Consider the following 144,179-nt stretch of genomic DNA (forward strand, 5'->3'; position numbering starts at 1 on the left):
ATTTTGTTCTTATTTTTTCATGGAAAAAAAGGGTTATCACTATGTGTTGGCTCCGGCAATCCCCGGTATTGGGAGGGGTTGACGGTGGACTGAATGTAGAACCAATGTTTCGCCTTTGTTTTCACAAAGTGCGTGTTTTTTCTCCACCTTTTCAAGGCCATTATTGTACCAAGCAATGGATGAAGGCCATTACTCACTAATTAATGCATCGATCATTCGTTTTAGGTTGTTTGTTAACGTGAATGATTATCTATATCTATATGGAATGTGCCAAGCTGTTATTTCCTTTCTTGTTTTGAAATCTATTTATCATTTTTTCTATTTCTTGAAATGTTCTAGTTTTAAACGTGAATAAACAAACTCAAGCTGTCAATTAGCTTTAATATTTTTATGTTATCTCATTGACCCTCTATCTTCTTTCTCATTAAGAACTTAATTAACTATTCTTGCCATTAACTCTCTATTTCAATAACTCATTCTGCTAATTTTCGCTCCTTTCCATTATTTCATTAAATTGCTTAAAATTAAATTCCTTTTTTATTTTTTGAAAATGTGTCAAGCTGTCACTTTCTTCCTTGTTTTGAAATGTATTTATCATTTTGTCCATTTCTTGAAATGATCTAGTTTCAAAAGTGAACAAATAAACTCAAGCAGCCAATTAGCCTTAATACTTTTATATTATCTCATTAACACTCTATATTCTTTCTCATTAAGAACTTTAATTATCTATTCTTGCCATTAACTCTCTATTTCAATAACTCATTCTGCTAATTTTCGCTCCTCTCCATTATTCCACTAAATTGGCTAAAATTCATTTCCTTTTTTATCTTTTGAAGGGCTACAAAATGGGGGTATCCCATCTCCCAATCTATAACCCCCCATCCCAAGTGAAGGCAAGATTTGATCCCAAGTATCCGCTACAACCAGCGGGAGACCAAAGACCTTACCAACCAACTGGTTGGTACCTTGCAAACCATAATTTTATATACATCATATATATGTTTATATTAAATTATAATTATTAATAAAAACAAATACATTAAAATTGAGATATTCAATGATATATTATTAGGCTAAATAATCCACATCCATTTAAAAGATAATTCATTTTTAATTTAAATAATCGAGTAATTCATGTTTCATAATATAAATTATTTACTTCACTCAATAAATAAAACCAATGTTTAAAAAACAAACTTGGAGGAAGAATAGTTTTTGCCACTAGATCATGGGTTAATAGTTCACCTATCTAGGTTGGATGAGTCAAACCATGAACTATCATTCATGATAAAGGGTGGTTTGGCCCGATCTAGTAATAGGGGGACATGTGGACACGACCTAACTAGTAAGATGACAGCTCAGTCCAACATGCCAAATCCGCAACAGATCGAGTTCGGATAGTCAAACCACATCGGGACAAGTTCATCTCGGTGTAAGTGGACGAGTTCACCTTGGTGTAAGTGGATGAGTTCACCTCGGTGTAAGGTCGCATCAAGACCACCTCGGTCCCAAGGCACTTCGGCATTCACCCCAGGTCAGATCTAAAGAGCACTAGTTCGGGTAATACTAACAAACCACTACATGGCAACCCAAAATATCTCACCGTCAGATTCCGAGCCTCGCGAGATCACGCCTCGTAACGGTAAGCCTTATCTCCTCCCCGCTCGGTTCGGGCGGAATTGATAAACCCTATCATCAGTTATCCCCCGTTAACGCGAAAACATATCTCATCGTGATGAGGATCCTGGAACCGCTACGCAAAACCCGCGAGGACTCCACTATATAAAGGCTTTACACTCAAAGGCCCATGGGATGCGTGATTTCTCTGCTCTTTAGCTCTCTACATTCTAAAGCTTTTCAGCTCGCAACCAAATATACTGACTTAAGCATCAGAGCGACCTCGCCGAGCAAACAACCCCAGGTTCTCTGATTCTTCTTTTGCAGAATCGACCTAGTTTGCTGTTTACTGGAAGCCAGATCACCTCCAGCAAGGAACAGTCAGATCGCGCAACATCAATCCATTTGTATATGTATAATATGATATAATATAAATTACATTATGTGTGTATGTATTATTTTAGGTTTAATTTATATTTATATTTATATTTTTATTCATATATAAATAAAAGAGCCAACAATAAAAATTAAGGCCACAAAAATGAGTTTTTTTTGTATAGTGGGGATGCAAAGATCATAAAAAAGTTGTCCAAAAATAAATAAAGACAAAGTTAAGTTTTCTTGAAATTTTCAGTACATTGTATATTGTAACAGGTTTGACCAATGGCTACGTCAAAAGGGTCAATGGTTCAATTGCATAGGTTAAACAGGTTTGACCAAACCAACTATTTTTAACAAATTAATAGGTTTTAGGATACCTGAATTAGAATTAGGCCGAGTAATGTTTTGAATGGTTTAACCATCCGAGTTAACAATGAGTTAAAAATATTCAATAAAACGTTGTTGATAAAAATAATAAAAGTTATTATTACTATTATTATTATTATTATTATTATTATTATTATTATTATTGTCATTATATTGATAAACAATATTTTTAATAAAATAAGAAAGATAAATTAGTTAATAAGATGAACTAAAATCTAATATCCAATTAAAATTCATTTAATATTAATATAAAACTAATACAAAATTATTTAAAATTATTAGTTTTATAATTATTTTTTTACTAACCAACTTAAATTCCACTGGAAATAAAAGTTTAATATAATTAATTAAATTTAATAAGAATTAGTAAAAAACCATAGAAAACTATCAATCTTTAATATAGTTTAATTAATTTAACAATCCTATGAACCTCCTTGCTTTTTGACCTTAACAAAAACTTCCCATATTGTTTTGAGAAAAAGAGCAAATGACTTCATTCCATTAGCATTCGAAATAGAAAATGTTAATGTAATGCAATATTTTTTTTAATATACCAAATTTACTCTAAACCAACTTCATTCAAATGTAAATTTACTAGAATACCTTGGAAAAAAGATATATTTCCTTTTAATTCACTTCAGCCTTTTTAGCTTATTTTGTCCAAAAAGAGTAGAGAGATTTAATATCTGAAAATTATCACGCAAAATAAATTAGTGGAATGTAAAGTTGAAACATTGTATGGTAACACCTTAACAATGATGATAATAGTATATTTGTTACTTCAATGAAAATGAGGTATTTGCATTTTTTTTAAACTACATAAAGGTGAAAGGTCAAAACACAAACATGATTTATAGAATTATCATAACAGTAGTTTTTCTGGTAATCTTACCTTAAAATAATTCAAAAATTTTTATATACCGATAAAAATTTACTATTAAATTGGCCGTTCTCACTAAAGCGTAACTTTTGAATAGCATACCCTTAATCAAGGAAAAATTATGATATCATAAAGACAGGGTCCTGAACAGATTTGACCGACAAGTACCCTATCAATTCAATGAATACCATCTGATTATTCACCTCTTTTATGATATAGGTTAGTTGCGCCCATAATCTTTCCAAGTATAATCCAATTAAGAAACAAGTAATTTAGGCCCCATTTGGTTCATGGGAATAGGGGTCTGAAATCAGAATAAGAATGAGCTACCAATTCCAACTGTTTGGTTGGGTGGAATTAGAATCCCATTTCTATTCCTGTTAGAATGGCATTCCCCCATTTGAGATAATGACCATTCCCTGCCCCTCCCTTGAGAATGAAATCTCATTCCCCCTGATTTTAATTCCCATTTTCATTCATGTCTGAACCAACCAGACTATGGGAATGGCTGATTTTCAACTGTGAACCAAACGGTCCCTTCAGTTTGACTGCTTTGACTAAGAGTTTTTTTACCGAAGTCAACGGTGTTTTTTTCAACTTATTGGTAAAAGTGGACTGGAGAGATGAATAAAGTAACCAGAGAAGAAAACAAATTGACGAGAGATAAATGAATAAAGTAGCCAAAGTCTCACCTAATAGTGAAAAACTAATAAAACACACAGACACAGTGAAAGACTATCATGAAGCAAAGCGAAGACAAACAGAAAGCAACGGAACAAACGACTAAGTAACTAACGAATGGTCCAATCTCTAAACAAAAAAAAAAATAATAATAATAATAAATAAATGAAAGGTTTCGATAGGACGGTAGATTAACCGGAAAAACGTCATTTGATCCACCCAAAAACCATTACCCGACCATCAACCCCTGGTGAAATCAGAAAAATTGTCGTCTCCACTTCCACCAGCCAGACCCAGATAGATGTAAAATTTATTGTAAAACGAAGCAAACTGCATGTTATTTCTTATTTGTAATTTATTGAAATAATAAGTGGAAAAACCCAGATCGTTCCGTTACACTGGTCATTCACAATATAACTCATAAAAAGCGTGAAAAAGAAACAACTCTCAAATTCTCCAAAACTGTTTCCCTTCAAAGGTCTGGCCGAACTTCCAGTACGCCGGTGCAACATCATCGGATTGCACCATCCTCCCGTCACTGGTAGTCACCTGAAACGACAAGCTCTGTCCAACCAACTGAGTCTGAGTGTGCCAATTCTGGCCCCAGTTATGCGTCATCTGTATCCAACCAGTATTGGATCCCTTAACCTTCACATCACGAACGTCGCCTGCGCCTGCGACGTTGTAGATGAGCACCAGAATGAAATAAGGGTTTCCATTGATCTCAAACTTCATGCCTCCGGTTTTAACGCACGGAATGCGTCGGTATTGGACAGGGACGATGCCAGCTCTGTACTTCGCAATCTTCAGGAACATGGGCATTGATAGATCAAAGTGCTTCAGAGGCGGATTGCACCAGTTGTCATTGGGTTTGCTGTAGTTAGGCGGGCAGAAGTTGGTTGCTGTTACGTGAATTGTACCGGGAAAGCACCAATTTGGGTCGTCGTAGCACTGGATTTCAAAGCAAGCACCACAGCTGAGGCCATTGTCGAAGAGAGCTGTGCTCAACGCCGTGGTCTCAAGGCCATAGCCCTGACTGAAGAGGTTGCCGTAGCCGCAGGCTCCCTCTGTAAAACATCAAGCCATATATGTCAATAGAAGAACAGCTAGCATTGAATTAACGAAGAACAAACGTAGTTTCATATCCAGGAATAGTAATTAATAACTTACGCATGGTTCCCCCGCCGTGGATATCACCGTAAAATGTCGCATGGGCGTAGTCCCAGCTATAACCTCCGGTGACACCCACCATTACAGAGGACATCAGAACGGTCGCCACTAAAACATATCTTGACCTCGCCATTTTTCAGTCTGTGCCTTTGCTCGCAATGCAAATTTACGTTCAGACAACTAGTATATATAGATAGAACGTTTTGAAAACGTAGAGCTTCCAAAACTATGGAAAGTCTGTCAAAGGAATGTAAAATTAATTAAGGTTTCCCAATTTATAGTTTCCATTCATGAATCACAACTCACAAAACCATCTATGGACTTGAACTTGGTAAATTTCAAAAAAAAAAAAAAAAGTAAGAAAATCATTCGGGAACCTCCTCATACTGGATCTGGACGAAAAATGGGAGAAAATTAAATGGGTGTGAACTTTGAAATTTGAATTATAATTAGAAATTTGTCAGTTGTCACATTTAATGAGGACTAACATTTTGGTTGATGAATGCGAAAAATCAGATTAAGAACCATCCATTTGATGGATTTCCTAAATTTTTTCTACAGGCATATTATACGTGGGCATCAATCTGCACAATCCAATGCTCGATCGTCTCTTTGAATGACTAAAATTGACAAAACAAGCAAAAGTTCCTAGTTTCGGCTGAATCATTTCTATCCATTTGATCGATGACGGATGGAATGATGGAAAAAAATGAAAACAGTCTCCCAAAACAGAGACAAAACATGCATCTGGGCTGCCAATTCCAGAAGCGACTTCTAATGGACCATTGATAATGGCTAAAGTTTATTCTGAACTGGTGCGACTTGTTGTTACGAGTAAACTTTATCTTTACTCTGTTCTGTTGTGGCTTGTATACAGAACTTCATTTATCACTTGATGAAATGAACCATCATGGTTACTTGGTTTGTTGGCTCGCTTGGTTCAAATTCTGGTTAACAATTCCAAATTCGCCACTTTTAAGTGAACTTGGTTTGTCAGGAATAAGTTTTAGGTCGACCTAGGTTCATATTATTCAATTTCCATAGGTTGATTTAGGATCAAATCTTTCTGCTAGAGATGTCAATGGGTCGGGTTAAATGGTAAACTTGGCTTGACCCGATCGACCCTATAAGGTTGGGTTAGGGTTTTGATTCTTTGTCTCAATTTGGGTCGGTTTAGGTTTTGACTGCCTTATCCCCACCAGGTCATGATATCCTTCATATATATAAAGTATTTTTGTAACTTTTTATAGATTCTAGCGATACCTTAGAATCTATAAAAAAAAACTTAAATTAATAGATTTTAGATCTTCAAAATCTGTAAAAGAAATACAATTGAAATGCTATAGGTCAGGTCGGGTTGGTATCGGGTTAGACCCTATAGAGTCAGGTTGGGTTCAGAATTATATATTTTTAAGGCGGAGTGGATCGACCTTGGGTTGAGGTGCTGTAGGGGCAGGTTAGGGTTAAGGCAAACTCATGCGGAGCCTAGCTTGTTGACATCCTTGCTGCCACCAATGTTAGGGGGTTATGGTAGGGGTGTAAACTAATTGAATTCGAATTGAATAAGACAATATCCAAATTTGATTATAAAACTCAATGTTCAAATTCAATTAAATATTTGAATATTCAATTTAATTTGGATTTGATAAATTAATTATTTTAGGTAATTAATATACATATATATTATTTATATAACTATATAAATTATTTATATAATTTATATATATTATATAAATGACCTAAGATGTTTAAATATTTTATATATTACATATATGATTTATATAGCTGGTTGAAGTTGAACATTTCAAGTTGAATCAGGACATATCTGAATTTGATTTGATTAGTTAATCGATATAAATAAAATATTTGAATTTGGACGACTATGGTATTCAAATTATTCAAACTCACAACTTTCAAATTTTGAATCTGATTTCTGAATACCATTGACACTCCTAATCATGGGTTTGGGGGACTGGTACAGCGGTACTTTACCCCCCATCGTGTGGTCCCGTGAAGTAGAAAATTTTCTTAGGTTCGATTTGGTTTGTTTCTCTCTCATACACTTTCAGATGATATGATTGCCTTTAATTTCAATTGTAATTCTAATGTTAATTAAGTTTATATTTCTAAATATCCATACTTGCAACTTTCTTTAGTTTGATTGTTAAAATACTAAAAATTATATGTCAATATCTGATGAATCAATTTTTGGGTGATGGTCAATTTTTTGTGCTAAGTACCTCATCATTTCGTCTGCTTCCAAGTGGCCGATGACTTAGGCCAAAGTGGAGAACTTTGGATGCTGAGTTGAGTCGAGCTGGGCAGGTTAGGTGGTGAGATGACTATAGTGCCGAGTTGACCAAGTGGTGAGTTGCCTGTGAGGTGCCAGGTTGACCAAGTGTCGAGCTGCTTGTGAGGTGCCGAGCTAACCAGGTGCTGAGCTGCCTATGAGGTACCGGACTGACCAGGTGCCGAGCAGCCTGGCGGCGAGCTGGATTGATGAGCTTAGTTGATCATTAGAGACATGCAAGGAACCAAATGTCAGAGGACTCGGGGTGGCTAACCCTGCGAGGTCGCTCCGATGCTTAAATCAATACTCCCATAGTATACTGCGAGCTAAAAATCACAAAGTATGAGAGTTAGAATTTGCTTATTTGCTTACTTGCCATTGGGGTTGGTGCCTTTATATAGGCATTGTTTGGCGTGGCTTCACGCACCATATCCGAGATTTCTGCGAGGTTGTCTAAGTGGTTCGAGATTCCTGGAGGTAACTGCCATGCACGTTGACCACCCTCTGGATCGTTCGGTACGTGGGCCAACTTCCAAGGATTGTGGGAGTGTTTGGATATGCATGTCGAATTTATCGCTGAGCATGTCTCCCAGGCCGCCAGGTCAATGCCAGGGCTAGGTTGTCTGTTCGTGCATGGGCCAGGTCGCCAGGTCACGACAGGGCCAGGCCGCCAGGTCGCGCTTGTGCCAGACCGCCAGGTGGGATACCATCAACTTGGCTAAGACAAGTTGTTGCCAAAATGATTCCAGATGTCACCTAGTTGTTCTGACGTGCCATGTGTCAATTTCTAATGTTAATTAAGTTTATATTTCTAAATATCCATACTTGCAACTTTCTTTAGTTCGATTGTTAAAATACTAAACATTACATGTCAATATCCATAGCCATGATTTTAAATGTAAGATTGGTTTACTTTTAAATTCTTTTTGTTGAAGAAAAAATTATATACGTCTAAGGGGGTATTTCATTCATTATTGATTTTGTTTCTACAAACAAAAACAATTGTTCGTATTATTTTTTTGAGATGTCAACCTTTTGTTTTCAAAAACAAAAACTAAGATTTAGGATTTTCAATTTTTATTTCTGTTTCGTAAAGTTTAGGTCTCATTTATTATTTGTTAGCATTTCTTAATTTGGAAACAATATACTTCTACAAGTTTATGTCTTTATTTCCTAAAGTTTAGGTCCTATTTATTGGGATTAGTTTGGCACGTTAACCTTTTTAGAAGAAATGAATCAAACTAGGAAAATTTTCTCGAATTTGAACGAATCAACTTGCAAACTGATAGGAAACTGTTCGGATTAGCTGATGACTGTGTTGGCTGTGCAAATCAATAATAACACCCCACGTAGCCATGAAGTGTATATATCAGTATATGTCTCATAATCCTTCGATCTCCCATTTTGTCTGAATGGCTGACGTGGGGCGTTATTATTGGTTAATCATAAACAGCCGTACGTTGATAAATTATTTCACAGCCAGAAATAATAAAATTATTTTTCTCATCATCATTCCCATGTTTACCAATTGGGTCGAATAACCCAAAAATAATCCGTTAATACAAGCTTGTCTTTCTATTTCTAAGTCTAATTAACACAAAAATTAATGGAGAATTAATGAAGAATTTTTACCAATCTATCAAAAAAAATAAAAAGGAGAATTAATGAAGAAGAAGCTAGGAAGAAAAATAAGTTCTATTTTATTTGTTTATTTTTATTTTTGCTACCCTAGATTTCTGACCCTCCACGGATTAAAAATTTCTCCCCTCAAACGTTTGACCGAGTTGCCAGTTATCGGGTGCAACGTTACGGGACGTCACCGTTCTACCGTCGCTCGTAGTCACCTGGAATGAGAGGCGCTGCCCTTGCAACGGAGTCCATGTCTGCCAGTTTTGGCCCCAATTTCGCGACATCTGGATCCAATCAGTGTTGGAGCCCTTGATCAAAACGTTTGTAACATCTCCGGCGCCGGCGACATTGTACACCAAAACGAGCGTCCACCACTGGTTTCCTTTGATCTCGAACTTGATTCCTCCGGACCTGACACATTTTACACGGCGGTATTTGACCGGAATGATGCCGGCCTGGTAGTCGGCTATCTCTACGAACATGGGCATGGAGAGATCGAAATGTTTAAGCGGGGGATTGCACCAGTTTCCGCTAGGCTTGGTGTAGTTAGGCGGGCAGAAGTTGGTGGCCGTGACACGAATTCTGCCAGGTCGGCACCATTTTGGGTCATCGTGGCATTTGATCTCGTAACAGGCTCCACAGGTTTGGCCATTATTGAACAGGGCCGAGCTCAAAGCCGTCGTCTTCAGCCCGTAGCCTTGATGGAATAGGTTGCCATAACCACAAGCTCCGTCTATTCAACACAATAAAACATAAACAGTCAGTTCCTGGTTTCTCCATTTTGATGCAGATCGATCAGAACGGTTTAGAGTAAGAAATTAATGGGAGTCTTCTTCTTCATGCATTGATGTGAAAACTACCATGAAAATACGAAGTGAAAGCCTTCTTCTTCCAAGAAAAAAAAAGAAAGAAAGAAAGAAAGAAGAAAAAGATCGATGAACTCACCCATTGTTGCTTGGCCGGTTTCGTCTCCATAAAATGTCGCATGGGCAAAACCCCATCCACTCGCAGCCCCTATTACAGAGAGAAAAACCACAGTCATTACCTCACTCTGATACTCATAGCCAGCCATCTTTGCTCTCTCCCTCCCTCTCTATCTCTCTCTATAACCATGAGCTCAAGAAACTGGATTTTATAGACATTACATGAACAAAAAATCAACACAAATTAGCAAGAAGGCAAGAACATGAATCCAGATCTGGTGCAAATACAAGTGGTGTACGTGGGCATGTGTGGTATGGAACACGTACTGACGTGTTCACTTGTAATTGATCACATAGCCAGGTTCTAACATTTGTGTTCCCAGCAGATCCAGGTCAATGTTTTGAAGTTCAAACAAAACCAAAAATAGGTGGTTAATTAATAATTATTGACCTCTTTTACGGTGTATAATAATGAAATTTAATAACATTCTAAATAATTTGGTACGAATTGAAGCGAGGAGACGACTTCAAAATTATATATATATATTATAACCCTAGAATTATGTTTATTATAACCCTTTACAAATAACGACTATTTATAAATATAACGTTCACTAAGGCTATGCTTAATTTGAAGGAAAAGGTAGTTACTTCAAATCAAACACAGCCTAAGGGGGCTGTTTAGTTAAATTGACATCTATTAGAATAACGTACATTTTGTATGAATTTTTCCTTGAAATTGGGACAAAACGTTTTTTGTTACTTTATGACAGCTAAGGGTCAATAATTATGTGCCACATAAGTTGAACGGTAAGAAAATGATTGCTATAATGAGAGCTCTCACATAACTCGAGAAAAATGTTTTAATGATAAATGGCTGGACCAAACGAAATTTTAGAATCTAGTGGGGAAACACTTATTTGGTATGAAATAGGCATTTATTTTTTATAAACAGAACCAAACACCTTCTAAGAATTGTATTGTTGTCCACAGGCCATGTAAGCAAGAGTTTGTCTTTGATGTTAGTATTTGTTAAGGCAGGGTTTAGAAAGAGTACAAATACAAATAGTATAGTAAAAAACCTTTGACTGTGTTTGGCAGCAATGCAAATGAATTTGTACTGATACAAGACTATCACAGTGCAAGTGATTTGAGTGTAAATTTTGATCTATTTTTATTTTACATTTTAGATTATTTTGTTTGATTGCAGTATAGATGAAATGAATTAAGACATAAAACAGAGTAAAGTAAAACACAAAACAAAATTAAATGAGAATTTGCATTTTTTTTTCATTTGTACTAGTGCAAATAAAATGTATTGCAACCAATTATACAGCCTTTTTTTTGCATTATTTTGTATGTATTTGTACTGTACCTATTTGTTTTTGTATTATTTCCAAACTGAGCCTAAAATTTAACAAAGTATTATAATCAATACAAAATAAATAAAATAATTAGTCAAATATATTAACAAGATTTATTTTAACAACTGAAGTTGATGAACCAAACGATTAATTTCTTTGTCTTTTAATGGATAAAATAGTTGATTAATAAAATATTCAAAGATATAATAATTTATCCAACTTCAACTTCAGCCAGGCCATACCTCCTTGAAATCTTATTCACTAAAAAACAAAATAATATGTTTGCTAGTTCAACCACTTCATCTGTTATCAAACAACCCCTAAGTCATATATGCATATGTTAATTATTTTATATATTAATACCTTAGAGCTCAGACTGATATTTATATATTTCTTTGCAAAGTTTTTCTTTCACTTCACATTGTGCATCCAAAGCGTACTGCAATGCATATCTTAAAAGCGACTACCTTCCCAATATGGAAATATTCATTTTCAGTTCAGATAACGTGAACCTTGAATAGACATAATAATCAAACTTTAATGTTAATTTGATTGTTTATAGCAAAGCGAGTCTAGCTATTCAATGAAAAGGCAAATTGATCAAGTATAAAAATGGCAATTTTTCTCAAAAAAAAACAAATGATGGGATTTCATCTAGTGGGTGTTTGGCCTGGATGCGGTTTTTTGAAAAAACAACACTATATAGGCGTTAAATCAGAAAAAAAGAGGTGCTTCATAAAACATCTTATTTGGTACCGTTTTTTAGAAAAAAACATCGTTTTAGACTATGCATTGGAAATCGAGAAAGTGTGGTTTGGAACAACGTTAAATTTGATGTTTTCTCAAAAATTAGTTCGTTGCTATCAGCAATGCAATGATGTGGTATCATCTTGTACGTTGGATAATATGACCAATGCTGAAAATGATTCTATAGCAATGATACCAAACAACACCAGTGCTGTTTTCTCATAATACAGCCTATATGTTAGCATCACTTTCAAACAAAAAATAAGCACTGATTTCTCATAAAACAATCCGATATTCTCAGCACCGATGCCAAACACCTACCTAGTTTATCCTCAGCAATACCCAATATAGTTGGACCAATTGGGTAATGGCCTTTTAAGAGCCGTGGTTTCATATATACTGGTCGTTATTGTTTTTTCTGTACAGTGGAAGAACTCATTTGCCACTGAATTGTTAGGGCTGTCAATGTGTCGGGTGACTGGGGTCTACCTGTCAGAACTGAATTGATGAAACCAATTACGTTGGTTTTGCTTCTATGGTTTTGTCCTAATTAGTAGTTGAGCGGAGACCGGTTTTTGCTATTCTGAACTGATTCACACCAAAATCGATTTTATGGTTAATAATATAGAAAGGTCACATATTTTTTATTTATTTTTGTAATATTTCTTGCCCAAAAGGGTAAATTTCATAGATGGTATATAAGAAAATTTTGGATAAAAACACTTTTTTATCTATATAACAAGCAATTAATTTCTATTTTACAGGCATTTTTTATTAATTCTATGTTATCAAACATAAGATTTTGAGTTATTATAACTAGAGGTAATTATAGATCTTTAAGGGGGCATTCTTCTTTTGGATTTTGAGAGAGGGAAACCAAGAATCCCATGTTCTTTTGTTTTCAGATTTATGTGGGGATACAGGAAAGTTTATTTTCTGTGTATCACTTATACCCATCTCTTAGGTGGGTAAATAACTTTTTCACTTAGGGGGAAAGTTGCTAACACTTTAATGAGACAAAAATGCCTTTTTTAATGATGGATTTTTATGACTAAAATGGTCATTGCCTTATTTACATGAAAAATAAAAGAACATGGATAAATGCATTTACCTAGGTAAGTGTTTTCCAGGAAAAACTTACACAGGTAACTGCATTTACCCAGGTAAGTAACTTACCGAAAAGCGAGGGGCCTAAGTATAAAATGTCTAAATCAAGTCATACCTGATTGTCCTGAAATATAATTGGAGCAATTATGGGTCTATCAAATGGAATCAATTCCCTATCCTGAACCAAACCCAACCCATAATTGGAGCAATTATGGGGTTTTTATGATTTTCTAGCACAATGGTATTTAAGAGGGGCGCAAGTTCAATATCCAAATTGAAAAATTTTCACTACATTGGGCATGTGCCTCTGAATTTGATCCATTCAAATTTAGGGGTTTTTATGATCCTGCCTATGGATTGATGCCAAATTCATGGACATGATGTGGTTTATAGGGGGGACTACTAGTAAACTAGGAGGGGGCTGCAAAAAAGATTTCTGAGGGGGAGTAAAGTCCAAAAGTTCCTCAAATTTAAACAAAATCCCGGCCGTGCCTGAGCACACCAAGTTGCCCCTGTGGTCTTTGATTTCAAATTTTGGAAATTATTTATTTATGGCTGACTAATTTTGAAAACTATAAATTTAAATCTGGAACAAGATGCATTCTAATATAACCAATTCCTTTTTTTTAAATAAGATTACATATCACTAAGGTTGTCAGTTGGACTGGATTTGGTCCAATCCAATATTGGTCCATTTACAAATGGACTGGACCAAATTCAGTCCAAATCCATACAAATCAAAAGCAATGGACCGGACTGGGTCCAATCCGGTCCAAATTGAATCAAACACCAAAATAACATGCGAAATCCAAAAAATATATGAAAAAACTAAAACACTTGCTACATTCCGATTCCATCCAATTAAAATGCGAACGGAAGAAAGTGGGTCCAATCCAATCCAAAGTGAATGAATAAAAGTATTTTAATAATAGGTATTTCTTTAAAGTATATTTGCAAAAATGCTTTCATAAATGTATTTTGATAAAAGTATTTTTGTAAAAATGCTTTCGGAAAAGTACTTTTATAAAAGTATTTTCGCAAAGGTGCTTAATGGTCCAAATCAAAATCATTTTGGATGGATTTGATGAACCAATATGACATATTGAACTGGAGTAGTCCAAACATAATGGTCCAAAGTATTTATTGGATTAGATTGGACCTGGTCAGTTGGTAATGGATTTATAGTGGACTGAATTGGATTGAACCAATATATGGTCCTTTGATGGAAGAAAAGAATATAGGTGTCAATGGACCAAGTTAGGGTTGGAACTGATCTAAATTAAAATCAATTTTCACAGATTGGATAGTTCAAGCATTGAATTGAACCAAACCAAAATGGTCCAAAATGACTCATATTGGACGAGATTGGGTTGGACCAGATTTGATCTGATCCAATTAACACTACTAATAAGTAATAGTAAATAAAAAAAAATATGAGAGATATCTAAACAAAAGGAAAGTGGATAAAAACAAGAACATTCAAATTGGACCAGATTTGGTCCGATCTGATCCAATCTAACATAGGTCCATTCACAAATGAATTGGATCCAATCCAATCCAAATCCATACAGATCAAGTTCAAAGTGGTCCAATTGAAATGCAAATGGACCAAATTGGGCCCAATCCGGTCCAAATTGAATGAAATATAAAAAATTACATGAAACCCCAGAAATGGTAAAAATCTACAAAAATATATAACTAATTCACAAAATATAAAAATGCAGAAATATGGCTGCAAAAGATACAAATAGTTTATCCAAACAAAAATAAAAATATTAATAAAAACACCAAATTTGCAAAAAAAAAAAGAAAAGAAAACGTTGTTTTAAAAAGTAGAAATGGAAAGAAATACCTAAATTGAAAAAAATAAAATTATTACATTTCAATACAAAACTTGTGGAAGAATAAAAAATGGCAAAATTCAGGAAAAGTAATTTTCAAATAAGAAAATAAGAATGTATATAAACACAAAAAAATAGAAAAACATAAATTATAAAAATTGGAAAGCAGAAATTAAAAATTGCAAAAAAAATTATAGAAGTTGCAAAAAAGCAACAAAAAAGAAATTCTAAGAATTTTCATAAAGATAATGGAGATTATAAAAAACAACAAAAAATATAGAAAAACAAAAATTACAAATAAAAATACATGAAATTGTATAAATTGCAAAAAAAAAAAATGGTGCTCTACAATGGTGGAAGCACCAGAGAACTGATTGAGAAGTGGTGCCTAGTGAGAAGGTTTGGGAGAACATAGATCTGGGTTCGCATCAGATCAGATCTTGATCCTCCGTTGCCGGCTGTCACTGCAACTATGAAAAAACAAACAAAATATCATCTGTGTTCTGTAATGGCCGAAAGACCAAAGAGGCAACATGAACCCAATATCAGTCATTGGCTATCGTTGCAGTAGTGGTAAAAAAAAAACTCTGGCCTTGTTTTGCAATGTTGGAAAGACAGATCTACTCTATTTCCATTAGAGGTGAAGAAAAAAAGCAACGCAGGCAACATTGGAGCTATTGGAACCGTTGTTTGTCAATCATCGGCCGCCATTGCATCTCCCTTGTCTCTTTTCCATTGGCGATGAAGAAAAGATTTTCCCCAGCTGAAACAAATAGTGAGGAACATCTATTAGATGTGGGAAAAAGTGATTCCACAGCAGAGATTGTAGAGAGAGTGGTTGGACGCTCCAGGGAGATAGAGATACAAAGGGTCGCAGGTCGCTGGAGAAATACCCCTTAATACGCTATTCGCTAGAGAGAGAGACGAGAGAAAACAACTGGAGAGATACCACCGCCAGGGAAAAATACCATCGCTGGAGAGAAACCTTCTTCTTCCTTCAATTGTTGGAGTGAGCAGTGGAGGTGTAGAGCACTGCTAGTTGGGTCTTGGAAGAAAATTTTGGAGAATACTTCGAACGAATGAACGATCCATTCATTCAGCAGTTTTGTGCAAATTTGGTCCGCATTGTATATGGACCACTTAAATTTGCACTGGTCTGAGTCCGTGCAATTATTAGGACCGTCCAATTCGTCCATAATACCTTCGGAATGGACGGGGTCCAACCCGAAACCGATCCATTGACACCCTATATATCACTGATGTAATATCTATCTGAGTTCGGCTTCAGTCAATGCAAGTCTGTGCTCACACTCTTCAAACAGCATTTTGCATTGGGAATATCTCCCCAAAAAATAAAGTACATAAATACATCCCAATACAAGGCTGTTCTAATGGGCATTGCACTGACGGAGCCCTTAATATCTAGGGCCTACTCCAAGAAATATGAGAGTAAAAAATAAGAAGAATAAGCTTTAACTGTTTTAAGTCATGAAGAGAAAATGTGGAACCCACTTGAAATTTCCTTGAATTAGCCATGTGATCAGTGCAGGTAATAGTTCTGAGCTAAGGATTCTGCTCATTTTATAAAAAGTGGAAATAATCCTATTCACGATAGATGATAAGGGCAATGCTTGGTTCCTACCAGTCGGAGAATATATGTTCGACTAAATGCATTTTCATTGTGAATTGTAAGGTTTAGGGGTTTTTTATTTAAAACGTAGATGCCATTTGGCATCGTTCGGTGAGTGTTTTTCACATTCCCACATATTCACATTACATAAACATGATTATCAGTGAGAATTACAACTTAGAACGGAATTAGACACCACTCTCAAAACAGAAACATGTTTGGTCCGATATTTACATCGCGAACAACCTATTGGAATGATGTGTCGGGAACACATTTATTTTTGGAGTGATGAATATGACACTTTGCAAGAACAAAGTTTTTTTTGGAACACGCAGTTCCCACATGAAAACAGGGGCAACTTGATAATTTCACTAAAAGCAGCAAAAGAAAGAAAGTCCTGTTATTATTATTATTAGTATAAATTATAAAGACCCTCCCTATAGCATGATTGTGAGACAAAGATCCCTTTTCATTAGTTTTAGTTGAAATTCGCGTTATAATATTCTGTAATCCCCATACTTCCCTTATAACTGTTCATCTTCGCGGACTTCACAATAGGAAAAGCAGCAGGCTTTAATCCCTTTTACGTTATATTCCTTCACATTTCTCTCCCTCTCTTCCATTCTCTTCTTCCCCTTCTTTTTCTCCTTCCCTTTCTTCTTCTTGCTTTCCTCTTTTTCTGTTCCTATCGGCCATAACCGCCACAACTTGCTAATGGATAGAAAAAAAAAGAAACCAATTACATTCACCATATAACCATGTTTCTAACATCTACCATAGGTTCGATAAGGAAATTTTAGTTTTTCCTCCTGATACTTGTTTTCGTTTCTCTTTTCTCCTTTTTTTTTTAATTTATTTTTTTTGTAAATTCTTCATCCTATCGGAGGCCAGCAAAGAGGAGAGGAGGAGGAGAGAGAGAGAGAGGAAAATCTACTAATTATTCAAGAACCCAGATAGTTAAATCAGAGAATGAACAATTATAGGAAAACAGAAGATAATAAAGCAAGCCAAGTATCACTGGAACTCGTAACAGATGACGAGTTAACAAGAGCATGAAATTACACCTGCGCTGCCTAGTCAGAGGTGTTGCAGTCCCATGGTATATTATCTTCGATGAGACGATTGTGTTCTTAGATCTATCCGAGTAGACAACATAAGCAAAGACGTAAATGGTGTTTGCTGATGCAACAATTGAGTGGTATCTGTAGCTCCATCACCTCCATCAGGCAACTCCAGGTCTTCCATATTGCTCTGTTGGGCAGGTGTCCCAGGACCCAGTTCATCACCGCCTCCCCCTCCGTCACTGCGTACCGGATCCCGCTTAAGCAGCTCCACAAACTGCCTAAATATCACTTTGGTCTGTTTGCCGCAACTAGAACTCAGCCTCTTCGACAAACAACGGAATCTTGGCACTAGGAACACTCGGATACATGGAAGTACCGCTGTTACCATTCTCACTGGGCAGCATCAGATCCTAAAGAGTCATTGCAGCAGACTTGTACACCCAAGAATCATCCGAAACCCGAATTCAAGGGACCCCAATTCGGGAACATCATGAATTGTCAATACCCATCTACGGAACCTGCGATACTTCTTGTCGGCAAGATCGAACCCCCAAATAGAACCAAGTTCAAGTGCCGAAGGGCAGCCAGAGAACCCTTCAACCGGGCAACACTCGTGTGTGGCGGACAGCGAGCGGCTGCCATGGGCGTCCCAGTCGCAATCTTGGCAAAGAACGAGATGATCGGTGGAGCAGCGGACAGAGACGGGTTGGGAAGAGCAATTATCGCAGATCTGAGAACGGAGGTGCTTACGGGATAAGGCGTTAGCGGAGTGGACATGTTGGTCGCAGAACAAGCATAGCTTAGCAGAGTCAGCTCTGCAATATAGAACAGTGATCTCTTCATTGCAGAAATCACAAAGGATGATGCTGTGCGTGGCTCTTGACTTCTTAGTGTTTTGATCCATTATTAACAAATGGAAAGTAAATAAAAAGGGAAAAAATAAGGAAAAATAAGAAATCGTGTAGAGGTAAACTATAAATAAGGAAATGAAAAATCTTAACAGTCTCAGCGGAGCAAGGAGTCTAATCTTGGCTGTGGGAGGAAAGTGTTTGTTAATGGAGTGCGAAGAGAAGCGAGCCGAAATCCCTAAACAGAACAGAGCAAGGAGATATTTATTTGGAGACTTCAAATAAAGACCCCCTGTTACTGTTAGCCTCTGCTGCTGCTCGTGCGGTGAGGTTGGGAAAGATGAACAGTTACAAGGATAGTATGGGGGGTCTTTGTCGCAAAACAAAGAGCTCTTTGTCTCACGATCATAGTACGGGGGATCTTTATCGCAAATAAAATACAGGGGTCTTTGTCGCAGACCCTATAGTACGGGGGGTATTTATAATTTAGACTTATTATTATTATTTTGAGAGTAATTCACTCTCTCTCTCTCTGATTTTGTTCCTTTTTCCTGCCACCGCACATATATTAGAGAAAAACAACCACGGTTAACTCCCTCTGACGAATTTTTCTCTGGCTTTCGTTTCTCCACAGGTAACTCCTCTATGGCACTCGGAAATCGGAATCGAACTTCACTTGCCATCACTCTGTTTAGACACTTAGGTTTGTGGTTTTACACTTTTCTTGAGTCCGCATTCTGTGCACCGGACGCGTGAACTCACCAATCGTATTCAAGACTTCAACCATGTCAAACGTTAAGGGTGAAATGCACGTTAATATGAATTTAGTTGTTCAACCAGTGAAATGTCGTATTTGTGGTTCAGTCATTTATGTTTCTGATTTGATTACATAATGATAGCCCATCGTTTGAACAACCCAAAACAGTGCTTGTATACGAAAATGTTAAACAGATTTGGGATTTTTATTAATAAAGTATGTGATTTTCAAATAAGCTTGTGATTCAGTTATTTATTAGTGAAGTATAAAAAATGATAAACAAGTTTGGGATTTTTACTAAATGAAGTACACCTATCAATATATGTATTCTTGCAGCAAAAAAAAAAAAAAAAAAATCTATATATGTATTCAAGTGCCTGTAAACTACAATCCAATTTCTTTTTCTATTTTCTTTAGAAGCAACTAGGAAGGGTCCTTGTAACAACAATCTGTCTGTGTATATGAAATTGAAAAATTAATCTTAAGGCCCTGTTCGTTTTTTGGTAAATTATTTAATCGGATAAATGTATTTATCCATGTAAATGTTTTCTAGGAAATACTTATCCAAATAAATGTATTTATCCATGTTATTTTATCTTCCATGTAAATAAGACAATGACTATTTAAACCATAAAAATCTATTATTACAAGGGGCATTTTTGTTTTATTCAAGTGTTGACAACTTTTCCTCAAGGTGAGAAAGTTATTTACCCATCTAAGAGATGGGTATCACACTTTCTCTGATGCCCACATAAATATAAAAAAACAGAAAATTCTCAATCAATGGGAATCAAAATCCCATTCACCAAATACCCTCCTCTCAAAATCTAAAAAAAGAATGCCCCCTAAAAATTATCAATATTATCCAAACGCTTCACTTATTTTTTAGAGAAATTTTATTCTTGAAAAACAGAATATCAAATGCCACAATTATTCTTTAGGCACCCCTTGTTTTTTTTTTTTAATTTTGCACCATTCACCTTTGAACGAGTAACAATGCCAGTCGGACCAGACGCCCGGTCCCCTGGTTCCCTCGTTATTAAAAGGAGCCAAGGTCAACAATAAGAACTAGGGCCAAAGTTGTTGAGCCAAGGTAAAAAAAAAAAAACACACATTATCACTTTAAGTGGACGTTAAGAAACTTTTGAACCACTGAACAGAGTCTTTGGGGTATCGCTTGAGATTGTCATTGTAGTCCACAAAATAGACACCAAACCTAGATTTGTAGCCTGCTGTCCATTCCCAATTATCCAATAGCGACCACACAAAATATCCTTTCACATTACACCCATCTTCCCTGCATTATTCAAAAAAGAGGGGTGTTAGAGAGAGAGAAGCATGCATGAAAGGAGAAAGAACATTTTGGCTGTCCAAATTCCACAGCCTGGGCTATCCATAGGCGCTCTCCAGCTGACAACGTTAACTCACCCAGAGATGCATCCAATACTGTTAATGTGACAGTACAGACCCTTGGCAGCACAGATTGTTGAATGACTGCCCAAACCCTAAATTATCTCAAACCATGTCAAGAATAAGGGTCTGTTTGGTTTACAATTGGAATGGTCTATTATTCCCTTCACCTATTATCTATTTGGTTCACAATTCCAGTCCACAGGAACTGAAATTAAAATCTAAGTTACTTAGAATGGATTCTCATTTTCAAGATGAGAATGAGATTTGGATTTTGCCCAATTAAATTGGAATAAGAACGAGATTCTCATTTCCATTCTGATTTCTGATTTCTATTCAATGAAGCAAATGCAACTAATAGTTGCAATGATGTAAGCCAATAATCTGACCAACAAAGACAAATCTTTACCCGGAAAAACTTTGGCTGTTGGGATTTGGGAATAACAATAATAGTTTTGGTCCTTTTGGACATGAGACTTTATATTGGGTGTAGACAAAAAGAATAATTGTCCTTGATCCTATTTTGTTAAAAAAGACAAATAGGAGAGACTGTATGGGTTGATGTATTGGCCCCCAACAACCAAATCTAGATTTTCTCCAACCGATGCACGGCTAAAATATGTTATGAGGTTGGTGTGAATGCTCAATGAGGGAATCTGGACTACCAACAACTAGAATTTTCTATCTTTACTCATTTTGGTACGAATCTAATTTGCTTTAGGTTGAACTGGGTTTGAGCCATTAAGGCAATGTTTGGGAGTGTTTAAATTAAAAATAAGTGTTTATTTGAATAAGTATTTATTTGCATTTGGTGTCCAGTTTTTTGAAGTATTTATTTTTTAAAATAATCACTTATTTTATATTGGGTGTTTGGTAGTCTTTTTCTCTAATAAGTACTAAAATAAGCAATCATAATTATTTTGTCCTTCTCTTTTTTTCAAAATTTTAAAATATACCTTTTAAAAGCACTTTTATAAAAGTACTTTTACGAAAGCACTTTTAAAAAAGTACCCTTACGAAAACATTTTTATGAAGGCATGTAAAAGTACTTTTATAAAAATGTTTTTGTTGCTTTCATAAAAGTACTTTAAAAAAATGCTTTTGTAAAAATACTTTTATAAAGTGCTTTTATAAAACTGATTTCTTAAAAATGCTTTTATAAAACTGATTTCATAAAAGTATTTTCTTAAAAGTGCTTTCATAAAATCACTTTCTTAAAAGTGCTTTTGTAAAAATACTTTCTTAAAAGTGCTTTGGTAAGAATGCTTTCATAAAAAGACTTTTATAAAGCTCAACCAGGGATAATTTTGTAAGTGGAATTTAAAAATTCAACTAGGAATAATATTGGGAAAAAAATTGAATAAGTGCTTGTTGTATAAATACTTAGAAAAAAAAACTAAAAATTTGGATTTAAAAAATAAATCCTTATTTTAAAAATAAACATTTGTTTTGGACTTATTTCTTAAATACGAATAAATACCCAATGGACCAAATAAATACTTATTTTTAAGCACTCCCATCTCCAAAAACCAGATACTTGCTAGTACGTAGCAATTAATAATGCTACGAAGCTTTAAGACAGGATTAGTGGGAATAAAGGGGAGCAGTAATATAAACTCCATAGATCGTCGGGAGGGGCCCGCCACTCGGGTCAGGTTGGTTTTGGTGTGATTATCAGAATATGGTTTAACCCGGTCCCTATTTGGTTGAACCTAATTGCCTGCCATAATTAATTAAGTAGTTGATTACATACTTAATAGAAGCAAGCAAGTTTGTGAGGTAGTCGTTGTGATATTTGATCCTTTTCTCATCCTTAAGAGCATCTTTGATGGAGATTAAGGGATTATTTGCATCGTCCATCCCTGCAAAACCAAAAATAAATAAATAAACGTAAATAAAATAGAAAAGCCTTAAGTCCCATTGTCTCGATGTATTTAATTAAGACAAAATTATTACCATTTTCAGTGATAATGACAGTAGGATTTCCATACTTTATCTTGATGTAGTTCATCAATTTTCTGATTCCCTCTGGCACAATGTACAACCATACAGAAGATGCCTGCATTCACCAAGTATGTAATTAGAAATTTATGTCTAGTGTTTAAGCATCTAAGCTCTGATAATTAACAATTAATACTCGTTTAGTTTACCCGGTCTCCTATTGCTTTCCCAGACTTCCATGCTGGAAAGGAGGAAATAACAATGTTAGTCAAGTTCTAACTTCGAAGTTTGGTAAAAAAATACTATTAGGCCTAGTTTGTTTCCAGTGCAATCTTATTTACATTGGTCCAACACTACGGGAATACAAATATAAGTTTGATTTAAATTTTAAATGAAACCTGCAGCGAAGCAGAGCTCACCCAGAACCAAAAGTTAATCAGAATATGAAATACTCATTTACACTCTCTATTGTACTAGGGGCTCAGTTTGGAAGAGGAACAAATATAGATATAGAGTGCAAAATTTTGTATTTTGTATTATCTTATATGTATTTGTATTGTACCATTTATACTCTTTTCGAACTGAGTCAGTAATGGAATTACATTATAAATAAACCAAGGCATGCACTCAGGCCCTGTTTGGTTCGTGGGAATACGGGTTTAGAATCAGAATTGGAATGGGCTATTCCGATTCAAACTATTTGATTGAGCGGAATCGGAATCTCATTCCTATTCCTGCTGGAATGACATTCCCCTATTTGAGGGAATGACTATTCCCTGCCCCTCCCTTGGGAATAGACCTGTTCATAGGCCGAGCTGGGCTTTGCATATGTACCAATAGAATACACTTAGACCTGAGCCCGAACCTGGCCCAACCATTGGGCCTAGGTCTTGAGTCCGAGCCAAGCCATAAATTTGAAAAAAAATTATTTTTACTTTTTTATTCAATGAAAAAGTGTTTTATTTTTATTAAAAACCTTCAAAACTTAAAAAACAATAAACATTTCACTATTATTTGGAGAAAAAGAGAAGAAAAACAAAGAAAAAATATTATATATATATATATATTTTTTTATTAAATAAAATATATTTTTATTATTTAATATATATGGTATCAAGTCAGGCTTGGGCTTGGCCCAGGCTTTTTGAGAAAGCCTAAGCCCAACCCCAAAAAGTCGGGCCTAGTGCTTTAGGCCTGAGCCTGATCCTGCAGGCCTAAAAATATGACCAAGCCCAACTTATAACGGGTTCATCCCATCGGGCTACCAGCCCATGAACAGGTCTATTTGAAAATGAAATCTCATTCCATCTGATTCCAATTTTCATTCACATTCCTGTTTAAACTAAACAGACTACAGGAATAGATCATTCTAAATTCAAATTCTGATTCCAAAAGATTTCAATTCTGTTTCTGATTCCAATTCCAGCTGCAAACCAAACAGACCCTTAATATATATCTGCTGTTATGAAAAGGAATAAAAGGAAATAACAGAGTAAGAAAAAAGAGTGAAATAAGTAATTAAGGACATACGAAGTGTAATAGCACCAGAATCTGCCAAGGAGTCGTTCAGTACAAAACCGACTATATTAGTTGAGTTGTCTTTAGCGTAATACGTGGTGTAGTGATTTATGCCCACAAAGTCCAAAGACCCTTTAACTAATGCAGCCTCAGCTTTAGAAAATATTGGCAACCGGCTTCCAACTCTACTCCTCATTGAGCTTGGATATTCCCCATAAAACAGTGGTTCCATAAACCTGAGTAACAATTACTTAGATTATTTATTAGTGAACCAATTTTTTTTTTCCACATAACTCTTAGCCATATAAAATTACCAGCCAAACTGAAAATCTTGAGCTCTCTGTGCTGCTTCAATGTCCTTGGCAGAGTCTGTCATCGGTTCGAACCACATAACATCGAACGCTATCCCCACTGAACCATGTTGTTTTTGCTGTAAATATATAAGAGTCTAAAGTAAGCATCCAAAATAACTCAATCTGTCTGTGAATGTGACCAAGCTAATTGAGGGCTGTGTTGAGTGTTCGGCCTAAGCTTAATAAATGCAGCAGGGTTGGGCCAGTGGCCCATCGATTCTTATAAATCAGGGCCAGGAGCCCAATTCCATTTGGGGCTATGCTACCATTATGAAGCAGTTGGTTTAGAGTCCGAATCTATTTACAACACACAATCTCTGTGCACTAGTAACATTTTCCCATGTATAATACTATGTAGGTGAATGAGATATTCCCTATCTGTAGTTGCGATATTATGTGGGCAGAAGATCTGGAGTCATTGATTTGATTATTCTAGTATTTGGATTGTAATTTGGAATTGAACTTAGTGATTTACCTTGTATTTCTTGCGGTAGATGTCAGCCACGGTTGCATGGGAAAGGAGAACGTGGTGGCCAACAATGTAGGGCTCGGTTGCTGAGTTGCCGGCTCGACAGAAGAGCCGAAGAAGAATTGAGCACCGCCCCGGTGCCTGGAGACCCACATCATAGCCTTGGATGGCAAATGTGTGTGGCTCGTTGAAAGTAATCCAATGCTTCACTCGGTCCCCGAACTTCTGAAAACATGTCTCTGCGTATACCGTAAAATCCTTTCTGTATTTTTTGGTCATTTAGGTCGATATGAGGGAAGATACTTGGGCCATTTCATCACAAGTAATAATAACGGGAAGAACGAAAAAAACAAGGAAAGAAAAAAAAAGAAGGGAAGATCAAGTAGAGATACGTACATAATTTGGGGGTCGAGCCATCCCTTGTATTTGTCAGCCAAGGCTTGGGGAAGGTCCCAGTGATAAAGGGTTATATATGGGGCAATTCCTGCAATATGCAATCCCACGTCTTTGGTTTAGATACCAGAACAGAATTGGTTGCATTTCCTAATCAATTTGGGTGTGAGTGTACCTTTGGCTAGCAAGGCGTTGATGAGATTATTATAATGGTCGACTCCGGCCTGGTTTATTTCTCCACTCCCGTCTATTCATAAGACCAAATAACACAAAAAAGAAAACCTTAATCACCATTTAGATATATACACAAGGTTTTTTCTTTCTTTGTAAAATAAGGAGTTAGCTAGATTTATAGGATGAATTAACTCACTTGGGAAGATCCGAGACCAAGCGATGGAAAAGCGATAAACATCCATTCCCATATCTTTCATAAGCTGTATATCCTCCTATACTCCCATTTTACATCGCATTGCATACATGTAGTGATGTTACATTAGCAAACAAATATCATAATTATATATAATAGCATTGAAGAGGGAAAAGAGGATACTCACGTTAAAGCGATGGTACTGATCAACTGCAACATCTGCATTGCTGAAATCAGCTATTTTACCTGTACCAACATGGTGTATGATGAATCAGAGTGAAACAATAAAGTAAAAAGTAAAAACTATACTACACTTACCTCGGAATTTTAAATTTCAGTCCAGATTTATAATAATTCAAAAATTCTTCGGGGTTTTAATGAGGGGGCTGCAAAAAATATTTTTGAGAGGGAGTGCAGTTCAAAAATTTCAATTTCATCTTCTCAAATATGCCCCTGACCTCACCTATAACATCAATACCCGTCTATGTATTGACATCAATTCTAAGCTGACACCCATCAAATTCTACGTGGAACTAAGATAAGATTTGTTGAATGGACCAAAGGTCCGAAACAATAAAAACCCCGACAATAAATTGGTTGATCTACACAATCCGGTAGAATGCAGATAAGGTTAAATGATTCAACCATGGTTCACATAGTGAAACAGTCTAACCCGTCTTGCTGGTTCACTGGTTAGACTGCCCAGATTCTGTGAGGCGTGCATTGACTCATTCGGATGAGATTACCAAACCCGACTCACCCCGCCTCATGAACACTATTACACTGACACTATTTTTAGTGGATCTCATATATACAAGTTATTAGTCACATCAACAGGTCGAATTTGGCACGCACGATTCAGCCCAGGCTCATCTCTGTAAAATGTTTTAAAAATTGACCTAGGCTGAATCGTTTTTGCATCCGGATTGCAGGTCACTGATTCCATCAGTTAAATCAAATGGTTTAATCTATTCTATGTCATCATATAAATATATATTTTAAATATGTTATATGTATTTTATATTTTTAAAACAGTTTTTAATTTTTTATTTATAAAAATATTAAAAATTATAATTTGAGGCAAATTTTTTTTTTTTTGCAAAAATAATCGGACAAAACACCTATAACCCCTTTAGACATGTAGATCTTGATAAATTACCCAAAATAAAAAAAAATACCCCAATTAGATATCAAAATGCAAAGTTATGACTTCTAAAAATTTGTAAACATTGAATGTATTGTTGGGGAAGATGGGGTCACTGTAACTTAGGAGGAGAAGCTCTGAAGCACGTCTGAAGACACTGTCTTTATAACGTTATTTGCCCCCACTCAATTTTACTGAGTTTGTTGTTGGATTACAGGCAAATTCATTCCCAGGATACAATAGAGCCTTGGGCGAGAATCTGCAACCAGCAAAGTTGAAGAGTCTCCAAAGAAACCTTCTATGAGACTGTAGCAGACCGGACTGTGAGAGAGAGAAATAGTGAATTTCGAAATTGTTTTTTTGGAGTCTGATTCATGCTCCTTAAATAACTTGTGAAGAGGTATGAAGAAAATGTAGGTGCTGGTTTAGAGAAGGCACCTTGAACAGTCACAATTTAAAAAGTTGTTAACAGTTGGTGACTGTTAACTTTGAATTGTGCCTCTTGATCACACCCGATCGAATCGTGACCGTTGATCTCATCAATGGTGATCAACGGTCATCAACGTACCAAAACCAGAGTCGCCGATCGCAAGCCACGCGGGTGCGAGCAAAGTGCGCATCTAAAGCGCCTCATTGCGCCACACACACGCGTGCACACGCGCGCGTTGCGCGTTATCGAATCCTCATACTCTCCTCTACTAATTCTAAGGAGTGTAAATCAGCTCCTATTGAAATATTGAAAACAAAACTTATAATTTTCCAATGTGGGACAAGTTCAAAACAAGGTATTTGTAGGAGAAAAACTGATTTTTTCAAACAAGTGTACAGATGCAATTTCTCATGTAATTGACCAATCAAACCCATTGGATTTAATCTCTTATGAGATTAAAATTCAACAATCCCCCACATTGATTGATCAATTACATAGTTCTCTCTCAATCCAAACTACTATGACACAGTTATGCATACAAAAGGTGTTTATCAACTTAAACATCTTGTTAGTATAGTTATCTCAGAGCCTTGTCAAAGTTATTGGTGGTAAGACATTAAACCAGCTACTCTCAAGACAGACCGGAGACACCTATACACATAAAAATGTTCAGTCTCTGCAAGAGTTTCAAATTTTGCTCAGCACTGTTATGACCATGTGCTTCTTTCCTGGTTTCATGAACAATCCCGAGAGCAAACCCAAACCCTCATGAGAAGCGGCACCACTTCTATGTTCACATAGGTGAAGTTCCACTATGTGCTCCGTTATTTGACACATTTCAGAACTTCATTAAGAGTTTATCTCAACCTCTCAACATAACGGACATCACTGTTTATGTTGTGATGAGAAATTTCTCAATGTCAGTGCTAACAGTCACATTGCTGTAACTTGTTGTTACCCATTAAACCCAGCACTGATGGCTTTTCAGTTCAGGTTGGGTTACCATTACAGGTGACTAAGTAAATGGTTTTAATCTCATCTTTTTTATTGTCATTCTTACCAATTCTCTGGCTAAACCCTTGGTAAGAGGATCAGCCAAGTTTTTACTTGACCTCACATAGGTTATAGTGATGACTCCATCTTGAATCAGTTGCTGAATTTGCTCTAAGGTAAGTTCTTCAGCCTTGTGTAGAAGCTTCTTCCTGTAATCCTTCAAAAAGGGTGGAAGTTTGGCAATGATTGCTCCCACTTATAAAGATTCAGGAATGATGATGTTAAGAGATTGAATTTTATTGACTATCACCTGTAGTTCATGAACTTGCTATAGTATAGGTTTATGGTCGTTCATGGTGAAGTCAAAGTATTCTGCAATAAGATACTTATTCGTACCTGCTTCTTGCACCTTGTATTTGAATTCCAGGGCCTTCCAGACTTCTTTTGTTGATGTAAGTTCCTTATAGAAGTTGTAGAGCCGGTCTGATAAGGCATTCAGTATGTGTCCTCGGCATAGAAGTGAGTCATCTTCCCGTTTTGCTCTTTCCTTCTTTAGTTTCTCAGAGTTTTTGTCAATGCGTTCAGGAAGTGATTGCAGATTCGGGTCCAACAGATAGTATAGCTTCAGTGTGGTTAGAAGAAGATCATCTTGTCTTGCCATCGGCTGAAATTTGCTCCATCAAACTGGTCTAGTCGAACAAGATCTTGGTTCATCATCTTGATCGAAGTCATGCTTGCTTCCGCCTCCATTGCAAAATAACGTTTTAAAATTGTTGGAGAAGATGGAGTCACTGTAACTTAAGAGGAGAAGCTCTGAAGTGCGTCTGAAGACACTGTCTTTAGAACGTTATTTGCCCCAACTCAGTTTTACTGAGTTTGCTGTTGGGTTACAGGCAAATTCATTCCCAGGATACAATAGAGCCTTGGGCGAGAATCTGCAACCAACAAAGTTGAAGAGTCTCCAAAGAAACCTTCTATGAGACTGTAGCAGACCGGACTGTGAGAGAGAGAAATAGTGAATTTCGAAATTGTTTTTTTGGAGTCTGATTCATGCTCCTTAAATAACTTGTGAAGAGGTATGAAGAAAATGTAGGTGCTGGTTTAGAGAAGGCACCTTGAACAGTCACAATTTAAAAAGTTGTTCACAGTTGGTGACTGTTAACTTTGAATTGTGCCTCTTGATCACACCCGATCGAATCGTGACCGTTGATCTCATCAATGGTGATCAACGGTCATCAACGTACCAAAACCAGAGTCGCCGATCGCAAGCCACGCGGGTGCGAGCAAAGTGCGCATCTAAAGCGCCTCATTGCGCCACACACACGCGTGCACACGCGCACGTTGCGCGTTATCGAATCCCCATACTCTCGTCTACTAATTCTAAGGAGTGTAAATCAGCTCCTATTGAAATATTGAAAACAAAACTTATAATTTTCCAATGTGAAACAAGTTCAAAACTGGGTTTTTGTAAGAGAAAAACTGATTTTTTTCAAACAAGTGTATAAGTGCAATTTCTCATATAATTGACCAATCAAACCCATTGAATTTAATCTCTTTTGAGATTAAAATCCAACATGTATAGCTCGCGACCAGGTGACCGGTCGAATGGATCAATAATTGAATCGACCAGATCAAACAGTTCTTAACCAAGTCAACAATTTTTACCATACCGAACCGAATCTTAAATCTTGGCCAAGTGACAATTTGACCAACCAGATCAACGGCGGGTTAAAAACACTGTTGTAACCAAATTCCAAATTAAGGCTGATCGGATAATTGAAACGATTCATGTTGATGAAGGCCTTATTCGTCTTTTGGGGAAATGGAGCGAAAAAGTTCGCGTTCATGTTTCAATAACAGTGGATCCCACAAAAAGAACAATTCACAAGCAGTTCGTCTAAGACTTTCATTTGCATCTAGATAAATGGTTTATATGGATAAATGCATTTATCCGATTAAGTGTATTTTAGGAAAAAAAAAACCTAGATAAGAGTATTTATTTACTGTTCTTTTATTCCTAACATAAGACTGATGGATTTATTTCTTTTTTTTAGGACTTACCAACTTACTCGCCCCTACTTCCCGCAAAATGAATAATACTTTAGATAAATCAATTACTGATCTGCTTGAAAAATTGATAATGAGATAATATTATTTCTTTAATAATCTTACCTTTGTTTGGATAAAATAGTCATTATATAAGTTTACTTAGAGAATAAAAAAATATTAATAAATACACTTATTTAGATAAATGTTTTTCAAAAAAGTGCATTTACCTACATAAATGACTTATCAAAATGCAAACAAAACTAAAATAAAATGGAAAGAAAGAAAATACTATATTATTATTATACTAACGCCACATGTAATTAATCATGTGGCCTCCACCTTCACCATGCAAGCCCCACGAGAGATTCAGATGATATTCGAAACCAACCAACTGCAGAGATGCATGAAGAGAGGTGATCGAATTAATTATTTTCCTTGGCAAAAAAAAATTACCGAATGAATGGGCAAAAGTGTCCCACACGGTTTTTCCTCTGCCATCCTCCTCCACGGCTCCTTCGTACTGAATATATCAAAACAAAAGCAAATGTAAATAAATATTTTTTAACATGAAGATATAATAAACCATACTCGTTCAAATATAAAATGGAAAACTATAGATCAACATTCCAAATAATGGAGAACTGATCCAAATCTGATAAAAGTGGAACCGTATCTTTCCGGATTCTACTTGATCCGAATCCGGGGCATTTTTGATAGGTTTAGGAGTTGGGACTTGAGAATAAAAAAGGTTGATTCAAATGGGTTGGTGGGTGAGTGGATAAAGTATAAAAATTCCTACTGACGAAGACGATTTCAGACCTTTGTTTGACCTCTGATAAGAAAGCGTTTTGGACTCGGTCGCTGGTTAAATTTTCATGGATGTAATCAATCTTTGGAGGATTCAAATTCAAATCGAATAAAGAAAGAAAAGAAAATCAAAATCCACGAAATGAATGGGCCTCAAGTAACAAATAAGTCAAATAACAATCAAACCGAATTTCGGGTTTCGGCCCAGCCAATCTCCTGAGTGGACTGTGGACCAATCTAATGGCAGTTATTATTTTTTAGATGAGGAATATGTGGCAAGTCAATGAAGTCATAGGGAGTTAGGGACCCAGAACAAGAATTCAGCACAAGAAAACAATTGTCTCAATTACTATTGGTTTATTTATCTTTTTTTTGGTAATTAAATTTTGTTATTTTGAAAACTAAATGTGGTCTATTGATCTTCATTTCCAAAAATAAACTAATAGAATAGAATGAGATGTAAAATAGTCCTCTAAATTTCACCCACTAGAAATTAACCACTTAATTCTTTTTACCTGTTTTCATTTTTCAATAAACCGTTTCTCTAAAGATGTTTCCTTTTCATTTAGATGGCCTTCCGAATTCTACCCATGAATAAATTAGTTGGAGCTAGAAACCTATAATCCAGTTCTCTCAAACCCCAATCATGGCGGACTTTCAGGTGAAGATGGAGTAGGTTACGGAATATAACAATCAAACCACAAATTGATTAATATTTAAAGAAACAAAAAAAAAAAAAAATTAAGAGTTTACAGGGATGATGAAACTACGGTAGTTCTTTTAACTTTTTAAGTAGTGATGAATTCGACTAATAATCTTTGAAGGAGTTCAAAAACCAGAAATGTTTTTAGATATAACGAATGCCCAACACTGAACAGATATATAACGAATCAGATGAGTGAACGGAACAAATAGTGAATGAAAGAAAAAAGGACATGAGATGAAACCAACCTGGTAAGCTGAAGAAGCAGTGCCAAAAACGAAACCTTTTGGAAAACTTGCTCTGTTAATCTGGGTAACCTGTGAACAATAACCGCTCTGAATCTCTAAACCCAGTAGAAGGAAGGCAAAAACAATGCCTTCTCCCAATGAGAAACCCATATCTTCTGAGAGAGAGAAAGAAAGAGAGAGAGAGAGCGAGCGAGAGAGAGAGAGAGACAGAGAGAGAGGGTTATCGTGAAAGTATGGTGTTACGGCTGGAGTGATCTGGATTTATAGAAACAGACAGCCCAGAATTTGGAGGGATGGAGTGGTGGGGACTTCGAGAATTGGGTTGTTGAAGAAACCGAAGGTGACGGTAGTGGCGCTAGTGATTAATAAAAGTGAAGAATCATTAAAGGCGATTTCTCCTTTCACACATATTTTCTGGCCTGTTTGGAATTTGGATGTTGTTGTTCCAAAAAACGTTGATGCGGGATTGAGATTCAATCGGTGCAAAGTCCGTTCAAACAACCTTCTTAGTCTTGAGAATATTTGTCTATGAAATAAAGCATAGAAATATCGAGATATTTCCGACGCAAAGCTGTACAGTGTTCGAACGGGCGATGGATCGACAATAACGAGAAACATTGGTCGCTGAACAATTGGCCGACCTTGAATGTGAACGCGCTACAATTTGCAATAAAAAATGATAAAAATCAACTGAGTGTGATGTATCTTGCATTTATTGCAAAGAGTAGCATGTTTATTTTTCAACAGGGGTCTCCAAAGTTTTTGTGACCACAGTAGCAATTAATGCGACATCCACAATTAACTCTTCCCTTCCAATTTTTTTAGCAAATTACGCTCAGTACAAATGCAAATTAGTGAATGACCCCTTATTAAGTACCACGAAGTTAATTATATACATATGAATTAATATAAATAGTTTTTATTACCATTTTCTATTATTGTTTATAAGCTATTATTTTTTAAGATATTCATACAGGTTCACATAAATTGATTCTTATATGTCAACTTCGTAAAATTATATGGGTTACTAAATTCAATTTGAACTATTTATTATTTTAATTTAACCATTCTTATTATTATTATTATTAGTTTATTTTAGTATTTAATTTAAATTTTTTGTTATATAGTAATAATATTAACTAAGGGTCTGTTTGGCTTGCAAGAATAGGGGTCTGGAATCGGAATTAGAATGGGTTATTCCCATTTCAACTGTTTGGTTGGGCAGAATCAGAATCTCATTCCCGTTCTTGTTGGAATGGCATTCCCCCATTTGAGGGACCCTCACTTGGGAATGAAATCCCACTGATTTTAATTTCTATTCACATTCCTATTTGAACCAAACAGACTATGAGAATGGACCATTCCGATTCCGAAGGATTTTGATTCCAATTTCGATTCCGATTCAGACTACAAACTAAGCAGACCATAAAATTGTAATTATTTAAATATTTACTTAAAATATATTTTTTCCAATTGAGTATACTTATTATATAATAGATTTGTTAATTCATATTTTGCATTTGAGAATAAACATTAATGATTTGGCTTAACAATTTTAATGACTGTTAATAAATATTGATTCTTATTTAAGGTTTAATTAACAATTTTAATGACTATTAATAAACATTAATGATAACTGATGATTGTTACTTCGTTTTTTATTATTTACTTAATTAAGTACTTGATAATTTTTATTATTATTAATTATTTTTATAAATAATTGATTGTTATTATTATTTACCTAATTCAGTAATTTTCAGCAAGTAATTATTTGATTTAATTTGATTTTTTTCATTTTTTGTAATTATTTATAATAGGCATTTAGGGTCGGCACTTTACTTGATTTAAGAGACTTAACCATGTTTTATCTAGACAATGACCCCGTCTAAGTAAGGGGCAACTACAATATCTATTAATTTGAAATTTACTATTTAATAATAAAAAAAAATCAATGTCCTATTGAGCCACCCACCCCCAAAAACATATCAATAACTTTGAAATCATTAATCTATTTATAAAATAGTAAAATTAGATGGATGTTTACAACAATATCACCAATACTCCAATAGTACTTAATATTTAGGGATATATGAATGGATAAAAAACATTTAAATGATATCTATTCAATGAGGCAAAAAAGGAAGAAGATCATTCAAAGAATTGCTAAGAAAAACAATCCATGCCAAACAACATTTTGCAGATGCATCCATCATCTAAAGTAAGAGATGAAAAACATATGACTACAATCAAATCATCATCATGTATCGCTACAATCAACAGATAATATAATTAGGACTCCAAAGCCCATCAAACAAGGGAAACATGAAAGAAAGGAGAATAATGGGACCATTCTAAGTATGGAAGTCACCTCCAAGTTAGGTGGTAACGCTTCCTTTGGTCGATTATGAAATTTAAGTCTAATTTCCCCATAGTGCACGTAGACTTGCTAGAATTTATCTTTTGGAAAAAGGTAGGGAAACCTGTGGATAACCTAATGGTATGTTTGAATTATAGGAATTGAGAGATCGAAATAGGAAATGTAGGTTGAAATTATAATTTTGGGCATGTTGACATGTCAAATTCAAATAAGTTAGAATACTCATAGATTTTTAGTTCATTCATTTAGTGTTAATTTGAATATTTTTTTATTCCATGTCTTTATTAAGTAAAATAGATTAATAATATATTAATAGTTATCAATAATAATAAAATAATAATAATAATAATAATAATAATAATAATAATAATGATGATGATGATGATGATGATGATGATGATGATAACAATAATAAGTATATTATTATTATGATTATTATTTACTAATAATATATTCTTATTATGTGTGTATTGATTTTTAAATCAATAATATTAAATTGTTATTATTATTATTATTATTATTAGTAGTAGTAGTAGTAATAGTAGTAGTAGTAGTAGTAGTAATATTTATTATGAAGTAATTAATTTGCTATAATTACGATTTTTAGTTAATTCTTGAAATAGTAATTGCTTTATAATTCTTTTAGTTAACAATAATAAATAATTGAAAGTTTATAATTTAACTCTCACTAAATGAAATATTTTTTTGGAGAATAATAATAATTACTTATAATAATAATGTAAATAAGTAACACTAATTAAATATCTATAAAATAACTAAAATTAATTAATATAAATATAAAATTATTATATCCCAATTAATAATTAACATTATTAAAATACTTATTAATTAACATTCCAAAGTAATTATTGTCATTGTTATAATTAAGGAATTAATTATCAGTAAGTAATTATAATCAATAATTAATTTTTATAAAAAATCATTATTATTAGTAATAATTAATTATAATTATTGATAATAATAATATAATTAATTATTTCATATAAATGTATGAATTATAATTTTTGATAATAATTCTAATATAAATAATTAACATTAAATATTTATTTTTAAAATAACTAATATGAGTTAATATAAATATAAAATGATTATCTATGAATTATTAATTACCATTATGAAAATCTTTATTAATTATCATTCTGAATTAATAATGAGAAATATTATCAGCAATTAGTTAATATCAGTAATTAAGTATTAGCAGTAATTATTATCAGTAATTAATTATTATTAGTGAGATATTATTATTAGTAATTAATAGCTGAAATTAATTAATTAGAAGTTATTAATTATTATTAGTACTCCCTCTGTTGACTCATCATCATCGTCATCATCAATGACAATAACTTGATAAATACATAATTTGATAAAAATAGGTAAATATCATTAATTTATTTTTAATTTTTATCTTTTGGAACTGAATAAGAAAAAAATAAAATGGTTAGTATTGCAAAAGAAAAATTATTTGGATTTTTGAAAAAAATATTGAACATAAAAAACCAACTATTCAAAAATAAGGTAGTTAATAAAAGAGTAATTAAAATTATTCAGTAAATAATAATTTCAAGAAAGTAAAATTAATAATTAATAATCTATCCAAATTAAAATGGGTAATTTCAGCAAATAATTTTAAATAATTAAGTTTTGCTATTAAAATTTTTAATAATAATTAGTATTATTAATAGTTCTATTAATAATATGTTAATAATTATGAAATCAGTAATAATAATAAGTATGCCATTATTATTAACTAATAATATATTATTATTATGTATGTATTGATTTACTACTACTACTACTACTACTACTACTAATATATTATTATTAACTAATAATATATTATTATTATTATTATTATTATTATTATTATTATTATTTTATTTTTATTAAGTAATTAATTTGTTATAATATGATTTTTAGTTAATTCATAAAATAATATTTGCTTTTATAATTTTTTAAGTTTAACAGTATTGAATAATTGAAAGTTTTATACTTTAACTTTCACTAAATAAAGTATTTGTTGGAGAATAATAATATATAGTATTAATTATAAATAAGTAACAGTAATTATATATTTATGAAATAATTAATATGATTTAATATTAATATAAAATGATTATATCCTAGTTAATAATTAAACTTATTAAAATACTTACTAATTTTCATTAATTAATTAACATTTTGAACTAATAATTATCATCATTAGTATTAGTAATAATTAATTATAATTATTGCTAATAATATAATTATATTAATTAATATAATATTATTAATTATAATTAATTATAATAATAATATAATTAAATATTTTATATAAATGTATGAATTATAATTTCTGATAATAATTATAATATAAATAATTAACATTAAATATTTATTTTCAAAATAGTTAATATTAGTTAATATAAATATGAAATGATTATTTCTGAATTATTAATTATCATTATGAAAATATTGATTGATTATCATTTTGAATTAATAATGAACAATATTGTTAGTAATAAATTATCAGTAGTTACGTATTAGCAATAATTATTATAAGAAATTATTTTTTTGAATTAATAATGAGAAATATTGTCACTAATTAATTATTATCAGCAATTAAGTAATAACAGTAATTGTTATAAGAAATTATTCGGTAATTAATTATTATAATTGAGCAATTATTATTATTATTAATTAATAGTTGAAATTAATTAATTAGAAGTAGTTAATAGTAATTAATTAGTAATTAACAATAATATTATTAGTAATTAATAGCTTTACTTAATTAATTAGTAGTTAACAACAATTATTAGTAATCAATAGCTGGAATTAATTAATTAGTTTTGTAGTTAACAGTAATTAATAATTAATAGCACAATTCCCTTTTTTTAGGAAATGATTGAAAGTGGGAGCTTCTCACTTCTCACAACTCTACATGATGGTGGGCTTTACTCTGCATGTTAGTGGGTTCTTTTCTTGAAACATTAATCAAAATTTGATACATGTCAAGTGGGCTAAGTTCTTGAATTACCACTAATCAAAATCTTTGGAATGACAAGTGTTTGAATAGTGGAGAGCCACATGTCTGACTGGGGGAGGCTTTTGGCCTGTAATCATTCATTTAATATATGTATAGTACAAATAAATACAAAAAGAAAGGTTTTGCACTTTAGATATTTGTATTTGTATTCCTTCCAAATCGAGCCTTAGTACAAATACAAATATATATATATATATATAATATAAGATTTTGCACTCTATATATTTGTATTTGTACTCCTAAACTGAGTCTTACGGTTTGAGAAATTTTCAGACCATATCAAACCGTTTTTATATTGAAACTAAACCATGTTAAATCATTTTATTTCAATTGGATGTGTTTTCTGATTCGATTTGGGCCATTTTATGATTTTATTGGGCTTAATCCACCCTTCCAAAGTTTTTTTTTTTTTTCTAATTTTAATGTGCATGTATATGTCAGAGAGAGAAGGTTAAAAGTTAAAACTTTTGTTTTACTATTTTAATATAAAATAAAAAAATATTATATGTAAAATTTTATATAGATAAAATAAACACCCTTAATAATTGGCAAGGTTCTCTGCCCGCATCCTATCCACAGTGAATTGCAGCCCCATATTTTACATTTGAAAATGGCAATGTCTGAATGCAATTCACGGCAGATAGACTGCTGTAGAAAGTAATAGATAGGAAATCGGGTTTAACTGAATGAGGCTAATAATGTGTTGTGATCAGCAAATTTGAATTCTTGGGTCCTTCTATTTTAAAAAATCCAAAGCCAGGGCCAAAGTTATTGAATTATAGAATCAGTTTGGAAGGAGTACAAATACAAATATATATATATATATATATATATATATATATATATATATATATATATATATATATATATATATATATATATAGTGCAAAATTGTAAATATATACAAAATAATACAAAATATAAAATTTTACACTCTACATATTTGCATTTGTACTCCTTCCAAACTGAGCTATAATAAAAATCCTTGATTCTCTATTGCAAACCAACACACATGTCATATTAAGATAAACTGTGATTCTCTGTACAATCGCTACAGAACTGTTTATTTCAAAGGATGGCACCATGGCTCACAGGGATCTGACATTTTAAAGAGTACTAAATTTATTAAGAAATAAGGTACACCTTGACATTTTCTTTAAGCGGACGTTAAGAAACTTCTAAACCACTGGGTATTAAGAAATTTTTGAACCACTTCACAGAGTCTTTGGGATATCTCTTGAGCTTGTTCTTGTAGTCCACAAAATAGAGGCCAAACCTAGATGAGTAGCCTGCTGTCCATTCCCAATTATCCAATAGCGACCATACAAAATACCCTTTCACATTACACCTATCTTCCCTGCATTATTCAGGAGTTATGTGAGTTTATTCAATATTTTTATATTTTTCCTACATTCATCTCTACCTATTTATTATTTATACAGAATCATGTATGAAAGGAGAAAGTGCTGTAAGTCTAATTGCCAAATTTTAATAATTTCAATTACATCGGGCTAGAGTTAGGGTTCAGTTTATTCTAAACAAATTCCTAACCCAACCTGACCCAAGTTGCACCCTTAAAGGAGAGAGGAACAATTTGGCTGTCCACATTCCACAGCCTGGAGATCATGTGAAATCACTCCCTATATCTCCTATAAGCAAAATTTTTCCACGTCCCTACCCACTAGTCATTTGTAGTGTGTATTGAGAACATCTCCTTATGAATGACAAGGGAGATATTTCCAATGCATGGCTATAGTGTTTTGAGAAAAATTTGTGTGTAGGAGATCTAAGTTATTAGAGTTCTTATAACATGCCACAGAGAGAGATTGACAGCACAGAATTTTGAGTGATTACCAAATTTTTTCTCAAACCCCCCTTACCAATAGGATTTGGTAAGCCCAATGATCGGTAAGTATTTGCTCGGGTAAATGCACTTACCAGGTAAAGTGTTTTCTGTGAAAGAGTTATTTGGGTAAGTGCGTGTTTACCCATGTTCTTTTATTTCTCATGTAAATAAGGCAATGACCATTTTAGCCTTAAAAATTCATTATTATAAGGGGTATTTTTTCATATTCAAGTGTTGGCAACTTTCCCCTAAGGTGGGAAAATTATTTACCCACATAGGAGATGGGAGTAAGTGATACCCAGGAAAATAAACTTTCCATGATCCCCACATAAATCTGAAAAAAGAACATGAGATTCTTGGTCAATGGGATTTTAATATTCTTTGAGTAAATTTGCTGAAACCTCCCCCTGAAATTTTTTACCAATGCTGAAATCTCTCCTGAAGTTTAGTATTTGTAATCACCTCTCTTGAGTTTTTTGATATAATTGCAAGTATACGCCCTCTGTTAGAATCCTCTAACAGGAGGCACAAAAATATCCAAAATACCCATACAATTATTATTGAGGCTAGTTTCTACAGAATAACATTACAAACTTTATTAAAAAAAAAGTAGAGAATTTAAAGTCCAACTTTACCTTTGAGTGATTGATATGAAGGGAAAACTTGAAAGACAAATCAATAAAGGAGATTGGAAGGCTTTGGGTTAGCAATTCATATGAAGAAAGAATTTGAAAAAAAAAAACATTTTGATCAAAAGTAACTTTACGGGTATTTTGGATATTTTGATGCCTATTTTTAGAAGATTCTAACAAAGGGAGTCTACATCCAACTTGTTGTCTTTTGGCATGGGACAAAATTTCCTTTTTGGACATGGGTAAGTGATACCCATCCTAGGCTAAATAACTTTTCCACCTAGAAGGAAAGTTGCCAGCACTTGGATGGGACAAAATCATCCCTTTTAATCATAACTTTTTAAGGCTAAAATGGCCATTATCCTATTAAGCTAAGAAATACAAAAATATGGATAAATGTACTTACCTAGGTAATTGTTTTCCACTTACCTGGATAAATACATTTACAAGAGTAAATAGCTTTCTGAAAAGCGAACCAAGCCTAAACTCTAAACTCCATGAGAGAGGCCCGCCACTGGCCAGGTTGGTTTAGGTGTGATTATGGTTTAACCTGGTCCTTAGTTGGTTGGAACTATTTTCTGCCATAATTAAGTAGTTGATTACATACTTAATAGAAGCCAATAAGTTTGTGAGGTAGTCATTGTGGTATTTGATCCTTTTTTGGTCCATGAGCGCTTTTTTGATGGAGATTAAGGGATTATTTGCATCGTCCATCCCTACAAAACCAAAAATAAAGAAAGAAATAAATTATAAATTAAAATAGAAAAAAATGCCATTGTCTCGATGTATTTAGTTAAGACAAGATTATTACCATTTTCAGTGATAATGACAGTAGGGTTTCTATACTTCAGCTTGATGTAGTTCATCAATTTTCTGATTCCCTCTGGCACAATGTACAACCATATAGAAGATGCCTGCCTTCACCAAATAACTAATTAGAAATCTATGTGTACAGCGCTCTGCTAATTAACAATTAATACTTGTTTGGTTTACCCGGTCTCCTATTGCTTTCCCATGCTTCCATGCTGGAAAGGAGAAAAGAACAATATTAGTCAATATCTAAACTTGGCAGAAATAAAAAAAAAAGGCTATAGGTTTGTTTTGTTTTCAGAGCAATTTCATTTACACTGGTGCCGAAGTATGGAATCACAAATTTTGATTTATTTTTGCTTTGGCTTTTGTCTTATTTTGTTTGTTTGGATTTAAAATGAAACCTGCAGCAAAGTAGAGTAAAGTAAGAACATACGAAGTGTAATAACACCAGGATCTGCCAAGGTGTCGTTGAGTAGAAGACCGATTATATCAGTACTATTGTCTTTGGCGTAATACGTGGTGTAGTGATTTATGCCCACAAAGTCCAATGACCCTTTAACTAATGTAGCTTCAGCTCTTGAAAATGTTGGCAATCGGCGTCCAACTCTACTCCTCATCGAGCTTGGATATTTCCCGAAAAACAGTGGTTCCAAAAACCTGAGTAACAATTACTTGTAAAGCTCAGCTTAATAATTGACTATTTTCATACCTCACACGTCTTTTATAGCCGAAAAAAAAATCAATGTTTTAAAACTCTAATTGACCTGGACGGCCTAAAGGGATGCAAACGTGCAACTTTCCCGTGTCAGGGTTGAGATTTTGTCAAAATGTTAATGGCCCAATTCGAACCCCAAGCATAAAACAGTATAAATTATTAGCTAGGGCCAACCTGACTTGCACCCTGGCTCTGGCTCTGTTTTACCTGTAAATTGGTCAGATAATCAGTTTCATTTTACTCCAAAACATAATTGACTCAGATGGTGGAACTGCTAAACGGCTGTTTGGCATCGTTGTTGTTTCTTGGAGCAATGGTGTTATATCCTGAATGGTCCAACAGATCACCCAAAAACTAGACATCAAAGTGGTTTGGTCTCTGGATTGGTTTTTAGAGCCTTGTATAAATTACCAGCCAGACTGAAAATCTTGAGCTCTCTGTGCTGCTTCAAAGTCCTTGTTAGAGTCTGTCATCGGTTCGAACCATATAACATTGAGTGTTATCCCCACTGAACCATGTTGTTTTCGCTGTAAATATACAAGAAACGAAGTAAGTATCCACGAGAACTAATCTGTGTGTGTGAGTGAATGAATGTGACAAGCTTGGGCCAGTGGGCAATGGCCCATAGGTTCTTATAAATCAGGGCCAAGGGCCCAATTCCATTTGGGGCATAGTGATTTACCTTGTATTTCTTGCGGTAGATGTCAAACGCGGTTGCATGAGAAAGGAGAACATGGTGGCCAATAATGTAAGGCTCGGTTGCTGAGTTGCCGGCTCGACAGAAGAGCCGAAGAAAAATGGAGCACCGCCCCGGTGCCTGGATACCCATATCATAGCCTTGGATTGCAAATGTGTGAGGCTCGTTGAAAGTAATCCAGTGCTTCACTCGGTCCCCGAACTTCTGAAAGCATGTCTCTGCGTATACCGCAAAATCCTTTCTATTTTTTTTTTTTCATTTAGATCGATATGAGCGAAGATATTTGAGCGATTTCATTTGCCAAAAAAAAAAAAAATGGAAGATCAATTAAGAATACTTACATGATTTGGGGGTCGAGCCACCCCTTATATTTGTCAGCCAAGGCTTGAGGAAGGTCCCAGTGATAAAGGGTTACATATGGTTCAATTCCTGCAATATGCAATCCCACATGTCTTTGCGCTTTAGATACCAGAACTGGTTGCATTTCCTATTCAATTTGGGTGTGTACCGTGTACGTACCATTTGCTAGCAAGGCGTTGATGAGATTATTATAATGGTCGACTCCGGCCTGGTTTACTTCCCCACTCCCGTCTATTCACAAGACCAAACAACACACACCAAAAAATAAATAATTACCATTTAGATATATACAATGTCAAAAATTTTAATTAATACGATATGCTCGTATCGGAAACTGTTCAAAACTTTAAATAAGGAGTGTTTCGGATTTTAATTATTTTCAAGGGGTATGCATATTTAAATCCGACCTCCTGATGCAATTAAAAAAAAAAAACTTAAAATAACAAAATTATGAAAATAGCAAAACAACCGATACACCTGTTCGTGCATATCGGGTCTATATATTTATACTTATAAGGTTTTTTCTTCCTTTCTTTTTCTTTTTTATTCCTTAAATGAGAAGTTGGATTTATCTGATAAGTTAACTCACTTGGGAAGATCCGAGACCAAGCGATGGAAAAGCGGTAGGCATCCATTCCCATATCTTTCATAAGCTGTATATCCTCCTATACCCAGATTTCAGATGGCATGCATACATGTAGTATGTTATTACTTGTTACATTATCAATCAATATTATTATAATTGTTGATAGCAGTTTGAAGAGGTTAAAAGGAGACTCACATTATAGCGATGGTACTGATCAACTGCAACATCTGCATTGCTAAAATCAGCTATGTTACCTGCACAAACCATGGTGAGACAGTCTAAAGTCAAAACCATCAAATTGTGAGATGCATGGTTTTCGAACCACCATTGATCCGGATGGTTGGTTTTCACCCTAAACCGAACCGCTATTTTGTTCATAATTGTTGAATTGGTAAATGATTCATTCATTCGGGCAGTGGTTAAACCATCAATCAGTTTGACCTGAATAACAGTTTTGGACTGTTTTTATTTTAATTATATATATATTTACTTATTTTTTAAATTTTCATGTACTCATCCATCCATTCAGAGTCTTCAGACCGAGCGGTCAAGCTGCCGACCCAAAAACTCATGGCGGTTTCAACTCCAGGTTGGTTTTAAAACATTAGTGAAGTATATACAGTGCACAACAAAGTTGTGGCCTCCACCTCTACCATGCATCCCACACGGTTGATCTTAGAATTTAGAACTACCAAAAAGTTGACCTAACAAATGAGTCCAACCCGAAAAAAATAGGGTTAGGGTCTCATATTTAATCATCTGAATTTGAGAATGACCTGACCCAACCCAAAGAAAAAACTGGGTTGGATTGGATTGAGTTACGGGTCAATCTGTTGATCTGATTGTCAAGTTTAATTGGGACTGTTTATGTATTTTAAAAATTTCCACTCTTTAATCTTTATTATTTAGTTTTTACTCTTTGAATTGTTGAATGCTCTTTTTTTTTATTTAATTTTATGTTTGGAATTTTAAGGTTTTTTTATTTTTTTAATTTTAGCATTTTTCATATATTTTTTTCTTCATTTTTTTTAAATTCTAATTATTTTTAAGGATCATCCGAATTGATCCATGGGTCAATCCTAACCCTTAGAATTATCGTCTAGCATTTGCTGAATCAACCTGAAATCAACCCCTAGTATATTGATCCAACCCAAACCTGATCCACCCAACCCAATTGACAGTAGTTGATTTGGTATTTTATCGTTACTACATAGTAAAATATATGTAAGACCCACGTGAGATTCACGCGATATTCCATACCAACAGCAGATCTACTCAAGTGATCAGATTAATTATTTTACTTGGCAAAAAAGAATTACCGAATTTATGGGCAAAAGTGTCCCACACGGTTTTTCCCTTGTCATCCTCCTTCACGGCTCCTTCGAACTGAATATATCGAAACAAAAGCAAAAGTAAATACATGAAGGTATAATTGTATGAACCATATATGCCCTCAAAATTCAAAAACAGACCGAGGAAATCAGGATTCATGAACCAAGAAGATTCACAGTTAGCTGAACGTTTTAGACATGGACCATACCGTACATAGTTTACATACAACCATTTTTACTCATTGAGTTATGGATTAAACACTCTGACCGTCCGATTTGATCACCTTACTCGTTCAAATAGAAAATGGAAAACCATAGATCAACATTTCTAAGAATGGATAACCGTGGGCTGTGAGTTACGAGTTGAGAATAAAAAAGGATGAATCATAACCAACCGTTGGAAGTTGAGAGTTGGTCTGTCCACGGAAGCAACCCGGAAAAATCAAATGGGTTGGTGGGTGGATGGGTGGAACCCAATCTTCAAAGAATAAAAATTCCTACCAAAGAAGACGATTTTAAACCGTTGGTTGACCTCTAAAAAGAAAGCGTCTTGGACTCGTGGTCTGGTTAAATGGGCATGGGGCCCCATGATTTGCCATTTATATTATATATAATCTTTCGACGATTGAAATCCGAAAAAACCGAATCTCCAAAGGAAAGAAAATTTCAAAACCGACGAAATGAATGGGCCTCGTAACAAATAACTGAATTAGTCAACTAACAATCAGACTGAAATTCGTGTTTCAGCCCAGCCGTAGGGTTGAGAAAAAACCCGAAAAATCGAACCGACTGGAAACCGATCAAAAAATTGGTTAACTGAACTGGTCGGTTCAGTTTCAATTCGGTGTTAAAAAAAAAAAAAACTGAAGATATCAGTTTGGTTTCGATTAATCAATATAAAAAATCGATGGTTAACCGAACCGATCAGTATACATATATTTATATACATTTATGTATATTATATATATTTATAATATATTATTTATTATTTATCATTTAAAATATAATATTTTATATATATTTTTATAATATATTGTAAAAACTAAAAAACCGAAAAGCTGACAAACCGAACCGATCAACCGACCGAATTTAATTCGGTTCTGATTACCAGTTTTCCAAAAACCAATAGTACCAATTCAATTCCAAAAAATGCCCCACGGGTTTGGTTAATCGAACCTTGAGCACCCCTACCCAGCTGATCTCCTGAATGGACCCGTCTAATGGTAGTTAGTTAGTTAGTTACAATTCCTTAGATGAACACCGATTAAGCACAAGAAAACAACTCTGTGGTTTATTTATTTTTCGGCAATTCAAATCCTTTATTTTGAAATCCAAATGTGGTTTATTGATCTTCATTTCTAGACCTATTCACGACCAAAGTTTCGTCTCCTTATAAATAAAAAATGACCAGGCTTGAATCTAAGTCCAGCAATTTATATAAAGCCCAAAGCCCAAAGCAACCACACAGAAATTTTATATTATATCAAATTGATATAATTAAAAATATATTATATAATGTTTTGTATATTATAATATATATTACTTTTTTTATTATATACAATATTATTGGACCGAACTTATTTTAAAAAGCCTGAACCCAAGCCCATGGGCTTAAAACTTTGTCTAAGCCTGATTTAGAATGGGCCAAGCCAGGCCAGGTCAGCCCATTGAACTACCCAATCCATGAATTGGTCTATTCATTTCCAAAAATAAACTAATAGAATAAATGAGACGTAAAATATAGTTCACAAATAGAGAGTCTTCTTTTTGTGATTGTGTGTGTTTCATCTGGTTGACAAACACAGCCAGTGTTTCTATAAGGATTACTACTTCCAAGCAAACTATGGTTCTAGATCCAGCAAAATCCCTATTTTTTGAACAATATAAAAGATAACTTTTTGAATACAACCATATTATTCGAAAATAAAAAAAGGCTAACGTGCCGAAATGGAGACCAAATCAGCCTCCTACAAGATTGTCATCCATAACGTCCCACAACACATCTCTGCCGTGTATTGGGAACATCTTCCGATGATAATCCCAAAAACGGTGATATCATCACTGGGAGATGTTTCTAATACACGACAAGAATGTACTGTAGAAAATTGTGGGGAGCAATCTTGTGGGGGGCTGATTTTAACTTGGCTAAACGAGTCTGTCTTGGGTCACGTTCCATGTTGCATAAAATGCAATATATATTTTATACACATGAAAAAAAAATATAATAATATATACTTATTATTTGTTAATATATTATACATTATTGTTCGTAGATATTAAATAAATAATTATACACAAAATTGAATGGTGGTCGGTGAATTGTTCTATAAATATGAGTGACACAGAAAAGCGGGTAATGTATCACCAACAGAAGTAAAGAGTAAAGAGTAGTTCATAATGCAGCCAAAAGGTCCACAATCATTAACACAGCCAAGCCAAGAGGTACACAATCATACATAGTAGAATGCCTATAATGGTTCAAAACTTTATTTCCATTAAAAGAAAGGTGGTATGATTTGTTAAAGGCTCAAACACAATTTTTTTTTTTTTTTGAACAACGAAAAGAACACTAGAATCCTATTCGAAATCCAAGAATTTGAGATGATTCAACTAATTATTTTTACCTGTTTTCGTTTTTCCATATACTGCTGCTCTGTAGTTTTTTCGTTTTCTTTTATATGGCCTTTCAAGTTCTATATAAATAATTGGCTGGAGTTGGAAACTTATAATCCAGTTCTCTCAGACCCCAAACATGGCGAATTTTTGGGTGCAGATGGAATAGGTTTCTGAATATAACAATCAAACCACAGATTAATTAAGATTAAAAGAAAAAGAAAAGCTACGGAGTTAAGTGATGAATTCGACTAAAATTCTTTGAAGGCGTTCAAAAACTAGAAATGTTTTAGATCATCCAATGAAATGCAAAACAAAAGATACGCATGGCCGATAACAGATCGATATATAACAAAACCGACCTGGTATGGGTTTTTCTACCTTTCCCTATCTTTTTCTTCAAACCAAATGTCACTGAAGTAAAACCGACCTGGTAAGCTGAAGAAGCAGTGCCAAACACGAAACCTTTTGGAAAACTTGCTCTGTTAATCTGGGTAATCTGTGAACAACCGCTCTCAATCTTTAAACCCAGGAGAAGGAAGGCAAAAACAATGCCTTCTCTCAACGAGAAACCCATATCTTCTCAGAGAGAGAGAGAGGGAGGGATAGAAGGGTCCTCCTCGATCGTGAGAATATGGTATTGCGGCTGGTATGATGTGGATTTATAGAATGCGGAACCGAAGGTGAATTATCATGATATTAGCGCTGGTGAGTAATGATTGATGGAAGTGAATAATCATGAAAGGCGGCTCCTCCTTTCATGATTGTGCTTAGTAGATAACATGATAACATGCTACTTTTGCGATGACATCAGAGGGTGTGACGTGGGCATTCTCAAAGAGTTGATAGTAAACTTGGACCCTGCCCTTAAAAGCTCGTGGGAATAGGGGTTTAGAATCCGAATGGACTATTTTAACTTCAACTGTTTTATTGGATGGAATAGGAATTCTATTCCCATTTTTGCTGGAGTGGTATTCGAATGGTCATTCTCTGTCATTTTTTTTGTGAATAAAATTCTATTCCTACTGATTTTAATTCCTATTCCCATTTTTGTCTGAACCAAACAGATTATGGAATGGACCATTCCAATTCTGATTTCAAAGGATTTTGATTTTGATTTTGATTTTGACTATGAACCAAACGGACCCTAAGACTCCTTAACCTTGTGTTATTTTAAATTGAGGATAAATTACAGACTGCCACCCTGTACTTAGGGGTGGTAACACTTACCCCCTCCCCCAACTCCTTTAAACTTTTTAGATTCCAGCATTTTACCCCCTTTATTGGCATTCTGTTAGTTATCTTTATGAAATATTCCTTTATTTTTTCTAAAATCTTAAACTACCCTTAGGCTATGTTTGGTTTGAAATAAAAAGTAGAAAAAGGAAGGAAGAGGTAAAGAAACCTTTACAAATCTTGTATAGATTTTCTTACCTTTCCCTTCCTTTCCTTACCTTTTCCATCAAACCAAATATAACCTTCTATTATTGTATGAAACTATTTTGCCCTTTTAACTTAATTTTCTCTAAAATCCTAGCATCCACATGTTTCCTTCATTTGTCTTAATAAAGTTGATCTTGAGAATGCCATGATAATTGTCAATTTATTAACACATGGAAGGCCATTTGTGCTTTGAAATAGTTATTTTCAACGCACATTTGTTCTTGTCATTCTAGAATGGGCAATTAATAGTTTTACTTTAATCACTAACCTTGTATGAGGATCAGGGGGTAAAGTGCTGGAATATTGAGGTTTGGGTAGGTCTTGGCTACAAAACAAAGTCTGGGGCCTCAAGTATTACAATTCTTTAAATAAAAGGTGGCTATACGTAATTTATCCTAAAATAAAATGTCATATTGATAATCCGATTTGTATTTAGTATTTATCATATTAAGGCTGTGTTTGGGAATGAAGCAGACAAGTGTGAATGCAAATACGTAGAGTGGAAAACAGTTCATATAAATTGTAAAATTGGGTTAGTTTTGCATTAATAAATTTACCTTCTTACCAAACAGACCCTTAGCTGTAATGGATGCAAACACGAATTCTAAGAAAATATATGCTTTTTTTTTTTATCAAAAGCCCCTTTGAATGCAAATTTACTTCTTTTTTATTAATGTACTTTTATATATTTTTATCAATGTAAATATGTATTGATCCGTCATTTGTTAATGCATAAATGTAATGTTGCCAAACACAAACAAAAATGAACCAAAATGCAAATTTACCCTAAACCGAATTTACACTCCATTTGCATCTTTTCCAATTCGGCTTTGTAAAGTCAGTAGGGGCAGAGCAGTCATATTGTGCACATGCTGTTGTTCATTTGTTTTTATGCTGTTGTTGGTCTTTTTGTATTATCTCTGTTCCATTTCCCTTTGGCTATGGCCGTTCCTGATGGAAGGTTTTAGTTTCTTAAAAAAAATCTTGAAATAAACTTCAATTTATCGTTTATATTTCGTTTTGCGTTGTATATGTTTAAGCTTAGAATTTATACCAACGGTGCATAAGCATTTTTTCATGTGATAGTTGTGAAATATATCTAAATAATTTATTTTTATTATTAAATATAATTAGGGTTTAAAATTTCAATATGATACATCTCAATGAAAAAGAATGCATTTGGTATACTTCGAAGTTTATGTCCTATTTGTGGTGAGGATAAATAAATCAATAGACAATCGTTTTGTGAGGTGTAGTATGTGAACAAATTTGATTTGGTTTAGTGCCTCACCCCAAGATCGGGGTAAAAATGTGCCTATACCGTTCTAATAGCCTTTTTCACCTTTGCATTGGAAATATATCCCCATGAAATAAAGCACACAAGTATAAAGATATTCTCAATGCAAAACAGTAAAGGGTTCGGCTTTACCCTGACTGAAATTGAACTCCATCCTCAGTTTGTATTGACTTACATCCAGTGGATAGTTAAATGCATTGTACGGAATCAGAAGGTACATTTTGTTACACTACTGTAAAATAGTGCTTTAGCGGGTGTTTGGCATCAATGCATTTCACAATTGATTCATTTTTTGTGTCATGCCCACCACATCTAGCACTCTTGGTTCTTAGAAAAAACATTTTTATAATGATTAGCCTTGAAATTCGAGAAAGGGGGGTTTTCTTGAAACGTCAAAATGGCATTTCTTGAATCGCTTGGGTGATTTTATAGCAACCTATGACATGGTACATTAAAATTTGAAAAAAAAAACTGACTACTTTATGAGATGTCACATATTTATTATTATATATATTATAATATTAATGTAAATTACTATAAATGCTTCCAAAATTGACTACTTTTTATGTTTTTAATAGAATCAGTTGTTTATGTTTCCCAAGGCGTTTTGGATTTTCCAAAAAAACGAATCGCAAAACGCCTTGGTGCCAAACAACTAATTAGTATCTTTATGCCTGGAAACTACGGTACAGAAAAGATTTTTGAAGAAATATTTTTAATCCATGATATATAATTGCCACAGTCCCACATCACAACCTCCTCCCTTACCCGTACTGTGTTGCGCAGGATAATTTTCTATACTTTTTTATATTTTTTGAGTATCAACTGATGAGCTTTTATTCAAAATTTCAAATGGTATTGGGTCTCCCCTCCACGTGATATACTTAAAATTAATATTGACGGGTCATCATTTTTTTTTTTATAATATTGTCTATTAGGACAAAACTTGAGAAGGTTTTCTTAAACGCTGGAATTGCTCTTCACACTAACCTCACAGGCACAATGCATCATGTATCGAAAACATCTCCCATAAGCGCTTAAGTGTTATTATTCATGAGAGATATTTCTAAAGCACGGTTGAATGCCTGTGAGTTCGGTGACAGGTGTACTCTGTGAGAAACAGGTCCCAATTCGTATTAAGGATTGGACCAACCGCTAAATTGCCAAGTAAACGACTCTACTAATATTAGTTTCCTTTGCTTAGCTATAAAAACTTATTAGTTTCCTTGGAAGAAGCTTTCATTTCATATTTTTGTTTTCTTTTGATGAATTGATATTTTAGCAGTTCACGTGCAAACTGCAAACTAGCTAATAATCAATACAATGGAAATTATGGAATGGATGGCAATCATGGACCATTATTATCATTATCTATTTCTCTTTATTTTATTTATATATAAATAAACCAAAAATATAAAAAAAAAAGAACTTATATTCACATAAACAACAAATATTAATGGAAAATGAAGGGGATTTCAAATTAATACCAGAATTTGTATTTCTTCTTATCAATACTTTGGCTAGTTCATGTGCATTTATCGCTAATTTTACTAATCCACTAATTAGGTCTAATACTCTAATGTATAATGACTAGCTTTTATGGAGCTAAAGCAGCATTGATGACAACTAAAAGAAAATAAAGCCCCGTTTGATTCGTAGGAATAGGGGTCTGGAATTGGAATTGAGATAATCCAACTGTTTGGTTGGATGGAATCGGAATGGCCATTCCCTGCCCCTCTCTTATGAATAAAGTGTCATTCCTGCTGATTCCAATTCCAATTCTCATTCCATCTGAACCAAACAGACTATGGGTATTGATCATTCCGATTTCGATTCCAAAAGATTTTAATTCTGATTCTAACTGTAGTAAACCAAACGGACCCTAAGAGTTTGTATTTCTTTTTAAATGTCAAACTTCACAAATGACAATTAGAACAATAATTTGCGACAATACTGATTTCACATTTTCTATCCCTTGATCCTATGGGGAGATCGACTTCTATCAGGGCAAATTGGTGCCCACACTGTTCTAATAGCCTTTTGCAATTTTGCATTGGAAATATCTCCTCATGAAATAAAGCACACAAGTAAGGAAATATTCTCAATGCAAGTCAGTAAAAGCTGCTCAACAAGCTTTGCCCCGACTGAAGCTGAACTCCCCAGTGAGTTACCCGGCCCTAAATGATGGTCTAAAAACCTGGTCCATAATCTTGCACCAACACTTCATGTTTTGTGCATGTACAAGAACAAGTTGCCAATTGACTAATTGAGTGTTTTTTCTGAAATTATATTTTTCTTCTACCATTTAAAAGCATATAATGAAAGGTTTGGCATATTTATTATTTATAATATGTTAATATATATTATAAAATGTGTTAAAATTTGCTTTCCATGATTATGATTCTATATTTTTGAAAATCCACATTATTCATGTATTATCTCGGGCTGGGCTCTGTGGATATAAGATGGTTTATGGCCCACTGCTTGGCCCCATGTTTGAAGAGTTGGTCCAACCACATTATACGGAACTGGGAAAAGGATGTTCTACGGTAAAACGGTTTCAAAATTCAAAGATTTTCCCAAAATCGTGCCTACGTAGTAGTACGTACGTTGGGCAGCACAGAAAAGATTGAATATAAAAGTTTCAAAATGGGCTGTAGGAACCGTTTGATGGTTCCATTGGTAGGTCCAAAATCTCTGAACACGTTAAATAACTATTAATGGGCCTAAACCCAGAAAAAGGAAATACCTCAGTCCTCAAGGCCCAAACCCCAAACTGAGAAAGGGTTTCAGTTCAGACTTTCAGTAATTCAGTTTAGCGAAAGCCAGGATATAACTGACAAGGACGTGATTTCAACCGCCAAATCAAAATCAACGATAAGCGCTCCCATAAATCCATCAAATTCCAATCCAACGGATTTTAAAGCAGGTTGGCACTTGAAGAATCTGCTCTACATCACTTCCCGGGAGAGAATAGTTTCCGCTTTTCCCACCAAAAAGCTCCACCATTTCACCATTTCTTTTCTAGGGTTTTTGTTTGAAAACTTTGAATTCGAACCCAAAATCGGTGGGTATCTCGAGCTTTAATCAGTCTTATTGTTTCAGTCCGATCTCCTAAACTTAAATGCTTTGTGCAAAGTTGTACATTAATCTGTGGTTATTCGTTATTCTGTGAATAGTAAGTTGCAAACTTCGCCCTCTAACGTAGCTTCATTTCCACTATCTTGTTTGTTCTTTTCTCAGCTATTCATGCTCCTCCTTTTCTGTTTGTTGATTGTTTCGAGCAATTTTAAATTTCAAATAATTGTTGTTGTTATCCGATTGTTCTTACCTTGGATTTTGTTTGTGGACTCTATGTATTTTAGATGATTCATAGGCTACTTCTATCATTAGATTCCTCGAGAATATGTTGTGGAAATTGCATATTTAGGAAGTAGAATATCGGAAATTTGAAACCCAATCTCAAACTGATTGATGCAGTCTTTTTACAATTCTTTTAGCGATTAACCTCTTCTTACATTAAGAACATAATAGGAAGAAAAAGGTACAGAAGCTGTATATAAAGAAATCCAAATCCCCTGACCAACAAAGCAAATGAAACTCAATGGCCAGATTAAGGATAGTACCGTGGATAGACAGACTGCATTTTCATCATATAAGAGAACTAGAACAGTTTTTTGATGTTATATGCTTATATCCTTTGTATATATATACCCAGAACTGAAAACATTAGTGTCCACTGGTTAGCATACTCTGTTTATAGCATGATTGTACGTTCAATAGTATGCTCTAATGAATACCCTTTTCTTTGCCATAAAAAAACAAATATAGATGCAATCCATCACCACCCCCAACCCCCCAAGAGAAACAACTAATAATGATATGTAAACAACCCCTAAACGAATAAGTAAAGAATACACCCAAATTTTTATCTTATATGAAAATTCGGTACCAATGTGGTGAAGATAATAGTATGTTATAATATATCAAATGCCATAGTTCAACCCTTACACAAGCTAGTGAAGAAGACACTCACTTATGGCTGATCTCTGCAGGGTTCCTAACGGGGGATTCTGGAGGTTCAAAAATGAATAAACACCAACAGAAAAAAAAAAAAGAGCAACTGTGTCATCTATGGTTCTCCTCATCTTTGAAATACCTGCGCGTTCTTCTTTGTTTATGCTGGTATGGAAACTGTACTCAATTACTAAATATTTTACATTTCCTCATTTGCTGTTTTCCACATGATATAAACAAATATATTTGTTCTGAAGGTCATGGCAAACTTCACATAAATATTTAAGTGCCTCAATGAGTTGGTTATGGATTAGGACTAGTTCACCTTGCCCAGAAAAAAATCCATTACCCAATGCTTTGGGTATCTGGGGTATTGAGAGAGAAGGGGTAGACTGGATATAGACCTAATATCTAGCATTTTTGGCATGTAGTGGCCACTCTCAGAATTTGTCCACCATGCATGTAGTGAGGCGAGAGCTGAACTGGCTGATCTAGGTCATGGAGGTTGTCTATTGATGAATTAACTGATCTAGGAAACTAAACCAGTGTACATGGGGTTGGCAATGGAAACCAGAGACCTTGCCTCTCTAATCCAGTTGAAAGTCTCCAAAGGCTTCTGTACAATTCCCTGCTTGTCATCCATTCTATAACAAAATCTGGGAATCTCCTGATGTCCTGCAAGAAATATCCTTGGATAATCCATAGAAACCAAGATTGTGACTAGCAAGTTCCTGAATAAATAATAAAGCTATCCCTCAAAGAATTCCTTGATCTATAGATCCTGAGCATTCTCGAATAACCACAACAGTGTTGTCTTTAGAACTGCCTCCAATCTTGATTGGACATGATTCCAGATAAATTTAGCATCATGCCAGTGTTTCCAAGGTATGTACCTGATGGTGCGCGATCTGGCTACTCCTAGCTGGAGGGCGATCCGAACTCCAAATGGGCGGCGAGCTTGATTGATCTGCAAAATAGTGTATCAGAGGACCCGGGGTAGCTAACCCGGTGAGGTCGCTTCGATGCTTAAGTCAGTATTTATGCTGTGGATGCGAGTTGAATGCTTGAGGGTTTGAGTGCTAGTGAGTAGAATAATCACGTATACCTTTGCCTTGAGATTTCGAGTCTTTATATACTGGAGTAGTCGCGGGCCTTACGTAAGAGTTTCGGGTTCTTCGGGCTATGGAGATAAGGTTGGTTCCGTTTTTGAAGGAGAGTAGTACATTGATAAGGTTTATTGTCTACCTTCGATTCAGGCGGAATCGGGATGAGTTCTTATCGTGATCTCGGGAAATTTGGTTGGCTCATCGTGACCTCAAGAGATTCAGGATCTGTTGGAGAGGCCTTTGGAGTCGGTTATGCGGCGCTTTGGCTATTTAGCTCCAAGCTAGAACTTCGGTTCTTTGGTTCCGAACCGATTAGGTGTCGAGGTGCCACTACACCGAGGTGGATTTTGGGTCGAGGTGGCTGAATACCTGAACTGCGAATGTTCCGAACTCGCGCCTACGCGTCCCCTTCTTGCTAGGTCGTGCCAAATCACCCTTCATCAGTACCTACTCAAGTGGCCAGAGGTACCCAGGATATCGACTTCTAGAAACCCAGGTCACATGGCAATTGATAAATATCAACTTCTACCAAAAAAAAAGGCCAAAGTAAACCCAAGGTTTAATCTGGAATATCATTTCTTCAATATGATTTCTCCATCATCTCCAGCTCTGGCCAAGTTATCACTTCAATGAATTAGTAGATTTTTGGACATAGCTGAACAAGATATCAAATTTGACAAGCAATGGGCCTATGGCCTAGGGCAAAATCTTACTAGAAATTAGAGACGCATAAACCAAGAATCATGTCTTGTGAATATACATCGGTATGCAAGCACAATAGGAGGGATTTGCAAATAAGAACATCCTTGTTTTGGTTTGTTGAACACAAGTATCTCGAGGTGACTAAATATTTTGAGGAAGATCGAAGGAACCAATTTGTAAAGAATGTGCAGGTTAAACGGTGGATTGTGTGTTTTCCAATTTATCTTTAATGTAGACAATTCACTGCTTCGCTTGAGACCAAAAAAAGTTGTCCATTCCAGTGGTGATAATATGATTGACCAAAAAAAAAGTTGAGTGGTGTCATTGCTACCTTGTTTAGTCTCCCAATTATAATAATACATTCTGTATATCCTATCCTTGAAACCTAGGTATTATTAACGAGACTATACATTATAGTATAGGGGTGTTCATTAAAAACTGATCCGGTTAATCAGACTGACTGATATATATATCAGTAATAGAAGGGATTGGCAAAACAGGATTCATGTAGTCAATCCCATATAGTTGGGATAAGGCATGGATAATGATGATGATATATAAATATATATTTATAATATACAGTATATAATATGTTACATAATTTCTAGTATTTATATTATACAATTATATATTTCTTGATGATAATATTACAAATTAAAAAAAAAACCAAAGAACTGGACCAGTCAATTGGTTTCGGTTAACCGAATTGTGAGCACCCCTATTGTAGTACGATCTGTGTTTGATATTCACTAAACCAAGGTTGAAAATAACATAACTACCAGTCCATATTGTATGATATGTATTAATTTTTGAACCTTGTGATACCCCATTTGAAGGGATTTTGGGAGGGGGTCTTTATGTTTAATTAGAATTTACCTTTGCTCCTCACAAAGCACGCCTCACACCAATCTCACTAGGCTTTGCAGCCGTGCATTAGGAATATCTCCCCATGAATGACAATATACAAGTACAGGAGATACTCTTGATGTGAGGTTGGTGAGGCGTGCTTTGTGAGGAGCAATTCCGAATTCTAATCATTAGAACTAATATCTCACCTAATCCTGAAGCATCATCATGAAAAACATATAAAAAAAGAGTATCCATACATCGAAAATGCATGCGACCCAATTTTTTGTGTTTCATGTGTATCAATACTTTGAACCTTGCATGTGGCCAAACAACTCCTGTTTTAGATATTTTGAGGAATATACTAAAGAACTTATATGGCAAAATAGTGCCCCTTAACTAGGCGTGCTGTGCAATTGGATCAAGTTGAGTCAAACTTCAGCATGCCTTAGCTTGCTTTAACCAAGAAACTCCTATATTCGAATTTGAGTTTTAGTTTAATTCGAACTCTATTTTCTTGTTTGAGCTCGGTTTGACTGAATATGTGATAAGTTTGAGTTCAGCTTGAAAGTTTGAAAACTAATCAAGCTTACAAGGTTCAATTAATGAGCTTAAATTTGAGCCTAAATTTGACATATCAGTTATTCTAACACAAGAAATATCAATTATTCTAACACAAATCTCTGCTTAAACTAAATTAGAACTAAACATCAAATTCTCTAGTAATTTTCATTACAGATGGATAAAAAATAGCAATAACTTTAAATACAAAATCAGTTTAAATATTAATCAAGCAAACCTTGAGAACTTTTGAGCCATTGAATTAAACATTTGAACTACCCCTGGGTTTTATGAAATTGACTAGTTGTACCCCTATTGTTTGTGAAATGACTTAAAGTACCCCAAGTTTTTTTACACTAGAACAAATACCCCCCATCCATTAGTTCTCTATCACATTCTGTTTACATGGGACATCACATTCTATTTAAAAACCCAAATTTGCCCTATCTTCACCATTTCTAATAATCTAAACCCATCTTACCTATCATTGGGATGCCCTATTCTCTACACAATTGTATCCTTAGTAGGAAGAGTTGTTCAGCATGATTGAGATGAACCCCTTATTTGATTATTTTTCTTCTCTTCCTTTATTTTCATATTCACAAATAGGTAGAAATTAGCAAAAATCAATCTAAGCTTTTAAGGTAGGGGTGTCAACAGTATTCAAAAATCCAATTTCGAATTCGAGATTCGACATAACCGAATTGAATTCGGATATGGCCTCATTCTATTCGATAAATATCTAAATTCGACCGATTGTTTAATTCTTATATATAATATATAAAATATTAAATGTTTTATATAATTTATATATATAATAATTAAATTATATAAATAATTTATATATTTATATACTTTATATATTTATTAATTATCTAAAATAATTAATGGGTTGAATTTGAATTGAATCGAAATATTCAAATATCCGTCAGATATTTATATACTTTCTTCTTGCATGTCCGTTTGACATTTGGCCTCAGATCCAATGCATTGTCTTCATCGACACAAGTTTCCAACCATACGCCATCAAGCTTCATTGCAAGTCTTGAATCCAAAGTTTGTTTGGTTGATTTACTTACAATTTTTCCTTTTTTTTTTCATAAGGATTTTGATTTATCGGTATGAAGCGTGTTACTCTCTTTTTGATCTCTTGAACATCTTCGGCGGAATTCCGATGGATTTGAGAAGTCATCAAATCTAAGGATGGAGACATCGAGTTGTTGATTCATTTGCATAATTTTATTCGAATTTCTTGTATAGTCTTTCTTTGGTCACCATTTGCTTCTCCTCCCCCGTTTTATTTATTTATTTTTTCTGGTGTCTGGCTCATGAACTGAATAAGGTACGGTGTTCTGATTTTTTATTAGAAAGATCATTTTATATCAGAAGTCGAACTAACCTAGATCGGGTCTTTTCTCTGGCTCTTTTCCGGAAAGTTTTTTGCTGTTCTTTGAAGTATAATGCTAGACATTTCAATCTTTCTATCTATTTAACAACAATGTCCTATTGCCAAAAGACCTGGGGATATTTTTAATTCACTTGGTAAATAGTTAAGACTATATAATTAATCAATTTCGCAGAATCGAAAGGTAATTGAAGTATTTAACACAATATTTTATTGGCCAAATTTGAATTCGAAAAATTAATAAAATTTACTTTGAGATTTAAGCTTGATTAACACGGCAACGCCTAATCAAATTCAAACGTGAACTATTCAAATAAGGCTTCGTTTGGGAAGAGTACAAATACAATTTACAGTGCAAAACCTTGCATTTTGTATTCCTAAACCTTGTATTTGTAATGTCTACACACGAGAGAGATAGAGAGAGATTCATACTTATTTGCAAGTATAAATACATATATACAAGTTTTAAAAGGAAGGAACTGATCTTGCATTGACAGATCAAGCACCTTTCTTTTCTTGCCTAAACAAAAACAAGTTGTCTCACCTGTTTACCTTTGCACAGACCCTTCAACACTAAACATGAAACGGATACATCACCGATTGAATCTCACTTCCAGTCAAGCATGTCCAAAAGCCACAAAACTTCTTCCTCACAGCTAGCAGCGTCGCAGAAATCCATCTCAATCCCAAAAACATCAATGACTCCATCCTTCCCATCTTCCATAAACAACAAAGAAACCCAAGCCCTGATACCTGAGACGAACGGGTAGACTGGCGAGAAGTCGAGATAATCAAAAGCAAGGGCCCTGTAGGTTGTCCTATCAATGTAATCAAACAAAGATTTATTGATGATGCATGCAACCTTGTTGGTATCCCTGCGACCTACAAGTACAGAAACACTGATTGTTTGGCTCAAAGGAACAGTAAATCTTGGTTCTACAGGGACTGTCATCTTGTATTGTGGATCCTCCAAGTGAAATCTCAGCATCTCGCAGATACCAGAAGGCAACATCTTGATCCCGGCACGAAGAACGGGGCCTGTGACCACTTCTGAGAAAATTATTCTCTCTTCTGCCCAGATGTCAATGTAGAATTCCAAGTCGTCAAAGGATATTCTTGGGGGAAGGAGCATTTTATGCTTACGGCGTTTATAGAAGGTTTGGTAGAGCTTGTGGTAGGTTAGAGGGGGAGGGGTAGGTCTCTTGCAGACAGAAGGCCATCGCTTAGCACAGAGGCATTTCCAGAAATAGTCGTCTCTGGCAATGTCCCTCCACTGCCTACAGACCCGCATACATGAAGCCAGGTCTTTGCCATCCAGCAGAGGAAACACAACCTTTAAGACCTCCCCACAAGTCATGTTCAACTTGCAGAGTAGGCAGCAGAAGCAAAAGCTGGAAGCACAGATCCAGAAGAGGGCTTATGACACTGGAGAGCTCCAAAGCAATGAGATACTCGGGTAAGTTCCTGAGGGAAACAGCAAACAAATATCTCCATGTAGATTGTAATTGCTAATTTTGGGTGTCATGTACTATTGAAAACTAGTAAAACTGCATATTAAAAAAAACAACTTCAGGAAACATAAAATAAATATGTTGAGAACACATTTAAAATGAGAAAAAGGTAAACTGGAATTAGAATGTTTTAATGTTCAGTTTTATGATTTTATCTGTTTCTGTTTATGATGCACACAAATATACTAGTTTCAACCAAGTGTTATGCTATGCATCAAACATTGGATCTTCAGTGCAAGAAAATGCAGCAAGAGTGAAGACCACAAAAGCAAACGGATCACCCAATTTGAAGGACACACGTTCCAATAAATGCTCAGTTCAGATTGGTTTTCTGAAACCCTATTTCTTGTTGTTTTGGTTTGGATTACCAAGTTGCTGATTAATATAACATTCAAAATTATCATCGTTATCGCCACCAGCAGCAGCAGCAGTCTCAGCCTAGCTCTGTGAGGCCTCGTAATCAACCTTCTTTATACTTGGTAACCTATGTCAAATGTTTCTTCACCACCTAAATGCATGCCTCTTTTTGTCCTTCTCCTTGTCCATTAAGCTCCCAAAATTCAAATTGCAACTCTAACTATGCATCAATGCATAAATCTAAAATCCTACTTGCAGGAGGAAAATATATATATATATATGATGTAGCACAATCCGGCTGCTCCCTGCAGGAGATGATCTGGCTACCAGCAACGATGGGCTCGATGAACCAGAGAACCTGGGTGGCTTACCCGACGAGGTCGCTCCGATGCTTAAGTCAGCACTTGGTTGCGAGCTAATGAGAACTTAGAATACAAGAAGACTAAAGAGTAGAGATTACGCATACCTTCGCCCCTGGGGGGTGGGGCCTTTATATACTGGAGTCCTCACGGGTTTGGTGGAGTAGTTCCTGGATCCCCGCTGTGATAGGATTCGTTTCCGTGTTAGTTGGGGATAACGCCACCAACCAGTAAGGTTGCCCATTTCCGCCTGAATCGGGGAGTGGGTGAGATAATACTAACCGTTATAAGGCATGATCCCACAAGACGCGGGGTACGGTGGTGAGATCCTTGGAATTACCATGTGGCGGTTGGCGAGCATCACCTGAGCTCGTGTTCCTCAGACCCAACCTGTTGTGAATGCCGAAGTGCCTTAGTACCGAGGTGATCTTGCACCGAGGTAGGCTTGTCCCGAGGTGGACTCTTTCCAAGGTGGTCCAGTTGTCTGGGCTCTATCTGTAGCGGACCTGGTACCGCTATCTTGGTCGCAATCTGGTACCGAGGTGATCTTAGTTCGGGATGATCTTGGCTCAAAGTAACTTTAGTTCGGGGTAACAGGGTACCCGAGGTCGCTTTGTAGCGAACTGACCATGCCGGGTTGTCACTTATGTCGAGTCACATCCACGTGTCGAACTGACCATGCCGTGTTGTCACTTATGTTGAGTCACGTCCACGTGTCAAATTGACCATGTTGTGTTGTCACTTATGTCGAGTCACGTCCACGTGTCGAACTGACCATGCTGTGTTGTCACTTATGTCGAGTCACGTCCACGTGTCTCTCTGTTACGAGGTCGGGCCAAATCCACCCTCATCAATATATATATATATATATGCAACTGACTGACAGTAGGGGTGTCAATAGGTTTGGGTTGGACTCAACCTGGACCAAATGTGATTTGATTTGGACATTCCAAGATATTGTGTTGAGTTGGACCAATCCAGGTTTTCTCGTCCAAGTCTTTTAGCAGTTTGAATTGGACATGTCCACAAACTCCAAGATCCAATTGAATCCAAGAGACTATAGCAAGTTAGGAGGCTGTCTCCCACTCCCACCTTTCCCTCCTCTTCCCACTTCTAAATATTCTGTCACATACCAACAGATTCTGTCAATCTAGATGCTACCCTAACTGTTCCACCCCCCCCCCCCCCCAACAGATCATAACAGCAAAACAATGGTGCAGTCCTCAAAGGCAAGATGGAAAATTGCCCCCTTCACCAACAATGGAAATTCCCTCCATAAGCTTGACCAGCTCCTCCTCTCCTCGACCATTTGTAACGGCAAGGATCTATGTCCCTTTGTGTGGAAAGCCTTCACCTTCACAAAACCTGAAACCCTCTACCACCTTCACTACTCTGTCAAATCCAAAGAATCAGATAACAAAGAGGTTTGTAAGGCTCACTACCAAGATTTCATCATGGCCATTGATTATCTTAGTCTATGCTCTTCGAAGCCAATTCACTTAAATCTTCACTCTCACAGTCAAATGCCTTGCAATAGTCTGTGGCAGGTCCACTTCTTACCTCTCTTGACATTTCCGTTGAGGCTTGCAATGTCAATTGCAAACAATTCTACCACCAAAATAGGGGACAAACCAGTCCACATAAAACACAGAGGTGGATGGGGGTTGGATTCTGGTAAGCTGACGTGCAATTGGTCATCACCATCCTCGAGCATATCTGAGGCAGTAGTGACTAGTGACATCAGAAGGCTTGCCCAAGATGGGTTTGTATATGCTTGCAGAATTATTTTTCTGCAATTTTATATATTTTGAAAAGTTTAAGTATTTTTCCTATAATTTTTTATATTCTTATAATTATCTAGTGATTTCTGTAAATTCAATCAATTTGGAATAGATGGGGTCCAATCCAATCCAATCCATTAGATTTGGGTCAGATCAAATTTGGTTTGTTTTATGATGGACCAATTTCAAAGTAGGTCAGATTGGAACCTCTGTGAGAGATTATTTTGGTAAGTAACAAGTGAATGCCTAGAACAAAACCATGGTTTAAAATTGACATATTCCCCAATGAACACTACCAACACTATGTGGAGGGCAAGATATAGTTTTGATGACATATTTCCATTTCCACTTCCATGGGTAGCGACATGAAATTTTACTAGTTCGATATTCATTTCAAACATGAAGTTAAATATTAGTTTTTGTTTGTGCAATAGATTATTTGGTTGATCTATAACAACCATTTACATTTTATATGAGTTTAAATTTTGCTTTAACTCATTCTATCATTAAACTCTAAATCTTAAGGTTTACGAGGCAACTTCAGAACGTATTCTTTTGTCTATAACCTTAGTTTCCTAATTTGGTTTAATGATTTGGAACAAGATAATAATTTAAAAGGGTGTTCTTATTACTTCTTTTATCATTTCATAAAATATCATTATATTTTGCATATTTTACAATGTTTCTACCATGTCAATAATTTTTACTATATTTGCATACAATACTTCCAACATTTCTGACATGTTTCTTATATTTGGATGACCGACATTTCCACCAACATTGACATTTTAAACCTTGAACAAAACAGATAAACAAAATTAACTAGACAAGTCTCCAAGAATACATGTTTGTAGGCTAAGTAGGCATGGCATTCCTTGCAAAAGCAATCCTGAATACAAAGACGATCTGATTGAAATAATGAGTGCTCTTAATGGGTATTCTTAGAAGTCATAGATATCATGGACATATGAGACTACATTATGCTCTCGACTCAAGAAGGCCTTATCCCAACTATAGGACTTTAGCACAACAACCCATGCCACCCTACTCTACCAAGAGCATACACCCTACACTTTGTTGATTTAAGTCCTCAGGTACTTACCACCTTTGCAAGTCCATAGCTCTCTCCATAATCCACTTATAAACTCTTATGAAGCCCTTTATTTCATTCATTCTTCTTTCCTCTTTTTCCGCTAAACATATGCATGTGACGAGCTAAAGGATGTTACAGTTCTAAATATGACAGCCTTAGGAAAAGTCAAGGGGTTGGAGCAGAAGAACCAACCTCTGAGCCATCAAGGAGATAAATAAGCAACACAAGTTTACTTTCTGATGAAAGTTATCACAAACATTTGACACCTCCCCTGCTGTGAGGTTGAAATCAAAGCACAAAATAATGGTTAAGAGTCTTCATAGGAGGCTCATTCTCAGAATGAAGCACACTATTTGGAATACTTTTTTCTTATAAAATTTAGCACCATTTCAACTATTTTAAGTTTCTACTCTTGCCGGTACTAGATTAACATCTAAGTGCTTAAAGTCCTCTCTGTCTCAAGGTATGTATAGTTGCTCAGGCCTGTTGAACTGGTTCAATAAGGTTTGGTTTAATTTACCAGAACACAATCAGGTCCATGTTTATCATGGTGGGTTTTGGTTTGGTTTAGGCTGTGCCCAACTGCCCATCCTCTCTGCATGTGAGCTATGTTTTTTCAATCGCTAGACTAGATTCCTACCTTTCTTTTAGTCTGCAAGTGAGCTATTCCAACCTGAGGAATTTGTATTTAGCATTTCAGGGCTACAATCTACAATCTTAAATACTCCAAGCAAGATGCTCTAAAGTTTTATGATACGTGGGAAGATTTTTCTACACCAATGCAACAAAAAAGAAAAAAAAAAAGTAAAGAAACCTAATATTTTGAATCACAGGAAGCTCTTAAGTCAGTGATTACAACAGAATTTGAACCAATTCATTTTTTTTTACTCACAGATAAGGAAAAAGAAAAGGAAAGGAAATAATGAATCAAATTTGTCTTATTATCTTACAGGCTTCAGATACAGGATTAGGTAAATCTCATGCTCCAGTGTAAAACGAAGGAACAAAAACAGAGACTTATACCAAGGGCGAATAAAAACAAACAACTCCCCGCGCTTGCAAAATTCTCTGCACTTCAAAATTTCCAAATTGGAGTGCTATAAGAAACAAAATTCAACCCAACCAGTTTGCATTGAATTTAGAAATACCAGAGGAATAGAATTTCTCAGTTGAAGCAAATAAGGAACTGATTTTTAATAAAAAAATCACAGCAAAACATAAGAATTTTAATCTATTTAAGCCACTAGAGAGCTAGGAAAGAGAAGAGACGAAAACTGAAAAATCGGAGCTTTTCAGGAGGAACAATCCCGAAACCAAATGCGGCCCACCGCAAAAATCAATAAACAATGCTGAGGTCAATGAAGAGGAAAGGAATATCAAAAATTCAGAACCGTACAAGAAAACAACGAAATTTAAGCAAACAATTCGATTAAAGAAAGAAACATGGCAAAGAAATGAGTTCCACTTCCATATCAGCCCGAAATCAAAGAAAAGAATGCAAAGAACCAAATAAATTCTCTAATGGAACATTCGAACTCGTCAAGGAGACCAATAAATAAACAACACGGCAACGAGAAGTATAAGATCAAAAAACAGAAAAAAAATGAAAAATTAACCAAATTCACTAGAGCAGGAACCAGGCAATCACGAAGATGCGATCCGAATGAGAAATGGGAGATTGATAGAAGAGAATTTTCAGAAGAGATTCAAACGGCTTACCTTTTTCCCCGGTCGAGACGGTAAACCCTACACTTTTGTGTCCTCGTTAAGAGTAGAGAGAGATAGATCCTTTTAGCACCATCCACATCTATCCACCCGACGAAGGAAGGACGAAGGAGAAAGAGAAAAGGTACATTTCAAACACAGTGCCAGTGGCCATATCTTCCTTCTTCCTACCGTTCATGGGATCCAAGATTTTCCTCATTTTGTTTTGAGATACCATCATACATGATCCAATAATAATATTAATAAAAGGATCTGGGGCCGGTTTTTCAATACCGTGGCCCCCACAAGCCAACGAGTACGAATCGTGTTGGATAAGCCTCTCTCACGTGGGCGTCTCTCTCAACTCTCAAGTCTCTCCTTTCCTTAGTCCTTACCATCATCACCATGGGTTAATCGATCCACGGTGGAGAATAACTGAGCACTGTTGCGTGCAAATTAAGAAATGTCTCTTCTAACCCTGAAATTTTCTATTTTTTCCTTTTTATCCTTTCGGTTCTGCGTTTGCGGAAGACACAGCGAGCTTTCGAGGCAAGGGAGTAAAGGGATCGAATTCGAATCGGATCAGGCAATATCTCAATTCGAATTCGAGTAGAAAATCTGATATTCGAATTTAATTCATATCTGATGGATATTAAAAATTAATATTCAAATTCAATTAAATATTTGAATATCCGATTCGATTAATTAATTATTTTAGATAATTAATAAATATATAAAATAAATATTTTACGGATATAAAGTATATAAATATATAAATTATTAATATAATTTAATTATCATATATATTATATATAAGAATTAAATAATCGGTCGAATTTAGATATTTATCAAATCGAATCAGATCATGTTCAAATTTGAATCCAATTAACTATTCGATAAAAATAAGATATCCAAATTCGATCAATTAAATATTCGAATTATCCAAATTCGATTTGATTATATCAAATATCGAATTCGAATCGAATTTTAAAATACCATTGACACCCCCATTTCGAGGGGCTCTCCCTCTCCGCCCATTTCTTTGACTCTGAAAATCTCAACTCTCAGCTATCGTGTACAGACTACAGACACGGGAGGCGGGAGAAGTTCACAAATGAAAATTAATGACGCGTTCGTGCCCGTTTCCTGTTTCTCTACATAGCCTTTGGTATTGCTTACAAACCTAGAATGGACTTCCGCCACAAAATGCTGAACAACAGTTCTTCTGATCTTTGATTTCAAGATTGTGCCAGGATACTTTACTTTCAATGTTGCTTACATAATTTGTAAGCAGTCTCCAATCTCCATCTCACTGCAGCCCTCCTTTTCTTTTATATTTTATTTTTTACCTATTGTTGATGTAATCTGTGGGTATTCTTGAGCTTTTAGATTGCTTTTTTAATTTTTTTGTGGGGAGGAGAAATGGAATGATGGTTCCTATTATTATATCCAACAGGAGTATGGCTGTCAATGGACTTTTAGATTTGGATGTTAGAACTTATAATCGATGGGATGTGGATTTAATCCTATCAAATGTTATTCAAATCTAAGTCTGATGAAAAAATTATGTATATATATATATATATATATATATTATATTTATATACATTTATTTATATATTAATTTTAAAATATTTATTTTTTTAATTATTTTAAATAATAAAATGATTGTAAATTAAATCCAAATCCTGTTCAAAATCCAATCCGATTACATAGCCCCATATGAAAATTTCATTTTTTTCAACATCGGTCAATCAGTCATGCGTTCCGATTCGGGCCCATAAAAATAAAACAAAATTCCAACCCAATCCGATCCAAGTTGCATCCCTAACAATGGGGTTATGGTGATAGCCCATCACAAGTATCCATAACCCCCACCCCAAACCAGCCACATACCTTACCAACTGAGCCATTTACAACCTTCACAAAAGTTAATGTGAAACGGGCTGCCAGCCTGCCACCAAACTCTACAATGTTCTTGTGCTGACCTTGACCCTTCAATGGATCAATCCCTATTTATGGTACAATAAGGTGAAGTGTATTTCATATATACTGATCTTAAGGCGATATTTGGTTGTAGTGTAAATTTATTTGCATTAGTACAAATGCATGAGTATAAATGTAAAAAAAATGTAAATTCTTGTTTACCTTTGTTTTGGATTTTACTTTATTCTGTTTCATGTCTTAATTTACTTGATTTATACTGCAATCAAAAAAATAAGCTAAAATTTAAAATAAAAATAGGTTAGGTCAGAATTTATATTCAAATCATTTGCACTGCCATGATTTTGCATCAATACAAATTTATTTGCATTGCAACCAAACACAGCCTAATGATCTCCTGCCCTAGAGGTTCTCACCTATCACCATCCAGGTGGATGATAATGTGGTCAATTCAACCCATGGCAAGCGCATGGATTAGTCCTTTCCTCTATCCATATACCAAAAACTTTCCCAGCCGATGTCTGCTGTTAAATTCGACTTTCAGTTTAAGAAATGTCAAAAAGATGTTTTTTTCTTTCCAACGTGACAAGGAGATGCTGATCTAAAGCTCGACAATGAAGACTGGGTGATGGAGCCCATTTCAACTACCACTCGGAACTGCTGTATGTATAAGTTGCCATAGTAGTCATATTCAAAAGAGTAGTAGTCTGGTCTGGTCTCCATATGAAACTGACTTCTACCCAGAAAATCGAGATGCATGAATTGGATCATAAATTTTTAGATCCACATAAGCATGTTTTCGTTCATTAAGGTCAATACTGAAGACCAAAAGCCCAGTATCACTAACGAAGAGTTGAGGCCTATCAATGTGGACTAAAAACCCAGGCCCATTGTTTTTAGAATGGCCATCACAAATGGTTTAATAGAATTCCATATTCTTGAGCAGTGCCATGAAAATATGGCTACCCCATTGTGTCGGCCCATGAAGAAAAATAAGAGCATTTGAATTTATACGGCATTGGACCAAAGCCCATAGGAAGGGCCTATTTATATTCTAACATATGTAAACCCAAGCCCAACCAATTTATCCATTAACAGCTTTCGTAAAATAATATATATATATATATATATATATATATATATCTTGACAAGTCGGATTTAATGATTTATCCTTATTTCAATCATGCTCACTCCCCTCTTTATGAAAAAGTTGTCTGATATTCCACGTGGCTACACATCAGGCCATGGATAAATTTAGTTATTATTCCATTGAAAATTCCTTATCAGTATCTTGTACTTTGGCTCGAGTGACAATTTGGTCCCCAAATTTTAAAATGTGACAATTCAGTATTCGAACTTTCAAAATGTGACAATCCAATACCTGCCGTTAGCCAGTCCATTAGTCAGCCATTAAGTTACATTTGAAAAGTAAAAAATGCCCTTAGATTGCCATCTAATTCTCTTTATTAACCATCCAAACATTGACAATAAAATTAATAGTCCCAAATTCTAGATTCTTCTAAAAAGTCACTAACTTTTTTGAATAGAAGATGATAGGACTTCGGACTGTTCAGTTTTTTGTCAATGTTTGGATGGTTGATAAAGAGAATTAGATGGTTTTCTTAGGACACTTTTGATTTTTCAAATGTTACTTAACGGCTGATTAATGGATTGATTAACGACAGGCATTGGATGGTCACATTTTGAAATTTCGGATAATAGATTATCACATTTTAAAAGTTTAGATACTGGATTATTGACTTAAATTTTGGGAACTAAATTGTCGTTTGAGCCAAAATACAGAGTACTGATCGGGATTTTCCCTAATTTTATGAACTGATTTTTCTTACGAAATTTGAAAAAAAAATGAATAAACGAAGATATTTTCAATACATGACTGTAAAAGAATGCGAGAACGGTGTGAATAAGATTTTGTGAGGACTGAATCCGAATTCTTCCAAGTCATTGAATATCCTCGAAATTATTTCCAAACATTGAGACAAACGATTCTGGTTGAATGTGTTAAACAGAAAGCCACGAGATTTAGTAGTATTAATTAGGAGGAGGACATGTCTGACAGGACTGATGAGTGTGATGATTCGAACTTAGAAGTATTATGATCATCTTGGGCGGGTTGAGGATTGCCCAGCCCCAAATAAAGCCCTTGGCCAACAAGCATCAAATGCAAGGTTGAAACCCACTAGTTAACAGTGAGTGAGCCTGAGGCCTAAGTATGGCCCACCAGAAAAGTTCATTTTTCTTTGTGCGGCCCACCAGAAAGTACTATAATTCTATAATTATTAGCGTTCCCCTACTAATTAGGTCTTATGCTAACCAATTAATCTGATCCCACCAACTACCCAGAGCCTGAAGTTCTCATCTGATTGACGTGGGGCCCAGTGCAAGAAAAAGTTGAATCTAGGTCTAATAAGGTTGTATTTGGTTTGAAGGAAAAAATAGAGAAAGGAATGGAAAGGTAAATAAATCTTTACAAATTTTATATAAATTATGTTACATTTCTCTTCCTTTTCCTATTTTTTTTTTTCAAATCCAACATAGCCCAAGGGATTATATAAGGTTGCGTTTGATTTGAAAGAAAAAGTAAGAAATGAAAGGAAAATGTTGGGAAATTTTATAGATTTCTTTAGCTTTTCTTTACTTTCCCTATATTATCCTTCAAACCAAATATAGCCTAATAAACAGTTGAGGTGGCTGAACTGAATAGTTTATTGCTTTATCTTTTGATAAATAAACCGTTAAGTACCCATTTGAGAGGGTTGAAGAACAGCACCTTCTGATTTTCTAAGGTGGGCTCACATTCAGAGGCTATAAGTAAAGTCTGATGAAAAATCCAGAGTCTAAATTGGTGTCAGTCATTCATTTGAAGTGCTGTTTACTTCGGAGTGCCTCCAGGCAGCTGAACCAGCGTCACTGAATTTTCAATTCAGCCCTTCCAAACAGGCCCTAAGAAAGTTGCGAGTTCCTTAATAAACCAATTAACTCATTCAGTTTCAGCCGTTGTCAAGCCACCTCTAAGTCTCGGGCTGGCTTGTTATTAACGTCTGGTACTGATCTAATTTCCTTGACATTTATGCTGCGTTTGATTGTAGTACAATTTTATTTGCATCAGTACAAATGTTTGAAAGTGTAAATGAAAAAAATGCATATTTTGGATTTATTTTGTTTTATATTTTACTTTATTATGCTTTTTAAGTCTTATTTTACTTTATTTTTAATGCGATCAGATAAAATAAAAATAAATCAAAACTTGCAACTAAATCAATTTCCACTACCATAATTTTGTATCAGTGCAAATGAATTTGCACTGCAAACAAACACAGCCTTCTAATTTATTGTAGGAATTCTATTTCATGCTACACACTTTTATATGCTGTCTTAAGCATAATAACAAGCAGCTAATGTTTTTGGTAGATAAATCACAAATAGATCAAGGTGAAGCAACTGGATAAGTCACTAAACAGAGAGGACAGGTGAAACACTGAAGCAGAACCCATGTAGTCAATCCCATGTAACTGAGATGATGATTAGATGTTAATTTGACAGGTGAACCATTAAGGATGCATTTGGCATTCCTTATTTTAAGGATTTATCTCCTTTTTGTAATTAAAATTTCAATATTTATAGATTCATTTTAACATGAAAAAAGAGATAATTCTTTAAAATAAGAAATGCCAAATGCAACCTTATTACTGAGCCCATATCCGCTGGTAATATGCTATCATCCGGCCACATCTTGGCTTTTATGTATAAATCTTGAATTTAAACTCCTAAACCCTAACTTTTAAATCTTTAAACTGTTTGAAGGAAAAAGTAGAAAATTTTATACAAAATTTTGTAAAGGTTTTCTTGCCTTTCTCTTCCCTTTTTCTACTTTTTATTTCAAACCAAATACAGACTAAACCTTAAATGTTAATTGAGAAATGCAGAGGAGCCAATAATTCCTCCCAATTAATAATAGGAAACTCTTTTGGAGGGTTTTAGGGAGCCACGCTGTGCTCTCAAACCCATAATCCCCACCCCAAAGTCTCTGCTACAACAAGCCACAAATTGACAGTTTTAAGATAGTGGTTGATTGATTATTTCCGGTATCATCTCTTTCCTTGGGTCATAGTCAGACTGGTATGGCCTTCTTATTGTTTATTTATATTTTATGATTATAAACAAAATTCAATGTGCCCAGATGAAGATGAGCATCCAAGAGACCAAATTAAAACCAAGCTACAGTGGGGCATGTTTGGAACAACGCCATTTTCTGTGAGATTTTTTTGCTAAAGTTGTACTCCATTAGTATGTCATATAGGCGCTTTTTTATGAAACAAAGACCCCCCGCCTCCTGTTTTTTGTTTGGAACCATTATTAATTGCTGTCATATAGGCAGTAAAAAAATGAAAAAACACTAAGAAGGATATTTTCTCGTATCACACATCTTCCGAATTTTAAGGTATGATCTAAACAAATTTTTTTTTGGAAAAATGTATAACCAAACAAACATGCATTGGCCTGAAAAAAATTGAATTTCAGAGGTGACGCTGATATGGAGTCATTTTTCAAGAAAACAGCATGGACTCCAAACACTCGCGGGAGAGAGAGAGAGAGGGGTTAATTTCCAAACGGCTACAAAGAGGGTGAATCACCGAATTGCAACTTGAAGTCTCTAGCCCTACTCAGCACATGCTTCCCTCTGGTCCCGTACTCTGGTTTTGTGTAAAGTGCGTTCTTTTTTCACATGTTATAATGGTAAAATGTTCTGTGACAAATGCTTTATATCATTGAATAATGTCAAAAGAAAATCATGGTTATCTGTAAAAGATGTCACACAGGCCAATATTGTTCTTCTAACTTCTGCCCATAAACATTAATTGTCTCAACCCTCAATTCTGATACATATATTAGCTTTGGACATATCATCCATGCATCGAATTTTTCCACCGCAATGGTTGATGTTAACGTAAACTTTTGAAGCTTGAGTGTGGCTGACAAAAAAAAAAAAAAAAAAAGAAAACAAATGAAAGAGAAGTACAAAAGAAACACTGGAGTTTGGTGGGGTCTTTGGGAAGAATTGATGAACTTAGTGTGCACATGGGGACAAGACATGTAGGACCCAATTCCTGAGACTATGAAATCAAATGCCGTCGGTTGGGGTGGGGATTTCTTACACAGAAAAGTAAAAGGTAAATCACATTACCTCCACCAACAGACTGGACTATCAGTTCCACAGATATTTATAATAAAAAGATGATAAATCACATCTCATTCAAGTATGGCTCTCATCATCTTGTCCCTCACATTCCGTCCATGCTCCCCCTAGCCACCACAACCCAACCCCTAGAGAGAGAGAGAGAGGCTATACATATATATATAAGATTGTCTACTGTAGATCAACAGTTTCAAAGTTCCAAATTCATTAGAGAATCTTCAGCCTGATCCACCATATGCTGAAAGTGATTAAAGTTAAGGCTGGGAAGTAATAAAAGTGATTGGGAGATTTGAGTAACAAGGGTCATTCCTTGGTGCAATTGTAAGATATAAGGCCCTGTTTGGTATGCAGGAATAAAGCTTTGGAATTAGAATTAGAATGGACTATTCCAATTTCAACTGTTTGATTAGGTGAAATCAAAATTCTATTTCTATTCCTGTAATAATGGTATTTTTTCATTTAAAGGAATGGTCATTCTTTGCCCCTCCTTAGAGAATAAAATTTTATTCCTACTGATTCCAGTTCTCATTCTTATTTGTGTCTGAATCAAACAGACAGACCCTAAGATGTGAGAATCCAGATTTTGAGTCTGAAATAGGTCATTTTCTGCAAATAAACACCCAAGGTCAGGTGTTTGTCCGATTTATCCCTCTAATTAAAGACCCCAAATAGCTGGGTCCATCTTTTGAATAATTGCCCCTTTTCTAGTACAGGTTAATAAGTGGAAGCAGAAGCTGCCATTTGTTGTGACAGTGTAGAAGCAGAACTCTTATACTACACATATTTTATGTGGATAAAAGGATACCTAAAAAAAGTGGTGAACTGGGTGAAATAGATGATTTCTCGGGAAGGTTGACAGTGAAAAACCTGTGCTAATTATCCTCCATTTTGGCTGGTGAAGGAGCTGAATGAGTAATGTACCCATTTCGGTTCCCATGTTGCAAACTTTGCAATAGCTCTACCTATCCACCTTGTTCGTCTCTTTGGCTGGCTATCAAATTGAACTTAACTACTTAAGGCCTAGTGTGTTAATTAGCAATGCAAACAATGCAATTTCATTTGTATTGGTGCAAAAGTCTGGCAATGCAAATGAGTTGAATGCAAAACTAAAATTTACACTATTCTAATTTTTACATATATTGTTTAAAAGCTAGCAGTGTTGTAATTGTGTTTCCCACTCAGGCTTCACATGTGAATTAGCGATTTTGTTGGGCCTCTGAGTCTGATCCTCCTTGTATTGAGTCTCTAATCTCTTTGAATAATTGTTTTGAACACTGAATCCCACCAATTGGATGAATGAAATTGATTTTGCGTGCATCATCACTAACATTAATTCAAATTCAATTATTCTCGCATCGGATGCTATTACACCACCGCTATTTAGATTCAAAACTTTTTTTTTCTTTAAATTAAACCGAAAAGAAATGATGTTCTTCGGTGGTGTCCGATTATCCGGAATCCCGGGTTGTCCATCATAAGATTCAAAAGCCCTTCAAAAGAAGCTAGCTAGCACTCGATGGAAATAGAAGCTTTTCTGTATGATAAAAGTGTTTGGCAGTTCTTTTTCAGGTAAAAGTCGCTTTTGTACTTAAAATACATGGTTAATGGTATTAGAGCTACGAGGATTAATTTGAAAGTCATTTCACGTATTCACAAGGATCTTAATGTCTTTTATCACCTTCTGCAAAGCAAGCCAAGGGCCAGACCCGGAAGAACCAATCTGATCATCAGCAGGCACATACTTTTGAATTGAGAGGAGATTTCAGCTTCTAACAAGCTGTTTCTGTGTTCAATAGTAAACACTATTAATTAATGTCTGGAAGCCTGGAATGTCTTCCAAACAGAAAAAAAAAAAAAAAAAAAAAAGATATCTTTTAAAGGGAGGGAGATGTGCTATCTGTAGGTGGTACGATACGAAGTTCATCACCAGACACCAATCCAAGATATTGTTCTGTGAGCTTGTGAGCATTGAAGAGGTTGAGTTATTACGTAAGATATGGCCATCCAAGTACAACCACGAAAGATTTTCACTAGATTGGATCAACCCACTACTCCCATCTGATCCAGTCATCCAACAATATCCGCTTTGGAACTATGACCTCTCTCTCTCACACAGTCCTAGCTGGATTTGAACTAAACACATTTACAGGCTACACCAGCTAACACTCCAATTTCATGTGCAAGTCATCATCTCATCTCCTACACTCCGCTTCATGTATATCTGGTGCATGAACCATGGTTTAAAGACTGGCCCGAAAACAAAATCACTTTGGGCATTGATTCAAACAGTTAGATCATCTGATTTAAATTAAATCGGATTTGATGCTTATACCATTTTTACAATTCTTTTTCGGCCATGTATTGACAACATCTCCTCACGAATAAAAATATACAAACAAAGTTCAAAATAACCCGATATATGGACTTCCCGATACTAATATGAAAATGTTCCCGGTGCAAAGTTGAAAGTGTCTACGAGAATCATAATCTTGTGAGGGCAGGATCTACCCTCGGGCCAAACCCCGATCACATGGTTTTTGTATCCAAAACCAAAATCAAAGCCATAATCGGTTCAGAATCAACTGGTCCAACTGGAAAATCATACAAGCCACGTATTCACGCCCAAAACACTTGTCACACATGCGGAGTATCTTTGTTGAGAACTCACTGGAACCACATATTTACACGTGTAACTTACAAAGGAAATTTATGATTAAAGAATTAAGTAATTTAATTATCAATAATTTCTTTTTTAGGTAATAATTTTTAATTCGGATTTTCTATTTATGTTGTTTTTGAGGAGTGTGTGAGAATAGGGCAAGGTGCTGCCACCCATCAATTCCATGCAGGGAATGTGCAGAACATGCTGTACATTTCTTCCGGGTTCGCTGTCCCACCGTGTCACATGCCACCCCCTCAAAGGTACACTATCCCTTCCATGTGCTCCCATGTGCGCTCTGCGCAATGCGCATCCCCCCGTTCCCTCGCTCCCCCTCTCTTTAAACTCTCTCTCTCTCTCTCTCTCTTCCAACGAGGCGTTCGCTGGCCATACCACCCTCACATGCGCCCTTTAGCGAGCTTACGGAGGTCACAAGCCCACAAGCCCAACGCCTAGACCCTCCTTTTCCACCTTAATGACAATATTACCCTTCAATTGTCAAATTATATCGAAACTGCCATTTTCTTTTGCTCCGCTCTTTTTCATCTGTTATTATTTCCGTATGCTTCTCTGTCTTTTTCACCGTTTCCATATCCAGGTACCAACAACCATTATTTTCAATAAAGCTTGTCTTTCTATTTATAACATGCCTAAAATGCCCCTCAAAAGTGTTTCGCTTGTCGCTGTGGTTTGTCCATTTGTGTTTTCTTAATACCGTTTTTGTACGTGTATCTTCTCATATCACATTCAATGTTCGGCTGGCTGTGGCGTGTGTATTCATTAGACCTTGTTGACCCTAGTTTTAAATTCTTTTAAGGCTTGAGTATGCTCTACTAAGCTGTTAATATATATGTATTTCTAATATATATACAATTTTTGAGAATTTCTTTTGGTTCTGGAGCTTTGGGTCATCAGACACTGTTGATCTTCTCAACAATTTGATCTGACTGATCCATTTAGAGATCTAAAGATTCTGTGGGACCTATGTCTATGTGGTTTTGTACTCTTGCAAGGGGAGATGTGGATGGATCATTGGTGAGGAAACATGATGAATTTCAGGCCTGGTTTGTTTGTTGTGCATTTTCATTTGCACCAGTGTAAAATCATGGGAGTGTAAATATTTATCTTATTTTGATTGTTTATATTGTAAAAAGTGTTTCCCACAGAGGGTGTCTTACAAACACCCCACAGTATATATCCCAATCATGTATTGGGGCATCTTCCACTGATAACTAGGAGATATGTTTCTAATGCATGTGAGGCATTTGTGGGGTGCAAATGTGATTTCCTTTTAATATGGTATGACACTACATCTTAAACATGGTGGGTCAGTCTTATGGTGAGATATGCAGTGCCAGATCATATTGGAAGCGTGGTTGAATGTCTGAATGCTTCTTTTGAAGCAGATACCAATTCAACTTTCTACCCACTGCAATTATAGATCTCACGTTATTGTGATATTTGGCTTTAGTCTAGTGTGGGTAGAGAGTTCTTAGTAGGAAATATAATCCGATGTGTAAAATTAAAAATAAAAGTGAACCTAATTTTTGAAAGTGTTCTGTTTCCAACATGGTCTGACATGGCATCTCAGATATGGTGGATTATAGTCTGATGGTGAAATATGCAGCGTTAGATCATGTTGGTAGCGCATTTGAATACTTCTTTTAAGCAGATCCCAATTCAATTCTATTCACAATACACGACAACTGCACATCTCAGAACACAGATTGTGATATTTGACTGTAGTGTAGTGTGGGTAGAGAGTTGTTGGTAGGAAATCTGGTGTGTAAAATTAAAAGCAAAAGTGTTCTAACCTGTAATCGCCTACATTTGTATAAGCGCAGATAAAATTGAATTGTAAACAAAATATAACATTAATTATGTTTATCTCTCTATACAGAAAAATAAAGTATTAATCAATTATGGAATTAAAGGTTTGTAAGCGTGGGAGAGGACATTTTGGGAAAAAGGAACGTAAAATCCACAACTCCACATGTGCCGTTGCAGATGGGTCAGGCTTTTGCCAGCCTCTCCTCCGTCCTCGACAATTCTCCCGCTCGCAAGTTGTGCCCCATTCCCACCACCCTTCCCTTTACCTTTTCTAACCAGATACCCGACTCCCGTCCCTTTAGCCTTAATATTACAAAGGCACCACCTTAAGGCAAAAATAAATTAATAAATAAATAAAATTATCTTTATACATGGCCCTACCCTATTCCCCCCCCCCCCCTGATATTGGGTCCCATATCCATGCTGTACACGTCATCGCCATGGACCAATCAATTTGTGGGCTCCTCCTTGGCGTGGCATAGTTCCACAACTACTATTGCTACCAAAGGTTTCTTTTGGTTCTTGGTTTATTATTCCTCCTCCAATCTTTTGAGACTCGATTCAGCAGGTCTAAGTACTGATTTAACTCGGTCCATGTCCGACGTGTTGTCTTCTATGTATAGACCACAGACAAAGAAATACAGGATCAACACCATGAGAGCTCATGGTTCTCTTGTGTAATGAAATAACACATGTTCACAGCGGGTTGAATAGGTGAGTTGAGAATGTGGCGTGCCTGAGTCAACGAGTTGGCACATCCATTTCCCTCCGTGCTCAACGAGTTGTGACGAATTTCATATTCCTGCTTTAGCCCTTTATTTTCCCACCAAATTCATGTTCTGAAAAAGAAAAGCTAAAAAAAAAAAAACGAAATTTGAAAAGGAAGAGAATGGTATTTTCGTGAATTAATAGAAACAGGATGGCAATATTCAAATTATTGGTTACTTAAACCCCAAAACGCTCTCTCTCTAGTCTCAGCCCGTAGGAAGGACAAACTCTCTCTCTCTCTCTCTCTCTCTCTCTCTCTCCTCGCCATGAGCTCAAGACCGAGGAGCCTCCTTAGAGCCCCGAGAAGGAAGCGAAGCTTGCGAAGACAATCAAGGAGTCGTCTCTGTGGAGCTCGGAAATGCTTGAGAAATGTCGTTAATGGAGGACGAGTACAGATGGGTATTTCGGAGAAATTGGAGACTCTGAAGAATCTGATTCCTGCAAGACAGGGGGAGATGAAAGCCGACCGCTTGTTCAAAGAAACTGCGGAGTACATCGTTTTCCTGAGAGCCCAAGTGCAGATTTTGCAGAGATTGATTGATTTTTATGGGACGGATGAGAAGCAAAAGGTTGTATAGTAACTTCGTCTATGCCAGAAGAAAAAAAATGCTCCTTTGTTCTACCTTTGTTTTAGATGTTCCATATAGCTGTATGTTCATGTTTTTTCTGTTAAAAACATGTTTTCTTCCCCTAATTTTGGTCAAGATGAATAGACTAGTTGAGATGAATTAAACCCAGTTGTTCAATGGGTTGATAATTTCTTTCTTTCTTCTCTTCTTTTCAATCTTTTGGGCATTCGCAGGGAGGTGGAACGATTGAGTGTGGGTTTTGTTTCTTTGATTCATTCATTTTGATATTTGAGTTGTAGAACTTTAGCTTGAATAAGATGTCAAAGGGAAGCTCTTTCTTTTCTTTCAAACCAAACAACGTGTCGACAGCGCATCTCTTAATGGATGTACGAGTCTTCACTCTTCAGATTTCAGAATCCCTCATACCCACCAAAAAAAATATATTTATTGAAGGTAGTTGCACCAGCCGATACAAAGAGGTTTTCAATGGTTGAAACTTGAAGCATCAGATTGGTATTCTAGACTGATTTAGCCCGTCGATTCCATGGTACTTGGTAGAGCTCAATTCTAAAGTGATCTACTAAGCTAATAATAAAGATTACATATATAAGCTGTTACACCTGTTAGGGATAATACTGAATCTCTCTCTAAACCGAGTAGTTCACTTAATGGAATGGAGGGAAGATAAAATGTATATTAGAAGACAAGGGTTTATGCTGAGATTTTACCCAAAGAAAAAAGAGAAAATGGTTGTGGGAAAGGGTTTATTTTTTTGAAAAGTAAAAGAATATATGTTGTTTGGCAGGAACTTGCTTTATGCAGGAAATGAATTTGCAAAGTAAAAAATAATTCTTTAATATAAATCTCCCAGTCAGCAGGCTTCTGACATGCACTTTTATTTCCAGCTCTTTCTCATTGTTTGGGGGTTACTGTTTGTTGTTTTATCCGTACAAATTTATCCAAAGAACTTGGGACCAATGGTCTGTTTAGTGTGTACTCGTTTTTTTATTGGCGGTAAATAGAGGACTGGAGATTGATTACTAACAGTTGCATTGTTCACTTATGTCCTTTTGATTTGGCAAAAATTATATAATATGACAGCAGTAGCAACCGTAGTAGCTTTTTATGAAGTCAGTAGTACAAGGACGATTAGAAATTTCGAACTGGTACATCCATTAGCTGCTCTGATTAAGTGAATTAAAATTTTATGATTAATTGAGAGAAAAATGAATTAGGTGGAAGTAGTAAGAAATTCTTTTAAGCGCCCATAGTTTGAAAAGGCAGTTCAATGCATGATCCTACACAAAGAATGTTTTCAAGATTTGAACCCTACGACCAAACCGTTGCACCAAGGCCCACCCTCAAAACAGGATTCATGTAAACCACTTCATATAATTGAGACAAAGCTTAGAAGGTAATGAATTAATACTTATGGAATGTTTAAGTTTTGATAAGCTAAACTGAATATTTTCTATGATTTATTTTGACCAGACTTGAAAATTTTTTGAAGATTTGTAATGTTCAGTAAGTTCAGAATTTTAGTTGGAAGTTTTGCTTTTTAACATGTTTTAATATTATTTATTTCAAAAATTAAAAATAACAAAATTTCAATTTGTTTTGCTTCAATCCAAGTGAATGAAATAATCAAACTTCCCATTTTATCAGCCTAGGTTGAAGGTGCCAATTAGTAGGGGGTTCGGGTAGTTGGGATGTCGGGATGGTTTGGTGTTGGGGTTGCTAGTCAAGAAAGGAATGTGCCCTAGACCTAAAATCAAATTTTGCCTTCAACCACTAGCCTTCCTGCTCATGATTTACACAATGAACCATCATCACAATAGATATTAATGTATCCTGAATGTCTATAGAGAATCAGAACTGTCCAATCCTCCACTGAATCAATCATGCCTCCAAAAATCACTTGGGAGCATTCATTTTTTGGATTTTGAGAAGAGAGAAAGTTGGTAAATTGCATTGTGAGATATATATTCTTTTTTCATTTTTGTGTGGGGGATTAAGGAAAATTTATTTTCCTGCGTATCACATATCCATCTCATAGTAGGTAAATAACTTTTTCACTTCAAGAAAGCTGCCAATACTTGGATGGGATAAAAATGTCTCTTTCAATAATGGATTTTTATGGTTAAAATGTTTTTATTTACCTGAATAAGTATTTTACGGAAAAGTGAATAAGGCCTTAAATTTAATTTGCTGATTCTTAAAAACTTTTTTATCCTTTGATTGCTTTTATGTTTCTTGTCAAGTATTATCTCTAAATTACCTACTTTTATTGTAGGTAATTTTTTAAATGGATCCAGATAACACTAAGTCCTGATTATCCATTTTGGGCGGCATGATAGCTAATTAAGGAGGAAATCCGATAGCCATAATGATGATGACAACTCTATTTTAGCACTATTCATATATAGTTCCATGCTCGTATACCACATAATCTTTAGCAAAAAAAATCCCAAATATGAGGGTTTCTATAATAATTTTTTGTTAGTAAAAAAAATTATAGAAGAAAGTTTCATTTTTCTAATAGCTTTGTAGTGGATGTTTGCTATTGCGACTGATTTTGTTTTTCCAAACAAAAAACATCTGGTACGTCAGCAAAAAGATATTGATTTTGATGATATGTCAGTCGTTTTGTTTTGAAAATTAAAACCAGCCGAACACCCCTTAGTCTATGTGTCTCTAACAATCACTAATTAAGGGAGCTATTTGGTTCGTAATAGATAAGTAACTTTTCTATTGATATCAACTGATTGTAAGTAGAAAAGTAAATAAGTAAATTTAGTTTCCTATCTATATATAAAATGCCTTTGTTATGTAAGATAAAGTATGCTAAATAAAAAGGGTTTTTTTTTTTTTTACGCACTGCTCAGGACAATTAAGGAGGATAAAACAGATCATTAGATATAGCATCCATGATGAAAATGGAAGTGAGGACCAAGTGAAAGCCCGATTAATAGAGGGAGCATGACCAGAAATCAAGTGAATCACTTTATTAAACAGATTAACAACTTTCATTAACAAATTTATTAAGATACCATGAATCAAAACTATATTAAACAAACTCTAAGTAACTAAGAAGTAAGAACGGATTTTTCTTTGAGAAATGGAAAAGATTCTCTATTGCTAAACCTCTGGCGACGAGTAGTGGTTGAACATATGTAATTAATAATCTACAGTTCTATACTATTTTATTAACACAACGTACATTTCCAAGTTTCCCATTTTGATGTGTTTTCTAGTTGGCTAAAATTGCTAGTTTCATCGACCGTGGTTTTGAAAAGTGGATCGGACCTGAAATCCGGGAATTTGTAGTTTTGGCTAAAGCTGTTAATTTGGACGGTGTTCAGCACCGCGTTTATCTCGTGGATGAGACGTTTCGGTCCTGTCCACGGGATGAAGACCTGTTTGTCTGGGTGTGGATGGGATTGGTCCATGCTACACCCTAATATAGTGTGGACCGGTTTCATTCACACCCCAATATATTGTCAACGGGAAAAAGTCGTGGATGCATCCCTTCCATGATTTATTTTTGATCCCATACTTCACAAGTCTTTCTGAAATCTTATTATCTATTTCACATTACCGTTAGAGGTCTTCACCACCCGCCCACCCTGCCCGCTAAAGCTTCTCCACCACTGCAACTCTCCACCACCGGTAAGTTTCTTTTATCAATTGTTTAAATATTTTTTTATATATTTTTGTCAATAAAATATTAATTATTTTACTTTTATTTTTTATTTTTATAATTTTTTAATGTTTTTATCAATAAAATAATATTTATAAATATTTAAATTTTATTTTTTAATTAATTTACTATTTTTTTATAAAAAAAATAATATTTATTGGTTAATATTAATTCATTGATACATTTTTCAAATTATTTATCATATAAAATGCAAAAAATTAGATATTTATTATTAATTGTGTATATCATTCATAAAATATATATGAGATACATGGAACCAAAAATCCACACCACACTATGTGGACTTCACATAATTTGTCCATAGTTCAGAACAGCTGTGGACTATGGTGTGGTGTGGATTGGTCCTAGCCACACGATGTAGTGTAGATTAGTCCATACCCACCAATTTCTAATCCACACTACAGAATACCCCCTTGGTCAGTAACCCATTGATCTAGGTCGTTGAACTGTAGATTCTGATAATGGTTATTTGTAGTTTTTTTATTTTTTATTTTTTAAATTAAAACGAATCATCCATTTGAGTCAGACAATTTGACTGTTTGACCTGGGAACAAGTCCCATAATGATTTCATGTCCAATCCAATTTTAAAAACCTTGAGTTAAACTCAACATCATGCAAGTCTTATCCCAGCCATATGGGGTCGAATAAGTTTATTTTTTTATTTTTTGTTATTCAATTTTATTTAGTATTGTATCCATATTCATGAAAGCTAGGAAAAAGTTTAAATACCATTTGTCAAATTAATACAACCATCTTTTTATATTGGGCTTCATTGGGACCATATATAAGATAAGCCCACAGGGGTGGAATTTGCTGAAGTAACTGAACCAAATGACTTATTATTTTGTTTTTTAGCTGATAAAATAACCAACCCAACATACCATCCACCCCTGAAAGAGCTCAATACATTATGACTTAATAAAAAACAGATGAATAAAGCGGTTCAATTGAATTGAACCACTTGAGACGTTATCAATATATAAGCGGCCTGCCCTGCTCTCCTACTCTGCCAGTGGCATACATAACACAAATATAAATAACACCGCACCAGTCGGCCACCAAACCACACGGGAAAAGCAGCTCCGAAATTGAATAGAATCCCCCCAAAATTTATCTTGCACGTGCATCGGGAAGACACATTCAATGGCTCTACCCCATCTCCAACCACCTTTTAATGGAGCAAGCAATAACCTGTCGGTTCAAACATGTGAGCTCAAACGCCCAAAGAGCGCCGATGACTGATCTAACCAAAACCAACAGAAGACACACTCATACTCCTCGCCTCATTCGCGTCTAGCTGTCTGTTTGTACGCTCTGCCTCTTCCGTCCCTTTCACCTTGCAACATACCCCAAAATTTGCTTTGTCCGCATGTGAAAACTGCGAGTCTATTCTCAGATGCTGCCCTCGCTCGCTTGGATAATTATAGGCTTCTAGGGTTCTCCTTTTTTCTCTCTCTCTCTTATTGGGCATAAAATATACACAGAAGAACATGGAAGACACAGTCCATGTGACATAAGCACCTCACTCTCACAATCTCCTTGGCTTTTTCTCATCCCCTCTTTCTTTCTCAACTTCATTCCACTTTGGCGTCTATGCTTGTCCTTTAATTTTTGTTACTTTTGAGCTTTTTGTCTCTGTGCTGGAATTGTTCAGCATGGAATTAGTTTGGTTTCACATGTGGTGCTCCACCCCCCCCCCTTCTCGTTTGTTTTATTTGCTCTGGCCTCGTCTAGTCATTTCGTCGGGAGTACGACTCAGGTACCTCTCACGGGCTCACGCACAACACTGTCGCAGAGTAGCCGGTCGCCCGGTCGGCAGCGACGACTCGGGCAGCAGGTTAGGTTATTAGGACGCTGAGTCATATAACTCGTTCTGTTTTCTTATGCCAATTGGAATCGGAACATCATGCGTGCATGATATATCCTGGTTCCTTCCTGCTATGTTCCCTTGTTCTTTGTTTTATGTGCCTGACATCAGCATGAGCGATGCCATCCTATATCATGTGTGTTGAGTCTTGAACTGCTAGGAATTTCCAGTACAATCTCTCTCATCTCTTTCTCTCTCTGTTGATAAATTAATTGATCTATTGATCGAATAATTTTGTTGTTAAAAAAGGAGATCGGCTTCCGTCAGGACAAATCCATGCCCACTCCGTTCCAACCGCCATCATATATCATGCGGGTTGAGTCTTGAACTGTTAGGAATTTCCAGTACCAACTCTCTCGTCTCTTTCTCTCTTTATTTCAGTTTTTATTATTAAAAAAAGAGATCAGCTTCGTCAGGGCAAGTCCATGCCCACACCGTTCCAACAGCCTTTTACATCAGGGAGACATTCTGTAAAGGCTGCTCGAACGGCTTTGTCCTGACGGAAGCGGAACTCGTAAAAAAATACAAATGGATCCCACATGTAAAGGGTCATCAACCGATATTTAGGTTGGATAGCCATGTGGTGTGAGGGAACATTCTCCTCGTCTCTATTATTAATCGTTATCGTTAATTTAGAAAAAAAAAAAAAAAAGAGTTAAGAGACGTAAACATGTGGGAAAAAAATTTAGGCTTCCATTGAAAGTCTAAAGCTAAGGTCTGTCTGGTGTTGAAGTTGGTCATGTGATGTGAAGAGCATGGGCCTCCTCTCCTTTAGCCCATTTCAAATTGTAAAGAACAACCTTCAAGACTGCAAGTAATGGTTATTATAGGTATTATATTAACATTATCTTAAGGGGTGTTCGACAGCATGTTTTAGTTTTATTTTTAAAAATAAAAATAATTAATATTTATATAACAGTTGTCTTTGTTTTCAAAAATAAAATCAACCATGCTGTCGAACATCCTCTTAGTTTTAATAATAAATCACTTCCAGATGGATATTGTTAAATAATGAATCGTGGGCAAACTATTCGGCCCAAAAAAAAATATTATCAAAACTTCTAGACAGTAAGGCTAAATCTTGGGTCCAGGTACAGAGTGTGCAATACTATGCATACATGCGTCTGGATCCCAAAAAATAGGATAAATAAGATTATTACTCTTCTGTTGTTAGTCTATAGTACCGATTATTATATTTTGTATACTATTATTTTGTTTGTATTAATTTTTTATTCGTGTTAGTGTTTCTTATATTTCCATTTTATTCAGATTATATACTGTACTCTTTTTTTATCTACCTTATATTTATACTATAGTTGTATATACAATTCTGTATATGGCTCCTGTATCAGTATAGCTGTGTAGAAAAGTTTTAATCAATCCTGCTCTTATTTGGGTTGGGATGATAAATGGAAAATGGAATTGAGTAGCCAGTCCCCTGCAAGATTTCACATTCTGCTTCTCGGGTTCATTTCTGCAGTGGAGTGAAATTAAAAAACTAGCAGATTTTCAAGTCTCCAAATATCTATCTGATGGTTATAAAAATTCCCAACGAGTGAAGGTTAGATGCTTGAATTTGATGGAGCTGATATGTAAGCCAACAATTTTCACCTGGAGGTGCCGCTCTCGTTCGGCGTGAATTGTTCAATCTTTCTAGATGGCTCTTTCGTATCAAATCGACATGTTGCAGTATGCTTCTGTTATATTGTCTCCTAATCGCAATTTTATTGCAGCAATAGGGAAGCAGTGTACAGCCCAGGGTTCAGAGCAAGTAAAGGAATGGGCCATGCATACATTTGGTTCTCAATAATAGGGGTCTGGAATCGGAATTAGAATGAATTATTTCAATTTCAACTATTTGGTTGGATAGAATTGGAATTTCATTTCCATTGTTACTGTAATGTCATTCCCCCATTTGAGGGAATGACCATTCCTATCCCAATCCTTCCTTAATGAAATCTCATTCCTATTGATCAATTCGCATTCTCATTCCTGTCTGAATCAAACAGACTAGAGAAATAGATCATTTAAATTCTATCTGAATACAAATCAAACGGACCCTAAGTGTGTTTCAGTGGGATTTAACTTTTGGTCTGAAACTAATTCGAATATTCCTGGATTCAGCTAGTCTTGTTTTATAGCTATCTCTAGAAACTGGGAAGGGTAATGGGTGGAACAAGGCTGGATTAAAGAGTTGGAATACCACATAAAACTTTTTAAGAGTTGTAATCTGACATACATAGAAACAGAATGTAATGTACTTGCTCATAAGATAGCAGGTAAATCTAGACAAGAAAAAAGATTTGCAATCCACAGTTTCAGCCATGCAGCTGATTATGGGAATATTTTGTGGCCCAAGTACATCACGAATGCAATTTAGGCTGAGTTTGGAAGCAATATAAATGCAAATATGTAGAATGCAAAACCTATATTTTGTATTATTTTATATATTTATGTTGTACATATTTACATTTATTTTCTTTACAAATTGAGCCCTAAAGAAGCATAAATGTACATTTATACATTTAAGCTCCATTTAACGAATGTGTTTTTTTGCTGAGAAAAAGAAGCATAAATGCGGGTTGCAATGATCCATAAAATACTTGAAACACGGAAGCAATATTTCGAAGAAAGTCAAATATAAAAGATTTTGGTGTGTGCCAATCACTCTGAACAGTAGTAACCCAAGTAAGTCTTATGGAAGTAAAACTTTTGTTTTTTATTTTTGTTTCGTTTCTGGTTTTCTAAAAGCATTTTTGTGTGTTTGTGTGAGAGAGAGAGAGAGAGAGTAAGAGAGAGATTACTTTCCTGAATCAAACTGAAAATGTTCTCACTTTGTAATTTTTTACATGGTTTTCAAAACCAGATCGGATTGGAAAAATCGGGAACTGGTCAGGTGATCGGTTCCATTTTACCCCCAAATCGTTATTTTGTCAAAAACCGTTGATTTGGTCAACAAATCGCTAACCCGGGCAATCAAACTGTTTGAGTCGTTCGACGATTTGGCCATTTTTTTTTCTAATTTTGTTTTGTTTTGTCAAAATGGGACATTCGTTTGGTCCGAACGATCAGGCCGTTCGACCCAAAAACCGAACCCGTGACTAGTTTATTATCCGATTTAGTTTTAAAAACCTCGATTTATTAGGCTCACTTTAGAAAGAGTACATATATAAATATGTACAATAACTACAAAGACATATAAAATACAAAGCTTGCACTCTACATATTTGTACTTGTTCACTTTCCAAAGTGAGCCTTAGAGAAAACAGACATCCAACTACTCTGTAAACAAGGAAAACAAAAAACATTCAAGTTAAAGAACATCATGTAGTTGTGATTTGTTATGGTCCAAATGTTGCTTCAAGGTTTCAAATGTCAGCCACAATAAACTTTCTGTCTATTTGAGCACCCAGAAACACCCATGCTGAGGCTGCAATTTGGACAGGTTAAGATTGAACATTTGCCAAAATTTCAATGGGCCCAACCGAATGTTGCGTAAATCAATGTTTTCAACCTGCTGTTGATCCAACTGGTCGAATCATTTGAACCATCACTTGGTTAGGATTTTAGGTTTGGTTCAATCAAGACCCATCAGACGGTCAAAAAATGTTGACTTGGTCAAGAAGCATTCAACCCAGCCAATTCAACTGGTGATCGGGTCGCAAGTTGCACACTCAATGCATACAAAACTTTCGGAAGCCATAACTTTGCACTCTAATGTCCAGTTGGGATGTGATGAGGGCAGATTTGGCCCTCTAGTGAAATTATGACACCTGGCACCTTATGCCAACTAAGTGCAGCCTCTTGACAACTAAACAGCTCGAGCTCACCACAGGCAGCTCGACATAGGCAGCTCACCACAGGTAGCTCGCCACTTACAGGCAGCTCGCCACTTACAGGCAACTTGGCATAGGCAGCTCGCCACTTACAGGCAGCTTGGCATAGGAAGCTCGCCACTTATAGGCAGTTCGCCACTTACAGGCAGCTCGGCATAGGTAGCTCGCCAATTACAGACAACTCGGCATAGGCAGCTCACCACAAGCAGCTCGGCATAGGTAGCTCGCCACAGGCAGCTCGCCATAGGCAGCTCGGCGTATCGCAGGAAGATTTCCTACCTGACAACCGTACCTGCCAGATCTGGAGACTGCTCCCATGACTCTGGCCAGGCGGCGGCGTGCCTGCCAGTCCCTGACAAGTGTCCCCTGTCTGGTAGGGTCGTACCCTGCAATGGTTACCTACGCCCACCAGCTCAGCCTTGGCAAGTAACGACTGCGGCAAAGAATCAAAGGCGGTTATGCCAGATCTGTTAAACACCGCTATATAAGAGCTTCGACCCCCTAGAGGGGAGGGGGATGAAAAATGGAGGTAACCCCTGCTCTCTAGCTCTCTCATTTCTCTAATATCATCTTCAAACTCTCTACTATCAGAGTGCTAACTTAGCCATCGGAGTGGCCCCGTCGGCTAAACACCCCCGGGTCCTCTAATTCAGTTCTCGTAGGTTCATCGGCTCCCACTATCACAAAGAGGAGCAGATCATCTCATACAGAGGGCAGTCGGGTTGCACTACATTAGGAGGCTCGCCACCAAGGCAACACACCCAGCTGCTCATCAAAGTAGCTCATACCGGGGAGCTCGTCACCAGGTAGCTCACCAGGGAATTTGTCACCAGGTAGCTCACCACCAGGGAGCTCGTCACCAAGTAGCTCACCACCAGGGAGCTTGTCACCGGGTAGCTCACCACCAAGGAGCTCGTCACCAGGGAGTTTGCCACCAAGTAACTCATCACCACGCAGTTCGCCACCAGGGAGCTCTATCATCCTCTGAGTCACAGGCCACCTGGGAGCAGGTCAAATGGCGAAGTACTTAGCCAAAAATTGATACATCACGAAAAAAAAAATTGGTACATGACCAAAAACGGTGACATCAGGATGATTTTATTTTTATTTTGGATAAGTTTTCAAGATCTATGCATCCCAATGGTGCAATAGCGCTATTTCCATGAATAAAAAACTTTTTGGCCTCACATTGCAATTTTTAATATTTTTACAAATAAAAAATTAAAAAATAAATTTAAAAACATAAATTAAATATAAAATAATACATATAATATATCTAAAATATATTTATATATTGTTTATTGCTAATATATATATATTTGTGTGTGATGATATAACACGGTCTAAACCGTTTGACCCAACCGATCGAACTGGCGAACCGCAACCTGGAGGCAACAACGGTTCGGACTTGGGCGGTTTTTAAAACATTGGTGCAAATTCTTCACCCGTGCCTATATAAGCCATGGCCTATGAATCAATGACACCCCAGAAAAATTAACCTAATGATAAATTGAGTCATCCTTGTGGGGAATAATAACGAAGTAGGCATACATACATCCTGCACATGGTATGTAATTCTGTTGTCATAACCCATAAATACACATCACCCGGGTTCCATTTCTCTTTCTCTCTCTGTTATGTAGGCAAATTTGCAAACGGGTCAGCCCCATGCAAATTGCAAACTGCACTTGTTTGATAGTTCCACAGTTCCTCTCCCTTTTGAGTACTTTTAGCAAGTTAATTAGGTCAAAATGCAATGAAAAGTGGCTATAACAAAAAGTATTGCCACATTTTTTACTTGTAAATAATTAATGGAATGTTATGTTCTCGTAAAGGATGAATTCATTCTGAACGCAAAGAGGGAACAAGCCGGGGGATGAAGGATTAAACTGTGTATTTGTATGGGTATTACTGGACCGGATTTGGTTTGGATTCCATCTGAATAAAAATCAATTTGAACAGGTTGGACAAACAAATGAAAAAGACATGTTGAACTAGATCAATCTAAACTTAATGGTCCAAAACAATCATGAAATTGGATTAGATTTGGCCCATCTGTAATGGACTCGTATTAAACCGAATGGGTTGGAGCAATATCCAATTCATTGACAGCCCCATCCACTTGGATGTGCCAAAGAGTAGTTTATGACCCAACTGAGAGTGCAAGTGAATTGAGTCCAAATTTATTAGTTTAATTTTGTTATAGGATTCACATTTTTTTTTCTGTGTAGAAGGAAAACAAAGCCTAAGCAATGAAAAATGAACCCACATAAAAAATGAACCAGAATTTCCATTCTTTTCATGTGCACTCTTAAGCATACATTTGCACTAGTGCAAATAAAATTACGCTGCAAACCAACAAAGGGGAGCTATGTCAATACAATTAACAAGTTGGCCAAGATGGGAATTTCGAATGAGTAAATGTGAGTTCCTTCGTAAGAATACTGAATCAATAAATCATTTGTTTTGGTTTTGCCATTTTGTGTGTAAATTCACCCATGCATGCCTATGTAAATTCTTCATGAGTCAAATTTCATACTATTGGGTTGGGCTCGAGTTCCCTTCGAAATTTGATTTCAACTGCATCAAATTCAATGGCTTGCACATAGTTTGATTTGTACACACCCCTTAGCCCGGGGGTTGGGCCTGATAAGCCCAACCCATGATCATCCATCTAAATAGTTCAAAGAATTATTACCATGGATCTTTGAGGAGGGAGTGAGGAATGAATTCAGATTTAGTACTCACAAAATGATGCTCACACCATCCATGCAATCACTTGTAACAACCGTGTATTGGGAATATCTTTATACTTATTGATGAATCAATTTTTTGTGATGTATCAATTTTTTGTGCTAAGTACCTCGTCATTTGGTCTACTTTCAAGTGGCCGAGGTTAACTTCTGCTAGACAAGGACATGGATGCCGAGCCGACCAGAGTGCCGACCTGGCTGGTGGCGAGCTGGATTGATTGCTGAGCTTTGTAGTTCTTTAGAGACCTGCGATGAACCAATGTAAGAGGACCTAGGGTGGCTAACCTGGCGAGGTCGCTCTGATGCTTAAGTCAGTACTCTCATAGTAGACTACGAGCTAAAAATCACAAAGTATGAGATTTAGAATATGCTTACTTGCCCCCCATGTCATTGGAGTTGGTGCCTTTATATAGGCATTGTTTGGCGTGGGCTTCATGCACCATATCCGAGAAGTCATCTAACTGGTCCGAGATTCCCTAAGGAAACTGCCATGCACGTTGACCACCATCTAGATTGTTCGGCACGTGGGCCAACTTCCATGGATCGTGGGAGTGTTTGGATATGCATGCTGAATTCGACGACGAGCATGTCTTGCAAGTCGCTTAGTCGGCGCATGTGCCAAGTCGCCAGGTTGGCGCCTATGCCAGGCTGCCAGCTTGTGCCAGGGCTAGGTCGCGACAGGGCCAGGCCGCTAGGTCGCACCAGTGCCAGGCTCCCAGTTCACGCCAGGGCCAGGTCGCCAGGTGGGACACCATCAACTTGGCTAAGGCAAGTTGTTGCCTAAGTGGTTTTGGGTGTCACCTAGTTGTTCCGAGGTGCCATGTGTCACAATATCATTGGAAGGCCAAATCCGCCCTCATCACTTATCGTTCGGGTGATGGTTGAGTTAGCCAAGGATGCCATATGGCAACCTGTGTGGCTGCCCCCTCTTAGGCCACGTCGATGCCACGCGCAACGAAAGAGCACGATTAAGAAGGAGTGTCCTGCATGGACAAGGAAGCGAACTCTACTAAGGAAGAGGAAACCTCCCAAAGACCTCGGTTGATACCCTCATCTTGACAACCCCAGAAGCCCTAATCATCTAGGACACAAACACTCAACTATAAATAGGTATTCCCCGCTCAAAGTAAGGGACTTTTGGAATTACATTCTTTGAATACCTCTTTGCACTATCTCTTCGGCCCGGACCAACACTATTTCAACCTGCTCGGCCCAGCCACATCCTTCTCGATTCTACTGACTTGAGCATCGAAGTACCTACCCAGGGAACAACGACTCAAGCCTCTAACATTTTTCCTAGTTGCAGATCTTGGTGCGCGGATCAATCCTTCCACCTTGGCCTCGTCTAATTGGTAGGACTATCTGATTGTGTCCTCGATTTGGAACATCTCGGACCAAGCAACACCAAATTGGCTTTATCAGTGAGAAACGTATAATGGCACAAAAAGTCATTTCCTAAACTCCTCTCCGTGCACTAAAAGCAATCATGCCTAAGAACACATCCAACCGCTTAGGAGCCCGTTCCCCATTTCAGGGATCCTGCTCACTCTAAAGCTCCCCGCCTCAAGAAACCTAGCATCAGGAAATAGTCATCCCCGCATAGCTCCAAGCCATGCAATAGAAGGTCGACCGTACATGGTCCTAGTCGATAGAGACACTGAAATCAAAGAACTAAGAGAGCGGCTGGCCGGACTAGAATGCAGCCAAGCGGATAGAAGCATAGTTCACAGCACCATAGCCAACCCGCAAAGGAACCCTCTAGGAGATTGTTGATGAGCTTTCCCCAATCAGATGGCGGCCCCCACAGTTCGAGAAATGGGATAGAGCCTCAGACCCCAACGATCACATTAAGGGGTTCAAGGCGATAATGATGCTACACGACTCCTCCAAGGGTCTCATGTGCAAGGCCTTTGTCGCCACCCTCCACAGAGTTGCCAAAACCTGGTACACCTCCCTTCTTCTGTGATCCATATACTCTTGGGAATAGTTGGAGACACAGTTCATAGTGTAGTTCACCGCCAAACAAAGGCACTAGAAGACATCAACCAACCTTAAGGCTACAACTTGGGTTGAGTTGGCCTGAACCAAACCCAAAAAAGTTGGGTTGGGTTGGGTTGGGTTGATGCTCGGGTTAGGGTTAAAATTTTTGAACCTGACTTTGGTTGGGTTAGGGTTGACCTCTCAGGAAGCCTAACCCAACCCAAACATGACTCTATAGTACATATCATATATAAATATATGTTTATATATATATATATGTTTATATATAGCCCCTACTACATACTATCATTTATTTATTTTTAATATAATCACTTCACTTCATCGTAATTGGAAATACCAAAACCATAATAACATTTTTATGTTTTTTGAATATTTTATTCTCTATTTCCTCTTTTTTGTTTGCCACCCATAGCTTATTGCCCATAAAAAATCTATTATAAGCTATAACTCATAATAAACTATAATTATTTCAAACACTTTTTTTTTATTATTTTGTACTTAAAGAACCAATAAAAGCATCAACAAACAAATACTAATAAAACATAGAATTAATATATGAAGTGAAAGTTAAGATCTAAGATTAAAGAAGTTCTGCGAGATTCTAAGGGATGGGAAGAAGGTTGGGTTGGGCCCAACTCGAGCCTAGCCTGACTCGAAGTTGACTTCAGGTTGGGTTGGGTTAGAGTTAGGGTTGGACTAGGGTTGCCTCAACCCGACCTAACCTAGCCTGACTTGCAGCCCTAGTCAACCTAATGCAAGTGTGACAAAGGAAAAGAGAGACCTTGAGGGAATACTTGGCAATGTTCAATGCCGAAGCCCTTCATGTCTGAACTCTAGACCAGTTGGTGGTCGTGACCGCCATCATGAGTGGGCTATGCTCCTTAATGTTCAGCTTCTCTTTGCAAAAGAATACTTCACCCAACTTGATTGCGCTCATGAAGCACGCGTAGAAGTATATGATTGCCAAGGAAGTCCAAACACTACGAAGGAGTGAAGAAGACCAATATGATCGGAAGCAGAAGGACCATGATGAGCACAAATCCGATAGAGACAACAAGAGATAGGGTTGTCAACCTAACTGCAGACCGAGGACATTGCCGCCAACGTATAGGAACTTTACTCCCCTAAACACGCTGCGGGCTGAAATATTGATTTAGATACGCAACCGCAGCTTCGTCAAGTGGCCCAAAAAGATGAAAACCCAAGGCAATAAGAGGAACCGTATCAAGTATTGCAATTTCCACTGAGACCACGACCATGACACCAAAAGCTGCCACGGCCTTCGCTAGCACCTGGAAGACCTCGTTCGATGCGAATACCTCCGTGGTTTCATCGATATCAAAGAGCATAAACCCATAGAAGAGTTACACCGCACATATGAGATCCCAACCCAAGCTTCCCCGGTCGGGGTCATCGTTGTCATCTCGGGTGGGACGACCCTTAAAGGGGGGAACTAGGCGTGAAAGATCTACTTTGAGCACTAATGGCAACTGGGTTGTACAAACGATCAACGCTGAGCACTAATGGCGGCCGGACTGTACAAACTCAATAAATAAAGAATTTTCTTCTAGCACAAACGACCAAACGCCCACACATAGTCCAGCTGAAACTTCACATTGACCAATAGTCATAGTGTGATAGTAACCTCATCAAAGACCCAGCTGACATATAACGGTCGAGGCTTGACAACCATCGCACAAAAGACCCGATTGACCATAGATGGTCGAGGACAAAACAATCCCCCGATGGGCACCGCAAGAACGACCTCCCCACCACATAACGACAAGAGTACGACCATCGAACTCCATGCACCCTCTCGACTCGCAGTTGGAGTAGAGATAACCGAGGACCATAGCTAGCCCAATCAAAGAGCGTTAAGCTTTCCAAGACCAGGTGCCACCGAGCTCTCCAGCAACGTTGAGAGCTTGGAAACACCTCGGCCATAAGACCGAGGCCACGAAGCTGACGACCTCGACCAGCGAGAATCAAGCCAAAGACGTTAGCCAACATAAGATTGAGGCCACAAAGTCGAAGACCTTAGCAAACCCAGGACCTCGGCCAATATGAGGCCAAGGCCACGATGTCAAAGACTCCGACCATCCAGTGTCAAGCCCAAGACCTTGACCAACATGAGATAGAGGCCATAGAGCCGAAGACCCCGACCACAACGTCAAGTCCGAAACTCCGATTAGCCTTAGAGCAAGTATAGAAGCACTGCATATGGACCCTATTGACCAACCTAATTCCTAAGCAGAGCAACTTAGAAGAAGAAACAACACAAAACGTGCACGACAAATTACTCAAGTGGATGATACAATGATTATAAGCCTGGAAATTGAGCTATGTACAAAAAAAAAAGAAAAGAAGAAGAAAAGAGCACCAATCTAGGCCAATTGTGCTATCCATAGGGTTCACCTCCTCGAGGGTAGTCGCGCTGTCCTTTGGGCCAATCTGCTCAACTGGTGGTTCCTCACCATCAAAGGGACCATACTACTATATGGACGCGGTGATTTCAGGGTTCTCACGCATAACCCTCCTTTGGTAGTGAGCAAAGCCGGTCTGCCAAGAGTTCGTAGCAAAATCATCGAGGGCAATCTGGAACTCCTCGAACTCTTTATACTTGGAGACTGCCTCCTCATTGGCGCGTAGCAGTTTTGCCTCCGCCTCCCGTGCCTTGTTACGGTCCCCCTTGAGCTCACGAGCACAGCTTTTCAGACACCACAACTCTTCTTCAATGGCCTTTGCCACTTGCTTCAGCTCAACCATCTCCATATGCAAACAAGAAAACTCGACCTCCCGAGCCTCGACCATCTAACGGAGAGCACGCACCCAATCAACCAGTGTTGTCATCGCACAGACAACCTACAAAGGGAAAACATTAGTCAATGAGCACAACAAATCACACCGAAGAGTAGAAAAGGTAGTGCAAAGAGCCTTACCGCAACAAACTCCTTGATGGCTGCACTCTCCAACATCCCGTTCGTGAAGTCGCTAGTCTCCCTACAAATGTCGAAAAATAGAATGCCCCTTGCCAGTTGCTCGGGCACACCTTTAGTTTCCAGAGTGTCCTCTGGCCAAACACTCTAGCCCAGTCTGTACACCTCAGCTGCAGACCCAAAGATGGGACCTCAAGACTTCTCTGTGGCACGAGTCATGGTGGAGACTTGTCAGAGCCGACATCCACCACATCTTCCTCAATCGGCCTCAGTTTCTTGTGCGAACAAGGGCTCGCGACCTCAAGGCGACGCTATTGCTGAGCCGCCACCCTCCTCTAAGCGACAACCCACATGTGTCTCACTTTCTCCTCCTCGTCAACGACCGCCATATCTTCTAGAGAGAGCAAGTATGTCAAAGCCGAATAAATGAAACAAGAATAAAGACACTTACAAAAGCAAGGACAGACCAGCCTAGGGCTTCATTAGCCCAATACGGATCAACCTGGAGAATGATGTATACTCCTGCATGTCAACCCTCTCTATCCACCTGATGGCCGCTAACTCCCCCCTAGACAGGTCAGCTTCAGCCAATGCCTTCACCTTGGTCCTTGGGATTGAACTTGCCAGGGAATGACCCCCCCCCTGAGCAATGCACAAGGAATAACCCCTCCTTCCAGTGTTTCATTGAGGAGGGGGCTTCGACAAGCAACTTATTGTGTTGCTGAGCCGAAAAGTAATAATAGCCATGTTGGTGCTTCTTCATGTATAGGAAGTATGTGAACATCAATAGAGTGATGTCCACGTTGTGAATCGAGCAGTAGCAAAGGAGGCTAACCAAGTATCTAAAGGAATTGGGCATCAGTTGGACTAAATGGACATAGTACCACCTCAGCACCATTGTGATACCCTCCCTCAGAGGAAACATTATCCCGGCTATCAGGCTGTGCTCATAGATGCAAAACTCGCCCTGTCGAGCTGAGGTATCCCTTTCACCAATGTCGGGGCACCTCAGCTCGTACTCCTCGGGAATGTAGTAAAGGGTCTTAATTTGGGTAAGGTCTTCGGGTGTCAACCAACAAGGCAAAGACGCGAAGCAGCTACTGAACCGCGCAGGAATGCCAAGCCCCTCTTCAGACACAATCTCCACTTCGCCCTCATCAGTCTCCCCAACCTCGGCCTCTTGAAGGGCCATAGCCTCCTCCGTCGTGGCACCCTCACCCTTAGGCCCGTCGACCATGGTCTCATGGGCGTTGGTCTCACAGATCTCGTGCATGGTGGCTTCATGGTGAAGCCCTGGCTCGGACTCGCTATTAGACATACTACTAGACGAAGAGGAAGATGAAGACATCTTACCAAAGAACTACACCATGGAACACTTGAAAACACCAACCAAGGACTAACACTTGTTGAGCTCCTATGGTCGCTCACTCAAAATGGCAATGTAAAATGGCTCACCGCCTCCCCTTTTATAGGGGGGACCAACAGTCCAGATCATCTCAAATCAACGACACTGATTCAATGCTGCACTTCACATGCACATGACCTCAGGAAGAAGAAATGACATGTCTGCCAACCCGTAACAAAAATGACACGAGTGCTGAACCAACCAGTCCGCCCTTACTCTAGGCCAGTCAACTTGAAGAAACTAAAGTTTCTCCGTCGAGGACCGCACAACTTTCATTGGAACTGAGTTTAAGGGAAATCTGATTAGTTCCCCATAGAGGATGCCCCACATGCGCATCTTAACATGCATTGGGAGCATCTCCTGTACTTGTCATGGGAGATGTTCCAAATACACGGCTGGAAGATGATCTCGGTTTAAGGGAGGTAATTGTGACCTCTCTAGATGGACGATGCGAGTCCGGATCTGCTACTCACAAAGTGCGCCTCACACCGATTTCATAGCAGAGATCACATCTCCTCCCTACAAGGGACCGCCCCACAATGCCCCACAACACATCCCCATCATGTATTGGGAATATCTCCTGATGATGACATCATCGGGACTAGTACTATCATCGGGAGATGTTCCCAATACACGACGGGGATGTGTTGTGGGGCATTGTGATGCAACATTTTCGAACCGCCGTTGACCTGGATGATCGGACCATTCAGCCTGGGAACCGTCCAAGCAACTAGTTCCATTTTGCCCAAAACCTAGAATCTAGTAAAAAACCATTGAAGCAATTGAACCGTTGGCTCATCGACCCATTCAATAATTTTGACCATTTTTTAATTTTTTAAATTTTATTGTCAGAATGTACCGTCCATTTAAACCAAATAATCGAACCGTTGACTCAAAAACCAATTGAACGATTCCATTTCCAAGTCGCTTTTTAAAACGTTGACGGCATGGCCCTTGTGGGGCGGAGATGTGAACTCTTCCCTGCCGCACATCGGAAACATCTCCCGTACTTCGTATTTATTATTAATGCGAGATGCTCCGAATATAAGGCGGGAATTTTTCACTCATGGAGATAATCAAAGAACCTTTTTTTTTTGTCCCGCTACTCGTGATTCACACCAAGTGTCACCAACCATTAAGTAAGTGTAGAACATAGTGACGAGGGAGGTTGTCTAGCAGCATAGATGCAGAAATCGGTGCTCGCCAAACGATTCAAACCATGACTTCAACTCCATATTCATCTTCCGAACAGATGGAGACCAAGCTTCAAAACCCCAGCCTTAGCCCAATCCCTAACCCTAGTTTCTCGTCCTCTGCAACACGCCTCTGGAGACCTGCTGCGCAGAGAAACCTCCGAAACCAATGGTCGAAATTGCTCTCTCACAAGCAACAATGGTACATGGCATCTTCGAGCGGGAGATCGCACGCAACCTCTCTCGTCAATGATTATCTCCGGCAGAGGTATTTGTACAACTTCTCGTCCGTTCTTTCTTCAACGTTCAGTTTATTTCTGTTTCTTTCTCTTCTCTTCCTGGATTTTAGTTCGGTCCGATAATTAGGTCTCATTTGGGGACTTGTTGAATTAGATACATGTCTGCAATGGATTTAGGTTGCTTAAGCGACATGCCCAATATTCGAAGAAAAGCTTGCCACAAATTGGCTCGTCAACAGGTAAGCTTCATCATCCAGATTGAAATTATTCGGACTGTTGTTTATGAGTTTGATTTGATTCGATTTTGTTAATATTGATTTTTGTATGTTACTTTTCTTATATCGATGTCCTAATTCGTCTTACGCTCGGCAGTAGGAATTTTTTTGGGTGGTTTATTTGTTGGAGATTTATAGTTTATACGCTAGCATTCAAACACAAATAGAATTCCTGACGTAACACTGTTGCAAATGTGAGTTGTCTAAATTATTGATTATTCTGAATACTCAAATGATGAACCCTTCATTTTAGACCAAACTAATCTATAACAGCATCCAGATTGGGTTGGCCCATCCAGATGGATGGAACCGCTTTTTGCAACAGTGTTACGTCGGGAAAGAACATCCTACCGCATACTCAAATGATGAACCCTTCATTTAAACCAAACTAATCTATAACAGCATCTAGATTGGGTTGGTCCATCTAGATGGATGGAACCACGTTTTTTCATCATCGAGGTGGATCTACCTCCTGATTTTGATGGAGGCAGAGTGTCGGATGTGTCACGCCAGGCTGTTATGCTTTTTGAACTGGTTGGGCGGGATGCAGGGATGCTGATAAGGATTTGGTTAGCCTATATTTTTGAATTTTGCTTCTGGCCTGTATATACGTTTTTACCTTGACTGGTGATATCTTGGCTATAAATTTAATCTCTGAGGTGGTAGATTTGGTTCTTGTAGTGTTTCCTAGGTGTTTATATAGGCTGTTTTTTTGGGGGGGGGACTGTAATGTTTTTTTTTTTTTTTAATAATATTATATTCTAATTGCTTCTTAATACCTTTGATATTCTTATGTTAAACGTGATTGCTTTTAATATTTAATGAATATTTACCATTACAACAACAAAAGGTTGTGATGTTATGCCACCTATAAGCACCCATGCCATTATAATGGTAGATCACTTGGTTGGCATGAATGTTAATGATAGCAATATTGGTTTCAAGAGCATGATGTTAACTTTGTCTCTGTCAAATACTGACAAGTCAATAAATCTTATATAGATGGCAAAGTAAAGGTGTTCCAAGTTGTTCCTTAGATTTCTAATATGATATTTGGTGTTACTTCTCGTTAGATTCATATGTGTAGCTAACAATGTTTTTTTCACCGATTTCTTCATAGGAGATTCATGGGAGAAAGCTTCTATCATCTTACAAGGATATGGTATGTATGCTTAAAATGTATAAATAGTTGGGTTCAGAATGTTCATGTTTGCTTTTGAGTTATAATGTATTTGAGGTAACAATAAGATCTTAGTGTCCATAACCACCAAAATTGGCAACCAATTCGTGCTTGGGAAGGCTAGTGCCCATAACCACCAAGAGTTGGTTGCCAACTTTGGTGGTTATGGGCTTTTGAATTTGGGTTTGTAAGGTTAGTTGAAATTTTGTGTTGACTGTGCTTATTTAAAAGCCTGTTAAAACTTAAAACTTATTGGGGATTCAAAAGTTCTATATTTGAAAAACAGTAACTTCTTGATTAAATTTATTGGTATTTCTGGGGTTCTAAAGTTGATGGCTTATGACCTTGAGTTGGTATGAATTTTTGGGGTGTTTAGAGTGGATTGAACAATAATGTGTTGAAAGAAGCCCTATGGTTTCGGTCAGAAGTCCTAATTTCTTTATTTAATAATGAAGATGGCCAAATGAGCGATCCATCTGGTTGATGTACTGCTTCTTGTTGATATGATACAGGTGACTGCTGTGTCACACATGGCAAACACTTCTAGCTCCATGCGGTGTTTTCTTAAAGGACCAGCAAGTAGCCTGCTTGTACAATTTTCTAGTGCTTCAGAGGATAAGAATGACAATGGTGATGGTGGGGGAATTCCGGTCTTCAGATTTTGGTCAATTCCACATTTTGGTATAGTAGTATACTTAAATTTTAATGCTTCTGTGTTTCCCCTTGTTTCCAAGTTGTACAATTACAATGTGTTTGTTGGGTCTTGGCATCCATTATCTAATTCTTTCTCCTTGATTAGTAAGGATCTTGATACTAAGAATGAAGGTCACATTTCAATGTTTGTTACTTGGATGTAAACCTATCCAAGCAACAGATTTGAGGAGCCATTAAGTGGTGGTGACAAGAACAATTGACCATTATACAGATGGAATTGAGACCCATATGTTGTAAGTATCTAGACTTGAGCTTAAGAGGATCCACGGCTTTCAAGTAAGCAAAAGTGTCCTGGCTTAAGCATAGGTCAGCCTGCAATCTTGTGGGACCAAGGTCCATCCTCAGAAAGCCAAAGTTCTAAGCCCTTGTCAAGCTCAAGCCATTGTCAGACATGATGCCACAAATTGACATCACCTGCCAATTTATTTTCTATTTTGTGTTTGTACTTTGTACGTATCTGACAGTACTTTCCATTTTAGTTGTGTGATGCATTTAATTCTTGTTTAAGTCCATTAGAAATTGGAACAGTTCTTAAATGTACTCTGCGTTTCTTAATGGTAACAGATGAATTTTATTAATTATGAGGAAGGAATCAGTTATTACAACAAGTGCCAATCATCCCAATTTCACATCACTTAATTTCTTCATTTACATGTCTAGAATCTAGATTTACATTACCCCCCCCCCCCCGGTTCACCCAAAGAAGCTGTTGTCTACTAACTCCTTGTTTTCTAGATCACCCACCATTGCATTAGCAGTTCTTGGTTGCCACTGACAGCTTAAGATGATATCCTTACCCAAGCCTTTTATCTCCCTCATGATGGATCAAAACTGCCACGTGACAAGTCTGTCATTCATTAGCCATCCCAGGACCACATTATCTCCTTTGATAATCTAAAGACAAGGGACCTTACTAGCCTCATTTTTGAAGTACAGTCATGATTTATGGTCTCATTGAATTTTCATGACATATGTGGCCTGAGTATAAGGTGCCTTCTATACTTGAGGGGCCAGGATTGCTCACACTGTAGCCATCAAAATTGAGTTTAACTGAATTTACTTGAAGTGGTAACCATTAAGAGCTAACCTTTGATATGGCTGTCAAAGAACTTGCCACCCAATACCACTGTCTTATTATATCATCAATGGAGATGGACTAAAGATGCTCATCGTTTTAACCCAATGAACTACCTTCACTGTAATGCCTTCAATAGAAGCATTTTTAAGCCGTTGCTTACCATTTGAAAACCCTTTGGTTCCTTTCTTACCAAATAGACCAAACTATTGCTTCCCTTGTACTTCTCCGTAGGATCTTGCCTCTTTTCTTGGGTGGATTAGAGGATGCGTTGAAAAGAGCTTCCAAGTCTGAAGGAGGCTTGGATCCACTCCCGAGTTCCAGCCACAAAAGACAGAAGATTAGTATAGATTCTCCACAAGCAAGAGATAGCAAACGAATGTTTTGGGATAAGTAATCAAGAGGATACGCCTCATAGTCCTACTCTCCATCCCCCTTCCTTAATACAACACTTTTTTTCCAGGAAAAAGAAGGCTTTGGGGTCAGTGGCTTTGTGAAGGTCTGAATAATGGTGGATTCTGTAGTTCTAAGAGCCTTAATATCTCTAGCCAATTGATGCAAGAAAACCTAAAATTTGCAAGTTTACCTGCTGCAAGAGAAGTTTAGCAAGGAGGCGCCTTTTTGTTATGTTGTTGAAAATCAGATTTGGGACTGTAACCAAATTCTCAAAAACAACATTGAGAATTCTAAAGCATGTTGATGACTGTAACACAAGGGACTCTAGTTTATAGGATGCCCCTAGAGGCCACATGGGGACTGTAACCAAATCCTGAAGCATGCTGAGGCCAGAGAAAGCCCAAAACAGTGAAGTACTAAATGGGATACAATCTGAAAGAATTTGCATTAAGAAACAACTTTGAGAATTGCAACGAACAAGCAATTAATTCAACAATCACCAGAGGATACCCACCTATTTATTACCCCAGTATTGACTATCACCAGAAAAAGAGTATACGAACCACTTTCAAACTAGTATAAAAGAAATGCAGTTTCAGCATTATGGGATATCTTTGAAGGTAAAATAACTTGGCTTTTCTCCTTCACTTTTGAAGCTGTTCTGTTGTCAAGGGTTGGTTGCCCTTTTAATATTTCATTACTTTATGGTGAAGGTTCAAGTAGTATGATGAAATTCTTTTTCTCTTTGAGAAAGTCACATGGTGGTTATTGTGAATTTTGAACAGAAAATTTGGGGCAGGAGCTTGTTCAGATGTTCTCCCTGGAGCTAAGTTTCAAGGTAATGGCTAATTTGTTTTCTGTTGTCTGCAATAGACTAAATCCTTTAATGATCTTATGTATGTGTCCTGTTGGGTTGGGCAGCGATTGCTTGTGGTTGAGTTACTCTCTGTTAGTTGTGAAGAAGTTCAACAACAAAGCACAGGATTGTGTTGGTCAGATGAGCTTTATCCAGGAGAATTCAATGAGTTGAGCATAAGCAACTTATATTCTGAAGAAACTCAAGAGCCAGTTCTTCCTAGGATAAAGGGTTGGGAATCTAATACTCAAACTATACAATTTAACCATCACCCGGACCAAGAGATCTTACAGGTACGCCTTTTTATATTGAAATAATGTATTTTTTTCCCGTCAAGCATAGTTGTCAAGGCAAAAAGCCAACACCTAGGCAACAGGTGCCATGGAGGGTCTCCTTGCTTAAGCACCTAGCTATATTGTACATGGCACTATGATTTTTGTGTTTTTTGAGATTATAATAATAAAATACACAACTATTAAACTAAATTGTTAATTTTGTGGGTTACAGACTAGTTTCTTTTTACTATTTTGTGTAATAATCTACTTCCACCGTTTCATTTCTCATTTTCCTAGACAAAACAGGGGCCCAGCCCTATATTTTCTGATTTTTTTCTTCTTATTAATATGCTGATTTTCTATGTTTTAATATGAAGTTTACACTTCTTTGTAAAGATTATAGATAATTGCTAGTGAAAATTTTTTGAGAGAAGGTAACTTTCTATTCAAAAGGAATCAAACAGGGGGGGGATGAACATGAAGGATGTACAAAGAAACAGAAAACCCAAAAATTACTAGGTAAAGTATTTGCACTATACATTATAAAAAAAAAAAAATATCCACCCCTGATTTCGAAAGAGAAACAGCTAAAGCATTCAGCTCCCTTGGGGTCCATCTAAACGAGCAAGAGAGGTCTGAGGTCTCCTGGATCTCTCTTTCAGAAGATGATCAAATCTCCAGGGGCCCCTATCAAGGTTGGAAACCCAGCCAATGACATTCCTAGAATCACCTTCCACCAGCAGTGATCTTGCACCAAGAGACTTGGCAAACCTTAGATCAATGAGAAGGGCTCATGTTTCAGCTTCCTAAGAGTCTGCCAAACCAATGGTTGCTGGTTGCTGTGGAATTATCCTAGGGTTCTTTTTTTTTTTTTAAATAATCAATCACCTACATGACTTGGTGACAAGCCCCCCCCTTCTTGCCTTGAAAACTATGCCTTCGAGGCAATTAATTCCATGACATCTTGTGAAAATTAGTGGAAAAAAGGGAAAACTAAATAGGAAAAATACATGAACAGAAAACTTCTGGCAAGTGTGAGAATATGGGTTCAAGTCTGAGAGCGGCCACTTTGTGCAAAAAATGCCAAATGTTAGGACTGCATCCAATCTTCCCCTCCCAAGACCCCAGATAGCTGGGACCAACATTGGGTAATGGCCTTTTACAGGAATGGAAACCATAACGACTAAATGTTAGGAAACAAACAGTTCATAATCTATGTGCATATGAAGGAGATTCAGATAGGTATGAGCTACCATTGTATTGGTCCAAGAGGAAATGCTATTTGATTTAAAACAAAATCAATATCATACGATGATACGACTACTGCTTTTCATGGAAAGAAGTCCTGACTGAGGTCAATAAATTGAAGTAGAATTATCACATATTATCAGGTTGATTTTGGTCTAATTTCTTGAGTTGAAATTTGTTAGTCTGCTTGTACGATTGATCCACCTGCCTTATATTGATTATTATGCTGATTGTTGAAGATAATTACATAAGATGGGATCTTACGTTTTCCAAATTGGTCAATATGTAGAATTTTCATGCAGTGTGTACACCTTATTCTTAGGGCCGTCAATGGATTGAGCAGACCCAGCTATCTACTATCATATTATCATGTTTGAATGTGTTTATTTTAAAAAAAAAATGAGTAGGTTTATTGCCAAATTACATATTAAAAATATATCTATCAATTATATGTTATAACCAGGTGTTCCCTCTTTATGGTAATGAACATCATACTTATAAAAATAATAACCGGGTTGTACTGGGTCAGACATGATAATCCCGATTAATAATTGGGCCAGCTCTAGGTCTGAGTCTGCATTTTGAGCCTCGATTATAACAGGGTCATACTTGGTTTTACCTGTTCTGGTCTAATTAAGATCCAGACTGTGTAAATTATGGCAATAGACCACAAGGGTATCAGTTACCCTCCCTTAACTTGGGTAAATCACTTACCCATCTGCTGAACCGCATCGGTAAGCGCTCTTGCCCTCTCAGCTCTCTCTTTACCCGGGCAACTGTTAAGTGTACAAAAAAGCTGGAAGCATGCTTAACCGGGCACTGGGAAACACTTGCCCGGGTAAACGCACTTACCCAGGCAAGTAAAAACAAGCAGTGCCTTAAAGAATTTGAAGCCCGGAATGATGTGATTTATGATTTGATCAGAAGTTTGAATTTTCAGAATAAGAAACTGATACAGATGCCCTGGTTCCAACACGTCTCCTGGGAGGAATAGAATGCATCTCATGATAATATCTATGTCAGTTATATGAAGGTTCTGTACCTATAACAGTTTTTTATTAGCAGCCATACTTCTGACTTTTAAATATGTATTGATTGATAAAAATTAACTACAGAGCTCAAAATGATTGACATACTCCACCACAACCACAAATTCATTCAGAGTCCATTTTACCCACCCGAAAGAAAATAATACTCTAATGCTCACTTCTAGCAAATTTTACCAAGGTAGTTACGTTGAAATTTTTTGAAGCCTTGTGGATGGACTGTTTTCTGTTGCGGAATTTTTATTTGGTTGCTATCCTCATTTTTTGAACGTCAGTTTGGTTTCTACAAACAACTAGCACAGCTCTAGCTATTTGGTTGCTATCCAAAATCATTAACTTTTACTGTCTGAGCGAGTTTTTGATAATTTCTTGTAAGCCTAGGAATTAACTAACTAGACTTCCGCCGTAATTATTTTCCTTTGACCAATAAAAAATCCTTCGCTTTCATCATTTCTGATTTTTGAATCCTTGAGTTGCAGGTCTATCTAACAGCATGGCTAGCCGAGGTGAACATAGATACTCAAAGGTAAACAAAGAAAATGGAATGGTTAAAGAAAGTAGAGAAGGCAGGGACCTTATAAAAATATCTATGGCGTCAAGGTGCTAGAAGATTTCTTCCCAAAATCAATAAATCATATTAATCTAGATTTCATTCCAACATCAATTTTGAAAACTTTATCATATTAATCTGCCTTAAGGCAAATTATATCGTAGAAATTCTGTCAAGACTAATTCTGTTTGTTTTTGCTCCCACTTGCAGGGTGGGTGATATATTTTCCATGGTTGGAGAAGAAATGCATGTTAACCTTTCGTGAAACTTTCCTTAAAGCAAAAGATAAAAGGGATCACATTGTTTCAGTGAGGGGTTGTGGATAACGATGGAAGGAAATAAATTTGATTTTATTTAATTTTGCATCACTTCGGTGTTCTTCCAAATCGTGACTTGTTGCACCAGTATACAAAAATGGTGCTAGTGAGCTGTGCTTTTGGGCACACCCCATGGTTTCAGCCATATGCCTGAGCTCAAGTCTAACATGAAATGACCAATAGTACATTCTCCACTATGTTCATATCCTATTCATGGTACATACTAGGAGGGAGGTTTGAGGCTGAAGTTGCAGAGGCGCAAGCATTTGGAACTCGAAGAGCTTCAAGCTGATTTGTCGGCACCTAGTGATCGTCCATAGATCACAAGAGGGCCGTGAATCCCACAATTTCGCCAGGAAACCGTGGAGGACTTCCCATCAAGCCAATGGGACTGCATCAAGGATTATGATGCTCAACCCAGTTCAAGTCGCCATGGTTTATTGATTACCAGGCAATTGGATACCATTTGTCTTTTGGTGGCAGTATTTTTAATGACAGCAATGAGCCAGGGCAGAGACCTTGACGGATAACCAACCCTATGACACTGGCCCGAGCAAGGTAAAACACCTCTTCTTTGCTCAAAGCCTCAAACCGAGGCTTGAATGAGCAGGAGATGAGAGATCACTTGAAGATCGCTGATGGGAATACTGGTTTCTGTGGTACAACTGATACCGTTAGGCTCTGCAAGTTTTTCATGGAGCGAGCTGCTGGTGTCTATATAGAACAGTCTTCAGCACACGACAGAAAAGGATATGTTTTCACTTAAGTAACTAAGTATATCATTATTATTGTTGCAACGAGGCTGCTGTTTTGAGTTTTGACAGAAGGGATTGTTGGACCTATGTAGGTATCTCTTGCTTTTGTTGTCGTGACTAATGATCACTGTTGGGAGAAAATTTTGGCTGTTCATGTTCGACAGCTGCCCACTGGGGTCTCACTGCATGACACATTAGTCCATATGAATTCCATCATTTTTCCATGTGATAGTGTAATGATAGATTGGTAGTAGATGCATCTGTGTGGACTAACGCGTAAAAAGAATGGCACCTAATTTGTAGGTTCGTTTGGTTTAAAACCTGTTCGTAATTTGTTTTTTTTTTTTACTAGAAAACTTAGTTGACATGAAAGGTGAGAACAATCTGCTGCAACCACAATCGTATCACTCACCCCCAATGAAACACAGACAGGTCAGTGATGGAGAGAATTTAGAACATTACGACGCACTGCTTTTTAATTTGGAAAAATTACAGGGAAGGGCGCTGTACTTTGGGGGTCGCAACAAGCCCGAAGTTTTACATGTACTGAGCTACCTTCTTGTGCATTCTAGATATTTGTATTTGTACACCTTCGGAACTGAGTCTAAGGTTGTGTTTGGTTGTAGTGCAAATTTTTGCACTGATGCAAAATTAAAATAGTGCAAATGATTTGGATGCAAATTCTGATTTATTTTTCTTTCAAAATTTACCTTAATAAGACCTGAAATAGAGTTCTGGCCTCTTTTTTATGTTCTAAAATATCTATGATGCCTAAAATATAAGAGTTCTGGCCTTTTGAATTACGTAATCGCATCATGTTGATATTTTAAATTAAGAAAAATCTATGATGCGGGAAAGACATGAAATTGAAGGGCTTTGATCAATCACCACCCCCCGCCCCCTTTGAATTTTGACGAAAACCTGCCCCATTGAATTTAAATAGTTTATGAGAGAAACCCATGATGCGGGAAAGGTTTGACCGTATGAATTGAATAGAGAGAAAACCAGAAGAAAAAGAAAAATAAAGAATCTCGATCTTGTATACCCAATTTTCGTCCGTCAAGGTCATATCAAAGTGGGCTTGAAAATTGGAATTTTAACCTGACTCGTTAGCATCCCAATCCCTAGTTGCTTACCGGAGGGCTGTATTTGGTTTGAAAAAGGGGTGTCGTGTCTCCTTGATCCATACCTTCTTCCCCTTCCTTTCCCTACTCTCCTACTTTTTCTTACAAGCCGAAGGCTTGAAAGCAAGGCTATCCCACGATAGCCTGTCTCACCAAAAAAAAAAAACACAGAAGGGCCATTTAACAGTAACCTCATACGTGATAAACAGTAGTTCGCGCTTCCATGACGGTGGTATTCACAAGTAGTAGCTTACTGCACGAATGCAGGCATTCACAATAAGGTTCTGGTGAGCGTCTTAGAGGATGAAACATGGATTATCAATGAGCTTAAGACGCATATATAGATTGGAAGTCTATATTCTATAAATGCATCTAAATAGGCCTAGCACATAATATAGGAAAACAGCAAGATCATGCAAAAGCTAAATTCTTTGCACATTGTGATTTTAGGCAAAGCAAGCTGCCATACTTCAATCTTGATTGCAACAGTCAAAAGGCTAGATAAAATAAATAAATAAATAAATACATAAGCAAAGAAGCAACGAAATGGTCCGGTAATTCAGTTCCTAAATGGCAAATACAGTATTTGTTCTAATCTATCAAATTTCAAATGTATAATTTGCTAATGATCCAAACAAGCTAGAGAGAGAGAGAGAGAGAGAGAGAGAGAGAGAGAGAGACCAAACATAACTTGCCAAAGGTAATTTTTAACCTTGTTTGCCAGGACGAGTAGGTCCCAAGTAGTTTGTCACCAATCCCATAATAGCAAACCTGACATAGTTCAATAATTACAAGAAAGAAATTATTATCACACTTATCAAGTCAATATCACCGTTTGTTACCAAGAAAAATGTGTAATATGCTTCAATCAGTGTGCTGCTAAACATTTTAATCTTAGCGACTTAGCACTTTAGCAGCTAATGCATATACAGAGATGAGTTAACCTCAGATTTTGATGTCAACTCAAATTCCGCCTTTAGGAACTTTGTAAGCACAATTATGACAACAAACAACCAATTTAAAGTCCACCTTTACATCATGTGATAAAAGATGTCTTTTCCATCTGCAGCAGGGGTGTGGGTGTAAATCCATTCTTTTTCCTTACAAATGGCATTTAGAACTACAACTTGAGGTATAAAGTTGAAGAAGAGAACTTAGTGCCCTTTACTTTTTCAAAGTGAACAGAATTAGATTTTGAGGGTTCTAGCTCTTATATCTTGGCAAAGAAGTTCAATTAAAGATGTTCTTAAATCTTGGAAGCAGGAATTTAGAGATCAGTCGGAATCTGAAAAGAAAAAGTGCCCCGACCTGATCAAAGAAATAGACTTGGCTGAGGAGAATGGTCAATTACTTGAAGAAGATAGGAAGAAAAGGTCTGAAGCAAAACTGGTACTTGATAACCTAGCATATAGGGATGAGATGAAATGGAGACAAAGATAAAAAATCAGCTGGTTGAAGACTGGGGATAGAAACTCCGGCTTCTTTCACAAGATGGTAAATGCAAGGAAAAGAATCAATCATATTGAAAAATTGGAGTTTGAAGGCCAGGTGGGTGAATCTTGGACTGAATTAAAAAACATAGCAACCCGCTACTTCTCAGATTTGTTCAAGGAGACCTCTCCCTCTAGATCTGCCTTTCAATAAACTATCAACAGCACAACAAAGAGAGTTAGAAGCTCCATTTTCAGAGGAAGAAGTATGGCAAGTGATTAAAAATCTGGAAGTGGATAAGTCACCAGGGCCGGATGGCCTCACAAACATTTTTTATAAGAAGTGTTAGGAGGTAATTAAAGTGGACCTTCTTAAAGTGTTTCAGGAGTTCCATTCTAAGGCTTCCCTTGAGAGAAGTCTGAATGTTACTTTCATATCTCTGATTCTGAAGGTGGAAGGAGCTACAAATACGAGGGATTTCAGACCTATAAGCTTATTGAACAGCTTCTATAAAATCCTGGCCAAAGTTCTGGCTGAAAGAATGCAAGGTTGATAAAAGAAAAATGAAGAAGGTCCTAAACTCGGTAATTGCCAAATGCCAAGAATTAATTCACTTTTGTGCTGGAAAGAAAAATGTTGGACAGTGTTCTAGTGGCAAATGAACTGATTGATTCAAGGAAAAGAGAAGGAAAACCTGGCCTGCTGTGCAAGTTAGACTTGGAAAAGGCCTATGATCACTTGAATCGGAGATGCTTGAATTTTGAAATGAAAAGAATGAATTTTGGGCAAAAATGGAGAAACTGGATTAAAGTATGCACCATTTCTCCAAAATTTTCAGTCTTGGTTAATGGTTAGTCGGTTGGCTTCTTCAAAAGTTCTAGAGGTCTTTGGCAAGGATATCCCCTCTCTCCTCTTCTATTCATTTGTGTGAAGGAGGTTCTCTCTGTCATTGTGAGTAGGGTGGGAGAGGAGGGTCTTTGGCAAGGTTTTGAAGTGACTCCGGGTGGAGAAAAGGTGCAGTTGCTTCAATTTGCTTATGACACCCTATGCTTCAATGATGCTAACTTGGAGCAATTGGGTGTGCTTCTTGGGGTGTTGTGCTGGTTTGAAGTAGTCTCAGGCCTGAAAGTCAACTGGGTCAAGAGCAGGTTAATTCCAATGGGAAAGGTAGAAAATATAGAAAACCTTGAAGAGGTGCTTGCCTGCCAATTTAGTTTCCTTCCAACTACTTATCTTGGTCTCCCTTTAGGAGCTAAATATACCTCATCTCTGATTTGGGGGCCAGTGGTGGAGAGTTAGAAAGGAAATTGGCAGGTTAGAAGACCAAATATCTTACTTTGGGGGGAAGAATTACTCTACTCAAGAGTGTATTATCAAATCTTCCTATTTTCTGTCTCTTTTTCCAATGCCAAGAAAAGTAGCCCAAAGAGTGGTAAATTTGCGGAGCGATTTTTTAGGAAAAGGGTGGGAAGAAGAGAAGAAAACTCACTTGGTTAGCTGGGATCAAGTTTGTGCTCCAAAAGGCAAAGGTGGACTAGGGATCAGAAAAATGAAGGTCTTCAATAAGGCTCTTCTGGGGAAATGGATTTGGAGATTTGGCAGAGAAAGAGGAAGCTGGTGGAGATTAATTGCAGGCAAGTATAATCCAGACAATGGGGACTGGTTACTACCAATTCCTTGATCTCTCTTGGGTGCTCGATTTGGAAGAAAATCATGGAAGTCTTCCCTTTATTGAATAATGGTCTTTTGGTAAAGTTGGGGAATGGCCGGAGGATTAGGTTCTAGAAGTATGTGAGGTGCACTAATAGACCCCTTGCCAAGGGGTTCCCTCAGCTGTTCCAAATGGCAGAAAACCAAGAAGCCTTGGTTGCTGACTGCTACAAGATTAGAGACAACACTTGTCTTTGGGGCCCCTCTTTCAGAAGGCATTTCCAGGACTGGGAACTAGATCAAGTCTCAGGACTGTTGGAGATGTTATCCACTCAGTCTCTGGATTTTCAGAAGAAGATTCTTGGATTTAGTCTTGAATCAAAATGGTTTGTTTTCTGTTACTTTGTTTGTCAGGATCATTTCAACTTATCAAGGTGCTGATTTCCCTGGTGATAAAGTTTGGAACCATACTGTCCCTTCAAAGCCTAATGCTTTGATCTGGGCTGTGGCTCTGGATAAGTGTCTTACCAAGAAGAATCTGGAGAGGAGAGGTATGCAGCTGCAGGATTATTCTTGTGTGTTATGAAACCAAGGGGAGGAGGACAGCAGCCACCTATTTCTGCCTTGTCCTATCTCCAGCAAAATCTGGAACCACTTCTCTAGGCAGCTACCTTGGGCCATGCCTGCAACTGTTCTGGATCTCCTGTGGTGCTGGGACCAGAGAGACTTATCTAAGTTAGGAAAAATTGTCTGGCTCTCAATTCCTGTGGCTGTAATTAGCACCATTTGGGCTGAAAGAAACAAAAGAATTTTCCAGGATAAGCACAACACTGTGGATCAACTGTTGTTCTGTTCTGTTGGAAAACTAATCTCTTGGAATGCTGTAGTTTTAGGGGTTCAACCAAGGGTTTTGGGAGCAGCTGATTGCTGGCAGTTTCTTTTTTGATCAGTAATAAATAAAAGTTGGGGTGCAACACGAGGATGCTGGCAGTTTCTAACTGTAATATTTTCTGCCTTCTTGGTCCCCGGATTTATGGTTTTGGGGCCTCTTGTAATCTGTAATCTGGTTCTGTTCTAATAAAATTTACTTCACCTTCTTCAAAAAGAAAAAAAAAAAGAAAAAGAAAGAAAGAAAGAAATTGCTGAATAATAAGGAAGACTCTACATGATGCCCAAGAGGGGGCATAAGTTTTAAAAGAAGAATCTTTGATCAGGTTTCCTTCTTGCTATATCATGATACTGGTTTTGAATTCTTTGTTATTATAATCAACCACCACCAGCGATCAGCACCATCTAAGCCTGTCCCAAGTATATGGGATCAGTTACATGAATCCTCTCTGTCATTCTATCCTGTTCTGTGGCATATACACCACTAGCATTATATACCTGCTCATTAATCCTTTCCACCATTCTGTCCTGTTCAGTGGCATATACATTACTAGATTTTCTGTTAACGTTTAGTCTTTATTTGTTTCTACACCTAGATGTTCTTACTCTCAAGAAACACAACCATATTAGTTATTTATACATTTTCTTGGATATATAAACATTTTCACAATACCAGATTGCTATTCGTTCCACCTTATGAATTTGGATCTTCAGGCTCTTGCTCAGAGTAACTACTTTGCAATAATGCCTAAAGAAAATTCATCTAAAAAATGAGATCCTCTTGTAATCCAGATCAGCATCATCTGTTGCCTAACCGAGCCTCATTGCCTTGATAACCATGGAACCAATCTCAGTTCCTCCCACTCACATATAGCAATACATTCTATTTATGTAATAATAACAAGAAGTGCATGTGAAAGAAGATATAGATAGACAAACTAAATGAAAGTTTATCAGCAATCAATTAACCATGACATAAATGAGTAATGAAGAAACAGAAAAATTAGTTGAACATCTGCAAACAAATCAAGAACCAAAATGGCATATTTCCACTAGTCAAAGAACAATTCTAACAGATAACAGTACTCAAAAAAAAAAAATCTAACAGATTACAATAAGAAATGGAATATTGCAAATCCAACACTGGTTAGTTGAAGATGGATCTAGTGGTAAATATTGCAAATCCAACAAACCATACTCTAGGAATAGTTCTACTTACATCATGGCCATGGATATCTGTTTGAGATCAGTTTCGATATTCTTCATGTTTGCAAGCGACTGGGCACAGAATATTATAGCAAGCCATGAACTAAGTTTATACTGCCAAAAAAAAAAAAAAAAAAATTAGGAGCTATAGATCAATCATCTAGAAAAAGCACCATCCTAGGGTACAAAAACATTTTTTTTTATGAATTTATTGTTTTTCTTTCATCTTTGGTCACCAATAAATTTGTTATTATGTCTAAGCGACCAAGATGTTGGAAAATGAAAAGGTTCATTGATTCAAAAATTAGGAAAACTGAAGAGTTTCAAGAATCCAGATACGAGAAGGTTAAGAATTGTAGTTAACAAGAAGAACCTCTGTTTATGGCATTTAATGGTAGAAATGTCCAGAGTGGTTCTTGAGTGCTGTACAAAGGTGTGAGCATGGGGCATCCAGGACAACAAGAGATAACAAGAAAAAAAAGAGAGCAACACAACATAGAGAAAGCAATTTTATGTGAAGAAAATAGTTTAGTGCTGAAGTTCTTCTCTAAATAAATTATGAAGTTATTGGAGGATTTGGAGCTCATACCAACTTGAAAATTTTCCGTTGTATTTCTTAGTTTTTTAAATATAGTAAATATGTTGGCTTTGTACAACATTTGCATTTCTGTGCGGTTGTACCCAGTTTCAATTACATATTTGGAAAACTTGTTTCCTTCTTGAACTTGTAATTTTGCTCCTGGGCAACAGCCTTTATAATGCCAACAAAGTGGTATCAGATCCATCTTACAAAACTAATACAAGATAAGTGGCCCAGAAACGATTAAACTGAACACCAAGTTCCATGACTCCGTGCTTGAAAAAATAAACAAAAACAAACAAACGAATTCAAGACCCAATAACACATTTGTTAACTAATAGAATACAGGGCCAGTATATACATAGGAAAATCTCGACCCAGGAAAAATATGGAAAGATACATAATAAATAAATAAATTAAATAATATCTAAGCCTGAACTTCAAAAGTAAGAATTGGTTCACATTTTCTAGGTAGTCTGACTTGCTTCCTTTGCCTTAAAAACACATTGAGTGCCCCTAAATCAAATATCCATAATAAATAAAGGTCTTAAGTGCCAAAACATCAATTGTGGCCAAATACAATTAGCTCAAAAATAAAGTTGGTGATAACAAATTGAAAAAGAAAAAAAAAAAAAACTAAACAAAACAAGAAACTAAATTGTGTCCAAGTAAGTTGATTAACAAGAACTTTTTTTTAAGTTTAGCAATTCTTGGCTTAGTAGGCTTAAAAATTATGAAGAATTTGGTGACTACCTTTAAATCACTACCATCACAAAAAAAAAAAAGGTTAGCTCAGTAAGACAGTACTATTATATTCTAAAAGAATAGACCAAATGCCGATAGATCTAATTGAACAAATTCAGACAGAAAAATTATAGTTCACCAGAAACGCACATCTCACTGATTCATAGACAAAAAAGTAACGAAAAGACGTGAACAGAGAAGAAAATCATCGGTCCAAGTCTAAAGATATCAGGACAAAGATTTATTCAAATTCATCTATTTTTAGTAGGAAAAATAAAAAGAGAAAGTGACTATTATTCATAGAGACGCGCATTGGAGATGGATTACAGACCCTGAACATGACCCCGGAAACACCCAATACGACAGCAATGAAGCCCGAATAATCGATCGGCATGTCTTGCGGAGCTATAACCGGAGGTACATACGGCTTCGCCGTCGACGGCTGCCGTGGATCATTCGCAGACGAGGAGTTATTATGCGAAGACATCTTTCTTTCTTTCGCTTCCCTGCTGCCCACGCACGCGAAGCGACTCACAGACGAGAAAGCAAAAGGGCGACTTCAAACTTCCAGTCTATCAACATTCCAGCTTCCAAATTCCAACAAAGGTGCAGCACTTGGCCAGATCCAACCCGATCTCGGACCGACCCATTAAAATTAATAAATATTATAATATAATCGGTCTTGGGTTTTAATCGGATCGTATGGATGAAATCCGAATCCTATCGAATTAGAAATGAAATATTCAAATATAAATACATCATCCGAATTATATCAAATTTTAATGTATACTAAATGATTATATAATACGATCGGATTATATAAATACATCATTCCAATTTTAATGTGGACTAATTTGATTAACTAGAGCCTAACTCAAGCCTGAATCCATCCTAATTACATAAAATTTAATACGAACAGGATAATTTGGGCTTAATCTTGGGCACTGGCCAAGCTCTTATGTTGGAAGTTTTATTGATAGCAAATCTGAACTTGAATTAGTGAAGGATTGTTCCTGGTGCACGCACGAAGTATGAATAATATTTGGTTGATGGTTGATGACAATGCTTTCTGATGGTTTTGTCAATATAAAAAAATCTCCCCAGGGATTTTAGCTTTATCTATTTTTGTGATACGTGGGACAAAGCTACCCGTTTTATATACCTCCTATTTGTTCATTGGGCTGCGTTCGGTTGTAATCCAAATATAAATACCTATACTATATATTTATCTATTTTTCGGTTTATGAATACAAATACAATACTTTGATTCTGCGTGATACCTTGATTGGCGTTTGTATTATAAATAAAATGGCTATATATATATATGGCATAAGCAAATTCATTGCCAATTGAACATTGGCTAGGCTAGCCCGATGTTCACCCATTTTTAATTTTTGGCCAGATTGGGCGGGGCAATTCTACCGGTGTGAAGTTATCTTACACTATGATCACAAGCCTGGATCAAGGAGGAGGGTTGTATTATGTTGGTAATTAGCACTAAAACTTTAACCAAACCTTCAAGAATATATAAATCCCGAATAAAATAAATTATAATGACAAGAATACCCCTGCCACTAATATGAGAAAAAAGAAAAAAAAAAAAAAACTGGCACACCTAGCTAAAGTCAGAAAAATAACATCAATAATAGATAAACAAATGGGACCACAAGCTAATCAGCCCTTTTCTCTACACACTATACAAAAAAGTGCTTTCAACTCCAATTTAGCTAGTGAAGGAATTAACAACCCTCAAAATCTATTTATAAGAGCAAAAATATTTGCTGAGATCTCTTGGATCTCATTGAGGAAGTGGGCAAGTCCCCAAGGCCCACCCTCACCTCCTCAAGCGTTGAAGTTCAACCAATAAACAATAATTCAATAGTCTTATTCATGACAATAGTCTTGTCAATCAATACTCTTCCTGTAAAATTCTAGTTAGTTCAACCCAAAATCAACTCAAGCAAATACAGTGAAAAGGAGAAAACTCAAGTCAAACTCAACAAACTCCTTTCCCCAGTCTGTCTTGTCGACATGAATGGCTACTTTGAGCAAAGATGCAGGGTTGCACTCTTCAGTGTTCCACCATTCTCAAGCAGGGTGGATGCAAAGAAACACGGGAGACTGTCCAAACTTCTTTTCCAACTTCTCCTCAGATATCACAGTTGATTTAATTTTGAACTCTCAATCCCTGCATATAGAAATTGCAATGACAAAAAAAAAAAAAAAAACCAATAGTAAATAACAAAGAATGGGCCTAATAGCTGGCAGAATCGCATCCTAAAGAACCAGAACTGTCAGGATTTGCAAACTTTATTGATAAAGATGATTTTATCAATAAAGATTGCATAGCTGAAATGGATTCATAGGACTTCAAATTTTGAGATGCATAATTCCACTTGAATTGCAACAGAAGTTGGCTCATAACCAAACAGAACTAGTTGGCAACCTTTAAAAACTTTATACATGATTTACAATCCAGTACTTATTTTACAATTTGGTGCACCCTAGTCATTTTTAAAGGCATCCAACAATACCAAGTCATCAATTTGGTTGACCTTTTGCCAAGTTGGAGAATTATCCAATCCCCAGCAAAGTTGAGCTTGCACCAAAAAAAATAATAATAATAATAAAACAAAGTTGATCTGAATGTGTGGATATATGATTATAACTGTATCAGCAAGTTTCTAAAAATTTTGAAGGGATAATGAGTAAAGAAGAATCTAAATACAAACTTTAATCATCACATAACAATAAAATTTCAGATTCCATAGGACATCAAACAAGAAATTTTTTTAGTACCTTCAGATTTCGAGAACCCTTGGGCTTAGTGGTCTTCTTCCTCTTCCCAGAACAGCAGCATGCACAGAAGCACCACTTTGACCAACAATTGCAGGTCCTTGTTGGTGGCTTCTTTGTCTTTGGAGCATCATAACCATAGAGCATGGTTTTTAAAACCGACCCGGAAAGTGAACCGGTCAGGGGTCCGGTTACCATGTCGAACGGCCAGCCCATTCTGACCAAAAAATAAAAAAATGAAAAAATGAAAACCGGTCAAAACCATTCAAACAGTCAGCAGTTTTCTGAACAAAATCAACGGTTTTTATGGAAAATCCGGTTTAGAAAAAACTGGTTCCGGTTTTTTCGTTTTTCCGGTCTAACCCTCCAGTCCGGTCCGGTCCGGTTCTGAAAACTATGCCATAGAGCGCCTGCCTTCTAAATACACACCCAGTCCCCACAAATATGGACCCTTGTATCCCATCTAGACCTTTCATGTTAATCTGGTACAAGAAACTTATCCATTAGATTCTTAATGGAAACAATAAGCCTGTTGAGAATATAAATAGCAGATTACAGAAGCAACTTATAAGAATGGAGAACAACATGCTTACATAAAAAATAAATTAAAATAAAAAATAGAACATTTCAGTTGGCATATCGGTCATGCCTATCAATACCATCAAACCTTTGTGGGAATTGCACATAGCACACTTTGTTTCCCATCAATGGATCCATCATGAAACACATTGCCTCCCTGAGAGCTTTGCTGTTATTGATGTAGTGATCACAATCCAAGTTCAATAGATATGGTGCATTTGTCAGCACAGCCGAGACTCTGACCTGTTTATAAAAAACAACCAGCAAATAAAGAATTACAATCTTTTGTTTCTGACAGGAATTTACAGAGACAAGAAATTGCTCATTTGACACTCACCAAAGCATTCATAGCACCAGCCTGTTTATGGTGAGTAAATCCTGGCCTCTTTTCTCTGGAGACATAAACTAGGCAAGATAGTTCATTTCCTTCAGTGTCATGCCCTCCACTTTGTCCTAGAAACACCTGGAGTGGACCATAGAAGAAGCATTAGAACCAGAACAGTTCTTAGAAAGGATATTAATAACAGAACATTTTTGTACCTAAATCAAGCCAGGATGATCTCGGACATTATTTCCAGGCCATGGAGTCCCATCTTGCATTGTCCAATCTTCTGAGCAAAATACCACTCAGGTGCTCGTGGCTCAATATTGAACTTTTTGCAGAAAGGACAAACTCAGATGTTTCAGACAATGCTTCAAATATCAGCATAGCAGCACCATCATCTGAAACGTAGCAAGAAACCTTTTCTACAGGGTAGTCAACAGCAAGAATGGATAGAACGGTGTTTGCAGTAACCAGAGGACGTTCTTTTAATGGGTCTATTGTACTCACAAATATATCTACTGCAGAGAGTTGAGAAGGTTGCAGAGAGTTGAGAGTTGAGAAGGATAGAACGGTGTTTCTGGTCCCAACTGTCAATGACGGTTTGAAAACATTGCTTTGGTATATCCATTTTTTGAAGAAACATCCAAATTTTTCCTCTCTTTTCCTTCGATTAGTAATTCATCTCTTATGCAACGATTAAATGGCCATGGATTTGCCTACCAACAAAAAAAAAAAAAGGAAAAAGATATGCATTCAGGCCATGTTTGGTTCAACTCTCATTCTTTCTCAATCTTACCTAAGATGAAATTATAAAATGAATAAAAATGGGCATAAATGAAAAAGTATTGCTATGAACCAAACACTTTTTTCCTAAAATATGTTTTTTTCCCATACTTGCAAGTGCCCTATGTTAATCATTTTCATTCTTCAAAAAAAAAAAAAAAATCTATGCCATCAATCATAAAATGTCAACCTATGTCTCCAAAACCATTGGTATAGATATTTACTAGCTGATGGTTGACGGTCAATGTCCGTCTACCAATAAACATCTATGATGATAGTTTTGTAGACCTAGGCTGACAGTTTACGATCATTAGCAAAGTTTCTTTGAATAATGAAAATAAACAAGATGGGCCATGATCATTTTTCATGTTACAGGTTACTTCAATTTTTTATGTTATAGACAGATTTTTCATTCTAAAAAGAATGAGACCCATGGCAAAAAATTTGTAACCAAACACTTTAATACTGTTCATTCTTGCCCATATGAACAAGAATAAAAAGGGATAAGTCCTAGGGGTGTAAGCGGTATTCGAAAATCTGATTTCGAATTCGATATTCAACATAATCGAATCAAATTCGGATAATTTGAATATCTAATCGGTCAAATTCGGATATCCTATTCATACCGAATAGCCGATCGGATTCGAATTCGGATATGAGTTTATTTGATTCGATAAATATCCGAATTCGACCGATTATTTAATTCTTATATAAAATATTATATATAATTTATATGTTTATATACTTGTTATCAATAAAATATTTATTTTGTATATTTATTAATTATCTAAAATAATTAATTAATCAAATTTGAACCGAATATTTGAATATTCAAATATTTAATCGAATTTAAATTTAGATATTAATTTTCAATATCCATCAAATATCAAATCGAATTCGGATATCAGATTTTCTAATTAAATTTGAATTCAGATATTATCTGACCCAATTCTAATTCGATCCATTTATACCCCCTAAATTAAGGCCCAAAGCAAATAAACAAACATGAAATTCATATGAAAACCCTTAATATATGCATTTACTCAACTGAATTCTTTATAACTATTAAGCGGGAGGGTTTTTGTGACATGGCTTTCTGGCATTCTGAACTGTGCCTCACACAAGCTGTGTTTGGTGAAAATCCGGAAAGCCAATATTATTAATGTTTAAGAATACGAGAAACACCACCGTAAACTGAAACTATCACAGGTAAATGTATCCAGATTTCAGAACATAGATGCAGCTCAACCAGTAAATCAAGGCAACTAGCTCCCAATGCATAAACCGTCCCAAACGGGTTCTAACATGGCCCAGCTGAAGCAACTCATAAGCCAAGCCCGGCCCTCGTAATTCAGGCCTAGCAATTAGCACCAACAAAACCAAAGATAGGATCCTTATTAGATATCTCTTGGGCCAAGAAAAGAAAAGAATTACATGGCCTCCTACTCCTACATACATTGGATTGGGAGTTGAGAGTTGAGACGGCAAATTACGTAGCCCGAGAGCACCTTAAACTACCACCCAATGAGATAGCACTTTTAGTAAAGATCCGCCACGCTCAAAATGTAAAAACCCTACCCACCTCGGACTTCTGACTTCTCTGTCATCACTTCAAACCTAAACAACAGAAGAGAAGAAAACAATGAATCAAGCTTTAACCTTGCCATTTGCTACTACCATTGTCCATGAGCTCTCCTCGTACTAACCACAGATAGATTGATAGATTAAAAAGAGAGTTCGTCGTTGAAAATGGCGATGCTGACTAGAAGCAGAACCTTCTTTAAAACCCTAATTCCTAACACCTTCAGGACAATTTCCACGTTCACCTTCCTCTGCCAAGAGCCTCAACTTGCAGAACCATCGATCTCGGATTCGACTCCATTGCCTCCAAATCCATCCTCGGGAAGCCCCTTGTACCAGCAGAACTGGAAGAACCCCATCCCCAATTCAGTACTGGGTCAGTCTCTTGTCCCTCTTGACTTTCTTCACCAGACACCATCTTCGAAGATCCAATCCCTGTCTCGGACGCTCGATGTTCAGAGCCTTATGAATGTTTTTGCTGATTGGATGACTTCCCGGCGATGGGCTGACATGAAACAGCTGTTCGAGTTCTGGATCAGGTCTCTCGACAGGAATGGAAAGCCCAATAGACCTGATGTTAACTTGTACAATCACTACTTGAGGGCGAACTTGGAAAATGGTGCAACTGCAGGGGGGCTTCTCGATCTGGTGGCACAAATGGAAGATTATATGGTTGTACCAAACACGGCGTCTTTTAATCTGGTGTTGAAGGCGATGTATCAGGCGAAGGAGACTGTGGCAGCGGAGAAATTGCTAGAACGGTATGCGATGAATTCTTTTTCTGTCACTTATTTCTTCCATTGTCTCTGGCTGCATGCTGTATATGCCATTTGCTACTAAAATGATACTTATTTACTCCTTTAGAGAGTCGGCAGTATTGAATGGTGAATGCTCTATTTCGTATCTATTGATCTTGAAATGACGTCTAATGGGATATTATTTTTCCGGTTGTGGTTGTTTAAAAGTGATCAAGAGTAGGTGTTTTATTGCATATTTCAAACTGTGCTTTGATCAAATTATCAAAACAAAAAACTATGCTTTAATCAGTTAATTTAACATGCATTTGTTTTTAATTTTCCCTTTGCAAATCCTTGAAACATGTTTCTTAGGCCTACCTATTTTTTCTTAAGATGTCGATCAAATGTTAATCAAACTTATTTTCTCCATATTCCAAGGTCGTCCTTGAATCTATTACCCCTCATATAGTGCATTCAACTGGGAGGTTGACCATAAAAAGGTTAATACATGCTATTATGCCTTAGAGGATTGGAGAGTGGATAATTTCTCCATACATATTCCTTGTCTTTGTCTAGCAAGGAACTGCTGAATACATGATATTACACGTCTTCTGTTTTGTTGCATTTTTTAGTGTTCTATTTTTTTTGAAGAACCTCGGATATATGCTAGACTTTGTGCAGAAATGAGCTCTCCTTCATTGAAAGGGGCAAATTCATGTGGACATGTTGCTATCCTGCAGTTTATTAAGCATCTGGAAAGAGAAGAGTCCTAGGATCATTTTTATTCCAATCAAAGATGTTATTGAACATGATGTCTGCTAGGGTGGCTTATTGAGATTTTACATTTTTACCATGAACATTTTCAAATATGATTTCTGTTGAATTGTTGGCAACATGTTTATTGACTGTGGTGTCACTGAAACCAATTAATTCCTTATAACAATTCAATATGCTTTTTTTTTTTTTGAGAAAAAAGCATACTTGGTATTCCCTGAATTTAAATAGCATACTCAGTTTTGACAGGTTTTCAGGAGGAAACCTGAGGCCCTCTTGTTTAGAGGAGTGGCAGAGATAATTTGGGTATGAATCGTATGATCCTCTTTTTCCGTGGGGCTTGCAATAGAAGATTGATCTAACGATCTACAGATCTAGCTGAACCAAGTACCTTACTAAAGGAATTGAGATTGGTATCTTATATTGGTTGTGCCATTGGATGGTGGTTCATTTGTAACATTGGGTTGAATACTCCCTGAGTTCCTGATTGAATGTCTTGTTCCATCACACACTAACTGAGCAACCATTTGTCATCTCTTTAGCGGTTAGAGGAGTTCAAAGAGATGGACCTTATTTTTAGGCCTTATATTCTGTTGCAGGCTTGCAGTGTTTTACTTACATTTGTCAAAATAAAAAGAAAAGAGAAATCTCTAGAGAATATGCAGTTGAGACTTGCCCAATTGGTCCATTGCCTAACCTTCAAAACTGCCTCTGATCATTTGCCTTAAGTGGTCCTACATGCAAGGCTTTGCAGAACAGGTAAGGTGAAAGTGCTTCTTCTTGCCACTGCCACCCCACCCCCCAAAATAGGTCTTACTTTATTATGGCTCATGGTTGGGTGAGATGCCATTTTTGGACACTTTTCTTATTTGTATTCCTGTGTTTGTCTGAGCTTTTTGATGTTAAACAAATGTAATACTAATTGCTCTTGTGACGTTAAATTTCAAATGTGTACATTATTTTTGAAAATATGTATATATGAGATTGTGAATTCTTGATTTGTGATTGATGGGTCTTGTTGATATCAGGATGTTGCAGGCAGGAAAAGAATCTCTGCCCAATGAAGAATCATATGAGTTGATTACTGGGATGTTTTTCTTAACGAATCAGATTGATGCTGCCCTAAAATACTTAGATATGACTTTAAAATCTGGCTATATGGTATCTATGAGGGTATTTACTGAATGTGTCTGGAGTTGCGTTAATGCAGGAAGGTTGGATACCTTGGCATCCATAATAGAGAGGTGCAAGGTACAATATTGAGTGACTAGTTGTTACATTTTTTTATGTACATCTCTTTGGTGTTTATGATCATACACTTTTTGTTATTTTCTTTCTCCTTACTTTAACTGCCGCATGTGGATATCAGGCAATGGATCAAAATAAAGCTCTTTGTCCAAGCTGGAACCTGTGTAACTACATTGCAGATGTTGCAATGCAAGCAGATAACAGCAAATTGGCTTTTTATGCTTTGGAATTTCTGGCTAAGTGGATTGCTCGCGGAGAGAATGCAAGACCACCTGTTCTTCTCTCTGTTGATGAAGGACTGGTTGTTTCAGCACTTGGAACTGCTGCTAGAGCCTATAGTGCTACTCTAGTTGATGCATCATGGGCCATCCTGCGGCGGTCCTTGCGTCAAAAGAAGGCACCCGATTCAGAATCTTACCTTGGGAAGATATATGCATATGCATCATTGGGAAACCTCCAAAGGGCTTTTAGTACCCTGCACGAATTTGAATCTGCTTATGGGAATTCTACTAAAGCATCAGATCAGGATATGTTCTCTCCATTTACTTCTTTATATCCATTAGTTGTGGCATCCTCCAAGAATGGTTTTGAGACTCTGGACTCAGTATGTGCTTCTTGACCTAGTGCAAACTTTTGTCAAGTTGAGCGTTTATTTAGGTGCTTCCTGTGTTTTTGTATTTTTTTGTTTTTGAAATCATCTTAAGAATTACATGGATTGTTGAGTTGCACCATATGTTCACGGGAAATTGGATTCTGCACCATTGGCATTAGTGGCTTGGGAAGTGCATGTACCTGGATGCAGTGTGGGTTTTTTGAATTCATCTTAAGAATTACATGGATTGTTGAGTTGCACCATATGTTCACGGGAAATTGGATTCTGCACCATTGGCATTAGTGGCTTGGGAAGTGCATGTACCTGGATGCAGTGTGGGTTTTTTGAAATCATCTTAAGAATTACATGGCTTGTTGAGTTGCACCATATGTTCACGGGAAATTGGATTCTGCACCATTGGCATTAGTGGCTTGGGAAGTGCATGTACCTGGATGCAGTGTGGGTTTTTGTGTACTATCTGCAGTGTTTCAGGTGCACAATGTTCCAGTCTAAAAACTAATTTGTGGTCTTTGAGTCTTTCCATTGGTATTCCTTTTTTCCCCAATCAAGTAAATGATTTAGTAAAGCATTGTCAAGATCTTTTTCTCCAGGCATTATCTTAGATGGAGAAAATATGTCTACTAAGGGATTATACGGACTTGTAACCTATTTTTCAATGAATTGCAGCGTCATCACAGATATTGGACAATTGTCATGCAGCCATTTAGCACTTGCCATTTAGAATTTTTATTTGTTAAGAGAACAAAAGTGCCAAGGTTTTTTTTTTCACAAATACTTGAAATGCTAGACTAATAAATTTTCCATGGGATAACAAAGGATTTTTTTTTTTTTACTTATTAATCTACCTCTTAAGTTTAACACGTATTCTACTTATTATGGAATGTACAATTTCTTTTTTTTTTTTAATTAGCATTTCGGTGTGAAATCACTTTTGTGATATCAATCAGAAAGAAATGAGTTTGTCCCCCCTCCCCCCCATTTTTTCTCTCAGGTGTATTTCCAATTGGAGAATTTGAGCCATGCAGATCCTCCTTACAAATCTGTTGCTACTCTTAACTGTATTATATTGGGTTGTGCAAACATATGGGACCTTGATCGGGCCTACCAGACATTTGAAGCTATCAGTGCAATATTTGGCTTGACACCCAATATCCATTCATACAATGCTTTGATGCATGCATTTGGGAAGCTCAAAAAGGTAGCTCAGCATTGGAGTACATTTTTTTTTTATATATTTAATGCACTCCCAGAGAAAAACTGATATTTCCACATGTGAATATTTTCATTGAAATTGAACATGTCTTTACCATGACAGACATTTGAAGCTTCAAGGGTGTTTGAGCATTTAGCAAGCTTGGGCGTGAAACCAAATGCAACATCATATTCCTTATTGGTAGATGCTCATCTAATTAGCCGTGATGCCAAGGCTGCTCTCTCTGTGATTGATGAGATGGTAAATTCTTTAGATGTTACAAGACGGCTTACATTAGTAGGTACATGTTGCATGGGTCCAACAATTTTAACTGTGCTCTGTGCTACAATATCTGGGCAGGTTAATGCAGGTTTTGTACCATCCAGAGAGACACTAAAGAAGATTAGAAGGCGATGTATGAGAGAATTTGACTATGAGAGTGATGATCAGGTGGAATCCCTCTCTAGGAAGTTTAAGATCCGAATGGGCACAGAGAATCGTAGGGGCATGCTATTCAATCTTCAGTACAGCACCGAATACCCCTGAGAGGTAAATTTTTAATTCACAGGTATCTGCATCAAATCAGAAAGGTAGCCCAAATATCTTGCATGACATAAAATTGTTCATAATACATCATTCAGTCCTGCCTGGGCCAAAAATCAATCTATGATGCTAAAGAAAATTCCTTTAACTGCCATATAAAATTGTTCTGAACAAGAGGTGAGAGGTGAGGCTTAGAATCACCCATCCCTGTCAGAATTTCGGCTTTAGAATTCTTGCCTGTACAATAGGTTGCTAGGTTGTGCTTGTCCTCATTTATGCACAAACTGGGTAACTGCTTTCCTTCCAATAAGGATGCGTAAGAAACCGCTTTTATCTCCATCAACTGATCATATGCAGAATATGAATTCCTTCCACTTGTAATGTCTGGTTGTATGTTTAATTGCAGTTGATGCTTCAGAATTTTTTGCCATTAGCTCGCTCTACTGCGCTAAAGGACTGCTCTCAGATTAGTGTTTCTTTGATGAAGTAAGTTTATTATCCTTCTACCTGTCTCCGGGGAACTACAATCCCCGTTTGTAAATTTACTAACTGTACTATATCTGAGAGATCCATGAGGAAGAGTCTAGATTTATACCCTCTTGTTATCATACTTTACTGTTCTTTTGTCTTGTTTATCTTCTTCTTTTTAGGCATATTCAGACGGAACGTGTTGATCAATTGTTAGTGGCTAGCTTTCCTTGATTTTGATGAAAAAGAAATGTAGGGCTTTGCAATTTGCAAATAATTAAGAAAATTGTCTACACATCTTTCATGAACTGTTTTGTATTGTCCTTGTTCTTGTTAGATGGTAATGTTCAACTCACATTATGTATGGATCTATTCCTGCACCACTTGAAGTCATACTTTCTTTAGCTCGTATAGGAATGCAATCGTGAAAAAAAAAAACAGCTATATGTCAAATCTGGAAGATTTCTTAGGTAAGTGGATGATCATTACAGTGTAGGCTAACAGAGTTAAGTGAATAAACGTGTCTAGTGAGAAGAGGTGCCAAATGGCTCTGATCATATAACCGCATTAAAATTGTATACTATGTTTTTTGTGTGTAGGGATCTGCTACCAACTAAACGCTCCAAACATCTTTGCCATTCATGAAGAGATGTTTCCATTGTGTGACTGTAATGACTAGTTGGGATTGGGATAGTGTTGGTAGCAGATCTGAACTTGGTTTTGGTAAATGCATGAAAGTTGTACACAGACAGGTGTACTATGTACACTATGTTTTTTGTGTGTAGGGATCTGCTACCAACTAAGCACTCCAAACATCTTTGCCATTCATGAAGAGATGTTCCCATTGTGTGACTGTAAGTCTGTAATGACTAGTTGGGACTTGGGATAGTGTTGGTAGCAGATCTGAACTCGGTTTTGGTAAATGCATGAAAGTTGTACACAGACAGGTATCAGGAAAATATGAGCCCGGATCTCCTACAAGCAAAAACTCTAAGCATATAGTATCTAGCTGTACATTTGGGATATTTCCCAATGAATTTAACATATATGTAGGAAAAATACTCTCAATGTGCGTTTGGATGCACATTGGGATATTTCCCAATGAATTTAGCAAGATTGATGATGTGGTTTTGTTTCATCGGATTCTGACCAAGAATTGACTTTTACATGTTACCCATGCATCATGATTTTTTGGCCAGCCGTCATCCTGGAAGCACACCCTAGTACTAATCCATCTGTGCAATCTTAGCTAATGCTGAGTTTAGAAGTACAAATACAAATATGTAGTGTAAAATCTAGTATTTTATATTATTTTGTACGTATTTTCACTGTGCATAATTTATATTTGTACTCTTTCCAAATTGAGATTAATTATCCATTTTCATGGAGTTGATACATTTGAAGGTGGCTCACTGGCTGAAATCCTTGAACCTATTCACAGTTCTCTCCTTGGATGACTTGTTGAACCTATTATTAGCCATGTTCTCAGGCACCTTATTAGAGGAGACTCTTAGCGCTGAGATCCTTGTGGCTATGAAAGGTGCCCAAAGAGCTAGGGAGTTGAGAAAAACGGTTATTGAAGGTGACTCAGAGGTGGTGAGATGGCCAAAGGAAGATGACTCTTATATGAAACTATTCAACTACAACAATGAAAAGAAAAGGTTTATATGGCTGACTAGGGACATTAAGGTAAAATACAGTCAAGTAAAGAGAACTCCTGTTAGTGAAAAAAAATATCTATTTTCATGAAGGCCGATATGAACCATATGGTCATATTTAGGCAATTATTTAATCGGAGCGCAAAATTATCCATATCTTCTTTTTTTTTCTCGGTAATACTTCTATCATCGATTATAATTTCAAATGAAAATTGGAATTAATCCAAGTTCATAAAATGAAATTATTCAATTGTGCTTTTTCTCTCTTTGGTATTATTACATACTATACATTACGGGAGAACAGCAATTCGGTTACGAGTCATACTTTCTACACAAAGTTCACTGTTTTTCGCTTGTTGCCAACAAAATATTGAATTGAGACCAATTTAGAAATGAACCTTTTACAATTTCCTTGATTTTAATTGCAACAGCATAAGCCAAAAAATTTCTACCGTTTCAAGCAAGGTTCATAGTATCATTACGTAAAATGTATTGTTTCGGGTCTCTTCCGATACGTTCTTACAGTGGGTGTATCGGGGGTTTGACTGGTTCAGGGGATGGAGGGGTCCTAGACTGTCTCCCCTGAACCAGTTTTGAAAAATAAAAATAAAAATAAGTAAAATAACAAGTATTGAAACACCCGATACACCCCTACCAGCGTATCGGGCGTATCGTTATTTTGAACCTTGGTTTCAAGTGCTGAAAAATCATGTTGACACTTGACGGTTCCAAGATCTTGTGCCTTGTTTTTTTTTTTTCGACTGATTCAAATGAACCAGGTTCTGAGAAAATTTTTGCCATTCGGCAACACTAGCTCAACACATGAAACCAACTCAAACGAAAGCTGAGATGTAAAAACCAACCAATGAGTCAAATGTAAAGGTAATGTTGCTTATCTCAGCCCTCATTTTCTTCCTGAAAGTTCGAATGCTTATGCCCATGAAAGAAAATGATGATCATGAGACCAAACACCAAAGCTGTTTTTTCTTTTTTATAAGAGAAACAGAATGGAAATCAAAATTTAAGTGATCCCACCTTACATCTTAGGATTTTTTTTATTGGCCCCCAATAAAATACAGGATTCTTCAAGTCAGTAGGATTGAAGTCGATGAACATGGTACTCGAACATGGTACTCTTACGAGTCAGTAGTTGCAGCAGCCTTCTGCAATTGACCAAGCCAATTTGTGAGTAAAAAGTGCGCACACAATGAAAAGTCAGTTAAAAATTATTGTAAGTGCCCACCATCATTTACATCCGTTTTTTTCTTCTTCTCTAGTAGCATTATTATTTGTGTAAAACAAAATTATGCTAACAGGAAAATAAAAGAATAAAAAACATCCCTGAATCATATTTTACGAGCTCACTAAGTCCTACACCTCATAACAATTCCAGACACCAACCCTGATACCCACATCTGTGTAGCATAGTCCATTATCCTCTAATATTGGCTAGCAATCAAGCAAGATACAAATGATAACAGGTTGCCATTAAGCAAGGAAAATTTTAGTCTAAAATTTACAAACAACTGGATCAATGTTTCGAAAAATGGAAGAAAACTAGGCACACACCTCATGCAAAAAAGCACTTAAAGGCATGCACCTTAGAAGCATATACACCTGTTGGGTTTGTATCTTATTTTCAACTGGTGGGTTGAGTTGTAATCTAACAATGTGCGCGGTTCCCCTTAGGTAAGTATTTGTGTTTTGCATATAAAAGGTCTCTTTCCTGGGTGTGTTATGACACGCTCTTTGGTGAAAAATAGTGTGCCTCTGAGAGAAAAGAGGGAGATCTCTTTTGGAGAAAAAGAGAGGTTGAGAGTAAAGCAATCAATGGATTGGGTCTACCTGAAAAAACCGAACCAATCATGTTGGTTCTAAATCTATGGCTGTGTCCCAATTATTAATTAGGTCGGTACAAGTTCTTACTGTTCTGAACCAATTAAGACCTCAACTAATTATAAAGTCAACAACATATAGAGGTCTCCCGGTTTTCTTGTTAACTTTTGTTATATTTTATGTCTAAAAGAGGAAATTTCATAGATAGCATATAAGATCATTTTGGTTAAAAAACACTAGTTTTATCAACATATAAACAGTGTGCTATTTTTTTGTCATTTTTATTAAGGTTATATTATCTTAAACAAAGTTCTAAATTATTATTAGGCAAAACCTCTGGTGCAAAAATTACACCATGAAGCAAAAAATAAGTGTACCAATGATAAATTGAGACATCACAACTGACATACACCTTGTGAAACGTGAACCAATGAAAAGTAAATAGACTGTGTAAGAGTGCTCTTGGTGCAAGAGGGTTATTTCTCTATACAGGACTTTTCAGGTTTGAGAGAGAAAAGGGAGAAGAAGTGTACAAGGGTTAAAGGTTGGTTTGGGTTGCAAACCACAAGGTACCTTGTGTTGTTTCTCATCCTTTTTTCATAGTGAAGAATGACTTTTGTTTCTCCCATAGGTGTAAGCAGCAAGGCTAAACACTGAACCTATAGGCATATGCCTCAAATACCGTTTAAAACAGCTTAAATGTTTGAAGTTAAAAACTTTTAACAGAAAATTAATTGCAAGAATCACCAATACAAGGTGGGGCATGTGGTGCTATGGACTATGGGATTGAACATGTGGAAAATCTAGTGAGTCCCTTATTCTAATGGTTGGTCTGGGTTGACCACAATATCCTTCCACATGACAAAAATAGGTTGGTTTGTGTAGGGAATATTCCTACTTGATCCAAGATGTGAACCTTTTTCTACATATATGTCCTGCATTTCAAGCAAAAGAGATGATTCATCTATGAATAGTAAGCTTCCACGGCTAAAAGAACATTCAAAATAGAATTATCCTTAGCTCAGTTATCCACAAAAACAAGATAAGCTAAGATGAGGTTGGACTATGCATAAATAGAAAATGAAGATGTGTGATGTCTTACATGTTTCTTTTCTTCCATATTTGCCTTGATTAAGGAATAAATAGCAACACCAGCAATTGCTATAGCTGTGCCAATCCCTGTCTGTGTGGAGATCTTATTTCCTGCATATGTTTTTAGAAGCCTGGTAAGATGATGAAGAAGCAAGGTATATATGCATACAACCAATAAGAGATGACCCATGCATCTAGGGTAACTCTTCTAATTAAGTATAAAAATTATACAGACCGTATAAGAAGCAGGGAATAAAAAAAGGGGCACAGAAAATGAAAACAAGATGCTAAAGTTGACTTTCTTTCTTGCTTTCTTTCTTTCCATTTTTTTAATTGATATCATGGGGGGTGTCAACTTTTGTTTTGAATTCTTATTTCTTTTCTTGGTCATACCTATAGGCTTAGAACAGGCATATTATCATCATTGTAATTTCCATATTGCTTATACATAGGCAGATACCTTTTTTCTTAATGAAAAAACTGTCACTAGTAAAAGAAAGGATATAATATCATATCAAACACCTCAGGATGTAAAATCAGTGGCAGATATGGGGTGGCCCAACATATTGCTGATTACCAGAATATTATCCTCATTTTGTAACCCAGAAAGTTGTAACCAGAGGTTACCTTGTAGAGCCAGGAAAAACATGTGGAGTAAAACAGGAAAAGTCACCATACCTTCAACATCATACTTATGGAGATCTCTTTGCCACTAACATTTACTTCTTTTAATTTTAAGAGAAGACAATTTATTGTTTATAGGAAGGCGCATCCTGGCAGTAAGGCTGCAATAGGCTGAGCTGCACCTTTAGACCAACATCCAGAGGCAAAAGTTCCATTGCATGACAGTTGACCATGCCTAAGCCCAGCCTAGATCTTTTTTGTATCAGTCAGGACAAGCAGCAACATCAAAAATGTAAAACTTGTACAATCTCCCCCATTTAGCAACTACTAAACTATGGTTACAGATAGGTATTAGAAATCGGAAAACTCAGGTTTAAGGTTCAAGAATTGCTAATAGGACTCATTACAGGCCTGAAGGTTGAGTGAGACCATTAATAACAATAAAAATAGTGATTACCTTCCCTAAGAGAGACTGAACTTATCTGAAGTCTTAATACAAGAGTAATTTCATTGACATTTTCTTAGAAATGCAACCTCAGATGAGGGACAAGAGTAATTACCAAATACTACAATGGAGAATCCTATCACAAAGACACGTTTCAACACGTTCCCAACTGCATGTGTAAGTGGTGCAACCCGTTCTAAAGTGTTAGTAGCAAGCTGCAGAATAAAGTTCCAGAGTTAGCAACTATCAAAGCTGGAATTCTACAATCCTCCTATGGCACAGAGAAAAATAGATCAGCATATAAATTATTTTTTGCAGGCATTTCTATAATGTCTATACACATAAACATATACATTTGCTACTGTTGCACCATACATTGTGGTGTTTGACACACTAAACCCACAAAGCACCACATGGGAAAATATCTACAATTTTTATCAACTTGTACTATCAAAGATTCATCAAAGGATTCATAGGAAAATGTACAACCTTCTACATTACTAGACATACAGAAAACAAAATGATTAATTTTATAAACAAATACCAAATGATAAAATAATAAATATAAGATCATTTCCATTGATACTGGAACCATATCCAAGAAAAGGTCTTTTTGACATAGATCAAAACCACAGGAACTGAGCTCTTCAGGAGACAACCGAAACAACAATTCTAAGATTTTATATGGTACTCCTAATTTTCTAAACCATGAAGGAGAGTTCTGGATTACCTGATTGTAAAGATGGTAAAACATCCCAATCCAGAAAAGATCTGACAGGAACTTAGAGATGCCAACTTTAGCAATCGCATCACTAAATCCATGTTGCATCAACTGGGGTCCCTCAATCTGAAAGCACATCCAAAAGGCATCCTTTATATATGTGCAGAAAAGTGAATTAGAGAAAAGAAATGAAAATAAAATGCTAAGCTTTCAAGTGGTCACTGTAATTATATACTCACGAGGATTGCTGGTGGGATACAAAAGAAGAGGGCAATTATTGATGTATATGCATATACATTTGTGCTGTCCATTCCTGTCTGTCAATTAAAAAAAAAAAAAGGATATAGGGAATCTATGTAGAAAAGTGCATCGTCCAGCTTAACTTCCAATCAACACCAGATCTTTGTTTGACTAGACAAAATTGTCTCCATGAGAAATTAGAACTTATATGCCCAAAAAATTGAAATTATATGCGTGCAATCAACCATGTGTATGTGTAAGGCACACAAACAGGGGTATATTTATTTGTGAAAAGAACACATGCAAGTTTCCTAAAGGACCAAAACAGCATCTAGAAGTGCTATTTAACCTGAAATAGTACTGGCATGTCACATTAAGTAAGAGTAAATTACTAAGGATTGAGGGAACATTTGTTCTGGGCTTCTTTTTGAGTTTAAGATGTAAGGGGTTGGCTTGATGGGAGCTGAAAGATATACCTACTTGTTTATCTTTTAACTTAATAAAAAGGTATTTTCAGTTACTGATAAAAAAAGGATCAAGAGCAAATATATGGCCTATGTTGTTCAATTTTACAAAACAAATAAGACATCTAATTCACATAATAACACAATTTGAAAACATTCATACATGAATTCCATGCTTCAGGGAAAGTTTAATTTTCTTCCAGCCCAGGTAAATAGTGAATGCTTTTATCGATGATTGTTACTTTAAAATTGATTAAAAAAATGTTGGTTACTTTAGGGTCAATGAATAGATTGACAGATGATGAAATGCAGTATTTCTAAAATCTTTTAGTTAGGTCCATTAAGGGATCAAATTTTGATGTCAAAATTTAGGTAAGAAAGAAAAACTAAGATTCCTTTCATTAGTTTTGCCTAAACTTAGTAGTAAACTAGTATTAGGACTACTAAAACAAAATGCATTAAGTCAGAAATCGTTAGAACTTAAAGCTAGGCCCATCTCGTGGACTAAAGAATGACAATAAAAAGGTAGGATTAAAACAGAATACTTCCTTTCTTGAATTAACTGTTACTAGTTGTATCAGAAATTTCATAAATTTTTTGATCAGCTACCATGAAAAAAGATATAGTGTATTAAAAATATTGTTGATTTATGAGGCATCAGTAATATCTTTCTTTTAAGTTACTGGTTTTATTAAAAGCTGGATTTCCTCTGGTTCTAGCATCCACTCTTATTCTGAGAGTATAGCCCATCATTCCAAAAGATAGCACATGGGAGGCCCAATGGCCCAGGAGGCTTCCATAGGAAACTTAAGGTACACAACCCAGAGAATAAAGTCAACGGATTTATATCTCAGGGTCTTATGCACCAGGGTAACCAGGAATTTACATGGGTAAATGGGTACATATTTTGTTCCTAATAGTCCACAGAACTTTTTGTCCGATAGTTCAATAGTGCATGAAGAAGCAAAAACTTTAAAGTAACAAATAAAGAAGATATTGTTCCAAAATTGTACCATTGCTTTCTTTGAATAGATACTTCTGTAGGTGAATGCAATGTTGGAAATCATTGCACTAATGAAACCAGTCCAGTTGAAAGAAAGTTCAGTCAACGATGCCAGAGATACACCTAAAACACAAATCCAATGATCATGTCAGCAAATAAGATATATGTTACCATGCAGGTACTTCATACTTGAACTTATTACCAGCAAGCATCAAGCACAGACCTAAAATTTCCAAAACAAATATTCAAATATTTCAGGCGTGGGGGCGAGAGCAGGGGACCATATAAATGTTCAACTTATGTAGAGAGAAGGAACAATGTGGAGTTGCCAAAAAGTTACCAATAACAACAGGGGCCAATGATAGCCATAAGGCTAATGGAATCCGGTGACCTAAAATGAACTGTGAAGCAGCAGCATTGAAAAAGGGCTCCAGCGCTGCATAACAAAATGAAGAAAGGTGTCAGTAAGGGCCTAAAAAGAATACTATGTAGGGAGCAACATGAAATTGTCAAGTTACCATCCCACACTTGCCATATTTCTATTTTTTTACCATTTAATTATCATCCATAAGAAAAAACAGATGGACAGGAAGCATTGGTTATAATAAGTAATGACAAAGTGTAACTGTGACTGTTTACAGGCTGAATGACATAATATGAAACAGAGAGTTGTAATTCAAGAAACAGCTCCAGTCAATTCATCAAGGAAATTGGAGAGTAAGTTCCCACTATTAGTAGCACCTAGCAAGAGTACTGCTTTCAAACCTCTGACAAGTGAATCCTAAATGGAACTTTGAAGAAGATAGATTCATGATAACAACACAATTACTACTGAAGCTTGTCAAATTATGAAGCAATAGAAAAAAGTAGGAACATTTATTAACAAAATGATAGATAAGCTGGTCTTGAGGACCACCACTTGGAATCGGTCCCTAGACTCCCCACCATCTATGCCACTTCACTACCCAAAACATGCTTTGAGGTTCATGTACTGCAGATTTCATTCCCAATGCATAACTTGATTCATCTGGACATTAAGGGCCAGCTTTAGAGCATGGTCATTCAGACAAGAGTAGCATTTCCCACCCCTAGGAGGGGGGATCCCCAAAGTTCTGGTTCCCTCAATCAATTTGTTTGAGAATATAACATGATGCCAACTGCTAAGCAAAGAACAATTTAAAATAAGTAGATTAGACTTTAGTTCTAGGTCATTAGATGGTAAGAATCATATAAAATACAATCCATGATAAAGTAGGCCCACCTCTAGAACATCCAAGTGGAAAAAGTATAATTGTAAATGACAAGTACTTCCATCTATTATGTGCAAATTGAATCATGGACTCCCTGACAACAACTAAATAGCATATGAATGAAAAATGTTTGCTTAATTGAGGGAGATTTACTGTCTTCAGCCCCATATACCTTTGATTGTGTGTGTAAAAGAAACAGCAACAGCTGCAAATGAGACATTTGACATTACATGTCCAAGGGCATGGCAGAAAGCAACCGGCGTGAGGAGTGCTAAGAGATCCTTATCAATTGGCTGCTTGCACAGGAACAGCAATAACCCATTTATTTAAACCATATCTTAAGGAAATGTAACTGCAATTCCTGGGTGTAAACACTTACAGCACGTTTTGGCAGGCCAATAGCCCAGCTTACAAGACAGTATCCTACTCCAACTAGTAGATGCACAACAGAAACAAAGCTGCAGGAGGAGAAAGAATAAGGAGAAAATCGTTACTTAACTTTTTCTTTTGGCTTTATGGGGCTACACAGCTGGGTGTAGCCCATCCCCTCCCCTATACCTATACCCCTCAACCCCGGTGGCAGTCTCTACTACAACCAGTAAGAGAACCCACCAACTAAGCCACATCAGTTGGTTATAGAACATGCTTCTGGAACAATAGATATATAAATTAAAAGCTTCTTATAAGAAGGATGCAAGAGCAACAATATTAACCCTGCAAAAGGACATGAACTTCATGTGGTTTAGACAACTCACTATGGATATGGAAAATAGTTATAGACCTTCTTGTTGAGAATATTGAAGATGACATTCAAGAAATACCTGAAACAGAAGAAAAAAATGGATGACAATCAAATATTTTACATGCAATGTTGTATCACCTAAAACAAAACCCAAAGAAATGATACATTAAAAATGGTTAAGAATAAATGATTAGGATTCTTAGGATGTTGATGAAAACCATAACATGCTTTTATTTTTTGTGGATTCAAAGGTTTATATTGAAATGGGAAATGCTTCTTATAAAATGCATTCAGAGTTCTATTTTCAAATAGGAAATATTTTGTGTTATACAAAGACCCCCAAAGAATCAGGGCCAGGAATGGAGAATTGCCCTTTTTTTAAAATGTTTCTTACGTTGATCAATGAGAAGTACTATACCCTGTCTTGTGTTGGTCAGCAGCCACTAATTAGACATACGTTGACCAGTACGATTTTCATCTACACCTGATGACTTGAAGTCAATTCATAACAGTGGAAATTTAAATGACCTTCACCCAAAATAGAGAAAAAATAAAATTGTGGATAAATATAACCAGATGGATTTTTAAATAAGTATATCGAAAAAATACATTTTTACAGCTGCAAAAAAAAAAAGAAGAGAATGAATGATATGCATGTAAAATTACTAAGTAGGTGATTACTCAGTGATCTGCTGAGAGATGAATTCACTAACTTTATATAGACAAGTGCATGTCATTCATGTTTTGATTTTATGGTGAACAAGAGACTAAGAAGTATTGATTTTAACAGAACCGTGCATACAATGAATTCAATAAGAATGATCTCTTCTCAAGACTGTTGTGGCTTTGCATCACATTCACATCTGATGACTGTTGAGACTGCTGATCTTCTACAATGTATACGTAGTTGGACAGAGGTATGACTCGTTGTAAATGGCTAAAATATGTTTCTAAGATCCCATTGAATTTTAGGCATGTAAAACACAAACAAACAGACAGACATGCTCCATACACAACCAAGGGCTTCAAACATGCTTGTTTGTAATTAGGTGCTTACACATATTGTTTGCATGGTAATATAGGGACTTGCAAGTACTGAGAATATGACATCTGTAAGTACATGAAGATCCCCATTGCCACGATCATGATTAAAGAATCGAAGCAAAACCACACACACTTGTAGCAACATAGAGAACTACCCCCGAGCATGCGATGATCTCAAAGAGCTGTCCCAAGCTTGCGATGAGCTTCAAGAGCCACCTTGAACCTGTGATGAGAACACAATGTCACCTAATACTCGCAACGGCTACACGAAGCATCCCGAAGACGATAAGACGAACAGCTGGACATAGCAGCCAAACATGGCCCCGCCCATGACATGTGACCTCAAGAGGTCAGAAGATCTCGTTAGACAAGTGGCGAAACCCTAATACCTTGATAACTGACATAAAGACAAGGATTCCCTTTCCTAATAGGAGCGGAACCCTTTTTGGATCCTTCTCGTTAAAGTCTTGGGATCCCCCTTATAAAAGGGAGAAAAAGGAACAACGAACACATTCTTTTACCGCTCTTACTGTCCGGCTTTGTTGAAACTCCCAATAGGCGAAAGCATACCCATCATCTCCCCTTGAGGCCCTAATCCTAATGCTTCTTCGTCCTTCGAGGAGACCACCCTAACTCGCCTCACCATTGCACTTACAACATCAATGATCAACTATAGATTTCTGGCTTCCAAGGTTTGCTTGTTTGCATGGTTTCAAATCCTTATCATTGAAGATGACTTGCTAAATTTTCAAGTAATAGGCATCATAAAATAGATGACTTAATATCCCATAAATAAGAACATCGGTAGTTGCATACATAGAGTCATGAACACATAAACACATACATGATTACTTACCACATGAAAAAAAAGAAGCCAGTAACAAGTGCTGAATACTTCTCACAAAAACCCTTGGAAGGCTTGTTAAGCCTGCAATTAACCAGAAAATTGGAAAATTTACACAATAAACTTTTAAAAGAACAATAATAGATGTTAAAGAAAAGCAAATGCAAATTAAAAACTAATAAACATGGAAAGAGAAATCCTGTGAGGAAGAAAAAGAATATCGAATTCCGACCCGCTTGAAGTTTCAACTTCACGACCATCAGCATCAGCAGCTGCAGCGGTAGAGACGACCGGGAATGTTACAGGACGATGTCTTCTCAACAATGGATTTGAACCAGAAAACCTCAGAAACTTGCCAGAGAACTCAGTTGGAGCAGAAGAGTTGCTTTTATTCTCTGGCAGCGATAAGAATGCGAGACGTGAGGCTTGGGGAACAACGGAGCGGTTCTTGAGAACAATAGAATTAGGAGGATGCCTATTCGAAGACAAATACAGAGACGAAATTCGAGAACGAGGAGCCGAAAGATGAACCAGGTTTCCAACGGAAGCCATTAATAAACGAAAATATACAAAAACTTAACTATAAGGTAGAGACACAAAAGACTATTTAATCCTCTCACAAGGTCTGAATTTCAATTCGTAGACATCAGAGTTCGTTATCTATCGTTCTCTGGACCATTGAATTAAGAACGAAGAGAAGCAAACGAGTAAATTTATACACAAATAAAACAATGACATAGAGGAATCAAACTCCTGGACTACTTCTATTTCGGTCTTCGGAAGGTAAACCCTAGAATTTTAGGAGCACAGATTCCTAAGATTATGATTTTTCAGACGTGTTTTTCTATAAACGCAGGAGGAGCAAAAGCTGTTTCAACTAAGTAACAGAGTTTCAACAAGAAGTTGAAAGAAAAAAATTGAATTTCAGGAAACTTAAACACGTATCACAACAGGGAAAAGGAGTTATGAAGAGCTGAACTCCATGGAACAGTGACAGAATCACGAAATCAGAACCTAATAAGAAATCGAGACACGAATATGCAGCAGCTCAATAATGGGGTTCGCGGGAGAATTGAAAGTAGAGTAGGTGAGATGCTTTATTTGAATTCCCTCTAAAATGTCCTTTTTAAGTTTTTTTTCTTTTTTAATTTGACAGGTGAAATAAAGTAAAACAGAACTTTGCTTCTATGTTAGTCCACGTGGAGAAACTATTCCATGGATCTCGGCTTTTCGACGCCGTTCGAACATCAGACAATTATTAAGTTTGTCAAGGCCATCTAATCTGAATTGTACGGTGGCCATGAAATCGACATTTGATATTTGAATTATTCAGTGCTCGGTGATTGGTTGATTTACAGTAAATACATCAAGATTCGTTGCATCACTGAGCACGTGGTGCTCAAATAGGCAATTTCTAAATTGATGTTGAGGCCCTGCTTGTTTGTAGTGCAAATGTATCGGGGCAAATGAGAAATTGCAATTTTTGGTTAATTTTTATTTTGGGTTTTATTTATTTATATACACAAACAAACAAAATAAGGTAAGAGTGCATTTGATTTGCAGAATTTAGGGATCTATAATCAGAATTAGAAAGGTCAACTCTTTGTTTGAATCGAGAATCTCATGTTCGTTTTTGTCAAAATTATATTCTCCCATCGTCCCGTTTGAGGGAATGATCATTTTCCCTCTTCCCTGTAAATGAAATCTATTCCAACCAATTCTTATTTTGATTTAAATTTTTAAACCAAATAGATAAATTGAATAAACTATTTCGAATCACTATAAACCAAATGGACCCTATGACATAGGGACATAAAACAGCTTATTGGATAAGGCTGGAATTAAATCCGGACTAAATTTAAATAGGGTTTATTTTGAATTGGATTCAATAGAAGATTATGAGATAGGGTTTACATTGTAGTTGAACGAAATGAGATTTATCTGTATGTGTGCATAATTAGATCAAATAACATCCATGTTCAAATCAATTAATAATATATCACATTTTCAAACCTTATCCTATAATGGCTAAACAAATATCTAAATCCAACTTAAATGAATCAAATTAAATCCAATCCGTTTGCAGGTGGTGCATCAATACCATTATTGGATGGGTCTCACCCACCTAAGAAAGTGTTCAATAGAACTTCTGAGTTCTGACCACCCACCAAATATTTGCTTCAAAATCCAAAGATTAGATGTAGGGGGTTCACTTAATCGAACCGTGGGGCTTTTTTGGACTAAATTGGTACTATCGGTTTTTGGAAAATCAGTGACCAAAATCAGTCAGTTAACTGGTTAACCGGATTAGTTAACCATCGGTTTGGTTTATTGGTTTTTTGATTTTTCAATTTTTATAATATATATATCAAATATTATATTTTAATTACTAAATAATATATCATATATTATAAATATATACATTTATATATATAATGCATATAAAAATTACATATATAATATATAATATACATAAATATATATATATAGAATATACGTATACCAGTCGGTTTGGTTAATTGCTAGTTTTCTATATTGATTAACCGAAACCAAATTGATACCTTCGATTTTTTTAAAACATTGAACCAATTGGTTCAATTAACCAATTTTTTAATTTAGTTTTGGTCGATTCAGTTTTTTAGTTTTTTTTTTCACCCCTATTTTTTTTTTATTCCTTGCCTTTTCAGCATCATAGATTTTCCCTTATATGAAAAGAGAGTTTCGCAACTTTCATTCCCTCCTCCCAATTTATCTCGAATTTGGATATTGTCCTCACAATCCCTTTGTAGCTGTGCATCGAGAACATCTTTATATGTTTTTATTCACGAAAGATATTCTCAATGCACGGTTGCGAGGGGCTGTGGGAACTGGTTTTTGTGAGGATGTAACCCGAATTCACTTATCTCTTTCTAGTGTCCCCCTTTCCTCTTGTTCTCCACTCCACCTATGCAAGTTTTATGTCAAAATTAGTACATAATTAGCATGATGTAATTACACCTGTTTGGTTCTTCAAAGCCCATGCTGCAATTTTTTTTCCTAATTAAGGGTAAGAACGAAGTCACCTTCCCAAGTGCATATCATAAAAAAGAACACTTACTCCAACGTCAGGAGAAGAAATAAACGCCAAAAAGGAAAATATCAATATCAAAGAGAACAGACTTTAGTTAAATTGTGAATTTCTATTGACCTTATTGGACTCAGAGCATTCTGATATTCAAAATTGAAGTGTAAATATTTACTTAATTTTATTGTGTTAGGTTCGATATGCCAAAAAAAAATCCAAAACTAATAATAGATCAGAAGTAATAAGAAAATAAAGGAGAAGATTGTTTTTCTTTCCTTTTGATGGATTGATACATCATACATGGACATAAAGATTATATATATGTAAGTGATGTGTGACTCCTCTGATGACATTTGATCATTGTTTAGGTCTGTGAGAATGAATGGACAGCTTTGTATGATGCTATGAACTTATGACAGCCTTATTTATATTATATACATGGTGTAGTTGACATAAACAAACCATTTTCTATGCTCTTCTTGCATCATCCATCACGCATGCCGCATTCCTTTAAGTCTATATATAATAAAGGGCATGTTGGCATGTGCAATGATGCAGGCTAGAGAATTGAACTGGACCTGAGACATGAGGGAGGCACATGGTGGAGTGAGTTACTCTGAAGAGGAAGACGTGGGGAGAGTAGTCTCAATTCTTCTTCATCTTCTTATTTTTCTTTTGGTTAGGGTTCGACTATGATACCGGAAAACTTATACAGCCAATCAACCGGGTGTTATAAAATAGATGACAATTCATCAAAATTCATGGAGTGCTTTAATTGGTCAAATCTCTTATGGTATCATGTCTTTCCGATTCTTGAGAAAATCTATTATGTTGAAAAAACATTATATCGAAAAAGCTTTGACCAATCATAATCCCGTAAATTTTGGTGAAAACCCACCTAATTGATTCCTACTTTTATGATACCAGTTGATTGTTGTATGTTTTTCCGGAATCATGCCTTTCTGGCACCATAATCGAACCTTTTCCCTTTAGGTTATTTGGCAGGGGTGCAAATTTGGATGGACTGGTATTAGAATTTTGTCAAAACTTGAATGGACTTTCCATATGAGGCTCACCTTGCAAAGCCGGAAGCCTCTGCATAAAAGCCCCCTCCAACGGGCGCCTGGACTGACTGACCTCGAACTCGAATCGCAGGGCCAGGGGCAAGCATTGCGCTGGGCTGACCCAAGGCTTGATTTAGCCCAGCCCAAAAGAAGCAAAACCTTGAAAGGTTTTACTTCCAGGCCCATGTAAAAGGCTTATTAAGCTTGAAAGGTGCATATATATATATGGCTTTAATGGTTGAAACTTGGAAGTGTGGCAAAAACACGTAGCCGCTGATCTTTTTGTTATTCTACGTGGACAAATCTGTGTGACCAACCCAAACTGTCCAGCACAAAGTTTTTGCAGAGCTTTCTCACTTACTCTTCTCTTTTTCATGTACAATACAAAGGGTTGCCTTCTGAACATAGAGACATTTTAGCACTAACTCAATGTGTCGAAACTTCAAGTCTCGAGACTTTTTAGCACTAACTCAATGTGTCGAAGCCGGAGGGAAGTCTGATATCCTATTCCACCTTGATCCCTGCCTATTTCGAATCAAATACGTGTCAATTGGCTTTGAGTCCTGTACCGCATCTTCAGAAACAGGAATTTAGCCTGAATCAGTTCAGTCGTTTAAGTGTGATTCCAGCATGTTCAAAACTGAAACGGCTCGCCTTCAAAAAATAAAAATAAATAAATAAATAACTGAAACGGTTCGTTAAAAGGAAACAAATCTATGCCCAGGTTATTTCAACCTCGGATTTTCGATCAGACAGGCCCACTTGTCAATAAGGGTGTCAATGGATCGGTTTTGGATGGGACCCCGTCCAGTCCAAAATAAATTTGGATGGATTGGATCAATCTGGTCCAAAATATTTATTAGATTGAATTGGACTTGGTTCGTCTGTAAAAAAATTATATTGGATTGGGTTGGATTAAGCCAATATCTGATCCATTGATATAAGATAAGAATATATGTGTTAATGGACTGGGTTTGGATTGAAGCCAATCTAAATCAAAATGAATTTGAACAAATTGGACAGTCTAAACAATGAATTGGATTGATTCAAATTGGTCCAAAACATTTGTTGGATTGGATCGGACCTGGTCCATTTATAATTGACTCACATTGGATTGGATTGGATTGGATCGGATTGGACCAAATCCAGTTCAATTGGTCAAAACCCCTCCAATTCTGAGCGTACACGTCAAGTGTGAAAACTTGGAGGACATCTGTCGACTGTTGGAGGAGATACCAGAATTAAAGCACATATATTTCCATGGAACAAAATGATCAGTGCATTTGCCCAGCATGCTAGTGCCCCCAAAAGCTTTAAAGTTTACAGCAAGGTTGGAAAAGTATGGAATTGAATCTAACTCCACCACTTTCAGGCCATTGGTATCTGCTTGTAGCCATTGTTCACTGGTGGATAAGAGGGTTCCTAACCCCCTCCTCAGTATTATTATCATCTAAGCCTTTATCTTATCTATCTGGGCTTGGCTAAACGAGTTGTGTTTAACCACTCTGTTCTGTTCAGTGCCACCACTACTCATTTGCATTTGTGAGGTATAAATCAAGGTAATGAGAAAGATTGATCAAAGTGACCGACAAGGAGTTCGCCTTTCGATTCATTCTATACTTCTATACTTCCTTCGATCCATGGTTCCAGAACGAGCAAAATGGCATTATTTGGAAAACAACATTTTTATAGCTTGCTCGACCAAGAAAAAGATGGTTTACTGATGTAAGTATGAAATGACAATTAGCTTTAGTCATAATATCAAAAGCAGGAACTTCAAAAGTAGATAGTGAAAGTAATGAGTCAAGCAATCAATGCTCACACATCGAGGTTCAAAAAGTAAACCATGAAAAGAACAGCCTC

General features: G+C 36.6%; 8 protein-coding genes, 1 long non-coding RNA gene and 3 pseudogenes across 28 annotated transcripts; 3 read left to right on the plus strand and 9 right to left on the minus strand.

The window, feature by feature from the left end:
- Window positions 1-4,393: 4,393 nt before the first annotated feature.
- On the minus strand, window positions 4,394-5,249 carry LOC148863277 (expansin-A22-like). Its single transcript, XM_088979488.1, has 2 exons — window positions 5,117-5,249; window positions 4,394-5,013 (listed from the first exon to the last, which is right to left on the minus strand). Exons 1-2 carry the CDS (start codon window positions 5,247-5,249, stop codon window positions 4,394-4,396), a joined length of 753 nt encoding a protein of 250 aa, XP_088835614.1.
- A 3,695-nt stretch (window positions 5,250-8,944) lies between these two features.
- LOC148863278 (expansin-A14-like) lies at window positions 8,945-10,162 on the minus strand. The gene is made up of 2 exons (XM_088979339.1): window positions 9,981-10,162; window positions 8,945-9,768 (listed from the first exon to the last, which is right to left on the minus strand). The coding sequence occupies exons 1-2, from the start codon at window positions 10,105-10,107 to the stop codon at window positions 9,158-9,160; spliced, it is 738 nt and encodes a 245-aa protein (XP_088835465.1). The 5' UTR covers window positions 10,108-10,162; the 3' UTR covers window positions 8,945-9,157.
- Window positions 10,163-17,566: 7,404 nt separating this feature from the next.
- LOC148863279 (zinc finger protein CONSTANS-LIKE 14-like) lies at window positions 17,567-19,020 on the minus strand (annotated as a pseudogene).
- A 1,146-nt stretch (window positions 19,021-20,166) lies between these two features.
- LOC148863280 (beta-glucosidase 40-like) lies at window positions 20,167-32,718 on the minus strand. 2 transcript variants are annotated; one of them, XM_088980016.1, is made up of 13 exons: window positions 32,142-32,718; window positions 30,837-30,903; window positions 25,955-26,013; window positions 25,771-25,846; window positions 25,576-25,647; window positions 25,404-25,491; window positions 25,014-25,269; window positions 24,500-24,615; window positions 24,198-24,421; window positions 22,877-22,908; window positions 22,683-22,785; window positions 22,480-22,588; window positions 20,167-20,613 (listed from the first exon to the last, which is right to left on the minus strand). In XM_088980016.1, exons 1-13 carry the CDS (start codon window positions 32,289-32,291, stop codon window positions 20,439-20,441), a joined length of 1,527 nt encoding a protein of 508 aa, XP_088836142.1. In that variant the 5' UTR covers window positions 32,292-32,718; the 3' UTR covers window positions 20,167-20,438. The 2 variants fall into 2 exon arrangements, with proteins under 2 accessions (XP_088836142.1, XP_088836140.1); XM_088980014.1 differs by lacking the exons at window positions 30,837-30,903; window positions 32,142-32,718 and adding an exon at window positions 28,731-29,041.
- Window positions 32,719-38,557: 5,839 nt separating this feature from the next.
- Window positions 38,558-47,790, minus strand: LOC148863281 (beta-glucosidase 40-like). Its single transcript, XM_088980017.1, has 13 exons — window positions 47,585-47,790; window positions 44,530-44,596; window positions 43,406-43,464; window positions 43,214-43,289; window positions 42,784-42,855; window positions 42,606-42,693; window positions 42,250-42,505; window positions 41,979-42,094; window positions 41,286-41,509; window positions 41,033-41,064; window positions 40,851-40,953; window positions 40,647-40,755; window positions 38,558-38,918 (listed from the first exon to the last, which is right to left on the minus strand). The coding sequence occupies exons 1-13, from the start codon at window positions 47,729-47,731 to the stop codon at window positions 38,729-38,731; spliced, it is 1,539 nt and encodes a 512-aa protein (XP_088836143.1). The 5' UTR covers window positions 47,732-47,790; the 3' UTR covers window positions 38,558-38,728.
- A 5,052-nt stretch (window positions 47,791-52,842) lies between these two features.
- On the plus strand, window positions 52,843-58,511 carry LOC148863282 (uncharacterized). 2 transcript variants are annotated; one of them, XR_016110680.1, is made up of 3 exons: window positions 52,843-53,072; window positions 53,950-54,079; window positions 58,107-58,511. It is a non-coding gene; the product is annotated as an uncharacterized LOC148863282 (long non-coding RNA). The 2 variants fall into 2 exon arrangements; XR_016110681.1 differs by having other exon boundaries at window positions 58,231-58,511.
- A 366-nt stretch (window positions 58,512-58,877) lies between these two features.
- On the minus strand, window positions 58,878-65,578 carry LOC148863283 (F-box protein At5g39250 pseudogene; annotated as a pseudogene). Of its 9 annotated transcripts, none has more exons than XR_016110677.1 (3): window positions 65,352-65,569; window positions 64,583-64,700; window positions 58,878-59,956 (listed from the first exon to the last, which is right to left on the minus strand). The product of XR_016110677.1 is annotated as an F-box protein At5g39250 pseudogene, transcript variant X7 (transcript). The 9 variants fall into 9 exon arrangements; XR_016110674.1 differs by having other exon boundaries at window positions 58,878-59,995; window positions 65,352-65,564; XR_016110676.1 differs by having other exon boundaries at window positions 58,878-59,995; window positions 64,656-64,700; window positions 65,352-65,535.
- Window positions 65,579-97,801: 32,223 nt separating this feature from the next.
- LOC148863284 (uncharacterized) lies at window positions 97,802-107,187 on the plus strand. 4 transcript variants are annotated; one of them, XM_088981156.1, is made up of 8 exons: window positions 97,802-98,305; window positions 98,431-98,515; window positions 99,672-99,713; window positions 100,244-100,412; window positions 102,702-102,754; window positions 102,838-103,065; window positions 105,821-105,867; window positions 106,102-107,187. In XM_088981156.1, exons 1-8 carry the CDS (start codon window positions 98,064-98,066, stop codon window positions 106,154-106,156), a joined length of 921 nt encoding a protein of 306 aa, XP_088837282.1. In that variant the 5' UTR covers window positions 97,802-98,063; the 3' UTR covers window positions 106,157-107,187. The 4 variants fall into 4 exon arrangements, 2 of the variants coding, with proteins under 2 accessions (XP_088837282.1, XP_088837284.1); XR_016110798.1 differs by having other exon boundaries at window positions 97,804-98,305; window positions 105,821-105,941; XR_016110799.1 differs by having other exon boundaries at window positions 97,891-98,305; window positions 98,454-98,515; window positions 105,821-105,941.
- A 1,314-nt stretch (window positions 107,188-108,501) lies between these two features.
- Window positions 108,502-115,317, minus strand: LOC148863285 (asterix-like protein). Its single transcript, XM_088976137.1, has 3 exons — window positions 114,918-115,317; window positions 113,276-113,376; window positions 108,502-108,858 (listed from the first exon to the last, which is right to left on the minus strand). Exons 1-3 carry the CDS (start codon window positions 115,071-115,073, stop codon window positions 108,795-108,797), a joined length of 321 nt encoding a protein of 106 aa, XP_088832263.1. The 5' UTR covers window positions 115,074-115,317; the 3' UTR covers window positions 108,502-108,794.
- Window positions 115,318-116,840: 1,523 nt separating this feature from the next.
- LOC148863286 (putative cellulose synthase A catalytic subunit 3 [UDP-forming]) lies at window positions 116,841-120,736 on the minus strand (annotated as a pseudogene).
- LOC148863287 (pentatricopeptide repeat-containing protein At1g26460, mitochondrial-like) lies at window positions 120,328-128,039 on the plus strand. 5 transcript variants are annotated; one of them, XR_016109939.1, is made up of 8 exons: window positions 120,328-121,411; window positions 123,190-123,412; window positions 123,531-124,013; window positions 125,014-125,220; window positions 125,338-125,475; window positions 125,575-125,763; window positions 126,164-126,243; window positions 127,630-128,039. XR_016109939.1 is itself a non-coding variant. In XM_088978221.1 (7 exons), exons 1-6 carry the CDS (start codon window positions 120,819-120,821, stop codon window positions 125,758-125,760), a joined length of 1,830 nt encoding a protein of 609 aa, XP_088834347.1. In that variant the 5' UTR covers window positions 120,328-120,818; the 3' UTR covers window positions 125,761-125,763; window positions 126,164-126,533. The 5 variants fall into 5 exon arrangements, 1 of the variants encoding a protein (XP_088834347.1); XR_016109938.1 differs by having other exon boundaries at window positions 127,715-127,762; XR_016109937.1 differs by having other exon boundaries at window positions 127,667-127,700.
- A 689-nt stretch (window positions 128,040-128,728) lies between these two features.
- On the minus strand, window positions 128,729-139,321 carry LOC148863288 (triose phosphate/phosphate translocator, chloroplastic-like). 2 transcript variants are annotated; one of them, XM_088980137.1, is made up of 13 exons: window positions 138,421-139,114; window positions 138,201-138,272; window positions 137,358-137,567; window positions 136,314-136,379; window positions 135,938-136,016; window positions 135,731-135,851; window positions 134,649-134,744; window positions 134,319-134,431; window positions 132,841-132,918; window positions 132,611-132,727; window positions 131,996-132,095; window positions 130,822-130,922; window positions 128,729-129,046 (listed from the first exon to the last, which is right to left on the minus strand). In XM_088980137.1, the coding sequence occupies exons 3-13, from the start codon at window positions 137,507-137,509 to the stop codon at window positions 129,020-129,022; spliced, it is 1,050 nt and encodes a 349-aa protein (XP_088836263.1). In that variant the 5' UTR covers window positions 137,510-137,567; window positions 138,201-138,272; window positions 138,421-139,114; the 3' UTR covers window positions 128,729-129,019. The 2 variants fall into 2 exon arrangements, with proteins under 2 accessions (XP_088836263.1, XP_088836262.1); XM_088980136.1 differs by lacking the exon at window positions 137,358-137,567 and having other exon boundaries at window positions 138,421-139,321.
- Window positions 139,322-144,179: the final 4,858 nt, after the last annotated feature.

This window comes from Nelumbo lutea, chromosome 3 (genome assembly GCF_056320005.1).
Source record: "Nelumbo lutea isolate HS-2025 chromosome 3, American lotus-T2T, whole genome shotgun sequence".
Lineage (NCBI taxonomy): Eukaryota > Viridiplantae > Streptophyta > Magnoliopsida > Proteales > Nelumbonaceae > Nelumbo > Nelumbo lutea.

What these genes read in the sequence shown, in the direction of transcription:
- LOC148863277 (XM_088979488.1), bottom strand. Translation starts at nt 5,249, where the DNA reads ATGGCGAGGTCAAGATATGTTTTAGTGGCGACCGTTCTGATGTCCTCT. An exon ending in CCACGGCGGGGGAACCATGC is followed by an intron (nt 5,014 to 5,116) that starts GTAAGTTATTAA and finishes GATGTTTTACAG; the next exon opens with AGGGAGCCTGCGGCTACGGC.
- LOC148863278 (XM_088979339.1), bottom strand. Translation starts at nt 10,107, where the DNA reads ATGGCTGGCTATGAGTATCAGAGTGAGGTAATGACTGTGGTTTTTCTC. An exon ending in AACCGGCCAAGCAACAATGG is followed by an intron (nt 9,769 to 9,980) that starts GTGAGTTCATCG and finishes TGTGTTGAATAG; the next exon opens with ACGGAGCTTGTGGTTATGGC.
- LOC148863280 (XM_088980014.1), bottom strand. Translation starts at nt 28,995, where the DNA reads ATGGCAAGACAAGATGATCTTCTTCTAACCACACTGAAGCTATACTAT. An exon ending in TTGGTCTCGGATCTTCCCAA is followed by an intron (nt 25,648 to 25,770) that starts GTGAGTTAATTC and finishes TCTTATGAATAG; the next exon opens with ACGGGAGTGGAGAAATAAAC. An exon ending in CAACGCCTTGCTAGCCAAAG is followed by an intron (nt 25,492 to 25,575) that starts GTACACTCACAC and finishes TGCATATTGCAG; the next exon opens with GAATTGCCCCATATATAACC.
- LOC148863281 (XM_088980017.1), bottom strand. Translation starts at nt 47,731, where the DNA reads ATGGGTTTCTCGTTGAGAGAAGGCATTGTTTTTGCCTTCCTTCTCCTG. An exon ending in CAACGCCTTGCTAGCAAATG is followed by an intron (nt 42,694 to 42,783) that starts GTACGTACACGG and finishes TGCATATTGCAG; the next exon opens with GAATTGAACCATATGTAACC. An exon ending in AACTTATTGGCTTCTATTAA is followed by an intron (nt 38,919 to 40,646) that starts GTATGTAATCAA and finishes TGAATAATGCAG; the next exon opens with GGAAGATAGGTGTAATGTGA.
- LOC148863284 (XM_088981156.1), top strand. Translation starts at nt 98,064, where the DNA reads ATGACTTCAACTCCATATTCATCTTCCGAACAGATGGAGACCAAGCTT. An exon ending in AATGATTATCTCCGGCAGAG is followed by an intron (nt 98,306 to 98,430) that starts GTATTTGTACAA and finishes TTGTTGAATTAG; the next exon opens with ATACATGTCTGCAATGGATT. An exon ending in TATCATCTTACAAGGATATG is followed by an intron (nt 99,714 to 100,243) that starts GTATGTATGCTT and finishes GATATGATACAG; the next exon opens with GTGACTGCTGTGTCACACAT.
- LOC148863285 (XM_088976137.1), bottom strand. Translation starts at nt 115,073, where the DNA reads ATGTCTTCGCATAATAACTCCTCGTCTGCGAATGATCCACGGCAGCCG. An exon ending in TTTCCGGGGTCATGTTCAGG is followed by an intron (nt 113,377 to 114,917) that starts GTCTGTAATCCA and finishes TTTTTTTGGCAG; the next exon opens with TATAAACTTAGTTCATGGCT. An exon ending in CAGATATCCATGGCCATGAT is followed by an intron (nt 108,859 to 113,275) that starts GTAAGTAGAACT and finishes GAACTATGTCAG; the next exon opens with GTTTGCTATTATGGGATTGG.
- LOC148863287 (XM_088978221.1), top strand. Translation starts at nt 120,819, where the DNA reads ATGGCGATGCTGACTAGAAGCAGAACCTTCTTTAAAACCCTAATTCCT. An exon ending in GCGGAGAAATTGCTAGAACG is followed by an intron (nt 121,412 to 123,189) that starts GTATGCGATGAA and finishes TGTTGATATCAG; the next exon opens with GATGTTGCAGGCAGGAAAAG. An exon ending in CATTTGGGAAGCTCAAAAAG is followed by an intron (nt 125,221 to 125,337) that starts GTAGCTCAGCAT and finishes TTACCATGACAG; the next exon opens with ACATTTGAAGCTTCAAGGGT.
- LOC148863288 (XM_088980136.1), bottom strand. Translation starts at nt 138,740, where the DNA reads ATGGCTTCCGTTGGAAACCTGGTTCATCTTTCGGCTCCTCGTTCTCGA. An exon ending in GGCTTCTTTTTTTTCATGTG is followed by an intron (nt 136,380 to 138,200) that starts GTAAGTAATCAT and finishes CTTCTGTTTCAG; the next exon opens with GTATTTCTTGAATGTCATCT. An exon ending in GTATCCCACCAGCAATCCTC is followed by an intron (nt 132,728 to 132,840) that starts GTGAGTATATAA and finishes ATGTGCTTTCAG; the next exon opens with ATTGAGGGACCCCAGTTGAT.